General features: G+C 44.8%; 5 protein-coding genes across 10 annotated transcripts in view; 1 reads left to right on the plus strand and 4 right to left on the minus strand.

Annotated features, from left to right (window-relative positions):
• Window positions 1–3,747: 3,747 nt before the first annotated feature.
• On the plus strand, window positions 3,748–67,095 carry PRKCD (protein kinase C delta). Its single transcript, XM_041465052.1, has 19 exons — window positions 3,748–3,882; window positions 38,055–38,189; window positions 42,112–42,311; window positions 43,572–43,632; window positions 52,528–52,684; window positions 53,324–53,355; window positions 53,997–54,082; window positions 54,379–54,508; window positions 55,083–55,183; window positions 58,241–58,337; window positions 58,609–58,739; window positions 59,386–59,559; window positions 60,075–60,166; window positions 61,657–61,719; window positions 62,879–63,017; window positions 63,856–64,044; window positions 64,281–64,409; window positions 65,636–65,832; window positions 66,248–67,095. Exons 2-18 carry the CDS (start codon window positions 38,075–38,077, stop codon window positions 65,792–65,794), a joined length of 2,055 nt encoding a protein of 684 aa, XP_041320986.1. The 5' UTR covers window positions 3,748–3,882; window positions 38,055–38,074; the 3' UTR covers window positions 65,795–65,832; window positions 66,248–67,095.
• Window positions 67,096–68,916: 1,821 nt separating this feature from the next.
• Window positions 68,917–119,372, minus strand: LOC121350496 (6-phosphofructo-2-kinase/fructose-2,6-bisphosphatase 4). Of its 4 annotated transcripts, none has more exons than XM_041461888.1 (14): window positions 119,204–119,372; window positions 96,808–96,924; window positions 92,884–92,980; window positions 90,504–90,570; window positions 89,451–89,525; window positions 88,544–88,600; window positions 88,109–88,230; window positions 86,229–86,436; window positions 85,530–85,676; window positions 84,839–84,943; window positions 83,183–83,312; window positions 82,760–82,822; window positions 79,601–79,665; window positions 68,917–71,678 (listed from the first exon to the last, which is right to left on the minus strand). In XM_041461888.1, the coding sequence occupies exons 1-14, from the start codon at window positions 119,253–119,255 to the stop codon at window positions 71,619–71,621; spliced, it is 1,365 nt and encodes a 454-aa protein (XP_041317822.1). In that variant the 5' UTR covers window positions 119,256–119,372; the 3' UTR covers window positions 68,917–71,618. The 4 variants fall into 4 exon arrangements, with proteins under 4 accessions (XP_041317822.1, XP_041317830.1, XP_041317804.1 ...); XM_041461896.1 differs by lacking the exon at window positions 119,204–119,372 and adding an exon at window positions 108,447–108,489; XM_041461870.1 differs by lacking the exon at window positions 119,204–119,372 and adding an exon at window positions 104,095–104,232.
• A 10,429-nt stretch (window positions 119,373–129,801) lies between these two features.
• Window positions 129,802–132,281, minus strand: HYAL1 (hyaluronidase 1). Its single transcript, XM_041466216.1, has 3 exons — window positions 130,530–132,281; window positions 130,316–130,405; window positions 129,802–130,227 (listed from the first exon to the last, which is right to left on the minus strand). Exons 1-3 carry the CDS (start codon window positions 131,427–131,429, stop codon window positions 129,910–129,912), a joined length of 1,308 nt encoding a protein of 435 aa, XP_041322150.1. The 5' UTR covers window positions 131,430–132,281; the 3' UTR covers window positions 129,802–129,909.
• Window positions 132,282–132,601: 320 nt separating this feature from the next.
• On the minus strand, window positions 132,602–140,780 carry HYAL2 (hyaluronidase 2). 3 transcript variants are annotated; one of them, XM_041466204.1, is made up of 4 exons: window positions 140,671–140,780; window positions 134,194–135,135; window positions 133,474–133,563; window positions 132,602–133,339 (listed from the first exon to the last, which is right to left on the minus strand). In XM_041466204.1, exons 2-4 carry the CDS (start codon window positions 135,118–135,120, stop codon window positions 132,926–132,928), a joined length of 1,431 nt encoding a protein of 476 aa, XP_041322138.1. In that variant the 5' UTR covers window positions 135,121–135,135; window positions 140,671–140,780; the 3' UTR covers window positions 132,602–132,925. The 3 variants fall into 3 exon arrangements, with proteins under 3 accessions (XP_041322138.1, XP_041322130.1, XP_041322121.1); XM_041466196.1 differs by lacking the exon at window positions 140,671–140,780 and adding an exon at window positions 135,447–135,491; XM_041466187.1 differs by lacking the exon at window positions 140,671–140,780 and having other exon boundaries at window positions 134,194–135,615.
• TUSC2 (tumor suppressor 2, mitochondrial calcium regulator) overlaps window positions 138,411–141,406 on the minus strand; it is a 5,281-nt gene continuing 2,285 nt past the window's right edge. Inside the window, exon 4 of the mRNA XM_041462683.1 lies at window positions 138,411–141,088. Coding sequence (XP_041318617.1) covers window positions 141,023–141,088 — 66 coding nt within the window. The 3' untranslated portion in view covers window positions 138,411–141,022. The remainder of the gene's footprint in view (window positions 141,089–141,406) is intronic.

A 141,406-nucleotide genomic window follows, 5' to 3' on the forward strand; every position in this document is an offset into this window, starting at 1 on the left:
CCAGGATCTTCCCCAGCACAGCCACTAACTTCTACATCTCATGCTCCAGGAAAAAGAAAATAAACCCATCATTCCATTTAAACTCTGCTAGGCACAGAACATTACTCATCTTCAAGTTCCAAAGCACAGTAAATGAAGCACAGAGATGATAATTTCTCCTAGGTGTACCTACCCACAGTCTCTCCCCCTGCAGAGTGCTCCTGACTCAATTACAGCTCTGCACAGGCACATGCAACATCCACACAAGCAAACCCTGACAAAGTAGGAAAAACACAAGTCAGCTCCAAGTTAGAAAAAATGGCAGGTAGACCGACACAAAGAAAAAACCCTTCCTTAATCGGTATAAAAACTGCAACATAAGCAGTAGAAATTAATGTATGTTGTTATCAAAAGAATCTCTAAAGTTACAAGACTTCAGGAAAGGCAGCCTAATTCCTGCTTCACTTGGACATCAGTCCAAATGTTTATGGCAGCCAGACCTTCACATGACCAAATTCAGTATTTGTGTCATTGCTAATCCATAGAGTTCATGTCTTTCCCAGAGAAATGCATGAAAACTTGGAGGAAAAGCCTGACAGAGAACACAAGCCTCACCACAACCTTAAGGCAAAGCTGAAGACAGTGAACAATGCTCAGAGCACTTCAAAAAGTGATTCTACACAACGGACCACAGACTCATGTAGAAGATAATGGGTGGAAACTCCCACCACCACCAGACTTTTCACACCTCCCACCACTATCAGAAAAGAGGAAATGAGAGCAGGCATTTGGTGGTTAGGCTTGGGACTGAGAGACCAATGAAGTCCTGCTATAGAGAGGGGCTGTGAAAACAATGGCAGCAACGGCCATGACTGTTTTCTGTTCTGAAATGACACTTTTGAAAAAGTCATCATCTTTGCATAAATGAAGTATCTGCCATCAGGATTAAAATCAGGTTTGTTTGCTGGAGGTAACAGATACTGTAGATATAGTCTTTCAGCTCACAATAGGTTATTACAGCCTTGTGGAAAGTGATTTTGCACCAGACTGCCTCAGAAATCTTCAGAGAACAGTCCTTAACTTCCACTAGAAAATTTTTGCTTATATTTGCTGCAGAAAGTTTTATCTCTAACTTTTGTTTCTAATGTGCATGTTCAAAGTCACATGCACACACATCACCCTGTACTGTCATCCTGTCACATGGCAAAAATTAAGTGACCCCAGGTAAAGTAGGTTTACTCTATGTGAAAATACAAGAGAAAATCCAGTTGTGGGAGGCCCTGGTAGTTCCATCTTCTCCCCAGAGGTCTCCTGGAACAAAGCAGTGATTTACCATGGGACTGGGAATTATTGGGATGTCTACCCAGCTACCAAAGAGATGAGATGTTTTAACTCAGCCTGAGACTGTTTCCTTTTTACGAAATATCCAAAGGCACATTTCAGGAAAATGGATCAGAGACAGTAATGCCCTTTTCCTTTCCAATAATTACCCTGCACTCACTATGAAATCCAGCATCTCTTACTATTTACTTAGAAGCTGACAGAGAGTACTGCTAAAGGATGTTCACTTAGAACTGATTTTCATCCCCCTCTCAAATCCACTGCTCATAAAATGGCTTAATAAAGCCTTCTGAGCTACATTAGAATCTATTCTGAGGAAAGACTCTCTCCAGTTGTAGGAGCATTTCCATGCATTTAGCACGGCTGAGTTGTATAGGAAAAATTACAGAAAATAGGCAGCAAGAAAGTCTCAGTACCAGGAAACACCTCAAATTTCCAAAGTCACATTAAAAGACTCTCACATTTCATTTCCTGTGGATCAAATTTTTACATCTTTACTCAGTCCTAATCCAGCTTGAGCCCATTGTCTGAACAAAGATATGAGAGGCAAAGCTCTTTAGGTCTTGCAAAATTTTCTACAGTCCAAATGAGAAATGACTCTTTGTTTCAGAAAGACTTGGACAAAAGTGATGCTCTAAATAATTGAAATACAGCTGTAGTTAACTAACAATTTGCTGCAACATTATATGGTCAGGTCACAAAGGAAAATGGACTCTCTCTGACCACTTACATGCCCTTACATACCCAAAGAACATGAAATTAAATAAAATGTATTTTAAAGCACTGTTTCCAAACTTCTCTGGAAGTATTGAAATAAGGAAAACTCCTTGCCACAATTAGCTTCTGCTTTTTCTCCTCTCATTCAAACTAGTTTTAGTTTTGTTTTTATAACATGATATTCATTAACCACTCATGCATATAAAGCTCCTCCAGATTTCAGCATAACAGCAATCTACACAATTTTAAATGAGAGTCCTCATAAAATTTATTACAGCATCATAGCTAATCAGATGACATTCTCTCCCAAACCAGGAAAACATTATTTAGATGTTCCAACCAAAAAAAAATCACCCCACACTTAATCATGCATAAGAGCATGTATCTGTACAAAATACTACATAGTTTAATTTGCAGCAGAAGTAAAAAGGAAATTACCTCAGATGACTCTGTTCCTTTGCTTTCACCCAAACTGTGATATATCTACTAGAGCTCTCAATTTTAAAATATGTTTCTTCGAATTAGACTCTCCAAGTATAAATTAACTATTCACTGATTTATATACATATTATAGCCTGTCCAAGATGATGTCAGACAGAACAAGCAAGGAACTTTGACATTACCTTGTAACTATCAAGTGAAATGTTCTGGAAAGGAGCCGGACATCAAATGGGTGGAATGTGGCACTTCAGACTGGACTCTGCAGCAATGTAACAGCTGGGTCACAGCCCCTGCAATGGTGACACCCGCACTGCACACCAGGGGCTGCCACCTGCCCGGAGAAACACCCAGTGACCACAGCACCACAAAAACTCTGGGAATTTCATCACCGTTTTCAGCTAGAGCTGAACGAGGTCATTTAAGATAAAAACATGACAGCAATTATACAGGACCTGTGCGAGTTAAAAAGTGATGACAAAGGTCTGCCTTGAAGTATACAGGTATTTCTCTGGCTCCTGCACTTCACACATACCTGTGCTGCAGCCCATCCCTAAAATAGCTCATTTTAATACAAATGCTTACAGCACTTGAAGAAAAACCGAGCCCGGTCACTCAGGGCAGAGCACGGACTGCGGGAGCCCCGGCCGGGACCCAGAATGACCCGGTGAAGGCCTCCAAGGCTGAGGTCTCTGAGGTGAGCTCGCTGAGGCCACAGCAGTGACCACAGAGCTACGGGGTTCGGCCCCATAAAAAAACAATATCCGTGGCTTCTAAGCCACTAAAGAATGTTTTAACCAAAAGCGCAGTGAAGGCTGAGGACACTTGAGCGCAGCTCCCCGCCGGGCAGGGGCTCGCTCCGAGCTCCGGCACCTCAGAGCCCGGTGCTTCCCCGCGTCCTGGTGACCAGCGGACCAACACCTCCCAAGCCACCAGAGCGCTGCCGCGGCCGCAGCCGCAACCCCTCGCTCGGCTCGGCTCGGCTCGGCACGGCACGGCACGGAGCCCAGGTGCGGAGCGGAGCCTCGGGCGGGGCCCAGCGCGGGGCTCCCGCTGAGGCCTCGGGCGTTCCCACACGCGGCCACCGCCACGAGACAGGGGAGGGGGGCACAGCAGGGAGGGGACGGAGCCGCGGGGAGCCCGGGCAGGGGCAGCCAGCGCCTGGCACGGCACCTCCAGGGCGGGGCGGCAGCAGGAGGAGCAGCGGCGGCAGGAGCAGGTGAGCGTGGCCGCAGCCGCGCCGGGGGCGGAGCGGAGCGCGGGGCGGGGAGCGCCGGGCCGTGCCGGGCACACACTGCTCCCTCCCGCCCGCCGCTCCGCTCGCACTCCTTCCCTCTCGCTCTCTGTTTCCCGGGACAGCGCCCGAAACTCGGCGGCGGCCGCGGCTCCCGACGGCTCCCGGACGCGGTGAGTGCCCGTACCTGCCCCCGGCGCGGCGCTGCCGCCGCCTGGCAGTTCCTGCTCCGCCTGGGGTGAAGGAGGAAGCGAGACGGGCTCCGGCTCCCTCCGGCCCGCCCGGCTTCCGTGGGGCGCCCGGCGGGCAGAGCGAGAGGGAGGGACATCGAGGGTCCCGGGGCTCCGCCGCCGTCCCCCGTGTGCCCCGGGCAGCGCCTCGGCGCTGGGTGGGGCGGCAGGCTGTGCCCCCGGCCCGGGGCTGCCTCCTGCGGAGCCTCCATGTTGGGCTGTGGGGAGGGGGCTGCGGCCCCGGCCCGCCCGGGCGCCCCTCGGTGCGGGGCAAACCGGGGGCTGCGGCGGCGAGAGCGCCGTGCCCCGTGCGGGGAGCGGCGAGACCCCCGGGGCCGGTCCCTGGCAGGAACATGGAGTTTGCTCCCGGCAGAAATGCCAACTTCGATACCACCAACTTTTTTTCCCACCCAGCCGCCCCGACTCTCTGTTTCAGTCTCGGTGCCGCAGTGAGTTTGGGCAGATGAAACGCACAGTCTTTCAAATGGTCAGGTTTCCAGCTGAATGGCGACGGACAGTAAGGAATGAAGGAGCAGGAATGCCTGGTGCTTTTGTGTACATACATGCCAGGCGTGCATCTATTAAAAAACAATTTTCAGTTCGTCGCTAGAGAATTCCCCGTTTGCATTAGGGCATGAAATATTAAAATAATTGGATTACGGCATTCTGTGGTTACATCTGACATCAGTTTACTTGCGGGCCCTGACTGTTGCACCACTTCACTTCTAGGTTGTCCAAGTAGCACAGAGTAGAGTGTAGATCTGGACCTAGGAGGTTTATGTGCAAGGATGACTTTGCCCTGTATCCCGTCCCTTGATACGTCCAAGGAGAGAACTGACTCAGCAGAGCAGCTGGGTGTGGGAGAATCAGTTCTAGTGCTAGATCTTTACCTAGTTTTAGAGACTCATTTAAAGCCTGAACTGCAGTGTTTAGTATCTCTACAAATAATCAGTATCAAAATCCTTGATACCCTTGCAGCGTGTTTAGTTCCTTTAAAATCTTTTTTGCTCCAGACTTGTACAGTCAATAGTCTATTAACAATTTAATAGCAAATTAACTCCTCAGCGTTCCATCTATCAAATAATGCCTTACAGCACTGTGCTAATCAAATAGGAAGCTATAACCAGCATAGATTTCTGAGCAGGAACTCTATGAAGAAGCGTTTCTTAAGTGGTTAAGCAATAATTCATAAGCATTTTTAAGTGTATATGCAGGATTTCCTGTTTATTTTAGTTCCTGAAAATGACTACATTAAAAATGAGCTGTTTGTCTTTGAACTGATAGATTTCAGTCACCCCAAGTCACTGCTGTGGAAACCTGCAAATAATGAGGAGAAAAGCAAATATAAGGCTGCAAAACATGGGTTTAGGGTTTTGGTTTTTTTAATGTTTCTCATCCTCACCTTGGATTTCGTAATAAAATACAGGTGTGTGCTTTAATTTAAGAAATTATTAAATGCTGGCATTTTCAGTTTCTTTGACTCACATTTTCAGAATGAAGTGCATTACTTTTGGAACTTTGACAGCTAAAAAGCTGAAAGGTGCAATAAGATATTTCATTAGTTGTTATTATTTGCCTGTACTGCTAAACACAAAAGAACTTAGGGGCAGCGCAGAAGAATTAAGATTTGGGAATCCTTTGAGATTTTCATCCTACATCTCATAATTCAGATTTAGGTATGAAGGAATTGCTGCCACTCAGTGGCTGATACAAACATACAGAAAAATATATTGAGTTACACAGATGTGATGTCTGTGTGCATAATGAGAGAGTTACAAGGTGATTCTGCTCAGGCAATCTGTGTGACATAATTGATCAGGAAGATGCTCATATTGTTATCACCAGAAAAGAGCTCATTGTTAATTTTTTTGCCATTTTGTGCTTCATGAATTGTAACCCACCTTTTCATTAGACAGAATCATACAGTAGGGTGCTATTTTTTTAATTGAATGGAACAGTGAAATAGCATAATAATTTTTATTTTTTGATCACACAGCATGGATGAAAAGATACTCTGTACAGAAGGAATTATTTAGAAACTATTTCTAAACCGAAAAACTTAAATTTTCTAGGTACATTTCTTAAAAAGAAATCTTTAGAAGAATCTCTCAAACAGAACTTGACTAATGGATGCTGTATAGACGTAGGAAATAATAATAAATCTTGGGAAAATGCCATCTATTATTAAAGTAACTGATTTCCTGGGAAAAGCATAGGAGCTTTCAGGCCTCTGTGTTTATTTTAATGTCTAAAAGCCACCGTCATTACAATTAAAGTCCATTCAGATTAAGTCCCATCCCTGGAAAGTGTTCAAGGCCAGGCTGAGCAGGACTTTGAGCAAGGTGCTCTAGTGAAGGTGTCCCTGCCCGTGCCAGGGGGGTAGGACTGGATGGTCTTTAAGGTCCCTACCAACCTTAACCTGTGACTCTGGTGAGCACTTCAGGGCCTAATAGTTTAAATTAACCATCCATCCTTGTTCCCATTTGAAGGGCTGCGCTGTCACCTGCCTCTGCAGAGGCACAAATCTGCCCTCTGCCCATGCACAGCTGGAGCTCAGCTCTGGCTGCTGCTCCCACAGAGAGGAGCCCCTTCCTCACCTCCCAGTCCCCAGCAGTGCCTGCAGGTGTGGGTGTGCCAAATTCACCCAGGGCAGCTGCTCCACAGGGGGCTGCAGTGGCCCCGGCATGGCCTGTGCAGTGTAAATAGGTTACAGGGGTTGGCCAGCGCTGAGGTGTGCGCCTGGATCGTGTCCAGTGACACAGGTATTTCAGTTCCCCAAAGCTAACTCAGGTGTGTCTCTTCCTGATGCAGTCCCAGTGCATTGTGTGCCTGTAGTCCACCATCCCCTTCAATGCGTTTGCAAAGTATGTGCTTCAACTACTGCAGAAAGAATGGAGAAAAAAGGGAATAGTCTGGGGATTGGACTGTTTGTTGCAGATGAGTCAGAGCTGAATGTGAAAGATGACAAGAAGGGATTTACCAGTGGAGTCTGGGGGCTGGCTGACTTCATTAGGAGCCAAATTCCTCTGTTAATCATCCACTGATGAGAATGATTATGTGACTCTACTCTGGGCTTATCCTTGCATTTGAATGCAGCTTCTCCATTCTTCTTATCAGGTTCTGTCCAAAAGCTGCCTGAAAAGCACCAAAACAGTTTGTGTTCCAATCGTTTTTTAACTGCTGCTCTGTGACACAACTTGTCATCTTTCTCGGAGTCTTCCTTTACGTGCATAATCCAAGTGCAGAATTTGTTTCTGTAGAGCTCCTTGTGGAGCCAAAGGACAAGGAGGAAGAGTAAGGAAAGGGGGAAAGCTGCACCCATTCAGAGCCATTTGGGTAGCACATTAAAAGTAATCATTCTGCATCCGCTTGGCTGCACTTTGCAAAGATGCAATTAACAGAAATGAGCCTGGGAGAGCTCTTTACAGCCTTGGTAAAATAATGCTGAAGTGCCCTGTGTTGTGTTCTCATTTCAAAGGCAGTTATTTCTACCCGAAAGAGTTTTTACACTTTCTTAAAGAGGCACTGCCTCTTCCAGCCAGAGCTGCCCGACAGGTTTTTACAGTATTTGAGTACTTTAGCAGAAACCTGCTCTATAGGAAGCAGTGGATTGCCTCTAGCTCTACAGGACCTCCTGGCATATCCATACTGCCTTTATGCCTGGAAGCTACGCCAGTGTGCTGCTCCTGCACCAGAGACACCAGGAAAGGTAGAGAAATGAGGGATCTGGCACACAGGAATGCTGGGAACTGCACAAATCTGACCTTGGCAAGAGTCATGCTGGATTTATTTCTGGTCTGCTCTAGACTAAACTCTGTTATTACACGTAACATTGTTACAGAGGATAGAAATCTGATATATATATCTGTGTGTTTCAAATAATTTTCTGTTGGCTTTTTTTTTCTTCTGATTAAAATTTATGCAAGTGGGATATTACATCTGCTTTTTGGTGACAGCAAGTTGCCCTGACATCCATGTTTTGAACCTGTTGTTTTTTTCTGATTGACAACAGAGCTGACAGTTTCTGACTAAAAGATGGAAGTGATGCAGCATAGATTTATATCAATAGCTGCAAATCCAAGAGGCAGGCCATAAAATAAATTCTTTGCAAATACTGCTCAAGCCAAGAAAGTGCATAAAACCACTGAATACTTTTTATGGTATCCTCTTACTGAAATTAATGTGTTTTCTGGTAATTGCTTTGCCATTGAGTGCAATGCTCTATCTGGAAAAGTTTATTTAAGGATACTTAAGCATAGTTGGTATTCATATGATAATAATCATCCATAAAGTCTGGGAATGACTATCACAGATAACTTCATGGAACTGATCCATGTTAAGCTTTTAGCCTTGGATGATGCTTGCCTGACTGCTAAGGGAGGAGTGTGTGTGCTTGCCATCTTCTCCCATTTAATCAGCCAACTATCAAACTTAAAAATAAAATAAGCAGCACTACCTCTCTGTGCCTCAGAACAAGGTTATTCTGAATTCCAATCTGCTTTTGAGAACAAAGCAGATGTGTAATGTATATACATATCCTGCTACTTCCTGTGCTTCTGCTTAGAGCTGTGAGCAGGCTGTGGTCTGTCTTGGTTGAGATGTAACCAAATGGTTCCACTTTTACCTGTTGGGGGTAGGAGTGGAGTCAGGAGAGCTCCTTGGAGACTGGATAATAGGGCAGGGTATCGTTGCTGTGGACACTGTGTCTGTGGCAGAGACCCTCCTAAAACAGACTTTTCCCAGACCCCTTAGTGAGGGTGCCCCTCTTTTCTGAAGAGGTGCATGTGGGCTGACATCCTTTCCACCCCACAGGGGAGAGGAGTTGTCTCAATTAGTGTCTTGTTTCTCACCTCGTGGATGGCTGAAAATCTCTAAAATGGGGTGTACATTTGCACATGAGTGGCTTTGATTTGTGTTTTGTTTAGTCCTTTGCAGTCTCATAAATGGTTTGGGTATTTATGGGCTTGGTTTAATCCTGGCTGCCTGCTATCGATGCAGCACATCTTGAAACATATGCATTAAATCTAAACTTCAGCTTATTTTCCCACGCCCCTGAGCTATGATGTAATTCACACTACTGATCTGGAGCTGGAAGCCCAGACCTGTGTTGGTTCAGCTTTGTTGTTTATTTTGTGATAAATTTGTACTGATGAGATGACAAAGAGAAAACTACATGGCTGTTTAGCACACATTGAGCTACTCTGAGTGTTTGATTTTATCTGCTCCTATGCCCATCAACAGCTATTTAATAGAGATCTAATAAAATCCATGTTTGTGTACCTGGCTCTATCATCTTCTCAGGTTTCTTGAGGAAATGCAGTTTAAGCTTTGCCATGGCTTTTCTGCCAAAGGAACTTTTGAAATCTGAGTGTTTGTCAGGATCACTTTGTTCCTCATCATTTCAAGGATATTTAAGTTACTTCAGTGCATTGAATGTATCAATATTCACTATGAGGAACAGTTTAAGGAAGAAGGATTTTTGGTTGTGATACCAGATTTTTCTTTCTTATAGTAAAACTTATATTTTTTTTCAAGATTTAGATGCTTGAACATGTGGATAGATTTTTGAAAAGATGATCAAAACTGTCTTAAGAGCCAAACTTAAGGTTAAGCTTGGCTTCCAAATCTGCCTTTGTGTGGGAAATTCTGAGTACAAAGGTAGCTAAGCAATTGCTAATGCATTGTTTGATATCTGAACTATGCTGTTTTAGGAGGCAGTATTTGATTCTTGCATGAACAAAGGAGGGATCTTGTATTTCTTTCTCAAAAGAAACCATTCTCTCCTTTTCCAAAAGTCTTGTGGGCAGAAGTTTGGTAGGAAGATATGGTCCAGCCAGTAACAGGCAGTGTTCATCATATGCTTTCAACTTGTATTCTCGTGGAAAAGTAAGATAAACAGACATAGTTCAATAACACTTAAAGGCTGTCATGTTTGCAATATGACACCGACTGGCCTGTGCGTTTTATCTCAAGATGTTTCTGATATGTTTTGGAATGTCTCTTGGTAACTACATTTTGCTGGTGTGACTTTGTAACCAAAATGGGTACTTTGTACTTCACTGATTTCATTAGGGCCTGTTGAGAAACTGCTAAGGAACACAGTTGTGTGTCTGAATATTTTACTGAAAAACTCTTGTGAGAGTAAGATCTATTCTTGCCTATTTAAAGAAAAAAAAAGTATTTAATGTATATTTCTGTAAGAATAAGCACAGATGGCTGCCATACATCAAGTAGGTGCAGTCAGATTCTATAATTTTGATAAGGAACTCCTTAACTAGATCTGAAACCCTTAGTCAAACAAGTATCTCTGCAGGCGAAGTAGATTTGACTATAGATGCTTTCAGTATCGATGGATTTGGGTTTTTTTAAAGAATGTTTTTAATGGTCTGGTTCCTGCACTTGCTGATCAATGATGATGACATTTCTTCCGTGCAGTGTGCTCGTCTGTAATGCTGTGCTCATGCTGAGCTGTGAATTGCTCAACAAGGGTTCAGCTGTTTCCTTAAGTGTCTGATGACTGTGGCCTTTGCTGAACTCAGATAGTCTCACTAATGACTTGGGGGTGCTGATTGCCAAATATCCAGAGCAGATTAGTGTGTCAGGGAATTGTGAGCCCTCTCAGGTTACATTTGCTTACATTCCTCAGTAGCTGACAGGAGCCGACAGTTGCGATTTCTGTTTGACAAGTTTACCTAAGAAACAACATCCCAGGGGCAAGAGCTTGTTGCTGTGGACCTGCACTTTCCCAGGTAACTTAAGGGCTAAAATTCAACCAGTTTTACTATGGTCTGAATGCAGTGAGCCATTGGCACTGGAATATGTCTTCCCTTGTTCTCTCAGCTGAAAAGGAGATGCCAACATCCCCAGCTACCTCATTCCTTCAAACCTAGCACAAGTTAGGGAAGGACAGTTTAAACCAGGGGTCAGCAGACAGCATTTGCCTAGAAAAAAAAACATGTTGGGAACTACAGAGCAGGAGACACAACTTGAAGCAATATTACAACTTTGGCAGGCATCATGACCCCAGCTCTGCCCAGTGAAAGAAGCATCTCTTGTTGTGCAAATCCACTGAAGTCATTCCACTGGGGATTCCTCACCTTTGCATTAATAAAAGAGACTTGTCATGAGGAAATATTGCCAAATATTTTTTCCTGGTGGATTTTTTTTTTTTTTAAGTAAAAGCCATTTGAAGAAGCATGTTATTTGGACCAAGAGTTTATAGGTCTCTCTGTTAATCCCTGCCATGCTTGTATGAGGTTCTTAGGACTTTTTCCTTTCTCCAGTTTTTTTGGACCCTAACAGTGAGGGAAATCTGCAATCAATTTGTACCTCTCAGTTCATCTGTAATTGCAGAGGATCTATTCTGTTGTACCTACGCCTTAGAACATCTTAACTCTTGAAGGTCCTCTGGAATCTGATTCTCCACATGTATTTGGTCTTGTTTCACCAGAGGTTGTGTTTTCTCTCCAGGAAGTCAGGGCGTGTCTGTCTCATTCCCTCAGCAGTCTCAGCTGTGATTTTTGCCTTCCCTGGCTGAGCCATGGCAGCCTGGGCACAGGTTCCCCAGGGCTGCCTCTCTGCAGAGCAGTCAGTTCCAGGCAAGGGTGGGTTTGTGCTACGCGTGCAGCTGTTAAAGTGCTCTCACTGCACCTGCAGCGCAGGCTTGGTGTGCAAGCACCTCACGTGGCTGACCTAGGGACACGTTGTAGGTGTATGTGTGGGTTCCTTTTATCCAAAATTAAAACAAGTTTTGTCCAAAGTGAGAATGCTCTGTTGCAGCCTGTATGGGTTTTTACCACTTTCCACGTGGTTCCATTTCCCAAAAAATGAAGTTATTGGCTCTGCACCACAGGCGCCCCACGTGTCCATTGAAGGGAACGTGGGGGTTGCTGGCAAGGGAAAGCAAGAATGCTGAAACTGCCATTTGGGCAAGGAAGTTGATTGATTTCTGCTGTAAAACAAGAGCAGGTGGGAAAGATAAGTACCATGAGTGTGTAGACATGGACAGTGGCAGGGGCAGCCCAGAGGGATGAGAAATGCTCTGCAATGCTGTTCGTCCATGTCCCACCCTGTGCTGCCAGCCCCCCTCCTGCTCCATCCTCAGGAACCCCTCCCCAAAACTTCTGTAATACAACCCAAATGCTCTCACCAGGGCCAGGGTGGAGAGAGGAAGTGCAGCTCTAGCTCTTTGCTGTATCCTGGTTTTTGTTTCAATTTAATTTGCAAGCTTGCTGATTTCTTGCAGTGCCACTAAGAGTTTTCAAGGCAACCCCAGGGTTTTAATGTAATCTGTACCAGTGTCTGTCAGATGGATTTTCTGATCTATTTTGGGTCTTGCAATTTGGAATTAATGTTGCTTTCCTTTTCCAGTGGGTGGCAGTTGAAGCAAAGAGAAATGTTTATTTGCTTGAAAGTTTATATAGATATGGATTTAAGGAGAACAAGCCAAAATAAGCCAGTTGTTCATTGTCTCTCCTTATGTTGAATTCTGTTCTTTTTGTCTTGCATCTTGCAGCTGGAGAAAAAAACAAAAACCTCTTGTGAGCAAAATCCACTTTTAGTTCCAATCTCCTACTTTTTGTGTGTTGTTCTGTACTCATTTCCTTATTCTCATACCAGTTAATAACTGTGAACCCAATCTTTCCATCTCTAGAACTCTGCATTGCATAAGCCTCCTTTCAAAACTCTGAAGCAGGGAGCTGCTAACTTCTTACAGCAAAGCGTTCACCTTCCCCAAGCTGTGTTTTGATTTTGAATGTGACATGTAATAGCATTTCTTTCTCTTGTTAAAAAGCTCATCTTGTAAAAAAAATATTTAATACTGATTATTTGAAATTTAATGTGTATTTTACATCTAATATCTGCATTCTTGCAGGGTCAGATTTTAACTGGAAATTACTTTCATGCACATTTAATCTATGGAGTTAGTGGATATCTTACTCTCAGCTGAGTTCAAGCATATGTTATTAAAATAAGCAGTATTGGAATCCAGTGTGCTATCTAAAGTGCACGTTAAACAGTTCCGAGTAAAACATTAATATGTGTTTATGGGAATATAAGTATATTTTAATGTATAAAATACTGCAGTTCTAAGTACAGTAGAGATTAATTTAAATCTATTCTAAAATTGTAAGAAGTATCTATATCTGTGCTGAAACCAAACGTGAGATTGGTAATTATTGTTGGATCAAGAAGCAGAATTTAATGTACTTTAAGAAATACAAATTTTACTCTTTTTTTTCCCCAAATACTTAAATTGTGAAAGGACATTTCCAGGATTTCCTAGTGCTTTATTTTGTGGATAAATATAGCATAAAAAGCAGTGGAAGTCTTTTATTTTAGTGATTTTTTTTCCTCCAGGGATGAACTAACCATTCATCTTCTCTCATGTGTGATTATAGCTAAATTAGCAATTAATCCCCATCTTTTCCCTGAAGAAAATGAGCTCTTATATAGCTATTTAATGACTGAGTCAGTTTATCATAGCTAAGCCTTGTCTAAGCTTATATGCCAGTCCACTTTAAGTCTGCTCTTAAATTGATGCAGTTAAATACAAAAGCTTGTGCAAACACAATCATTCTAAATGTTTATAAACTGATTTGCTGCTTGTGTGGATACAAGTTCTGCTGCTTCTGTGGTTGATGGATGAAACTTGCAAATTGATTTAGGACTCTAAATGGAAAAATATCCAGGAAGAAACCTTTCTTCCCCTTCTGGCCAAGTGAAATGAAAAGGAATTAATTACCAGAGTTGAGCTTTGTCGTGTTGATAACAAAAATGATTTTGCTTAGCAGCAGTACTCTATGGCGATAATAACCTAAAATAGAAAACTTTTCAAAGTAAAAAGTACTCTGAAAGTTACGACATAGCATGATCTTAGTTTTGTAAAAGGAACCCACTCAAACAGAAAATTACTCCTTTGAAAGTCATTACCTTTTTTTTGGTTTTTGGGGGTTTTTTTGGTGGTTTTTTTGGTTGACTGTTTGGTTTTTTGTTGTTGTTGTTTTGGGGTTTTTTGTTACAAGACTCTGTAATAACATCTGTGATGACTTCAATGCAAGTCAGTAGAAAAAACCCCCACATTTATTTTCAGTTCCTTTATCTGTCGGTTCCTGGAATATCATTTGCTGGAAAATGATGCTTCTATAGATGGTGAGGAAAAGGCTCTAAATTATTTTAAAACATTTTGATACACACGTCATGTGTCATGGCATGCTTGAATTCTGGAGGGTTTTATGCTTTCTTTAAGACTTCATCCAATTGGCAAATCTTGTTTGGAGGGCTGTGGAAGGGTTTTAGCATTATTCCTACTCTGGATTACAAAAAAACATCTACTTGTATTGTGATTTGGGTATTTTTCTTTCTTTGCTTTTCTTATTTTTTTTAATAAATCTGGTTTTCTTGCTGCTACTTCATTTTACTTTTCAGTGAATAAAGCTGATCCTAATACTAAAAATGTTTTGAGTGAGTCTCAAACAGAGGGATGTTTTCTTTGTTTGCTTTAAACAAACCATGTGGGTTACATGGCTCTGTTTTGAATTAACAGCTCTCCAAGCTGGGTTGACCATTTAATGCTTCTCAGACACTGAGCATTCAAACACTTCAAAGGAAAGACAGCCATATCTAGTGTTTTATCCTCTTAAAAGCACAAAAAAGGATGCCAGACTCAGGTAATTGAAAATGTTTGTTGTAAGCAAGGTGTCCCAGTCCAGCCAAGGTGGAAGAACCTATCCCTGTTCTCCTGTGTTTAGTTTTGATTTGGTTAGTAGAGGCACCCTGCTGCCTAATAAGAGTTAAAGATAAGTTAAAAGTTTGCCTGTTTGTGTCTCTCTGATTTTGGTTTTATTCTTGTGGTCCTTTAGCTCTTATTTGGAGTTCTAGTGGGTGAAGTCACAGTAAATGGAGAGAAGCATGCATAATGCTCTCTTGCATTTTCTGGGTTCTCCAACGTTGGGAGGAAATTATGAATCTGACTCCTTGTTCTTAGAAAGCTCATTTATTATTTTATGATGTTATATTATATTAAAGAATGCTATACTAAACTATACTAAAGAATACAGAAAGGATGCTTACAGAAAGCTAGAAAGAATACTAATGAAAATTCGTGACTCTTTCCAGAGCCTCGACACAGCTGGCCCATAACTGGCCAATAAGTAAAAACAATTCATGTGCAACCAATGAAACAATCACCTGTTAGTAAATAATGTCCAAACACATTCCCCAGCAGCAAAACACAGGAGAAGCAAATCAGATAATTATTGTTTTCATTTTTCTCTGAGACTTCTCAGCTTCCCAGGAGAGAAATCCTGGGCAAGGAGATTTTTCCGAAAATATGACAGTGACAATACTCTTCTGATAAGGGTCTTATTTGCCCAAGTCAACTTAATACCACTTTTTAATTACTTAACCATTCAGTCTCCCAAAGTAATTTGTTAGGAAAGTCACAAAAAACCCCACTTTGCAGTCCATCAGTGTCTGCTGTGTAAGCCTTTTAAAGCCTGTGTATAAATACCCCAGTGTAGCTCCATCTGCTCTCTGTGCTCAAAGTGAGAGGCAATGGAGGGAAGCAGGGGCAGGTGGGGGAAATGTTTGCAGCTGGATGTGGGACTCTGGAGAGATAAGATAGTGACAGTGCTGTTGTACTGGGTAGCAGAATTGCTCTGCTTCTGCTGGACCCCTGACAAGTTGAGTAGTTTGGGGAATTGTTTGCTTGCTGCGTGCCCAGGTCATGGGTAATGAAACTTGTGTTTGTTCAGGGTTTTGGTTCTGGGGGTTTGGGTGTTTGGTTGTTTTTTCAGGGTTTTTTTTGCCTGTTTTTCCTGTTGCAGGAGCCTAAGAGCAGGTGCCTGGTTGGGACACCCCAGCAATCCTGTCAGTGTCCCGTGGTTTGCTGCCTGCCCCATCTCTGACAGGCTGAGCACTGAGCTGTCCAGCTGGGACACAGCCACAGCTCCCATCCAGCAGTGTAGGGCTGAGCTCAGTTCTGTGTGCTGCAAAGCAACACCCACTGCTGTCCTTGCACAGCCTGAGCCCTTCCCTGGTGCAAACTGGAGAAATTTCCCTCTAACTGACGCTGTACAATACTGTATCAAAGCTGGAAAAAAGATGAGGTAGATGTTCTGCCAACATCCTAGGGAAAAGCAAATACTCTTGAGAGTCTTGAATTTTCCTGTGCATTCTTTGTGACTTTATGATTATAAAATTTCTGAGAGATTTCTTTTCCTCAAAGTTAGGTTTTACTATGTGAATATGTATAATTCACATATTTTGTGCCTGTGGAGGTGTGTTAATAAGATGGGGGTAAAATAAGTGGAGTACCAGTGAGAGCGTTGTCCTCTAGGAAAATAAGCTGGAAAAGCTTTGTTGGTCCATTTCATCTTCCCCAAAATTCTAGCTGGACTTTCTCAGTATCACTTGGAGCCATATTCTGATACTGACTGCTTCTCTCTGGAAGCACTTGCACAAAGCCAGGGTAGCAGGGTCATACTGTGCTCACATTTACCTGAGATTGTGGTTGGTTGGGCTTGAGAATCTTTGCACTCAACTGTACAGAATTTTTCATTTTGAATCTTCTGAAGGCTTGATCAGATAAATTGCTGGAAGGGTGTGCTCTCCGTATCAGTGAGCACAATCTTTTCCTGTTGGAGACTAAGTGTGGTGAAATGGAAGACAGAAGCTATGGAAAGCCCCTGTTGTGTGTTTGATGCAGCCGCAAGCTGGAATCTCAGGTTGTAGATCAAAGAATGGTAGGTGTCCTTTAAACCTCTTGGGCTTTATGCAATGCAATGACTTCAACTGTTGCAGCATTTTTTATTAAGCTTTTCTCAATATTCCCATGCTCTAAAGAATTAGCACCCATGTAGTTTGTGTTCAGCTTGCTTGGACAGCTGGAGGTGGAGAGGATTGGCGGAAGACTTCGGCACCATTTTTCCATTAGTTGCGCCTTTCCAAAACCTCAAACAGTACAATTGCTCTTTTCTAGTCAAATGTGTAGTGCTGTGTGACATCAGGTGCATATGGCATTCATCAACAATGGAAATGTTCAGCTGAGCAGTAATAACATCTACAAATAAGTGATAATGCAAACAAGTAATGAGTAATCCCCAGCAAGCAACATATTAAGAGGGAGTAGGCTGCTTGCTTCTGTTCCTTTAACGTGGATCCTGGAATCCAGAGGTGGATTGTCTCTGACTGTGCATTTCATATACACATTTCTAAACTCATTCCCACATCATTTATAGGTTGAAGTTGTCCAAGTTTTGAATTGGCCTTTTGGAGAACAATGTTAGTGCTCTTTGTTTTCTAGGTGTTGCTAAATACTAAGAAAGAAATAAAATGTTAGCTTTTACTTTGAAACAGTTTTCAGGTGTTTGGTTGTGTGTTCTAACAGTGCAAATCAAAGCACTGCATTCTTTGTAGGTCAGTTGAAAGGGCTGAAGTGGTAGCAAGGTGGCTATGGGCTACTTGAGGGATCTCCACTGGTGGGAGATGCCCAGGGGCCTGAGAGGGGACTGCAGATGAATTGGATCCTGTTAATTCCTTCCAGTGTTAGCAGTGCTGAAGGAACCCAGCAGGGAAAGCAAAATTCTCATTTATTTACTTCACAGCCAAACCAAGAGCCAGAAACCTCTGTACTTCACCCTGCCCAGAGCCTTGGCCTGCTGCAAAGGCATCCAAGTTTATCTGTTGCTGTTAGACTTTGCTTTGCCTACACATCCTCAAATACTGCACAGCCCATCGTATCAGGAAGGAATTAGATAGTGACTGGAGTTACTTGGGCTCACCAGACTTTGAACAATGTCTGAATAAAACTGTATTGAAAGCAGTACAACCAGTTTTCCTTTTGCTGTAGCTGTGTTTGCAAAGATTTCAGTATGGCCATAATTTACCTGGCTTGGTAGCACTATCATTGACAGAGAAATAAATGAATTCTTACATTCATGCTTGTGCTTGAAGAATGGAATTTCCCTGATTTTAACCAGAAAACACATTTCGTTAAAATGTTAATGAAGCTGATATCTTTTTCTTTCTGCTGCAATTGTTTTAACCAGTGCCATTGCACCCATTAAGGGATATGGGCTATGTGTGACCTGAAACACTGAAAAAAAGTCTCCATCTTTTGTTGATAAAGTGTGAAAATAGGAAAATGTAATCTTAATATTGCCTTAAGAAAGAGAGAAATCAATTTCAGACCTCAAATGCTGTACTTTAAAACACATTTTGGCTTTCTGGTGACATCAGTCCTAGTAGAGCATACTTCACAGAACTGAAACTCATCTTTCACTTTTCACTTTGTGTGCCTGTGCTCTACTTTCTTTTCCCTGCCTTTTTTGTGCTTTGCTAAAAGGGCAGATGCAGTTCAACACTTTTTTTCCCTAAAAGGCATGTTATACAAAGAAGTTCTGCAGTCAAACCTTTTTAAATAATAAAAAAAAGCTTTTCTGTTTCTCAATTTGTTCTCTACCTTCACCTTTGCTTCCTGTATTTTAGGATGCAAAAGTAGCAAACAGTCAAAAACTGCTATTTGAGAAACTTTACTGGGTTACTTTGATTCTGCCGCTTAGTTTAATCCTTTCAGAGACTAATTGCAGTTCCCCTGGTGCTCTTAGGAAACGCTGAAGCGAGTCCATTTTTGAAACAAATAACCAATTCCAACAGTAATTCTAGCAGGAAGCAGTCAATGGCAATTTAATGAATTTCTGAGATCAGTCATTAAGTCATCTTTCTCTGTCCTTAATTTGTTATATGGAAACTGCTGGTTTTACACATGTCCTGGTTTTGGAGAAAAAAAAACCAAATTGATGATCTGTGAAAATGTGTACAGTGTTAGTATCTAGTTTATTTAGGAATGGATGGTAAAACTCCAGAGAAAAACATGTGATGTGGTAAAATGTATTTGCTCAAGATTAAGTGTCTCAGTCATCTTATAAAGGTATGGGAGTATTTGGAGTTTTTTCCCACTTTTTTCCTCTGAACAAAATCCCGTGTGCTGCTGTCAAGTCCTCAGCAGTTTGCAATCACATGTTCCCAGGATCTGTCACAGTAATTAATTTTTGTGACTCTCTTCAAAGCAGCAACTTAAAAGATTTTTTTTTTTCCTTTTAATTGCTGAAGTTTGGTACTAACCTTCCCAATGATTTGTTCAGTAGCAGGCAATGCAGGGGAGTAGCACAGTGAGCTGGCATTCAGAAGTTGCTCATAGCTGCAGGTTTTTCACTTTCAAAATACTTTGTAAAGTCAACAGAGTGGTGAAAACTCTGTAAAATTCAGAGCAACTGTACTGTGATCAAACAATTCTGCAAGTGTGTACTCTTGAGTTTTTCAAAGTTCGTGCTTGTTTTGTTTGGTGAAATACTTTGAAAGAGCTGATATGACATTAGTGTGAAGTGTAAAGTTATACAAATAAAGTAATGTATTCCTGTTAAACCCCACCTCTGGCAATATATTAGGGCATAGAAGTTTGGGCTGTTTTACAGTAGCTGGCTTGTCCTTCCTAGTTAGATTTTGCCATGTTTGAAAGGGTCTTTGTTACACACTTTGGCTCCTCTTGCCATTGATACACAGGTCTGAGGTTTTCCTGTTCAGGGAGAATTTGGCTGCACTCACCATGCTGCTTCTAGTAAAGCTCATAGAGCAGAGTGTTGTCTTGGAAAATGTAACAGATTGGGTTTTATTCAGCTGGTATATTTTGGACCTTTACCACGTTCTCATTTATCTCTCACTCACAGAAACACTCCAAAATGGCAACCATGTAATCTTTTTTAGATTGTAGAGCCTTTGTTATGGCTCCAGAGTTTGATGCCTGACATTTTACTGTGTGCTTTGATCCTGGTTTTCTGGTTTGTGTTTTTGTTTGGTTTGGGTTTTTTCCCCCCTGGTGCCTGTGGAAACATTCAAAGTCCTGATTATTTTCAGGGACTAATATAACTTTTTATGGACTCATATTGAAAAAGGGCTTTGTTAGATTAGTGAAGCATTCACGTGCATTCATTTGCAGAGTTGTGGGTTTTTGCTAAATCCTAACTCTTCTCTATGAGGGCACGGCTTTAATAATTTTACTTTCTGCTTCCAAGCTGGCTCTTTGTGAACAAGGAAAAGATTCCTGGTGATGCTTCATCATAAGGGCTCCTCTGTTGGTTGTTCCTTGACTTGTTTTTTGTCATTCCTATTTGAGTTATTGTCTAAATTCAGGATATTTAGTTGTGATAAACTATAGCAGTTGCAAGAAGCTCTGTCTCCTTGTAGAGAGCCACATTAGTATTTCAAATAATTGTTCTTGATTCAGTGTTAGTGCTCAGAAGAGCAAGGACTCCATTTACAGTGTGGAAAGCTTCTCTCTTGTGGCTCTGCCCAGTTTATCTGGAAAATCAGAAGTTTTCAGGCTACAAGACTCATTTAGTTGGATTCTTAGTTTCAGTGGTCAGCTGTAATTTCCTGCCAGGTGCAAACACTTGATCCTGGAGGACTTGGTCACTGTGGCTTAGATTTACCACAGCCTGGGTCTTAAAAGCTGTAGTTTGACTAGAAGAAAACTCATCTGTCTAGGATGTCTAGGTAGAAGATACTACCAAAGAAAATTCTGGAAAAGGGGTTAACAGTGAGTCTGCTAAGTATTTCTTTTGTTCTTTATTGTTTGAATTAATAGAGTTTAGCTCAGTAGAGTGAAATTCTTGTGGTTAACCTGTACTAGAAACAGGTAGGAAGCACAGACTGGTGTGCTGGGCTTCCTAAGAAAGACAAACTTGGTGACTTTGAGTAGGTGCATTACTCATCGACTACCTTGTGTATTCAAGGAAAAATTCCAGATACTCCCCCAGTGATGTGACTGTTTCTGTCTTGCCTAGGCGTGGTTACGGCCCCTATCCAAGAGGTTTAGGAGGCAGAGTACAATCTTTGCCAAGTATGAAAGACAGGTATGACAGGCAAGTACTCTTGGCAGGCAATTTCGTTTATTATTCAGCTATTTGAAAGGGCAAGCTGCCAGCTTTCCACGCTAAAGGGAAGATAATTGCCTAACAAGGTCACTGGGAACAAGGAATACTGTGGGACAGAAATTTTGTCCTGTCCCTTGGTAGAACAGATCATTTTATTTCATTGCATGCTGGAAGGACCCATGAGGCCTAAATCATGCCAGTTCCAGACACTGTATATGTACCATGTCTTCCACTGCCAGCCAGAAAAATGTGTTTCTGAAATGTTGGAAGGTGCCCAAGTGAGGATTAATATGCAAACTAGAACTGACTGAGGCTGGCTGTAGTAGTGTAGTACCTTCCTTAAATGTGTAAAGAGAGGAGGAAGTTGGGATTTTTTTTGTTTCTCTTTAATTTAGTAGGAATGGTGTCTTATTTTGGGGGGAGTTTTTCTGTTTATTAGCTTAAACTGCTCTGAAAATAGTGTCAGTAATTTTCTTGTTCACTGTGTTGCTGATTAGAGTAAGTCAGATTTTTTTTTGGGCTATGTTCACTGTCTCATTGAGGTGGAATTATTTGCATTTTAAAAGAGGGGAATTGTTATAGGAGAAGTAAAAGTTTCTCGTCTATTTAAGATACTAATCTCATATTTTAGAGATAGACTCAGCTATACCTGTGTCTTCAGAGTACATACCAGGTGATTTATAGCCATGTTCTAATAAAGAACTGAAGGGGTTTTTTTGGGTGAAACTTAACAATTCCTCTGTCCCTTTGAGGCAGAAAACCTGCAATGTCTGTGGAACTTCAGTGTCATGATTAAAATTAGACATACTTGTAAATAACCAAAACCACATCTACTAATCAGAGAGGTTAAGCAGCTTCAGTGGAGTTTGCTGGCAGTCATGACTGTAGTGCATGTCAGAGGCTGTTATTGCTGTTCTCAGTGAGTCATTTGGGTAACAGAGGTCATAATTTAATTTGTAGTTGTGTACATAAGTACACAGAGCACGGGAACCACCTGTTAACTACTTCTACATTTTAATATATTTTTACTGTCTATCATTCAAAAATGTATTTCCAAAGGGAGAGGAGCAGTCTGAAAGAGATATGTGCTTATACAACATGTATAAACTGCATGTATTCAGAGAGAGCTTTATCTTTCTGATGCCACACTGAAACATTTATATGATCCTCAAATAACACACGTGCAATAGACACAATGAACTGTCGGTCAACTTCCAGAAAAGTTGCTCAGTGTTTTCTCAGGAGGCACCATCCTTCAGCTTCCTGGTAAAAGAGAAACCATTGTTTGGAAATAATCTAGTGATCCATTTAATGATTTTCTGTAGCTCAGCACCTGGTGGAAGATTAAAAAAATATATAAATAGCTGCTTTTCTGCTGTTGGTGCTTTGTTCCTTCTGAAACAAAAAGTGCCCAGCTACCCTCACAATAAGATGAAGAGAAAAACAAAAAAGGCCTTGGCCAAACTCTTAAAATGGTCTGGGGACTCTGCCTCTGCAACCCTCTCCTTCACTCCCTCCATGCAGCAGGGATGGCTCATCACTGCATTCCTCAAGCTTAGGGGTGGTACTGACTGGTTTTGCTGAGCCTGCTGAGGAGCTGGAGTCCATCAAGGCTGGTTTGTCCATCATTTCTGTTCCTGGCAGATGCCTCCTAAGAAGACATGTACTGATTTAGGAGCTCAGCTGAAGTCGTGGTCCCTGGAATGCATTCCAACAAGGACACTGCCACTCAAAGGAGTGTGGTCCAAACACTCACACATGAGCTATTTATTCCCTTAAAATGTGGAGTGCTTCATTCTCAAGTTGCAGCACAATTGTTTTTTCCTCAGAGTACTTAAATCCTATTTTCAAGACCTAAGAATTTCCAGTATCATATCAGTGCACTCATGGTGTTAATGCTTTTTGGTTTTTACTGTTTTTTAGTAAACTCTGTGTTCCCATGTATTCTCCCACAGTTTGAACAGGAATGTTTGTCTGTAAACTGTGCCAAAAAGAGGGATTAAAATTCTCCAGAAGTTATAGGAGCTAACTGAGGAATTACAAGAAGAAAAGAATTCTTCTAAATACACTTAATTAGGGTTTGTCACTTTAAAAAATCATAAGCAGACTCAAATCTCTGATAATCCAGAACTCTGTATATACAATCTGTTAGTTTGCTTGAGAAGGAAGAATCATTTATGCTGTGTGTATCCCAAAATCCAGCCACCAAGGTCTGTCCCCTGGATGATTAAGACAAGGTGAAAGCTAGCAACAAAAGTAAAAATTTTCAAATTCCTTTCCATCTTTCCCTCCCACCTGTTGCCTATTTTTAATCCCATGCTAGATACCGTTGACAGGCAGTGATCTAAACTCTTTTAACAATTTGGCTTTCAAACATGTTTGAGTTGTTTCTTCCAGATCTAGATCTCTCCTTTTTGTTCTGTGGTTTGGCTCTGACTGACTTCTCTCTGCACACTGTGTGGTCCAGAACATTTATATCACCTGCTAAATACCTATGGGGAAACAATCTTGAGTTCTTCTGGAGCTCTGGTTATCTCTATTCGTTCATCTTAAGTTGTAGTTTGCGTTGCTTCTACTGTTGGCTCTCAATGTCATATGTGAGTCTCTCTCCTGTTAGATGCTTAAGCAATATTTATGGAGTGTTTGTAAACTTACAGGCAGAGTGTCTGGGAATGTTTGGTGTGTTCCCATGGAGCTGAACTGTATTTTGACAGCTGGTAAATGCCACCAAGCCTCCAGAGGCCACTGCTCCCTATCTGCCATTCCTCCACCATTTAGATGACTTGTGATAGCTGTTCTGCAAACAGGGCTGTGATTGACAATCTCAGTTGCAAAATGTATCTGTTATTTGTAGGATTTGTTCTGACCAAGAAGTTTTGCTTTTCGCTGTAAATATATATGTTTGAAATTGAGTTGAGAGTTGGTCTTAACAAATAGTATTTTTAATATTAAAGTTTCTGTTGTGAGTCTTCACAAATAAAGCACTTTGCCAAGTGTCTGTGTGTCGTTTTATTAGAGCAAACTAAGGAGCAGAGAAGTTAAAAGGTTTCTCAGTGTCATAGGTTATTCAGGATCAAATTCAAAGGAAAACAGTACAGTTCAACCTGGGACCTGGTCTACTTTTATGGTTACTAACACCCCTCCCTGTAGTAGCAGAAGTCACCAATTGCTTCTCGGCAGTCTAATCTCTCCCTGTTGTTTATGTTTGGATGTGAAAATGAGGTTTCAGTCATCCTTGGTAGGGAGTTCAATGAATGTTGAAACCTGAAGGAATGCTGCTGTTTCCTACTTGAGAGGTGCCTCCTGAAACTGAGGCCAGCTGGGCCTTGGCACCAGGGGGAAAAACAAAGAACCTGGGCTGTAGTGTTCCTGAGGTAAAGGATTCTTTGGTTTTGAGGTGTTGTGAAACATTTGTCGAAATGATTCCTCACTTGTGTGTAAGGGAATGAATAAAAGAATGAACGTGTTGTAAGGCTGGTCTTGTCATTGGTCTTGTCTTTGGGTACCCTCTAGTCTGGTGGGTGAGTAGATAACATGAAACTCTTGCTAATGATGGGTAAAAAAACAGGAAGAGAAGCAAGTAGAATAAATTTAGTCTTTCTATTTTAAGTTCTCTTTTTTTCACTTCCCTGGGCATTTCCATTCTCCATCATTCCTTGTATTCAGCTTGGTTTACTTATCATTATTTATTGTAGGGGAAGTCTGGGGGTTTTCAGGGTAACAGTTTTGTAGGAAAAATAGGTTTCTCTTAACATTGTATAGGATATCAACTGAGAACTTGTCATTTAAGGTGCTACTGACGTCTACATCAAGCCTGGCCTGTAATCTTCTTATCCCAAACTAAAATGCGAAAGTTCTATTCCTCTGCCCTTCAGCTCTTCAGTGGGTTGTCCTTGAGGTTGATTCAAACATCCCACTTTTTCAAAGGCCCTTAAAAGGAAAAAACTTTTGAAAAAGAAATCCTATAATATTATAAAGATATATCTCAAAGGTGGCTAGATATTCTACAAACTTCTTGGGATGCCACTTGGATATTAAGTTTGGTAAATTTGTTTCAGATTGAAAAAAGGATGTTGGAAGGGAGCTTTAGGAAGTGCAGTGCTTTAATGAGTATTTGTAATGGCAGATTACCTGTCTGTGCAGTTCTGAGCTGTGTCCTTACTCAGCACTCTGGCTCCTTGGTTCATGAGTAAGCACGGAAGTTGGGAGTTTCCACAAGAATTACTCACATCAAGGAGGAATCCTAAGAGGCTCGTCCCTGTCTGATCACGGAAGCAAATTAATTAACCTGCATGCATAATGCATCTTTCCAAAATTACAGACAGACTCTTGACTCTCTTTGCTGTAGGGGACAGCAGGAGAAGTTCTGAATATAAATTCAGTCACTTGTTGCCTCAGAAATGTGTTGAATTGCTGTTAGGAGCCTGTAACTGGCCATCCTGACACCTTGCTGAAAGTATTGACTCTTTCTGTTGGGTGTTTTTGAAAGAAATTATAAAAGACTTTTGAGACTTCAGATGATAATCCTTAGCTATGATGAGGTATTGCTGCTATGTAGCCAAGTCTGTCAGTAACCATTTGTGCAGCTTCACTTTCTGGTAGGCAGCTGATGATGGGAAAAGGGAATAGAGGAAGGGAGGTCAGCAGTAAATGGATCACAAACCAAACCTTGATCTTTTGACTCTCTCATGCCAAGATCTTAAATGTAATACTGTGTTCCACTGAACTCCTTACAACTGCCTGGAGTGGCTTTTTCTCTGTGTAGCTCATGTAACTTCACTAGGAGATGCTGGAATAGTTCAAACTGTGCCTTTTAAAGTTGTTACTGGAAATTGTTTAGAGATTCTAACCATTCTCTGTTTGGAGAACAGAAATTGATGTTTTCATTGTAGAGCATCCTGAAAGTTTGTTCTGAATTAAGCAAGAGCCACAAAATATTTACTGACAAGAAACCAAATGGAACAGTGTTTTCTCTTCTGTGGGTAGTTTATTGTACTTGCTTGTCCTAAAATTTAACGTGGTGTTGGAAGTTAGTTACAAACAATGGAAACAACTCTACCCCACTACTGTGTACGTCTCCTAAACTGGAGATTATGCAATAATACAGATTCGTGCTTAAAGTGCTTCTATTTTGATTTTGTGGTCAAAGATTGAAAGTAAAATTAGATACTTGCTCAGATCTCCTTTTGGGAAGGGTGAAGAATCTATTTCTTGGGCAGTGCCTACACTATGTGTCACTGCTCCAGAACTGTAATAAATACCTGTAGTATTTGTTACTTGTTTTATCTGAGTCTTTCACAAGTAGCAACATGAGGAGATTTTATCAGAATAACTAGAGATTTAAACTCCTGTAACTCTTAATGCCCCAATTTAAAAGTATTCTGATGTTTAGCTGCACTGCACTGAATCTTGTAGCTTACATTAAGCATTTTGAAAGAGGTCAGTGTACAAATCCAGTTTGCTGTGATATCAATTCCATGCATTAAGGTGGATTGATAAGAATATGATTAACGCCATTTTTTTAAAAGGAACTATTTTCAATTTGTCTTAATTCTCTTATGCCAGATGGGTGTTTTCTGCCTGTCCATCTTCCACCATAAATGAATGCTATTGCTAGAAAAACGTTACTTGCAATAACAGGAAAGAATCTGTCTTCACCAGTTTTTTCTATTTCTTCTTTGAGAAGTTCTTGTTTTATTTCCTAGGTACCCTTTTACCCTGTAAGTAATGGTAGGGCAGATGCAGGCCTTGCTCTGCAGGTTTCTGTGTAGTTTTTGAGGGTAATGTCTGAAGTCAGCCACCCAGAGTTTATTCTCCATTTTCATTTTCAACTTTTCCTCTGGAAAAGAAAATGACAGCAGCTTGAACAGTTTTGTATTATTTACTTGAGATGTTTAAGTTATTACTTAAAATTCCATATTTTTTATATTCAACTATAATCTGTAATCCTAACAAAATAAGGGAAATAGTTCTACCACTGAGCAAATACTGCATGACATACACTATTTCCAGTATTTCCAGTAATACTGGAAACTTTCCTCAGTTTCACTTACACAAGATATGAAAGTTAAATTTTGCCTTTTGGCAAGGGAGCTGCTCTAAGTAGTTTTATATGTTTGGTAGTCAAGATTGTATCAAACTTTACTATATTCAGTTGACATATGTTGGAAATCAAGATGTCTTTATGCAATATTTTCCTCATAACATTTTAAAATTAAAAAACAAAAATGGAACAAAATGTTAATGAGAGGAGATAATTATGAAAATTACTCTCCTTGCTCAGGATATCCGATCTTCATGCGTGTGATCCATATTTGCACATCTCACCTGATGCGGTTCCTCAGTGCACGTCTTAGATGAAGGTGGGGTGCTGACAGCTGCAAGAGAATCGTGAGGCTCTTTCTCCTTTGACATCTCCTCAGATGAATTTTAAGTGATTTTCTGTCAAAAATAGGTTTCATAACTGCATTTTCAGATGTGGATTTTGTTTTAGAGCAGTTAGGAAAACGTTTATGCTCTGCTTGGAAAACTGCATCAGGGACAAGAAGATACATCATAGGAGCATAAAAATTATATTTACCAGACCACTTTTTAATTAAGCATTTTCAAAATACAAGCAAATAAATTCTTCAATATAGCTGTTTTTCAGGTCTCAGTAAATATTTTAATTTTTTAATAGTCCCACAGGAGCAGAATGGGGTTGTCTATTAAAGACTGGAAATGTAGCTCTCTGCAGCTCTTTCCCACAAAGCTGTAATTCATTGGGCTGAAGCTCATTTAACTTCTGTTTACTCAGTACTGGGGACTCTCAAATTATCCAAGATGTGGACTAACTTTTTGTAAGAAGTGCGTTATGCGCATCTGTTTACCTCTTTTAATTGTGTAAATTGCTTCTCAGTCCTGGTCACAAAACATGTCTGTGGCTTCAGCAGTAATTGCTAATATAGAAAAAACATAATTTACACCAGGATTTATGTACTTAGTGCTGCAGTAGAAGCAAATATCCAGACCTGTGGGGAAAAGCCAGCATCCTGTGGCCTGGGGAGTGCTGAGTGCTGCAAACCATGAGGCAGAAAGGAATCTTCTTGGGCTAATTTGTGCTGGGTTTGCTGTAAACCTCAGGAGAGCTCCTGGCCAGCACTAACTACTCACTCATTTGCTGCTTCATGGAAGTAGAAGATATTTCAGATAGACAAAATGCCAGGGTAATTATAATTAAGCAAGCTGTGATTAAGCAAGCTGTATAGTAAACAGTGTGAAAGAGTCTCTTGGCATTGGAGAAGGGAAAGAATCAAGGCAGTGTGGATAGCACTAATTCCCAGAGGAAAGATTTGGAGGCAGGACTGGGCAGACCATTAAGGGTAGATCTACTCAAACAAGTGACACCATGTGGAAAGAGAATTTCCCACTCAGCTGCCTGGGGACAATCTTTCCATGCAGGAACGTTTGCATTTGGATGTATTGGGAGTGTTCTGGTTCCTGTGGGCCTCACTGACCCCCTGTCCCCTTTAAAGCACTGGAAGGGTTGGGAAGAGCACTGTGCCGTGGTGTCTGCTACTGCCTCAGGAGCTGTGGGGATTTACAGCTGTTTGGTTTTCCTCCTGAGTTTTTCTGTGCCAGTAGCAGCCATGCCCCATCCCTTTTAACTGAATGATCTCACAGAAAAGCCCCAGCCTGCTGTCACCTCCAGTATCCCAGCGTGGTTGGAAAACAGACCATTAGGATGTGTCATTTATATCAAAAAAAGTTGTTATAAAAGTTACTGTAAAGAAGCACTTCTATGGCAGAAGGAAAACAGACCATTAGGATGTGTCATTTCTATCAAAAAAAGTTGTTATAAAAGTTATTGTAAAGAAGCAATTCTATGGGAGAAGAAACATGTGAATAAAAAAAAAAACCTTTAGAAATAATTGGAAGGTGCAGGGAAAGTGACCAAGACTTTAACTCATTTATCCATTTAGTGATGGAGAAAGTGAGAGGCCATAATGAGCCAGGAAAGCTTGTCTGTAGGAAAATCATTGAACACTGCTTCTGTGGATTAACTGGGACACGAGAGTACAACTGTAATCAAAGACTTTGTCTTCAGTTACTTTTTGGATAATCTGTAGATACCCTGAAAAATCAGTTGTACAAATCTTCCTGAAAGTATTTTTTTAGTCTGTGTCTTGTTTACCAACGTGTTCATCAGTGCAATGGTCCAATAAAGTAGCGAAGCAGGTGCTGACTTGCAGTGTTGCAAAGTGAAGTTCTTTGGTTATTTGGTTTGTGTTTCTCTCTGTGTGTAGGGCTTTGCATATGAAAAGCAAAATGCTCATTTTTAAGTGATTCTCCAGTTTTTAGTAGAATGAGCACTGGAGTGGAAGCTGGAAAAAGCCATGGCAAACAGTGCACACTTAATAATTCGATTTGCACTGTCCAGAAATGTGAGTCCTTCAGGCAGTAGGAATAACATTTCTGGAAGGTGCCCAGAGGGTGTTCCTCACAGCACCCAGTCCACACAACTTCTTATGCTGTCCAAACCTAAAATAGTGGAGCATGTCCTGACATGGTTGTCTTTACAAACAAGGTTCTGGCTTATCAGAAACTCCAGGGATTTTTGTTCAGCTTTTTCTTTCTCATTTACTGTCTTATGTCCCAGACGTTTCAAAGATTAAAGGTTTTCTTGTCCCATAAGAGTAAATAATTACATGTTTTTATTAATTTACTATAAAATCATTGAATATGGCTATTAGAAGACATGAATCCTAAGTGTTTAGGTCCCTCAGAGTGTGGAGTTTACATGTGTAAACGAGAAAATTCAGGAAAAGGCAAAAAAGTAAATGCTTGCCGTTAACTTCTTCTCGAGAGGATTAAAAAAAAGGAAGAAATTTAAAGTGGTATTAAATTGTACATCTCACCCTGAGTCCACAACTTGTTATGCAAACTCTGTGCTGCCTTTAAGTAACCCAAATCTCTCTTGAGATCTATTTATGCTTAATTTCAACTTGCTGTTTATGAGCTGTGCCTGTTCTCTGTATTTTTGGGAATACCAGGTCTGCCGTAGAGCTTTATATGCTCATTTCTTCCAGAAGGTGATTCAGAGGGGAGGGGACAGTTTAAAATCATTTGTGATTCCATTTTCTTATCTCTTCTTGCAAGTCGAGGGCCGAACCTTGAAATTACAGCAGGAGCAATGCTGTATTAATTAAAAATAAGTTTTGGTTATGTTTGCTTCTTTCCAATTTCTCCTTATCAACCCCTGTGGCCATTCACTATTTAGCATCTCCCTGTACATCCTCAGTGGAACAGAGCTGTGCTTATTTTCTCTCTTTATTGCAGAAGAGAGATCACAGAATCACAGGTAGTGATGCATGTATGGCTTTATTGTTCTGTTTATAAACCATAGAAAAAGGTCTTTATTAAGTTGGCTAAGATTGGTTATTTACATTTCTTGTTTGATTTTTTGGCTTTCACATTCCCAGTAATGAAACAACTAGAACAAAAGAACAAAAGGATGATTTCTACCTGCCCTGAGCAGCCTCTGAGTGCCAGGAAAGCGCAAGAGGAGTATTGTGCCCAGAAAGGCAGATCCAGCCCATCTTAGAAACACAGAATGGTTTGGGTGGGGAGGGATCCTCAAGGACATTTCAAAAAACCAAACAACCCAAACAATGCCAGATGCAGTCAGGAGGGTGGACTGGATCTATTCCTACAACTCCATACACAGTTAATGAGCAAAATTTTTGGTTCATAACACTTGCACCATTTTAGTTTAAAAGCCTTGATCATATCCATGGGCTGAATTGTGTTCCCTCTGATGAGGTTATCTGAGCAGCAGCTTTCCAGTGTGTATGAATGATGATAGTTCTCTCAGCTAATGAATATTCTAGTTTTCCAGATACTTAGAGGATTAGGTCATAAGTGCTGGCAGTAGGATAAATTTTTGACTTGGAGGCTTGTGCACTTGGAGAGGCACTTGGACTGCATGATCTGCTGATGTTTTCAAAAGAGCAAACTAAAATTGTTTTCTTACTACTTTCTTACAATGTTTTAGAAGGCATTTTTTATAATTCTGTTGAATGTCCAGTTTCTTTATTTCCATTTTTTTCCCTCTTCATGGTTCACATAGACTCATTAACCCAGTACATTTTAAGTGAGACAAAATAAAAATTGCTTTTTATCTTAAACTGTAATTGACTTACTATCTGTATGGTATTTGGCTTTTTCAGTGTGAAGGGAATTCAGTGGTAAATACAAAAAAAAATCTACCCAAACATAAAACTCCTCCAGTGTTTTGAAGAGAAAGGCAGTGTTTTCTGTTTGGTTTGAAAAGATGTTGTTGGCATTATCTATTATTCTTTCTGGGAAATACACCTCAATTTCCAGGAAGCTTATAACTGAGCAGAAAAATCACAACATTCTGAAGGGTTTGAATTGGAAGGGACCTTAAAGCTCATCCAGTTCCAACCCCCTGCCATAGGCAGGGACCCCTTCCACTATCCCAGGTGGCTCCAAGCTTTGTCCAGCCTGGCCTTGGACACTTCCAGGGATGGGGCAGCCACAGCTTCTCTGGACAACTTGTGCCAGGGCCTCAGCACCCTCAGAGCCAAGAATTCCTTCCTAATATCCAACCTAACCCTGCCTTCTGGCAGTGGGCGGCCATTCCCCCCTTTCCTGTCCTTCCAGGCCCTTGTCCACAGCTCTTCAACTGTCTTAGAGCCCCTTTAGGCCAGAAAATCTTGGATGTTATAATGGATCCTAGATAAAAGTATTCATCAAGAATGAACTGGAGGATGGGCTTGGCATTTATCTCCTCTATTAGAGGAGAAATATGCTATTGGAGTATGCCTGAATGTGGATCCCTGCCCACTTGATCATGGTGGTACCTGAACAGTTACTGTACACTGCATTTTCCTTGGCTATTTTCCTTTGGCTTGTCCTTCTGAGTAGCTCAACTGTCCTCATGTACTGGTTGTTACAAAAAAGTCTGTGAAGCCTTTTGCAGAATGGCTTGCTTCCTTTGGAGAACTTGTATTCACATGATAAACCTGATGTGCAGTTTTGCAATTCAGTCATGCTGACTAAAAGCTGCCCAATTTCTTGACCATTGTTGGGGAAGTGGGAGCCAGTCAGGGGCTCAGATTCAGCACAGCTCCTTCAGTGCTCTCCTTAATGACACAGGGCCAGAGCTGGTGTAGGGCCTGGCTACAGGCCATTATTATAGAGAAGTGTAACTTCATCCCTTTCACAGAATAGGTTTTTTCCTCTCATGTGGAAGGGATTGTGTTACTTAATTGAAGGGAAAAAACCTCAGCCTGTACTTATTCCCCATGTCAAAGAGAAAAAAAAAAAAAGGTTAGTCATTAGACTTAAATTATGCATTGCATAGGGGAAAGCCATGGTTTGCCTCCTGTCAAAGTATTTTGGATGTGCTCACATTTCATAGTGTGATTTAATGAATGGTTCGTTCATCTGGAGCCTCATAAGGGTCTGGCCAGCCAGCCCCGTTGTACTAATCCTTCCAAAATGTTGTTTCAGCTGTGCTCAACGAATGATACCAGCTTGTGGTATCAGAAATAATTAACAAAGTCTTTGGGCTTCAGGCAGCCTTTCTTCTCTTGTGTGTTTCCAATGTGTGATGTTTGGGTTTGGAATTCATGAAGGGGATTAATTTGCACTTTTGTTTCAAGCTTGATTTTGGCGATGGTGATAAACAGTGGCCTGTAGTGTTCCATGGTTAGTCCTGTGTGTTCACGGAGGAAGGAGAACTCAGGGCTCTAAAAAGAAATATATAAATGGCTATTTCTTACGCGCTTATAAAGAAAAAACAGCTGACAGGACTTCCCCCTTCTTCCCCAAGTAGTGGTTGTGGAATACTGGAAAAGCCAGTTGTTGCTCCAAGTGTTCTCCATGTCCAAAAAAAAAGGATGTTTGGTGTAAAATGCTGTTTTTATCTTGCAGCATATGCTGTGTGACAGCCTGGCCTGCTGCCTATTTCAGAGTCCACAATCTCCTCAACTTTCTGATATTTGAGTGTAAAATCCAGATTTTTTCATCCTCAATGCACTTGAAACCACTTTATAAACCCCCAAACTTGAATCATTTACTCTGGAATTCAGTGTATGATCTGTCATTTTGAAATATGAGCCAGGAAAAAAAAAAAATCATTGGCAGTAAGTTTAACAGGAAGCAAATTGAATTGTGAGTTAAATTTTTTTCTTGTCTTTTTTTACTTTTCATAGAATTGTGTAATAATTTAAAAACATTTTGTGAAGATGCACTGCTTTAGAACTGTTATTGCAGAAATTCTACTTGATTGGGCTGTTGGGCTGTTTTAAAAGTGCTTTTTTTATCCTTGTCTTTCTGAAGATATCTGCACTTATTACATATCACCGGATGCATCTATTTTGCTTTCATGAGTATAGTCCCACAATTCTAATTTCTAAATTAAACCATTCATAGGAGATAGCTGTACCTTAATGGCTAAACCTAAATGAGAAGTCATTTTAGCTCTGTTTTGTGGAGAGCACTTAAGCCCTCTGTGGATTCTAGGCTTTCAGAGCAGCACCTGAGAATAATGAGGTTTTTTGCTCTCCCTGGTGGTTGTGAGGGTTCAGCATCATGATGTAAAGTGATTTGAGGTTGGATATAAGTATGCTTTTTAGGGTTTATTTGGGTAGCAGTAGTTCCTAGAGAAGTCCAGCTGATAAAGGCTGCTGCTATGCATCTTTTTGACAAGGTTCGTAACAACAAATAAAATAAGCCTCTTGTAAACTGAGTTCATTTTTAGATTGACTTTTACCTACAGAGCATCAAATAAAGTCCAGGGCTTGAAACAGAACCTGCAAAACTTCTCTGTAGACTAATCCTCGGTGTGCAATGTAGACAGTGGCTAGCACCATGTTCCTTTGGTTCATTGAATTGTCCTTGCAGCACAGATACTGCTTTTCTCTCTTGGGCCATCAGCTGAAAGAATCTAAGTGCAGGAAGTGTGGGTTGTACACATGGGAACAATAAAAACATCCAGTCTGCACAGGTGAAAGATGCTAATCCCTCTTCCAGCATCTTTATTTGCATTACACAATCTTGTATCATTGCCATGCAAGCAGCATAATCACCTTTGCAGGCTGTACCCAAAGACCACAGAGAGCCTTGTTCCTGTGTTTGGAAGTGCTGTGGGGGCAATAAGCTGCCAGTAATTTGGTGCTGTCTTTCTTGTCCATTGCCAGAGTAGAGGACAGGAAACCCTTGTGTAAAAAAGGTTGGATATAATCTTTATTTTTGCATCTTTAAGAAGAAACAGTGACTGCTTCATCTTTTCAGGGAAGAATGCATTGTTTATGGTGTGTGGTGCTGTTGGTGATTCCCAGAGCAGCTGTGTGGCCCTGGAAGTGGCCTCAGCAAGGAGCTAAGCAGGAATCAGGCATTTTATGGCACCCAGAGCACTTCTGTGAGACAGCATGGAACAGCCTTGCAGCTTTACATCTATCTGCAAAACCTTCCACAGACTAATACAAGGAAATCAGAGGCACAAAGCTGCAGGGGAGTTTTCTCTCTTGTATTTCTCTTGGATCCATGGTCCTTATCAGTGATGGAACAGCCTGGCTCTGTTTGGGCCCATTGGTTTTCAGTCTCTTCAGTGCTCTGTTGTCAGCCCGTGTCAGCATTTCCTCCAGATCATCCACTGCTTTTCCTCCAGATCATCCACTGCTTTGATGTGCCTTCCTGCTTTGTGTAAAAGTTACAGCCATGTCTTTGTTTCTGGGCTGTGTAAGGGCTGGCTTATCCTCGCTGTTTATAACAAGGCAGAATTACAGCAACAAAGGAACCCTGGCAAGCACCGCCTTCCTCCCAGCCCCTGAGAGCTGGGCACTGTTGGAAGGAGAAACACTGCAGAATTTACCCTTTGTCCCTTTGGTGTCTGTGAACAAGGTTTTTAATCTAATGTGAATTTTGTGCCAGCAAATCTTGGTAAAATTCTCCTTGGAATATTTAATATTTTAATTCACTTTGAAGGTTTCTTTAAAACTGTGTGTTACAAACACATCAGTGGGAAAATTGAGCACTTGTTCATCTGGCAGGTGTTGACACTGATGATGTGAAGATGTTTCCAGTTTCCCCCTCTCTCTCTGTAGTTGATTATAACACTGTTGATTTTCTTTCCATATTAAATAATCAAAAACTCTCAATTTTAAAGCTCAATGGAAAGTACAGTGCATTTTGCAGAATCTGTCCCTGATAGCATAGAACATGTGTTTAGTTTGGATTAGAGAAGGTCAGGGATCCTTGACAAAGTGAATGTTGTGCAGGACAGCATCTGATGGTGTGCTCTAAACCACCAGGTGTGGCCACCACCAGGTACTTCATCTAGAGTAATGTTACTGGAATGTTTTTCCCTTTGTTTTTTAGGGTTTTTTTCTTCAGATTGTACTTTGACTTTGAAACAGTTTGACATACTGAACCTGTCATTTAGACTTGGAGTATTCTTGGAGCTCACATCTCAGTTTTTCCACCATTTGGTTTGGATAAAATCTTGCCCTTTAGGGAAAACAGTTTGGCTTTAACACTTCATAGCTACAGTGCAGATTATATGAGTAGATTTTACGATCTCCCTCAATTCAAAGCTGGTGTTTTGCAGCAGTTTCAGTTCTTGACAGATGCAGCCTTTAAAACAAGAGTCAGCGCTCGTGCTGTCACTTCTGTAACAGTCACAGAAACTGGAGGTGGGCTCTTGTCTAAACTGCAACAAGCAAAGCCTGTGTGCTGCTTTCAGTGTCTTTCCTTCTCAAATGTGTTCTCACGTGAGTGTACTCAGCAGGGATTTTGAGAAACTTTGTTGGTTTAAATTAATCTCTTTCACAGAGTTTCACTGCCAAAAGCAGTTTTAGTGGGGTATGGTTTTGTTTACAGCAGTACAGCTGATCCTTGTCAGCTATCTCACAGTACATCTTAGCATAGGAAAGGATCAGAAGATGTATTTGAGGAGTAAATCCAAATCCTCCTTTCTCATTAACCTCTCTCTGTCACAATATAGTCTACAGCATATAGTGAAGAGTTTGCATGCAGGCATTTATGATCTCTACATCTGTGAAAAAAGCATATTATGTGTAGGAGTGGAGAAACTTGGCAAGAGCAGGCAGCTGCTGAGTTTGTTTGGGCTCTTTTTAAGCTCTTGTTAAATGTAAAAGCAAACAGTTTTCTTCTAGTTTCCACTGTGACCTTGGACTTTGAGCATCATCAAAAACTCTGGGATGTTGGTGTTTTCTTCTAACTGCTGAATTACTTGTGTGTAGCATTTCTGAGTGAGAAATGAGCATTGGAGATGCATGGAAGCTGAGTACAATGAAACTACAACAAATAACCATATCCAAAACTATGAAGCAGAGGTGAAAATATTGCATCCAAATGTATTTGGCCATTGGAAATGAGAAAAATTTTTATCTCCAAGTTATCAGATACAATAAAAACAGGTACAATGCATCCACATTTTGAGTAATCCCACAACCTAAGTTGTAAATCCTTGTATTCTGTCTCAAGACTAACACTGGCTTGAGTCACGTGGGCTGAGTGAAATCAGTGCAATTGTTAGTTTAGCTTTGTCAGTGCTTTCCAATTTTTGTGTTCATGTAGTAACGGGCTGACTGGAAATTGTGACTTCTTGCTGGGCTGTCCCTTACAGCAGAATTCTCCTGTGATTCTGTTAAAGAAACCTTCCAGTGGGAGCTACATGTTAAGCTACATGTTGTTTCTTCCTATGGCCTCACTGAGTCTTAGAGCTGTTTCCCAGAGGTGAGCAAGGCTGAAATCTGGTTTCTTTTACATCCATGTTGAGTAGTAATGAAATGTGATCTGCTGCTGGCAAGTCCTGTAGCTGATCACTGGGGTGTAGTTCTGAACACAGTGAGCACAGGGTCTCCTGAGCAGCTAAAATATGTTCCTCATTAAAACTCTTGATAAGCGCTGTGCATAAGTTGTGTATGTGAAAGTGAGCTGTCAGATGGCATTTGTTAATTTTTACAAAAGCTGTCTATTTTCCTTTCTTTGTGAGGTCACCTCAATCTCCCCTCTCAGCAAATGGTGCCCCAAGCTGCAATGAGCAGTGGAGTAGTGTGGGAGAGTTATTGCTTTATTGTGAGTCTGTATGAATGAGAATTATAGTCGTGGCGTTCTGTTCTTCAGGGGGATAAGCAGTGGTGCCAAGTAATCCTAAACTTGCCTTCTAACTCTTGTTTTACTCCACAGAAAGAATGTGGGGAAATAGTCAGTTAAAAAGAAAAAAAAGCTCAATAAAAGTTAGTCATAATTTTTTTCCATTTATTGAAAATGGTCCCCACATGGGGAGAGTGTGAGATGTGCAAATTATGCTGTCAGGAGCTTTATGAGCTTTATGCTGTCTTGCTGCAGAGACTTGATTTTAGTCTTTTATTTAAATGACTGTAAGGGCCTTTTAAGAGATAGAAAGCTTAGTTGTTTCTCAGGTCAATGTTTTTACATAAAAAAATGCCAGTACATGCCAAATTGCTTGAAATGTTCTTCCTAGTGCTGCTTGACTGAGCTGGTTGACAATCTTCAGTCAAAAGTCCAGCCCAGTTTCAAGTCTTAATTTCTTTTCCACCATCTCTTCCTGTTAGCTTGTTATCTCTTTCCTCCTAATCCCTCCTTCCTTGCATCCCTCATTCTCCAAATGGACTAGCATTGCTTTTCTCTCAAATGACTTTTTTTCTCTTAGCCTTTGAATAAATCCTTTTTGTATCACAAAGCAATGTGACATACAGGACAAACTCCATTGCTAAAGGTGCTGTGAGTTATAAACTGGAATCTGCTCTAAATTCAAGAGCTCTTAAGAATAAGGGATCACTGTAATGAAACACCTGTTTACTGACTTAGAAATCATAGGTGTTTTGAATTCTTGTGATGTTCCTGACTCTTTAAAACTGGTGACACAGTAGCTCTGGAGCTCTTTCTACCTGTCCCTCTTCTCTTTGCCTGGCATCATGTGCAGGTTTGGAGGCTCACAGGTGGGATCACTAGCTCTGGATGCTTCCTAGGATTTGTGAATTGCCACCTGAAAGCAATACAGGAATAGAAGCCATGTGATTGTAGCTTCAGTAGAAGCTCTGATGTCTGCTGAGAAATGTCACTTTACTACATGTCTCAGACCAGGTCTTTTACTCTCATTTTTATTTCTTTCTTTCCACATAGGCTGTGTATCATCCTGAGCAATGGCCCCCTTCCTACGGATATCTTTCAACTCCTTTGAGCTGGGACCTGTGCAGAATCAAGGAGAACAACTCCAGCCTTTCTGTGCTATCAAGATGAAGGAAGCTCTGACTACAGGTGAGGTTACAAATGGGGATGCTTTTCTGAATATCGGTAAATTCTTGAGAACTACTGTAAACCTCCTTAATCTGTGAATGACAGTGAGTCCTCCTCTTCCTGTCATGCCAAGCACTTCAATGTGATCTTTTCTTTTGAAATGGGAGAAATAATAATGGCTGTTTTCTCTACCCCCGCCTTAAAGCAAGGTTTCTTTATTAGTACTCAGGACAGGAAGCTGAACTGCAGCAGGTTTGAGGGAACTGTCCTCCAGTACAGAGCAGCTAATAGTCTTTATTGGCTTGGAGGATGAGAGGTGCAGTTTGTTATTGTTGTAGTAACTGAAGTACTTTGGCTGAGTTGTTTGCTTGAAATGACTCACATTGAAGGTCCTCCTAGCACAGAAACACAGAATCAGCTGTGCTGGAAGGGACCCTCAATGATCACTGAGTCCAGCTCCTGGCCCTGCATGGGACCATCCCCAAGAGTGCCAGCCTGTGCCTCAGAGCACTGTCCAAGGCTCCTGGAGCTCTAGCAGCCCTGGGGCTGTGTACCTTCGCTGGGGAGCCTCTTCAGTGCCCCTCCACCCTCTGGGAGGAACCTTTTCCTAATAGCCAACCTGCACCTGCCCTGACACGACTTCAGGCCATTCCCTCAGGTCCTGTCCCTGTCACCACAGAGCAGAGATCAGTGCCTGCCCCTCACAAGGAAGTTGTAACTGCAGGGAGGTCTCCCCTCAGTCTTCTCCAGCTGAACAGACCAAGTGACTCACCAGGCCCTCAGCCTTCAGAGACCTCATCTTTACAGAAGTTGGTCCAAAGTTTTATAATACCTTGTGACATTTGGCTAGAATACACCACTGCAGCCAGACAGGATGAGAGGGAATTGCTGTATTGGGCTAGACTGAAGCTCTAGTTCTGCGCTGTGGCTCTAGAGATTCACAAAATATCAAAGAATGCAGCAATGGGTGAAGTTTCTTCTTCCTCACAACGTGATTGGTCTTTCCCCTTATTGCTGTGGGTAAAAGCTGCATTTAAACTTGAAATTCGAGGCATGGTGCCTTTTCCACAAAGTGTTGTCATCCAGTAAATGTACTAAGCTCCAAAGTAGTTTCCTAATCTGCTGGGAGAACCTCTGAAGAAATGGTGTTGAAGATGTTGCAGCTGTCAGAATATGTGGATAAACGAAAGTAATTTAAATAAATCCACTAGTTTTTTCCAGACGTTTGCTTTTGAAAAGTAGAATTGTCCCAATATTTCCCAGTCTTTGCTTCCGTGTGTCTTTGACATACTAAAAAAAAGGGGAGGAGAGGGAACTGCTTGGAGAGGTGAGGGATTGTAGTAATCAGGAAAACAATCTGATGCTTCTGTTGTCAGTTTGACAAGATCTGGAACAGCTTTTTTGTTGGATTTGAATGCTGAAACACAGTCAGGGAAAAATTTATTGTATAGGAAGAAGAAAATCATAGAGCTTAATGATTAGGCATGGAGCTGGTTTGCAAACATGGGATGTGTTTTGAAGTCAGGAGTGTGAGCAGAGAAGCCAAGCAGGCCGGAGCACCGCAGAGGCAGAAACAGTGCTCTTGAAAGCTGTCCTTTGCTGACCCTTCAGTGTTCATTTGCAGAGAGGGATTGTGACCCATGACAAACCTTGATTAGTATGATTTTAATGACAAAAGCAGCATGGCCAGGCTGGAAGCTGTTTCCAGTAACTGAGATACCTTCTCAATGTTTTATGTAGGGTAAAAATGTACGGAGTTGACTGATCAGAGTAGATATTAACTGGGACATGGGACTAGGGAGGGGAGAGGCTGTGGACAGACTGGAATCATTCTTTCCCCTTCTAAGAATCTTACAAAGAAAATTACCAACTCTACAAACTGCTGCTGTTTCTGCAAACCCTGAATTACTGTCAAAGGTTCTGCAAATATGCAATCTCTCCAAATCTCTCCTATGCCTCCTGAATTGTGCCTTTTTGATGAAGGGTCTGGCTTTAGCAATCCAAAAAGCAGACCAGTGTGAAAGCCTTGCTGTGCAGACAGCCTGCTTTTTATCCCCCTCCTCACCTTTATTGTCTGTCCTAATAATCTCTAAATAAATGTGTAGATGTGGCACTTGGGGACATGGTTTAATGATGGCCTTGGTGGTGCTGGGTTAGTGGTTGGACTTGATGATCTTAAAGGTCTTTTTCAACCTAAACAATTCAGTGATTCTGTGCCAATATTTTCAAGTTTTTTTCATAGAACAGGGCTTTGGAAGTAGGTTTGCACTGTGAAGGGCTTGAGCCTTCTGTCTGCACAGTTCCCCAGATTCAAGAGAAAAGCTTTTGACAGAGTAGAGGAGGAATGCTGATGTTTGCTTTGCAGTGGAGAGGTCCTCAGGTGGCCATTTCTGAGCATTTTGGAATCTCCTTTGGCAAGTGGCTCAGGGCTGTGTCCAAGCTGTAACTCCCAGTGCTGCTGCTGGCAGGCATTCCCTAATAAAGCAGTGCAAGGACACCATTCCCTCTGCTTGTCTGCAGAGTGGAGTGCATCCAGCAAGCTCTTCATGAATGAACACTGAATTTACCTTGAGATTCCAGGAAGATTTTAAAACATTAAGTATCTAACAGACCACACTGCAGCTTCCTGGGGAAGGGTCCAACTATTTAATCAGTTTTTCTACAGCCTTGATATCATAAAAGCAAATGGATCATTCAGAGCTGGAGAGGCACTTAGAAAGCACTTCTATTGCAAAACTAAAAGATCTTGATGAATAGCAGAAATTGTGTAGAATGTAGAAAACTGTATTCAGTTACCTGGACACAAATGGAGAACAACTGACTTGGCAGCAAATCAGAGGAAAACTGGGAGGTGACTCTGAGAGGTGTGGCAAAATCACAATGAAGAGCTGGATGTGGTTTCTTAGGAGGCATCATCACTTTGGATGTGTTGATGGGACTTAGAGACTCAGATCTAGAAATATGCCAAAGCTTATAATAGATTGTGCAGTCGCTGGCTGTTTTCTGTGCCTGAGATATGGATAGGAAGAATTCAGTTTAATGGGTAACAAGAGAGACTGAAGCTGTGTATTAGAATCATAGAATACCAGGCTGGAAGGGACTTGAAGGATCCTCCAGCCTTTCTTGGCAAAAAGGAAAAGAAAATCCATCTTATAAGAATAGTACAGCAATGTAAAACCCCTAACAAAGGAGTGTGCTGAGATGCTCTTAAAGGAAACCAAAAAAAAAAAAAAAAAAAAAGAAGAGGAAAAAAGGTCATTTTTTGAGGTAATTTTAGCTTTTTTTGTTATTCCTTAACTACACAAGGTCTACATGAGCTGCAGAGGACAGATAAGGCCCTGAAAAATCCTTTAAAAAGTAGCAGTCATGGTAGAGTGCAATGCCAAGGAGAGTGACTTAAGAATACAAGTGAAATGTTGGGGTAACTTGGAAGTAGATGAATGAAAAGTGAAGACTTTCATCTCTTAGACACTGGTTTCAATTTAAACTGGGTCAGTGTGAGGTTTATCTTAATTTCTCTTATAGCAGTAGGGATTCACAATGATCAGAGGGCACTTCATGGAGGTTTACACCAGAATGCAAGAATTCCCTGGCAAGTTGTGACTGACTAACCCAGCTTATCAGGGTTTGGCCCTCCTGCTCTCTAGCTCCATGTTAACCCCATCACTGCCTCTGCATGTTCATCAGGGTGGGCTTTGCCTTCCATGTCATGAACTTTTGAACTGAGTATTTGAACCTTGTTCCAACAACAGTAAAAGAAGTAGTAATTCTGCTTGTAGTTTCAGTACAAGTATTCCCTCTTTTATTTTGTTGAGTGTAAATGCTAGATCTGTATACATTTTACAGTTTCTGTCCTTTTTTTTTTTTATTTTTTTGGGTGCCTTTCAGAGCACATTTTACAGTTTCAGTCCTTTTTTCTTTTTTTTTTTTTTGTGGCTTTTAGAGAGAGGAAAAACTCTGGTTCAGAAGAAACCCACCATGTATCCCGAATGGAAATCAACTTTTGACGCCCACATTTACGAGGGTCGGGTGATCCAGATTGTGCTGATGAAAGCAGCAGAAGAGCCACTGTCTGAGGTGACTGTGGGTGTGTCAGTGCTGGCAGAACGGTGCAAGAAAGGCAATGGCAAAGCAGAGTTCTGGGTAAGGAAAAAGATTAATTCCTCCAAATTGCTGACCTAGTTTTGTTTCTTTCAAGCTGAATGAATGCCTTGTGCCTTTTAGGCTTACAGATTTTCCTAGGTCAGTAGAATCTCTCTAGTTTGTATTCACCTGTTACACTTGGGGCTTTTTTCACGCCTTGATTTCTAAGACCAGAGCAGTTATTCAGAAGAGTAAAAGCTAATAGTGATCAGTTTTAGCCAGTCCAGTGGTCTCAAATCCTCTGCTTATTATGCACAGAACAGGTACCACATTGACATCATCAGTGTTAAACTTTCTCTGTACAACCTGCCATGACTTGGGCAGAGCATCGTGGCCAGCAAAGAGAGCACTTAGCATAGCTTGTAAGGGTATTTTTGTGTGTGGAGAGACAGCCTGGCATTAATAGCTGTAACTGAGGTTTTGGCCTTCTGTAAACTTCGCTGGGTAAATGTTCTGGGTGTCAGACACTGCCTTAGAGATGAACTCACTCATTATCCCAGTAGGATGATGGGATTTCTGGGAATATGTTCATGGGTGTATCTAATGTAACTGTGGTTTGGTTTTGTCTGGGGACTGGATTTTTCATCCCAAGTTGTATTTAGTGCAACCCAGGGGTACTTTGCTCTGTGCTGAAGTGAAGATTGAGTCACTCTTACGTGGTTAAGGATTTCTTATCTTTTATGAAGGCAGCAGTTTAAGAATTAGTGGCTGCATTCTGAGCACAGGAACTGACCTCAGCTGTTGGCTTAAAGGCACTTATTTTTTTTTGCTTGTCTGTAGAATTTGCCACAGAAACCATGTGTAATGGTTTGGAGGAGGAAAGGAAAATAAATTTTGATTATACCACTTTTTTTCATTGCCAGCAACAGCATTTGATATCACTATGGTTTGTACTCTCAATAAACATATAAAGGATTGTATAGACTTCTTTTAAAACTGGGTTCCTGTGCAGATAGACTTTACTGACAGTGAAAACAGAAGCCAGCAAACTTCTGTGCAGAAACGGGAAAGGGCCATGGACAAACAATGTGAACTCTGACCGTGCTGAACTCCTGGGGCACATCAAAGCAATGCAGCACATGAGGAAGAGCAGGAGAATAAAAGCCCCTGACTCGGCTGCAATAGTGAGATATGGAAGAGGATTGTAATCAAATAGTTATTGCATAGTCTGCTTTGATACCCTAGAAAGAGCTGTTTAAATTCCTGAGAGATGCAGTCAACCACACACTTCACTGTTGCTTTCTTTCTTTATTTCCACAGCTTGACCTTCAGCCTCAGGGGAAGGTGCTGATGGCTGTGCAGTATTTTTTGGAAGATGCAGGTATTGTCAATAGTTTCTTTTCAGTCAGTTATGTGAAAAAAAGATGGTTTTTTTTTTGCAGAACACAGAATGTAGCTTACAAAAAAAAAAATCACCTGGTGTACTGAATAGAATCTTACTAATAAATTTTATTAATTTGCTTTCTAGATATTTGTTTGGGTTGGGGTTTGTTTTGTTATTTGCACTCATGGCAGGATTTGTTCATTTCTAAATGCTGTTGCATTTAGGACTTTTGGATCTTTAATGTGTCTATTCCCATGTTTTCATGTGATAGAAAATATATTATCTGTTCCTTTCTAAGTGAAAAGAAGTTGAATCTCTCGCTCTAGCTTATGTGGGAAATTTTTTTTGTGGATTGGAGCAGTGGGTCTGAGTTTCCTGGGATTCAGACATCCTATTCACTAATTACAGAAACTGATTGTAGGAATAGTGAATGGTTTAGTATTAAAATGCAAATCTAGTCAATGATCTGATGTAGCAGTTTGAAAAGTGTTTCAGAAACCTACACAGGCTCTTTGGAAATTAACTAGGAGGGAAACTTCAAGTACAATAATAAACCCAAGACTCTTGGTGTGGATTTGTGTATCTGGAGAGTCCTTTCCTAAAGGAAATGCTGTAAACCTCACAACTTGCTTAGCTTGTAGTTAAGACTTTCCCATACTAGAAGTCATGAAACCATTATTTCTTGGCAATAATATTGTAATTATAACATAACTGGTCTGCCGGATTAGCCTACCAGTGTTATAAGGTTTAATAGTATCTGCTAATAAATAACTGAAAAGACTAAGCAGGAAATTTTGAAGCATGGGTGGGTTTTTCCCCCACAGACATTTATAGAAGGAGCACAGTTCTGTTCTCCAGAGCAAGTTCATTGAGAAGGTGCCATGCATTTTTGTACCATCTGTGCAGAAGATACTGAAGATAGAATGTGATGGGCATAGGTTACATTTTAGAGGTGATGTTTTGTCTTTGTGATGGCAAAAACCCAGCCTGTATGCTTGTTGCTTTGGTGTCTATGGAAAGTCAACACTTTAAAGCAAAATTTTAAAAAAATACTGGGACTTTAAAGAGTCTCTGAGTGGGAGCTTTTCTCAGATTTGCATTTAAAGTGATTTCTTTTTTTTTTTTATTATATTAGAAAATATTCATCTTGGTCTTGTCATAGTTTCCTGTGCAAGGCTGTTTCATGGGGCAATGGTACTCTGATCATACATATTTAATGCAATATACAGAAATCCATTTCTCCTGGACACCCAGAAGTTTCTCAAGCAAACCTGTACAAGCCCAGTTTCTGTATTTTCAGTTGTTTATTTAACGAGGCTGAAGCATATTTCCTCCTCTCCACACAGACATGTGGAAAAGTAGAAATGGCTTAAGTGAAAACCTTCCATAATTTATTATTAGCTGTTAGTAGGAAGGTAATATACTTGTGTGCTGAAAGTATTACATTAATTTTACTCAGTAATCAAAATAGTTTAAAAACAGACACAGTGTTCTTGCAGTTCTTTTCATTGCCTTTATTAGGGATTGCAGATGGTGGTAGATGAAGCCTAAATACCAAACAGATCATTAAGTCATGTATTTATATTCTAATTGGCAAGTTAATATTTGCATCTTAGTGCACTTCTTTGACCTTCTACTTTGCAATGAGTTCCTATTAACCTTCTCCTTTATATGAAATTAGTCACCAATACATTTTTGGTAACTGAGCCACAGAGGTGGTGGAAATTGCCTTTCAAGACTTTGATACATCTACATTTTGTGAAGGAAAGTCACTCAGTCTGATATTTTAATGTGAACACTGCAAATACCAATACATTTTAACAAACTACTCCTCCTCAAGGTTGGAAACCTCCCTTATGTCAGTGTGTAATGCTGCTAAATAGGCAAACACTGATTTTTGGCTCATCATTGCACTGCTGTAAACGTTCTCTCCAGTTAAATCAGCACTTAGCAGTGTGAGAGCAGAGAGGTTTGCTGGTGCCTTGCAAGGATGTTCGTGTCAACCTCCATTCCCCACCCTGCTGAAACCCTCAGGGACAGTTCACATTCCTTCCTATGCACTTGTCACTTTGCTCTCCCTCTGACCTGCCTTTGCAGACTGAACTCTCTGGTAGCTGTGTTTCTAAAAGACTAAAAAAGGCTTGTTCTGAAACTGGTATTTCAGTTGTTCCCTGGTTTATTCAAAGTATTCCCTGGTTTATTCTATTGCTGCCGTTTGTATCTTTTGAGTTATAGGAGCTACCTTTTGTTTGAAAAGCTCCAAGCACTTCACAGAAGTGACTAATTCTTTCTTTGGCTTGTTTTGCAAACTGAAGCTGCTGTTTTTTAAACCTTTCTTCTAAGTAGCATACATTCTGCTACCTTTAGAGAAAACTGCTTTCCTCTGCTGCAGTGGTGCAGAGCAGAGAAATAAGAATGTTATTGCTCCATTAACAGGTATATTCTTAGAGCAAAAAAAAATCACAAAATAAGCTGGTATTAATGGTTCTTCCACAGTAGACTACACTGAGACTTTTCATTTGAATATTCCTTTTCCAGATTGCGGCCTGTCCAGTTAATTTAGGACTGCATATTAAAAGTCTTACCAATCTTAATGGTTTTTTTCTTCCTATTCCCTTTAAAATGGGGACTGCAGAACCCTGACTTAGAGCTGTCAAAGAACTTTTTTGTCTTTTGTCCTGTGATTTGAATATGAGTTTGTGCTGGAAATTCAAAAGCTTTTCTCCTTGTGTGTGAAACATGAGAACAGGGTGTTAACTTCAATTTTAATTTTGAAATTGTTTTCCTTCTACCCCTCCTTCTCTCGTTGTAGTATTGAAACTAGGTTATAATTCTGTAAAGCAGCTTTAGCTTTAATAGGTGGGAGTTGAAATAAGTTTAATGCTTTGCTTGGTCTTTGTTTATTCAAATGTGGTTAATGACCTCCTCGAGTAAGAAAATGCAGAACCTCAGTCTCCTGAGCGTCTTGTGCAGTGTTAGCAGCTTTGTGCTTGTGCCTTGGGTTTGAATTCTGAATTGCTGTTTTGCTGGCTACAGCTTCCTGCAGAACGGGACAGTGATTTTTTTTTCCTTAAAATGCCATTAGAAGTACCAGAAGGTGAGTAATTTGCATGCAAACTTTTGATATCTCAATTCTCTGAATTCTAGAAGAGGGACCCGAACCAGAGCTGCATATATTTTGAATATGTTGTTCTCTGTGTGTTGAGTGTTGGGGAAGCATGAGACCTCAGCATTTTTCTGAGTTATCTGTGGAAAATAATAGGGTAAATAACAGATTTGCCATTTCAGTCTGGATACTGTATGGGCCTAAAATAAGGTTTGAGGAAAATATCTCTATGGATGAGGTGTGTTGCGGAAGGATGGTCACATTTTTAATAAATAGTAGTGATGAGGGCTGAAGAGCCAGAAGTGAACCTTGTGATTGTACATGGGGATGTTGGTATGATTTAATAATTTAACTGAGAAAATGATGTTTCTAGAAATTTGGCTAATGTAGAGGTTATTCAGTGGCACCTCACATCTCCTTTAATCTGCAGCAGAAGTGAGATTGCATGAACTGAACAAAAACATCTGCAGGCTTTATCTTCTGATATTTCTCTAGGAGAATCAGATGTGATTTCATAGATAGCAGGTTGGTGTGTCTGTGGTTCCTAGGGTAGCTAACATTTTGTGTGGAGCACAGAAAATCTGATACAGTTTGTACCTTCAGTAGAAGTTTGAGATGCTTGAGATTTGTATCTTTAGATCTGTGTCTGTCTACTGAGATGCTGTATCTGTTGGTTTTGCTGTGTAATTTGAAAAAGAGAGAAGACCCATTTTCCAATTTATTCCTGGTTTTATTATCACAAATGAGATACCAGAGGTCTCTGCAGAAGCATTTAGCAAGACACTGAGCTGTAAAACAAGCGTTCTGTACACTGAGCACTGGCTGTGTTCGCGCTGCAGCTCTGGGTGGGTGGGAGCACTACAAAGGCTGGAGTGTGTTTGGTTTTGGGGATTTTAATCCTGGATTGAAAAGCAGGGCTTGTTAAAGTTGGTGTTTTGTTTTACACTTCTCTACCAGGCCACTGGTGTCAGAAATGCCTAGGAAAGGTCACACACATACACCCTGAAGCAGCTGCAGAGCAGCAGCTGGTGCTGGCTCAGGGCCATGGCAGGACTTCATCCTGGATTTGTTCAAGGCCAGGCTGGATGGGGCTCTGAGCAACCTGGTCTAGGGCAAGGTATCCCTGCCTGGGGCAGACATTGCAAATAAATGCTCCAACCCAAACCTGTGATCCTCTAAAGAGGGGTAGCACAAAGACCAGAGTGATTTAACATAGCAAGTTCATGTCACAGAACTGTAGGCTTTGGGAAACTTCTACTTCTGTAAATGGTTTCTTGGGATTTTTAGTATTTTAATCATTTTTAACTGATGATCTTTAAAGCAATCTTCTCCAGGACCAGGTTAAAGAGCAGTTTGCCTCTGAGACAATCGATGCTGGGAAAGTCTCCTTTGTCAGGAACAGCTTTCCCTTTTAATGATTGCTCTGGAAGATTAATATTTTTCTTGACCTGAAGGTGCATTTAACTTTCAAACAAAGCCAAGTGCAAGGCTGCAGAACAGCAGAAGGAGACAGACACTGAACAGAAATGTTAGTGGGGTTTGTAATTAATTATAAAGTTTCAGACAAATCTCAGCCTGAGCAACCAGCTCAGAAAATTCCTTTCCTGTCCCTGTTTGAAGTCCTGGTTCCCAGACTCTGACAGTTGCACTGTTCTCTTTCCTCTTCACAAACAGAACCATGAAATAAGCAGGTTAAAATTAAAAATGAACTCTGAAGAGGCTAAATATTTTTTCAATTCTTTCTTTTAAGAAAAAATTAGTAGGGTTTTCCTGAGATTGTTTTCCTTTGTCGTTGGACTTAGAAAGTTCAGTTGAGACAATGTGACACCTCACCTTGCGGTTTATTACAGCTCAGCAGAGCCCCAGCAATATCATTGTGGTAAATGTTTTCCAGGCAGTGGGTTGGGTGTTGTGTTAGTGGCTGTGGGGACTGGGAAATATTCAGCAGGACAGGCTGTGGAGCTGAACAGAGAATGCAGGGGGGGTTCACAGCAGTCTGGGAGCTGCACTGCAATGTTAGTGGGGTTTGTAATTAATTATAAAGTTTCAGACAAATCTCAGCCTGAGCAACCAGCTCAGAAAATTCCTTTCCTGTCCCTGTTTGAAGTCCTGGTTCCCAGACTCTGACAGTTGCACTGTTCTCTTTCCTCTTCACAAACAGAACCATGAAATAAGCAGGTTAAAATTAAAAATGAACTCTGAAGAGGCTAAATATTTTTTCAATTCTTTCTTTTAAGAAAAATTAGTAGGGTTTTCCTGAGGTTGTTTTTCTTTGTCGTTGAAATTTTGAGGTTCAGTTGAGACAATGTGACACCTCACCTTGCGGTTTATTACAGCTCAGCAGAGCCCCAGCAATATCATTGTGGTAAATGTTTTCCAGGCAGTGGGTTGGGTGTTGTGTTAGTGGCTGTGGGGACTGGGAAATATTCAGCAGGACAGGCTGTGGAGCTGAACAGAGAATGCAGGGGGGGTTCACAGCAGTCTGGGAGCTGCACTGCCAATTCCCAGCCCTGCTTTGTGGTTTCTTCATGAATGTTCACATAGAGGAGTTCTGGGTGTTTGTGTCAGATCAGCTGCAAGTTTTGAAAAGGACCTTGAAGTATAAAACATGTCAGTGATAAATATTAACCACAGCTCTGAACAGAGGAAATAGATTATGTTTAATGGTGTGTGTTGGGTCCAAAATGATTAATGTCAACTCCAGGCTGCAGAGGTCACCTGGACCCTGGCTGCTGATTCAGCTGTTCTGTACCTGCTCTTTCTGACCGTGTGCTGGTTCATGACAAGCATTTCATTTATGGAAATCCTGGCTTGCTTGGAGGGGGAAGCAAAGTTTTCCCCTTTGTGTTTCTCCATCCCCCTCGTCTCCACCCTGCATCCATACAGTTGTTGTGAAAGTTACTTCCCTGCAATTGTTGATTGTCTCTACATCTCTGAAATTAAGCCTTTATTCTCCAGTTTACCCTATGGATGGCTGAGCCCCTTAAAACTTTTCTGGAGCAATGCACTTTAAAGGCAATTTACACATTAAAGATAACTTGTTAAACATGCCCATAGTAAATTGAAATTACACCATAATTTCAGAGCCACCTCAACTCAGATGAACCTGATTCACTCACAGTTGCCCTCCAAACCTCTCAGCTGCTTCTGAACCAGACAAAAGTGTTTTCAGCTATTCTTTATTATATTGGTTGGTTTTGGCAAAGGCATATAACAAGGCAGCTGGTTGGAAAGTCTCTGTGTCCTCACATGCAGATTTTGAGGTTTTGCTGTGCTCAAGGATTCTTCCCCATTAAAGTATACTTAGGGAAAATGTGCAAAATAAAAGAAAAGAAGGAAAAATCCCCAAAGTGATTAGTTTATACAATTACTCTGTCAAAGAAATAAGTGTCAGTCTCACATATTTCTCTTAAGTTTGATGTCAGGGCTTCAGACAGGGAGGAAACACTGGTGTTTTCTGTAAAAACAAGTCTTGTCAGAGACTTCTGCATGCAGTATCAGCAATACCAAATTGCTCCAAGTATTTCAGCATGAGGTGTTTGTTCCTCACTAAACACTTGGTTTGCTTGTTATGGACTTCAGAAAAGCTTTTGTCTGGTAATTTGCTGCATCACAGGTGATCTCAGAATACTGCCATGAAGCAAAAGGTCTTTCTCTGCTCTGTTGCTGTTACTGATGAAATCTTCCCTTACCAAGACATCCTTTACTGCAGCAAACAGTGCGAGGTATTGCTGCCTCTCAAGCACCTTGCTTCCCTTGCAGCACACCAGTGTGGTTTCCCTGGAGCATTTGGGCAGCAGTGGGTGAGGTCTGTGTGTTTGCTCAGCAGGACTAAACAGAGATAGCACAGTTTGCAGACTGCCACGAGCTGAAGTGCAGCAGCTGAAGAGTTTGTGTAGGGTGAATTCAGCAGTCTGTTTGAACAAGGAAAAGGAATCCTGTTCCTGGAGGGGAGGGGTGACTCGGGGACTGTCACAGTGCTCACTGGAAGGTCCTTTCAGGGCCTGTCAGGATGGGTTTTTCTCCGAACCAGGTGGCCAGTTTCTCAGAAAAGTACATTAATACCGAGTGGCAAAACCTGGAGACCTTTTCTGAACTTTCTTTTCACTAATATGCTTAATCTTTCCTCAATATCTGAGCTGATTATGCCATTTCTTTTCTAAGACAGCACATGCTGCTGCAGTGTGGCTGCTGCTGGCTGTGACAGATGAATTAGTTTAGGACACTCAGAGAGGTGTCACATGACAAATTGTATTCCAGGTTCCGCAGTCTGTTGGAATAGCAGTGGTGGCAGCCAGCTAAAATAAATGACAAGAACCAAGTGCATCTAGCAGCCAGAAGCCCAGAGCTCCTGGGTAACTTTGTAGTGAGCTCAGGCACTGCAGTGAGTGTGACTTGGCAAAGGACACAAGTCTGCTTCTGTCAGTGCTAAAAGCAAGGCTCCCCCAATAGTGATAAAAGACAGCAATGCAAAGGAGCAAATTTTAAGAAGCTGTTATATTGATGATGGGAAAAATGCTCTTCTGGCTTTTTCCTTACTCCATTGCTGTGGAAATTCCCAGCCTGTAAACAGCAAGGGCTGAGGGCTGTTGCCCTCAGCTTTACAGCACTTTGGACATGTGAACTATGTCCACATTTCTTCCAGGCTGGGACCCACAAGCTGCTGGCCAGAGCTGATGGAGTTAGCAGTTGATCAGCTCCTCGTTGCCAGCTCAAGCCTTTATCTTTTCCTGGTGGATGGGATTGTCCCTCAATAGACAAGAAATGTTTTCTCAGGTTAAATCCCCAATTACCCAGTCTCTTGATATACCTGCATTGGGTTATCTCTGCTACAAAACCCTATGCCTTCAGAAATGCCTAATTAAGACTAAATAGTCTGAGTTTGTGTCTCAGTCTTACAGCCACAAATTCGCATTTTTGTAAAAGAAACTCAGAAGCTTCCTTGGAAATGAGTGAAAATAACCATAACCTCTAATGAGGACCTGTATGAGCCAGCTGGACTTGGAGCCTGAGAATTTGTTTTATTTCTTGGCTTAATGCTGCATGCTGCATCTGATTTCTATGTGATCCAGTATTAGATGCTACAGTAGATGGAGCAGGTAGTATTATTATAATACTGAATAATTTGACTCCATGGGGGCTAGAAGGGGAAAGGAATGAGACTGGGACTTGTGGAAAGATAAAACATGAATGTTATGAAACAGCAAAAGGGAAATGTCTAACTGAAAATCTCATTTGTCCTCACTGCTTAATGATCCTGGAGACTGGAAGAAAGTAATCTGGCAGTAGGATGGTCCTGTGGTCATGCAGAAGGTCCTGCAGCAGCTCATGTGAATTTCTGCTGTAGTCCTGCTTCAGGGGGGCATGTGGAGCAGCAGCATGGAAAGGCTTCTGCTCACCTTCCTGCTTCTAATAAAATACTTACTCATATTAAACATAAATCACAGAGCAGAAATCATAGATTTGTTTTTCAAGGAGCAACAGTGGTTGTCACTTCTCTATCAAAACTGTGCTCTATCCCTGCTCTTTGCTCTCAGTTCATCAGCTGAAGGCTTTTTCTGTGTGGGCAGAAGTGGGAAGTGCTTGCACAGAACACAGGGACACCTTGGGAAGCAGAGTGTGCACCTGTACCACCCTGATGGACTGGAAGTCTGCAGAATGCAGGTGTAAAATGAACAGAAACACGAGTCAGAAACAGGAAAACAAACTGAACATTTGGGAGAAGCAAATATTGACCTCTGTAATACCTGAGAGTATTAAAAGTGTCTCTTCTTGTGTCCCCTCAGACTGCAGACAGTCGATGAGGGAAGAGGAGGGGACAGTTACTATCAACAGGAGAGGAGCTATCAAGCAAGCCAAAATCCACTACATCAAAAGTCACGAATTCATCGCCACCTTCTTTGGACAGCCTACATTTTGCTCTGTCTGCAGAGACTTTGTATGGTAAGAAAGAAAATCTAAGCTTCCCCCAGCTCCAAGGGCCAAATTACTGCAAATTTTGCTTCAGATATACTCAGACAAAATGTGGCAAATAAATTTGTTGGGAAATTGAAGTTATATATTCAATAAGGGCATTTTTATACCTAAGAACTACAGTTGTCTTTCACACTGAGAAACAGAGCTTGAAAATTTCTGCCACTGAAATATTAGGCAGAAACTCCATCAGCATCAAGTGATTGTGGCCATGATCATCAGCAGCTCTGCCACAGGAGAGCAAGAGGGGTGGGTTTGAGAAAACAATGGCCAGACTTTGAGATGTGAAGTGACTGATGGCAGCCTAGAGACCCACAGAGAAGTTGGATCCCTTTCATAGTAACGCTGGTTTTGTCCTAAGTTAGGTTGGGAGGATTTTCCATGTATTTGAAACCTTGTTTTCTTCTGGGTTTTCTTCCTAATTTGCTGGTCTGTCAGGTACAGGACCTTATATTGTAAACACTGCTGTCCTAAGACAGAAGATTCTGATTACCAGAATTTAGACCAATTTATTAATTTGTTGTTTGACATGGTGAAAATAAAATAAAAACCAGCCATCTTTTATTCCAGAAAATGTATTGATTTCCTTTTTTATAATTTGTTTTTCAGGGGACTCAACAAGCAGGGATACAAATGTAGGCGTAAGTTGATTTTTTTTTTTAATTTCTTCTTATGCTGCTGAATCTGGAGATCTTGAAAAAAAATGTGCAAATATGCATGGCACAATGCATCATCACTATGGGTAGTGGTAGAAGTTAAATATCAATTTTGCACAATGACCAAAGGAACCTATGATTCCTATCTGGGATTTCAGTATCAAGATTTAGACTTAGCTGTTCTTCTCAGAGGTGTGTAATGTTATTGAACAGTTGCACTCATTTATGACAGCAGTTTTTGGTGAAACCTTTTCTAAAGTGAATTACAATTACTGAGGGGTTTTTACAGCTGAATTGAAAATCACCTTTGACTTGGCAAGATCTGTGCATTACTCCAAGCAGGGAGGAGCTATCAAAGGGGAAAACTCAAAAGCATAATATTGTCCTTCTGTTATCAAATGCTGGGGGCATTGCTGATTTAGTTTAGAAATAAAGTTTATGGTAAAAGAAAAGGGGTGGAGGAACCATCTTAAAAAAATATTATAATCTTGATAGAAAATAAACTTTTGGTGTATATAGTGTGATGCAGGAGTGTGATTTTCACATTCTGCCATTAAGTGCAAACACCTCATCCCATGTATTTATCATCTGAATTAATGCTTTTTTTCCTTGTGCATGTCCTGAAGAATGCAATGCTGCTATTCATAAGAAATGCATTGATAAAATCATTGGGAGGTGTACTGGCACTGCAGCCAACAGCAGGGACACAATGGTAAGAGCTGAAACAATATATTTCGAGTGTAATTATGTAATTAAACATTGCTGAACTAACAAAACTTTGTACAGAAGCCGTCAACTCCATTTGGGAGATGCCTGGCTGTACAACCCAAGGCTCTGTCTTTGCTTAGAGCTGTGTAAAGTTCTGGAACAGGCAGCGGGCAAAGCTTCCAAGTGAGCAAAGCATCCTCAAGCCCTGTGAGGGAGGGAGGGTGGGTGCTGCGTGTGGCAGAGCCGTGTCCCGCCGGGAGGGAGCCCAGGCTGAGGTGCAATGGCTGTGGCTGTGCTCAGTTCCAGAAGGAGCGCTTCAACATCGACATGCCCCACCGCTTCCGAGTCTACAACTACATGAGCCCCACCTTCTGTGACCACTGCGGCAGCCTGCTCTGGGGGCTCGTCAGGCAGGGGCTCAAGTGCGAAGGTGAGCAGGAGGAGGGAGCTGGCAGCTCTCTGTGCTTTCCCAGTGCTCCCCCAGGGTGGTGCACTCTGTGCCTTTCCGTGTGTCCTGTAGGGTGGGATTCGTCTCGTCCATATGGGGTAAAAAAGCTTTTGTACAAAAGAGAGACGGAGGCACTGGGCTCATGGGACAGCTCAGCCAAGGTGAGCTGCTGGAGGAGGCAGGAAACACTGCAGAGGTGTAATCATTATCAAAATTACTGCTTTGGGAATAGCTGAAATTTGGAGACTGACTCAAATTGCATTCAAAGCGTTTACTGTAATATTGCTTTTACAATTCTCCCACAAAAAGGCAGTATGATCCTTATTGTAACAGATTTTGAGAATAAAATAATGATGATTGGAGGTTTTTCTCTTGTGAAATTTCTTTTTAGCCTTCATTGTGTTAAAGGATAAAAACTGTAATTTTGGTGGCAATGGCAGGTCCATGTCCAGTCTAGTCTTAAAAAAAACGTTTCTGAACTGCACAGAACAGCCCTGTTTGTTGTAATGTCAGTATTTTCCTGATGCTTGTATAACAATCCTTACATTTCTTTTAGAATGTGGGATGAATGTGCATCATAAATGCCAGAAGAAGGTGGCAAACTTATGTGGAATAAACCAGAAGTTGCTAGCTGAAGCTTTAAATCAAGTTAGCCAGGTAGGCTTTATTGCCATTTCTCAGGTAATTACTTGTTTTCAGAGCATTTGGGGGTTTTCACATCATCTTTTCTGCATCACTTGTATGGGAAAGTGTATTTGGAAAATAGGAAATGGAAAAAAATGTGCAAATATGCATGGCACAATGCATCATCACTATGGGTAGTGGTAGAAGTTAAATATCAATTTTGCACAATGACCAAAGGAACCTATGATTCCTATCTGGGATTTCAGTATCAAGATTTAGACTTAGCTGTTCTTCTCAGAGGTGTGTAATTTATTGAACAGTTGCACTCATTTATGACAGCAGTTTTTGGTGAAACCTTTTATAAAGTGAATTACAACTACTGAGGGGTTTTACAGCTGAATTGAAAATCACCTTTGACTTGGCAAGATCTGTGCATTACTCCAAGCAGGGAGGAGCTATCAAAGGGGAAAACTCAAAAGCATAATATTGTCCTTCTGTTATCAAATGCTGGGGGCATTGCTGATTTAGTTTAGAAATAAAGTTTATGGTAAAAGAAAAGGGGTGGAGGAACCATCTTAAAAAAATATTATAATCTTGATAGAAAATATAGTGTTTTGGTGTATATAGTGTGATGCAGGAGTGTGATTTTCACATTCTGCCATTAAGTGCAAACACCTCATCCCATGTATTTATCATCTGAATTAATGCTTTTTTTCCTTGTGCATGTCTTGAAGAATGCAATGCTGCTATTCATAAGAAATGCATTGATAAAATCATTGGGAGGTGTACTGGCACTGCAGCCAACAGCAGGGACACAATGGTAAGAGCTGAAACAATATATTTCGAGTGTAATTATGTAATTAAACATTGCTGAACTAACAAAACCTTGTACAGAAGCCGACAACTCCATTTGGGAGATGCCTGGCTGTACAACCCAAGGCTCTGTCTTTGCTTAGAGCTGTGTAAAGTTCTGGAACAGGCAGCGGGCAAAGCTTCCAAGTGAGCAAAGCATCCTCAAGCCCTGTGAGGGAGGGAGGGTGGGTGCTGCGTGTGGCAGAGCCGTGTCCCGCCGGGAGGGAGCCCAGGCTGAGGTGCAATGGCTGTGGCTGTGCTCAGTTCCAGAAGGAGCGCTTCAACATCGACATGCCCCACCGCTTCCGAGTCTACAACTACATGAGCCCCACCTTCTGTGACCACTGCGGCAGCCTGCTCTGGGGGCTCGTCAGGCAGGGGCTCAAGTGCGAAGGTGAGCAGGAGGAGGGAGCTGGCAGCTCTCTGTGCTTTCCCAGTGCTCCCCCAGGGTGGTGCACTCTGTGCCTTTCCGTGTGTCCTGTAGGGTGGGATTCGTCTCGTCCATATGGGGTAAAAAAGCTTTTGTACAAAAGAGAGACGGAGGCACTGGGCTCATGGGACAGCTCAGCCAAGGTGAGCTGCTGGAGGAGGCAGGAAACACTGCAGAGGTGTAATCATTATCAAAATTACTGCTTTGGGAATAGCTGAAATTTGGAGACTGACTCAAATTGCATTCAAAGCGTTTACTGTAATATTGCTTTTACAATTCTCCCACAAAAAGGCAGTATGATCCTTATTGTAACAGATTTTGAGAATAAAATAATGATGATTGGAGGTTTTTCTCTTGTGAAATTTCTTTTTAGCCTTCATTGTGTTAAAGGATAAAAACTGTAATTTTGGTGGCAATGGCAGGTCCATGTCCAGTCTAGTCTTAAAAAAAACGTTTCTGAACTGCACAGAACAGCCCTGTTTGTTGTAATGTCAGTATTTTCCTGATGCTTGTATAACAATCCTTACATTTCTTTTAGAATGTGGGATGAATGTGCATCATAAATGCCAGAAGAAGGTGGCAAACTTATGTGGAATAAACCAGAAGTTGCTAGCTGAAGCTTTAAATCAAGTTAGCCAGGTAGGCTTTATTGCCATTTCTCAGGTAATTACTTGTTTTCAGAGCATTTGGGGGTTTTCACATCATCTTTTCTGCATCACTTGTATGGGAAAGTGTATTTGGAAAATAGGAAATGGGAACAGCTTTGTCTTTTTTAATTTGACACTTATAGAGACTAACAAAGATATCAATAACCTGAAACTGAAATAGGGAAGAGGGTATGCCACTTAAACAATTTTTTAAAAGGTGTGTGACTTCCTGAAATCCAATTTTGTTCTTCTGTGGTGCCAAGATTATTCTGTTCCTTTCTGTTTAACGGGTTAATCAGTGGCATTGTAATGCTGAAAATCTGTTTTTACATGCTTCAACTTTAAAATTCCACTTGAATGATAAAATTAAATGAATAAGGAGAAATATACCAGCTAGTCTCATTTTTTATTCATCTGATATAAATATATATACACACACACACAGAGAAAACCCCTCTGGAATTAATGCTGGCCCCATGGCTTGCATTGTTCATCTCCTGCTGCAGCATGATTCTTTTGTGGTCAGCTTCTGCAAATAAAGGTTCAGACACAAGCTCTGAAATAAAACAGGAAAATATATCACAAAAGCCAGCAGTGCTTCCTCTGAGATGTGTATTCCTAAGCTTTCACAGGATGTTTACTTTGAAAACAGTGAGAGCTGTTGTGGCAGCTCTTTCATGACACAGGAGCTCAGTATTTTCATTGCTGAAATTTGATCTCAGGGATCTCCCACATGTAAACGTGGTTTCCCTGTGCTAAGGACACATCCAGCTATGGCTTCAGCATGTCAGTAAAACAGTGATTCCCATCTCCTCTTTCACATGAGCAGACATCCAAGGGGACATTTTCCCACAGTTCAAATCCATTCCGCTGTGGTTCCAACCATTATACCTTTAATTGCAATGAACAATGGAACATAGACTGTTCAGGAATTTCAGTGACTTATTTTCTTGCAGTGAAGGAAATAATGCAAATGGCTGGTGTGAAGCTGTAAAGAAGATGACTAAATGGTCTGTGAACCAAATTCTTGAGACAAGATACATATTGGGAGTTAATAATTAAAATTAATGTTTATGCTGTCATCATGTTACATTTAAAGCTATTACTCTATTTCTAAAGTAACATTGACAATATAATTTCAAATGTTCCCCTTCTCCCCAGAAATCTACACGAAGGTCTGATTCTGGATCTGTAGAAAGTGTTGGTATTTATCAAGATTTTGATAAGAAACATAAAGCTCCAGGAGGAGACACAACAGGTGAGGAAACAGACAATGTTTCAATACAACCACTTAGCTACCAGACAATTTAAGAGGTTATTCATTCTTGCCTTGTGTAAGACAATTTTTTTAATAAGTGCTGTTAAAAAAAGCAGCATGTCTTTGTTTTTACCATCTCCTGGTCATGTGAAAAGCTTACCCAGGACTTGTCCCTTATGTTTAGGTCCACCAGTACCTCATTCCTGCCCAGGGCTCTGAGTCCTGCAGGGTTCCTGCATCCCCTGAACTTTCCCCTCCCTGTTTTGCTCAGCAGATAACAGCGAGTACGACAAGCTCTGGGAGGTAAACACAACCAAGCCAGCGCCAAGAACTGCAAGGAGAAAATTCAACATAGACAGCTTTGTCTTCCACAAAGTGCTGGGGAAAGGAAGCTTTGGGAAGGTATGTGACAAACTGAGAGTTCAGGTGTCTGCAATGTGATGGGCTGTTTCTTTCACCAGAAAGGTCTCACAGCTTCTTGGGTCAGTAATCTTCTAACAGAATTGTATGTAGACATCTTTGTCAAAGACACTGGAAATTCATCAGCTGGATCTTGTGTGAACCCCAAAGTGATTCCAGTACACAGCAGTTTGTCAGTTTTTAGCACAGAGGCAGAGGAATTGCCCTTTAATGCACATATCCAGTGCAAATGGACATTTTAGTTCTGTTCCCTCCACACAGCAGCCTCCCAGTGCCCCAGTGGAGTAGCAGGGGATGTTTAAGAGAGCAGTGTGACCTCCAAACTGTGTCCACTGCTGTCTCTGAAACTGCAGCTCAGTGACAGACCAGGCTTTATTTACATGGCTGCTGTTCATGCACTCACAAGGCATTGACAGAAAAACTGCCTGTGGTGCCTGGTCCTTGAGCCCCATCTCCTCCTCTGTGTCCAGCAGCTTCACCTTCCCAAACCTCCCTCATCTTTCCCACTTAAATGTGTTTTTTAATTGCCAGTGCACCTGCTATAAATACCTTTGGCTTTCCCTGACTGATACATTCAGCATCAGTTCTTTCCTAAACGTGCTGTACTCTCATCTTTCATTTTTTGTAGGTTCTGCTTGCAGAGCTGAAAGGGAAGAATGAATTCTTTGCCATCAAAGCTCTGAAAAAGGACGTGGTGCTAATTGATGATGATGTGGAATGTACCATGGTGGAAAAGAGGGTCCTTGCTCTTGCCTGGGAAAATCCATTTCTCACACATCTTTACTGCACGTTTCAGACAAAGGTAAGAAAAATTTAAATGGTGACAGCAACACAACAGATTGAGCCTTTAATGGATGCTGATACCAGCGGTCAAATCAAAGTAATTTAGTGATGCAAGAATGAAATGTCCTTTTCCTGTGCTCTGTGCAATTCACAGAGTATGACAACACATACCTTGATAAGAAGAGAGTAAGATCAGAAGAACATCTATGCAGTCTGGAATAAGAAGGAGTTTAATTAAGTCCTTAATCTGAGTTTTGTCCTTGGTGAGGGGAAAAGGATGACTGTCACAGATTGAAATCAGAAAGTCCATTTCAGAGTGTGTTAAGTCTAGAAACCCACAGAATACAGGATCAGATATTTATATTTACAAGGCCAGGCCACTCAACTCTGTAGGAGCCTCACAGGGGTACATGAAACCAAAAATCCTTCAGGAGAAGAGGGAGGTGGCAGCTTGGTCCCCTGGAGGCACAGTGCTCCTTCATTTATGGTTGGATGGCATCAGTAACTGTTCCATTCCCTGGTTACCTGCTAAAGGATCACTTGTTCTTCGTGATGGAGTTCCTGAATGGGGGAGACCTGATGTTCCACATCCAAGACAAGGGGCGTTTCGACCTCTACAGAGCAACGTGAGTCCTCAGCCCTTCATTGCCCACCTCTGTGCATGGTTTCATCTCTTCATGGCTTCTGGTTCTGTGCCCCTCCTTACCTGCAGTCAAGTTGCAGTGGCTGAGGGTTGAAAACATGTTTCTAGGCACTGGCTGAATACAATGAAGTTCATTTAATGATGTGTGGAGTTGGGCTTCCTTAATTTACGTATCTGTGATGTTGTACTTTATGGGGTGCTTGTTCCTAGAGGTGCAAAATAAATTGCAACGTGAGCCAGCACTGAAAAGCAAAAGGCACAGCTTCAGTGCACTTTAGGACAGTATTCTGATGGAAAAAAATTGGAAAACAGCATGGGGAGGAAAAGATTCAGCACTTCTTTACTGCTGTTGCTAAATTGACATGATAGTGCCAAAAACCATTACACTACTCCATGAAATGCTAATTAAATGGGTAAGCACTTTGTTTAGTAAGTGCACTTGTGTCAGTTATCTGTGACTTTTCAGCTGCAGTGATCTTTAAAGGGCGCAAAAATATTCTATTATTGTTACTTTAGCTATCATTCTTAGTTTGAGGTCAGTTTCTACTTCTCTCATCCAAACCCATGGGTGTTGTAATGGCATCATTGAAGGGGTGGCATGTAAACCTTAAAAACTAACAGTGCAGACTACTGGACCTGTCTGTAAGCCCCAGAAAAATTACTTCTGTTACTGGCACTGCACTGAGGATTGCTGACTGGATGGGATCACAAGAAGTCTGGCATCAACAGCAGCCAGTTGTATAGGTCAGCTCCCTCCCCACTCTTCCCAGCAAAAGTGTGGATAAAGCCCCTCCATCTTACCTGGATCCCAGCAAACACCTCTGGCATCCTCTCTGGCTATATTCTGTGCTGTTTGTTTTGGACCAACATTCATCTGCTATACAGTAATTAAAACAGTTTTGTATTTTTCCAATTTAAAAAGAAATTATTCTTTTTGGGGCAGAGGGAAGCATTCTTTCAGATTTTGCTTCATGTCCCCTAGATTATCACCTCTTTCTTTTGAGGAGAGTGCCCCTGAAGTGGTGGCATCTTTCAGGGTGTCTGTGACCAGGCAGAGGGAGACGGGTGAGGCTCAATTCTCACCTTGCACTGGTGCCCAGTCCCTCCTGCAGCAATCCTGGAGGGCTGAGCTCCCACAGCTCTCTTTCAAAGGCACGTGCCTATCCCTAAAACCGTACAAAGTCTGTTATTGAAGAGGAGGGCGGGGATGGTGCTGCCTGAGGGAAGTGGGATGAAGCCTTGCAGCAGCTGCTGCCGTGTCCCCTCTGCTGTTTGGTGTTGGACACTGCCGATGTGTGGTGAAGGGATTACCTTGCAGGTTACAGCACTGGCTGCACAAACACACAGGCACTGGGATTTAAAGATGTGTACAGAGCTTCTCACTCCATGAAAAGGTGCCCACAGCATTGTTTTGGCTACCTGCATTGACTGTTGTAACTGAGCGAAGATTAAAAGCTGTTTTGGTCTTTTCAGGTTTTATGGAGCTGAAATTTTATGTGGGCTCCAGTTTCTTCACAGCAAAGGCATTATTTACAGGTGAGTACCAGCTAGCTCCAGGCTGGGACCTGGGAATTGTCTTAGCACTTCATGAATCTTTGAATTCCTGACTGATGTAACAAACACAAGCTGTCTGTCAGAGATCTGATGTAGTTCCAAGGCCATTAACATGCCTGAAATGAATCTCTATTTGTGTGGTTTTTTCCTTGGCAACTGGAATGATGGAATGGGATTTGTGTTACACAAAAGCAGTTTTGTTTCAGTCATTTTCAAACACTGCCTTCAAATCATGAGTCTGTTTAGTGTGGAGGTGCGGGAGAGGCTCCTTGAGCAAACCACTGAGGTGAAAGTTCCCTGCTTTTGCCTTCTGGTGAAACCACAACATTGATGCCTCTGCTTCATCAGGTTGAAGCATCAAGGGCCAGACCCTGATCCACTGCTGGTTCTGAGAACTTCAGTTACCCAGGAGAAAAGACTGCCCTGTTCCTATGTGAAATTCTCTGCTCTATTTCAGCCCTTGGTAAGCAGAGGGCTGTTCAGTTTCTCTTCAGCCTGCCCTCCTTGGTATGTGCATTTGCAGCCAGAGGGACAAAAAATGCAGCATGGTCAAAGGGAGGGAATGTAACTTTTGGAAACTGCTGGGAAAAAAAGCTCTTTCTTGGTTGAATAGTGTTGTTCTGAGAAAAGACATGAACAGAACCCTTCACAGGCCGTGCCACAACACATGAACTTGTGCTGTAAGCAGGAAAAGTCACAGGTAGTGCTAAGAGTTGGGCAGGTTTCAAACAGTCAAATTCCTGCCAAAGGCTCTCAGAATCCAGCACAATCCTCCTTCTGAGCCCTGGAGGTGGTGCAGCACTGCTGTGTCAGCTGCTGGGGCACAACTCTCACACCTTGCAGCAGCAACAGAAGCTCTGGCTGTGCTTCTGCATCTGAAAGCAAATGTGGAGGGTTATAAGGTCACATTCTATAGATACACCTCAGCCTCTTCTTTTCTTTGACAAGAGAGAATTCTTCCCTTGTCCCTCATGCCCTCACAGCACAAAGGTACCATTTTGGATGGATGGTGTCAATGGATGATTATTCTTTTGGAAAAGCCTTTATGTGTGCAGTTGAGGAGGTGTTTATCAGTGAACAAACTGTGTGCATCTGATTATAAAAATTACTCAAACCACAATGTTTTAAAAACACTTTGCAGAGACCTAAAACTGGACAACGTGATGGTTGATAAAGAAGGCCACATCAAAATAGCTGATTTTGGAATGTGCAAAGAAAACATTGTTGGTGACAGCAAGGCGAGCACTTTCTGTGGGACCCCCGACTACATCGCTCCCGAGGTCAGTATGGCACACAGACAGACACTGCTGGCAGGGATTTAGTGCCCTGATGGCACAAGAGCTGCTGTGATTAATCACCTCTTTGTAGACTAATAGTTCAGAAAAGTCTAAGTCTAATTAGAGGTAAAAATCAGAGGAAAAAAAATTTATCTGTGTTTTATAGAAGGTACTTGAGATTTCAAAATATTCTGTAGCTGTAAGTTTAAAAAAAAATGTGGGTTTGGAAAGTTAAAATGCTCAGGTTTTTAAGAGCTGGGGGTTAGGTGTAGCCAGCACATCCATGAAGCTTCTGCAGAATGAATCTGTATGTGCACTGCAGATGGAGAAGAGACTTGTGCCTGTGCAAACAACCAGAATTCAAAACAAAAGGAACTTTTAAGGGGAATCTCACAGAGTTTAATTCTGTGTGTTGGTTTGTTGGGATTTTTTAAACCCCATTTGCAAAGCAGTTCAACAAAGGTATTTTGCTTTTAAAGCTATAAATTATATCCAAGACTTCTGTAGGAATCTGCTATGCATCACTACTTGCTTCTGCCTTCGGCTTTTAAAGAAACTAGAGAGGATGTTTTTTAAGTCTATGGTTATTTAAAGTTAAGGGAGAAAATTTCCCAATGAGAGCAAAGACCTGTCCATGGAGCTGGCCACATTGCCACAAACAGCAGCCTAGGGTAAAACCACAGCTCTGCATCAGTGTCCACAGTTTCCCAGAGAGATGGACTTTTATTTTTCCCCAAGTGCTCTAGTCATTAAAGACTCTCTCTTGAAATACCTCTCCTGATTTTTGGGATGTATTGCTGCTTCTTACCCCTTACGTGAATTCCCTCCTGTGCGGCCCAAGATCCTGCAGGGTTTGCGCTACACCTTCTCCGTGGACTGGTGGTCCTTTGGGGTGCTGCTCTATGAGATGCTGATTGGCCAGTCCCCGTTCCATGGGGATGATGAAGATGAACTGTTTGAGTCAATCCGAGTGGACACCCCTCACTACCCCCGCTGGATCACCAAGGAATCAAAGGATATCTTGGAAAAGGTAGGATTGATGGGCAGCTTGGGGTGCTGGTACTGCCTCAGTGCAGGGAGAGACAGATCTCCTAACCAAGGAGCTGTTCATCAGCAAATTGCTCTGACAAAGGGAAAGCCAGGTCAGATTAATTCCTAATGCTCTGTTTGCTGTCAGCACCCTTGGCTGTTTTAGCACCACACCTGTAATTCTTGCACTGCTCTGCCCCTTTGGAGCAGCTCTTTACTGGGTGTCTTCTCCTGCAGCTCTTTGAAAGGGATCCAGCAAAACGACTTGGGGTCACTGGGAATATCAGAGACCATCCTTTCTTCAAAACAATCAACTGGACAGCACTAGAGAAGAGGGAGGTGGACCCTCCCTTCAGGCCAAAAGTGGTAAGTGGGTTGTTCTTGGTTCTTAGTAAACAGCAGCCCAGGGGTCAGGGGTGAATTCTGTTCCTGCACAAAGGCTCCCACTGCCATTTTCTCCTCACATTTTACAAATGAGAAAGTTGTGTATCTGTAAGCCCGTTGTTCTTGGATGGTTCAGTTATACACAGCTGCTCTGTACTCCTCTGACTGCCCTGAGATCTTCCTCTTAAGACTGTCCTCCTGTTGCTCTCAAGGAGCTTTGTGGATAAAATGTTCATGAAAACCAACAAACAGATAGCTTTGATCTCCATTTCTCTCCGTGTTAGAATGTTCACAGTTCCTTGCAGTTTGCTTTTCTGAAATGCCACATGGGAGGAGCAGCAGTAGCTCCAGGCTGCTCAGCTGGTACCTACTGCAGGCACTCGTGCAAGCATTAAATCTCTGCTGCTTCAAACTCACCCAGGCATCTCCAAGGGGGCAAGAAGCAGCATTCTCTAAGCTACTGAACGTGGAATTCATGTACATGCCTGATGTTACCTGGAAAAACACCTGCAGAACAGACTGTAACTCAGTCTGTATCACAGTGGGATGCTGCTGCTTCAGCTCACGTGGTTAAAATCCCAAACCAGTGTTTCTCCAGCCTGTTCCTGGAACAGGTGAAATGGTCTGCAGGCAACAGTCTCTTTAAAATGTACTCTGTGGAGGAGAGCTGTCCCCTGCAAACACACAAGGTTTTGTGCTGCTTGTTCTCACAGAAGTGGGAAGTCTTTGGTGGTTGAGAGTGTAGAACAGTTTCTAGTTACATGAGTATTTATTAAACACAAAACAGCTGCTGTAGGGCATTGCTTTATTCTCTGAACAAGTATAGCCTGTAAAATGTTCTAAGAAATTTAAACATTTTGGTTAAAGGCAAAAAATGTTGGTCTGATGTGTAAGTTAATGCTGCATTGCTTTTGTCAACAGAAAACCTTTGGGTAATAACCCAGTGTTATTCCAAATCCAGGTTTCTTCTTCAAAGCAACCTGGGTTTGGTTTTTCTGTTGGTTTCCAACTAACAATAACAAAGTGCCCAGTTATAATCTCAAAGTCTTGTTAAAATAGGTTAAAATGAGATTTTTTTTTTTTTTCTCTCTAAAGCAGGGGAAGGAGGGAGGGAGCTAAAAGACTAACTTCACAGAATTTTGTATTTAGGTGATTTGTTCTTGAAGAAAATACAGTTTGTCTCAAACTGTCTTTCCTCTCTAATACAGAAATCAGCAAGTGACTACAACAACTTTGACAGAGAATTTCTGAGCGAGAAGCCAAAACTGTCTTACAGTGACAAAAACCTGATTGAGTCCATGGACCAGTCTGCATTTGATGGATTTTCTTTTATTAACCCGAAATTTGAACAGATCTTGAACAAGTAAGTCTCTGAAGAGCTGGACTTCGCAGCAGGGTTACAAACCAGACTCCCAAGTGTCAATGCATTCCAACAACGTCGATACTTCAGAATAATACACCCTAGTGTGATGAATAGGTTAAAATGAGATATTTTTTTTTCTCTCTAAAGCAGAGGAAGGAGGGAGGGAGCTAAAAGACTAACTTCACAGAATTTTGTATTTAGGTGATTTGTTCTTGAAGAAAATACAGTTTGTCTCAAACTGTCTTTCCTCTCTAATACAGAAATCAGCAAGTGACTACAACAACTTTGACAGAGAATTTCTGAGCGAGAAGCCAAAACTGTCTTACAGTGACAAAAACCTGATTGAGTCCATGGACCAGTCTGCATTTGATGGATTTTCTTTTATTAACCCAAAATTTGAACAGATCTTGAACAAGTAAGTCTCTGAAGAGCTGGACTTTGCAGCAGGGTTACAAACCAGACTCCCAAGTGTCAATGCATTCCAACAACGTCGATACTTCAGAATAATACACCCTAGTGTGATGAATTATGTTCAACACCTGATTTATTGGCAGTGTTTTTATGCATGGTTGGGTTTAAGGTATGTGAATCATGTGCATTATTTTCTCTGTTTGGGAAATGTAAATTCTGTTTGGTACTTGAATGTAGTTATGTTATATATATGTGTGTGCTGTATATTTTGCTCAAGAGAAGACATTGGGGAACAGAAGATGTCTTTATAAAATGTGTTTGAGCCCTTGGTTCTTTTATTTGTCTTCAATTAAAAGAAAGTTTAATGTAACTTTCATTCACGGCTCTATGATTTTTAAAAATATACCATTTAACTCCAGTGGTCTTTAAGGTACAGTGAAAAAATAATGCTTGGTCAGCCCTGCTCACTTTCTTAAAACATTTCTTGTTTTTGTGAATTAAACAAAATGAAGTGTCAGGAGAAAGCAGATTCCTAGTGTAACACCAGCTGCTGTGGGAAACAGCTCAAGGGGCTTTTGCTGAATAAATGCTTCATATTTATTCCAAGGCAGTCCAAGCATGAGACAAAGAGGCCTCAGCATCCCAGAGCAGCCCCATCCTGCCTGGGAATGTGGGGTTCTGCCACTAAATGCCACTTCCTGCTAACAGCCACAACAATCACAGCAGGACAGATCCCAGGTAATGACTGTAGAATTACTTGCCTGCTCTGCCTGAGGAATTATTTGTTTAACTGCCAAACACAAAATCCTTCTTCCAGTTTTATTTGCTTGTTTGTAACACAGCAGCTGTGGCTCCTCCTGCTTGCTGTTAGAAGGGCACAAAACCAGATCCTGCTGCCTTGCAACACCTACTTCTGAATTTTGAGTTTTAGCCATTAGAGAGAAAGAAAAACTAATGTAATAACTGCAAAGCTCCTTCCAAAACCTTTGCCTTGAATCCAGCTCATAAAATTCAGGCTGAAGCAAAGTTTCTTTGCTTCTCAGGAGCTTTCTGTATCTTGTAAGGCTGTTGCAAATTATTTGATTTTCTTAACACTGAACAGGCAGAAAAAATGTACGTGTCAGTTCATTCAAGAGTTACGGAATGCCACAGAACTCCTAGGAAAACCCTGGAACTTCTGGGTAGATTTCAGACTGTTAATCCTGCTGAAAGAGCAGCGGAAAGCTGTAATACTTCGTAGAGATTCAAAAAATACACTGCTGCCTTTGTTCTGCTCCTTAAGAACAGCTCTAGTTTATTGCTATAACCCAAGTAATGCCAGCATGACTGGGATGGCATCTGAGCCTGCAGCAGATTGAGGCTGGAAGGGGCAGGACACAGCTGGCATTTCCAAACAGCCAGGGCTGGCCTGCGTTACCAACCCCAGTCCAAGGCAACAAGCAGTGCCCTGTGAGGTGCTGCAGGGAGAGCAGGAACCTGGGCTTTTCCCCTTCACATAACCTACAGAGCCACTTCTGCTTTGCCATTTGCCACCAGAAAGTGATTCTGCTTTCCAAGGTGAGTGCTGTGCCCTTGCACCCGAGCAGAAAGGCATTTCTGGGGAAGGAGTTCCAAAAGTGGGTGCCAGGAGCAGTGGGTATCTGCACACAAAGAAGCTGTTATCAATCATAAGGAGTAGTAAATATTCCTTGTGGGAATTGGCTCCCTGTATTCACCTGCTTTGCTCTGGAGTAACAAGTGCCAGATCTACTCAAGAGGCTTCACACAGCAACTCTTCCAGCTGGCATCTGACTGATGTTCCAGCAGCATCTCCTGCTGCCACAGCTGTGCCCAGCTGCACTCACAGAGGGGCACAGATCCCTTTCCTCTGCAGCCCTGTCCTGCTCAGCCCCTGCCCTGCACACTCACCCGTGTTACAGCACAGGCACCAAAGCTCCACAGCCTCCTCTGCAGAACTGCTGCAGCCCAGGGCCACCTGTGAGCACCACCTGGCTTCACTCACCCATCGGCTCTGGGTCATCCTCATACTACAGCTTTTGAGAGATTTTGTCCAGAAAGCAGCCTAAAAGTTCTGAAACAAACAAAGAAGTTACCTGCTCCCCAAACAGAAATACACAGAGGAGTTAAAAAACAATTAAAACACTCCTCCCACCCAGCCCAGAAGAGACAAGTGGTTACCACCTGGGGGGCTGCAATCAGCAAGACATGAAAATATGAGTACATAATTCTAAAAGCAGTCATTAATTTTGTCCTTGTCATTCTGAAGAATAAGTACCCCTGCAAATGTAATGCCCTCCAGCTCCCCTCTGCATACAAACTTGTACTGACAGGCAGCATTTGGCTGTTGGTTTTCACCTTTCTCAAAACACCAGCAGTGTGTTCAAGACAATGCAAGAACAGAGTAAATCTGAGAGGGTGGAGCAGATCTTAATCCCAGTGACCAGGTAAAGCTAACAAAGCCTCACTTTTCTCCTCCATCATGTGCAAATCCTGACATGCATTTATTTAATCAGTTCTTCCAACTTCTTCCTCCATTATTGACCTTCCTACTTAAATCATAGTTATTTGTCACAGTAAAGCAACCACAAGGGGAATTAATATAATCCTTGCAGTTATATCTAATCTCCCTAATCCCAGTTTGTGGAAGCTGTGGAACCCTACTGAGGCTCAGGAACGCTCACTGGAAATGGACATGGAAAGAAACACACATCAGTGCACCTTGTAGCATTTGATCTTTATTACTTGGATCAAAGGTCAAATGATTACATTTGTCTGAAAGATCACAACAAAGGCCAACGATGTAAGAAAGGACAGTTTAATCCCAGTCCAGAGACTGCATCTGAGCCAGGTACAGTAGAACAGAGGCAGTCAAATGGTACAAACACACAAGGTCAGGACAAGGGTCTTCCCCTCCCCTGTCAGTGAGTGCTCTGTCAGGAGTGGGGGACACACTTACAGAAAGTGACAATTAACTGCAGTTCTCAACTGTGCCTTCCCAGAACAGCAGTCAGGGTTACACCCTGGGAGAACCCATCACTCCAAATCTACATTCAGCTCAAATCTACATTCATCATCTGCACCTGCTCTCTCCAGCCAGGGTCAGATGCAGTCACTGATTTAGTACCTTCCTACTGTAGAACCAACAACTTCATTTTTTTTTTTTCCTCTTCAAGTATCAGCACAATAGTTTATTTACACTTCTATACAACTCTTTTTACTGAACACCCATTGCAGTAAAACACTCATCACAGTATATTTGAAAGCAGGCTATAAAAATACCTACTGTACATAGAACATGTAGCCTTGAGGATGTTACAGCACCTCTGACAGGTCAGAGAGGTAAAACAAAGTGGGAGAGGAGACATTTCAAGCTATGCTTGCCAGCAAAGAGAAGCAACCCTGGGCTCAGCTCTCACTGGGGGAAACATTTCTGCCCACACTTCTTCAGCCAGGTCTGAGCTCACAATCTGCCAGTAAAATCCCACTTTTCTAATGCAGCCTCCTGGGATTTTTACAGATAAATCCTGACATTCTCAGTGTAAAAACGGCTTAACCACCCCTCCTGTCCCAGCAGAGGAGCGAGGGCTGCCTGGGGCACAGCCTGGCTTTCCCACCCCACCGTGGGAGGGGAAATTGCTCCTTCGGTTGTGCCACAAAGGTGGCCTTGTTAACACACATCAATGAATTCACTCCTCTGAGCAGTGCCAGGCAGGCTCTCTCCTCACCCCACAACTACGGGCACAGCTGAATTAATAAAGGTCTGAAATGGCATTACCATAACACACACACACAAAGCTTTAGACAGCAGCGCTTGAAGCAAGTGTTCCTGGTCATTCTGCACCCACACATTCCTCCTCTGGAACAGAACCCAGCAATGCACTATGGCTTACTTCCAGAGCTGAATATATTGCTGAATTTAGCTTGTTAAAAAAAAAAATCACAACAGCAGCACATTATTTTATGAACCCTGCACAAACAAAAGACAATTTAGCCCTTGCCTGCAAAACTATGTTACCAGGGCCTGGTATTTCACACAGGAATTCAGAAAAGAAAAAAAAACCAAAACAACAAAGCAACCCCACCAACTCACATGGTAAAAGTTCAATTAATTGGAGAGAATCCTTAGAAAAAACACAATTCAACTACCAAAGAATAGTTCTCCTCATTGCAGAGCTAGAGCCAGCAGCAGTGCTGGCAGCTCATTTCAGTTGTCTGGTAACACACATACAAAATACACTTTGATTTAGTACAGTTAAAAGGTTGACCTTGACAGACAGAGAAAATTCCATTTTTAGCACTGGAGTTTCACTAGGCATAAAAGAGCAACAAAGAATTGGGATGATGGAAGGTGCTTAAAAACAATACAAAAAACTCCAAGGCAGGTGTGCCTTGTTAAAATTATTTCAGAATTTACCTGGTGTTTTTGTTGCATGAGCTGTTAGAATGGTTAAACTCACCTAACCTTTCTGTACTGTTTCGTGCTGTACATATTAAATGTGGCTATAAAAGAAAACATACACTTTTATGTTGAAATTCATTCCAAAAATTCTCTAAAAATATAAAGACAACACTAACAAGACAAGCAGCTTCTCCAGGCCCTGACAGACTGAATCCTTTCCCCCTCCCTTCCAGACTCAAAAAAGCTGCTCATCCTCTCCCATAACTGCAGCAGAAAGGACAGGTCTCTCTCCATCGCTCTCCCTTCATTCCCCATTTGTCACTCACACTTATGTCCCCCACTGCCCTCCAAAATACACCTGGTCTCTGGAAAGTGTCAAAATCTTGCTAAAACAGCAGAATTTCCCAGATAGCAAATCCAGCTTTAATGCTTTGATTTTCCAAAGGGAACATCTCCCTTGCGAATTTCTGAAAAATTTTAAGTGGTGGTTGGCAAACCACAGTTCAACTCAAAACACAGGACAATTATCAATTATGGGCTTCCCCATTTAAAGCAGCTTTGCAACATGAAGCCTCCAGTGCTCAAAATGTAGAATTTTGCCCATGTTAAATATGCCATCGAAAAACTCCATGTAATTCTAGGCAATCATTCACAGTAAAAATAAGAGAACTCTTAGAAAAAACACTTACAAAAAGAAAATAAAATCTAGTTAAAATCTGACAGTAAAATCCACACGGGCAATTAACCACCTTGCGTCATCCACAGACAAACAGTAAAAACCCACTGAAACTGCACAAATTTACATAAGAAAAATCTAAACCCAACTCTGCTCTGCTCCCCACCATCTTTTCACCGATACCTTCCGAGTCATCCACGAGCACAGGTTTTGTTGAAGGAGCAGAATCACATTCGAAATGTCTGGAAGGGAAGGGGAGGGGAGGCGCGTCCATCCCGCCCTGCTCCGACACCGCCGGGCCCTGAGCTGCTGGAGGAAGGGCTGCTGCCCCGGGAGCTGCAGCTATAGGTGCGTGGGGACTGTCCTCAAAGCTTCTTCTCTCGACCTATTCACACCTACGTTCTGCAGATTTAAAGACAAAAAAAAAAAGAATATGTTAAAGCAGAGGTCTGACAGGCAGCTGTGGTCTTTGCTCAGCACGCGGCTGTTACACGACACGAAGGTGAGCAAGTTGTAATTCCTGTTTCCTCAAAATGCTCTGTTAAACACAAGGAAAGTCCCAGCCCCTGAGCAGGAGTCAGAACCAGGCTTGGACCTCGTCCCAGTGCCAGGAGCTTTACAGAGCCCCTCAGACACCCAAAAGCAGGATCTCTGCTGCCAGTGAAATGCATCCCTCAGACTTGTATCACACCAGGACAATTGGTCCCTGTACACCATATGCAGGTCTCACTGTTACAGCTTTTAAAACCTTTTTTCCTTTACTTGCTGTTTTAACCACATTTTTCTAACCCTCTGTCTCTCCAGTCTTTATGCATGTGGTGTAGGGAAAAACAGAACCCTGCAAAGGCCATAAACCACACAGGATTCAATAAAATCTTGAGGGAGGGAAGCCCTCCTCTCCTTGTTCCAAGCACACTCCGGGAAATAATTCCTTAACACCAACAGCCATAAAGCCAACCCTGATCCTATCTGTGAGCAGCCAAACCACTGGAAAAGCTCTGAATAACTCCCTGGAGAGCTGGTAACATAAAGTGTTCCCTGAAGAGCTGGTAACATAAAGTTTAAATGCACTTTGGGATACACACGGCATGTGGCAGATGTCACAGTGACATCAGGGAATGCTCCAGTGGTTTTATAACCGCATTTATTAGTTTACATTCAAAACAAGTCTCTCCAGTCAAGCTCTGGGGAAAGGAGAGCCCCACGAGCACACAGCAAGGGGCCTTCTCAGCACATGCAGACACTCCATCAGTCAAAACTCATCCACTCAAAAAGCAATTCAATCCTCTCCCCAACCCCAGTTTCCAGATTTTCAGCCGGACCTCATGAAAGCAGGCTATAAACAAGCAGCACCAGATTCTCCCTGCAGGTTGAATTCTGCCAACATTGCTCTGCCCTTACCAGTTCTGCTACATCCACATCAGCCCTTTCCTCTGTCATCAGCCTTCAAGCCCTTGGGTAAATCCCCATTTTCCACCAAGAATACCACACCAAGGTTTCTGGGAACACACAAACAAATGCTGCTGGACAGAATTGTCCAAGTACTGGAAATTTCTGCACCCACCAGCACACAGCCTGACCCACCCTCACATCTCTCTGAAGGAAAGCAAAGCAACAGCCCTATTTCAAAAAGAAGCTTCTACAAGAAGCATCTCTTCTGCAGCAAGGGGAAAGCATCAGAAAGCACCAGTATCTGCTAAGAACATAAGGAGCTAGCAAAACAAGTCATACTCTGCATGGTTATAGGGAAAAAAAACCCAACAAACCAACAGAACGTGCTGGCATCTGGTGTGTTTGTGTTTTTCTTAGCAACTGATGCAACATACCCAGAATTTCCCTAGGATTGCAGAGAGGTCTCCACAGGCACTCCCAGAATACTGGCTGAAATCTTTTAAGCTGAACATCTGATGTTGATTCAAAGAAAATTAAATGGAGCATGAAATAGAGCATCAAAATGCAGGAATCCAGAGGTACTGGAAATTAGTCCGCAAGCAGCAAGAGCCAGACAGCTCAAACACGAAGCTAAAAGGAAATGAGGTGATTAAGGCAAGGGAGAAGATACAGCTTATTTCAGTGAATGAGAAGTATTGGATAAAAGCAGCATTCTAACAACTAAGACAGACCCAAAGGGAATATTGATAAGCGGGCAAGAAAGCTGAAAGCACAAAAAGCTGGAATTTGAGTAAACACGAACAGGCTGCGGAAGCGAAGTGTGCTAAAGTGTCACACTGAAGGAAGAAAACTGGGATAAACCCTGATAAACACCCCCAAGGGCTTATTAAACATACAACAGCCAGCAGTGAGAGCAGATGAGCAGGGGCTTAGGAAGGGACCAATATCCTCATTAACTGCAAGTGGACTCCTACTCTCAGGAATCCCATTAGATGAGATGATGGCAACTGGGATTGTACCCACTTTCAGAACAGCCATGGGCACTGTGAGGAAAAAGCCATGCAACAAGGACAGTGCTGCTGGTTAGAAAGGGGACAGGTTTCAGCCTTACTTTTGGGACCAGAAGGTGTTCCTGCAAGTGCCTGGCACCAAAGCACACCTGGACAAATGACCGTGCTGGGAACAGCCCCACACCAGCAGCAACACGGTCTGGAAAGCCCAGGAAACACGGAGGAGGAATAAAAACCACACACCTGTCCCAAATACTGTTTCTACCCAGCCATACAACCTCTTCCCTGGCCAGCCCCAGCAGGAGCTTGCTGCTTCCAGAGCCTGCTCCCCGGGGCAGGAGCACTCTGACCCTGCCGTGCACAAGAGCCCATCTTACCCAGTCCTTCCTGGAAAGACTCAGAGTACACAGGTTAACTCAAACACCCTCCTGCACCATTGCTGTTCTCACCACGCCCTGGCCTTTGGACATTTTTGTCCTACAGGACAGAGCCTCCCCAGCAAAGTGCTGTGGGTCCCCAACAGGACAGGCCCTGTTTTCAGTTTCGCTTTGATTCAGCTGCAATGTGATCCTCACAGAACAGGAAGACCTTGCAGAAAGGCTCCTGAAGGCAAAAGGAGGAACACCTGGAGACAAGAGCCAGCACAGGCATCAACAGAGAAATAAACAGCACAATATAAACATCCAGCACTCCATCAGCTTCCCCTCAGCACGACCCCTCAGGTGTGCTGACACCTCCCATCCAGCATCAGCCCTTCCTTTTGCTGACAAGAGACCCCCTAGAGCATTGTGCTTTTAAATACCCACTTCACTCTGTGGCACACATCAGCACGGACAGTGCAGACACAGCCCTAGGGAATCTGGCTGGCAGCAGCTGGCAGGAATGGAGGGTCCTGGGTGCTCCTGCTGCTTCCCTTCCCTCCGCCACCTCCACCAGCCACAGACCGGACAAACTTTGCTTTCCTCACTGGCCAAGCTCCTGCTCCTGTCATCCTCCCCCTCAATTTTCTCTGACAGCCCAAACCATCCTTTTTCAAGCAGCAAAACTCAGTTTTTCCACAGCAGATGCCTGCAGATTTTGGCTCCGTAAGAAATGCAATGCATTTAATTTCATTTGGATGGTGTTTTCTTGGATGTGGCCTGTGGAGGTGACAGCACTCCAAGCTGTCTCCATGTGGCTCCTCAGGACCTGGCTATGGCCAGCATCCCTGTGATCCCTCAGGAATGTCACCTCAGCTGTCAGGTAAGAGCAACCAGAGCCATTGCTGTGTGCCAGGGGGTACAGCAGGCTCAGGGGCCCCTCTGGGCCACCCTTCACAGCAAAGCTCATGCCCAGACCCTGGAGCAATGGAACGTGGAAAAGTGACCAACCACTCCTACATCACAGTCATGACAGCAACAGGGAAACAATCCAGGTTCTCCCAATTTCAGCCCAGGGACAGTGGTTTAACTAAACACCAAGCACCACAGCAGGAGGCTCTCTGGTTATGGCAAACATTCCCAATTGCTACAAACTTCTGAAGACTTCAGTACCATTTTAGAAGTGCAGATATGTAACTTCTTTTTTTTTTTTTTTTTCCCCCCAATATCCTGGTTTGGGAAAAACAGATCACCTGAGAAACCTAACAGATAAAAGCTTTCCACAACCTACAGTCCTGCTTGCTTTCACTACTCAAAGACCCCCTCAGAAAACAGTTCTGAGGCTCAGTGTTTTTCTGCCCTTCCCTGCCCCAGTGCTGCCTGCTCCACGGCACAGGCACTTCCCACAGCCCTGTGGTGCCCACGGAACACCATGGCAAAGGCACCGAGGCACCAATCTCCCACAGCCTGCAGTCTCTTCCCTCCTGCAGGAGTTTGGGATCCATGCCCTGCTGGTTTGAGATCTGTGTCTGCTGGAGCCACTACCCAGCTACAAAATGCTCTGGGTAACTCTGCCTCCCTGCTCTGGAACAGTCAGCACCGCTCACTGGAGCCCTCATAAATTCTGGGTACACAGCAGCTGGGGCAGAGCTGCACAAGCTCCATCACCCACATCCACACAAAACAGCAAAAGGTGAACTTAAAATCCCTTCTCTAGGCAAACCCCAGAGCTGGTTAATGCAGAACAGCTGTTAACAAAAGTTGTATATTAAAAACATTTATACACATTCCTGTTCTTTGAATAATTGTCCTGGAACTAAGTGAAAACTTGCTACCCTGCTCTAACAGCACATCCTTAATTAGCATATGTAGAGCACTAGTGCTCTGGATCAGTGGGATTAGGGATTTACAGTAATTATGGGTTGTTATTTTACACTGCATGGCAGTCCAATCACTCCCCAAGGGCCCTGAAACAGATAATACTGGTGCTCTGCTGGGCAAAACAAATTCTGACCTTCTTATCTCCCACAGGATGCTGTGTTCCATGGCTTTCATAAATACACTGCAGCTAACACTAAATGATTGCTGGCTATTACAATAAAGCTTAATGCTGCAGGATATTTAAATTACAACAATTTACAAAACCAGCATTCCAGTGAGAGCCGATCAAGGTCTGATAACTCATCCACAATAAATTAGCCAGTGCAACAGTTTTATTGTGATTTGATTAATTTTTTCAAGTCGTGTGCTGTACAAACATTTGGTTTGAGTTATGAGTTTGGTTTGGGTGTGGCTATTTTTTTTTTTTTTATTTCAAAGTGATTGGAATGATTAGTTTTTCAATTTATTTTGAAGTAGCAGGATGAAAACAGCACCCAAGTTTGATAGTTGGTCAGGACACAGGATTCAGTGATGATCAGGGACTGTTACAAGAGCGTCCTCGGTAGGTCTGGAAATGGCTACATTCTGTGTAATAATAAAAATACAGAGAACATTTATCATGCAGCAGTAAGACCAACAAAAGCCACCAATCAGGTCCCTTCACAAGTACCCAGCTGGGTTGATTGAGAAGCAGAGATGGTTTCAGCCCCCCACACCCCAAGAACGCAGCAGACAGAGCTGGCCACTGTCCCAGAATGAGACAGCACAAAAATGCATTTACAGTAAAAAAAACAAAATAAAAGCTTTTGAAATGTTCAGTCCTCTGAGGAGCAGTTAAATACAGCTCCCTTGCTGACAGCACTACCCAAAGCTCAAGTCAGTCACATTTAGGAAGAAGTCTTTTACAGGCCCAGACAGGAATCCACCTAATCACAGGATTCAGCACACACACATCTCCTCACTGGGAAACTTTCAGTGTTTCACTGAATTTTCCACGTGCTTCTGTGCCAAGAGAAAGCTTTTAACATGTGCTTGTGTTATAGGCAACGTAACACCTCTAACAAAATAAAATCTATGTTCTCAGACACCTTAACCATTCAAGGCTGACCACACCAACTAGATCTCACCTCCTATTGCAGGAAAACAATGACATTCAGTGCAGCACTCAATTATTTAAAACCAAACAAAACCAAGACCCCAGTGCAGCCAAACAGGAATCACATCTGCTATGGCACCACCTCCTGCAAGTCCCAAAGCCTGTGCAATTGGTGCTCACCCTCCTACCAAGAGGGCAGACCATGATAAACTGCTCTGAAATTTCTCCCAAGATCCATTTTAGGCCAAATCATTGCCAATTCTTCAAACTGCACGCTGATGGGTTTCATTAGTCCTCCTTGTTCCACACTGTGGTAAGCCAGCTCACCTTGCACTAACATCTCCCTCCCTCAGGTCCCCTCAAAAAAATAAAATGGAAGATCTGGTGTGAGCAATCCCCTCTCTGTCATTCACTGGCTAAGCCAGATGTGCAAAGCAGACATTTCACCCCAGCACTTGCTGGGTCCCTTCTTTGGGCCAGAAAACAACAGCTAAAGCAACTCCCCTGAATTATTTTCTGTAAAAGACTATAGACTCCTTCATTGGAAAAGGTCAGAACTTCAGCCACTACAGTGCTGACAAACACAAGGCTTCAGTCTGCTCCAGACAAGTCAGCACGGTGCTCTGAGGTTCACACATTCCACAAACAAACACCCCAGAGCTCTGCCTGCATTTCTGCCACGTGAAAATAGATGTTTTCAGCTGAGCCAAAGGGAGGGCACTGTTCTGGGGCACAGACTACAAGTGACTGGTGGGTCACAGAACAGCACACTGGGCAAGTCTCAATCTAACAGCTTCATTGTTTAACAATGCTGTTCTGTGACACTGTATTTAATTAAATGCTCCGACTTCAACAGACTACTTGAAAAGTTAATTTTACAGAAGTAATTAATGCTTTCATAGGTAATTTAAATGAAAGAATTTGAAATGTTCAGTCCTCTGAGCAGCAATTAAATGCAGACAGGACCACATGAAGTCCTTCATTCAGACCCACTACCTGAACAGTGCAACATCATCCATATTCACCAGGCTGGGTTTCCTTTGGGGCAGAGAGAGAAGAGAATTTCAGGGGTTTTTAGGAAAATGCCACTACTCCTTTTTTTATTTCTGATAAAATTCATTCACTCAATTTATTTGTGCTCAAATCAGTCTTGTGTCTTTGTGCCCACTGCAATGGAAGTGTCTTCCTGATCCTCTACCTGCACCTGAACAGAGCCACCCCACAGCAGTGCCAGCATGGCCACATCACTTGCTAGACCTGGGGAGAGTCACTTGGTGATTCAGGCAGAGCTTTCCCCCTTGAGATAAACCCCTTCCGTTAGAGGACTGGCATTTTCAGCAACATTTTAGCAAGCTGTAAATTCAGCACTGGTATTTTCATCAGCCAAACTAAAGATGTTCATCTACATTATTTAACACAAATAACCTACTGCCTTAATACATCCTCATGGATTTTTCACTATGCTTCTCCAGCTTCAGGTACTGTGAAAACACAGACTGGATTTCCTAAACAGGATAAATCAAACTAAGATACAAAATGGCAAAGCAGAATGACAAAGCAGGAAAAGGAGGAGGAAGGAAATTATGCAATGCAGTTGTTGAGGAGAAAATGTCCAGAAGTCCGGGTTTTCAGAACTTGGAATACCCAGGTCATTAAAGCAAAACTTATCTGCAGAAGAATTCTGGCATGAATTCTGCACAAAAGTGAACCCTCGGTTACAAAAGGCACTTTATGTCATGTGCCTTGTTGAATACACAGATAAAACCTCATTCCTCACTATATTCCTTTTCACCATAAACTGTTGCTCTGAAAACCACCAAACACAGCCCTTTTTTCTCATGTTATCAAACTGACTTCCAATTCACCAGCTGGCACTGCTCCTAACCTCAGCACACAATCAGTGCCATGCCTGGTGGCATGAGCCTGAGGATCTGCAAGGGAAGCAGAGAGCTTTAACCATGACACATTTCACACAACTTTGATGCTAAAGCAAAGGAAGAGCTTGGCACAAGCAGCAGAATGAGCCTGAGCTGAGGGGGACACTGAGGAGCACAGAGAGCCTGAGGCAGGCAGGGCACAGAGCTGCCGTGGGCTGGCATCTTCTCTGCACTTACATTTCACAAACACGCTCAATTTCCTTCCCCCGGCTGTCCTGCTGCTTCCCGAGAGCTAGTCTTCCTCTCCAGCTTTGGCTTAAAACACAGGTGACATCATCAATTCCTCTTTTTCATACAGCAGTGATGAAAAAGCTGATGACTTCTCTCCCCAGACACTCGTAACACAGCTGTGGGCTACACCTACTGCTGCTGAGTGACAAAGCCTGGCAGAACTTCATCCAGCTTTTAGCCTGACACCACATCTTCACATTCTCATTTCTCAAAGATAAACTATTCCAGCTAGAACTCACATATGAGATAAATTCAATGACAGATTTGCTCCCCCTTACAGTAAACCAGTAGCAAAGCTTCATATGTAAAATAAAATCCACTCAGCTGAGTTATCAAATCAATTCTAGCCACAAGGACAATGGAAATCAGCTCAGACCATTCATTACATCAAGTTCTCCAATTTGAAAAATGTTCTTACCTCAGGTTTATCTCTGTGTGTGTTTACAGCTTCGACATTCAGAAATATGGATTCTACTTTACATCCTGTTGATAGAAAACACATTTTTAGACACATGTGTTTTGAAAGTGAAGTTACAATAAAGATGCAATCTCATTTTAAGATGGTGAAGGTTAATCACTTTCCCCTTCTGATTTATACCAGAATTTCCTGAATTCTCAAGAGCTAAAGCTACAGAAATTAATTTGTTCTCCCTGGATGAATATTATTGTCAATCTGACAATCAATCTCCTCAGCTTAGCTTTATCATTATTTTCTTTGAAAAAAATTCTTTTTTTTTAAACATACAAATAAAAACTTTCTTACTGAACGTTCATGTAACTTTATGTTTTAAACATTCTGGACTTCTGTATTACAGTAAAATTCCAAGATAAATGCTGCTCTAATTTCTTAAACACAAAAACAACTACAAGAAGGTACAGTGTGTTGTCCACAACCCCCATTCCTCTATATGTGCAAAATGGTTTTAACCTCAAGCTAAACAGAACTTCAAAGCTGACTCCCAAAAAGGAACTTCTGTTTTACATTCAAAAATTAAAAATGCCAGTGAGGCAAGAAAAATTAAAACAGTGAGAAGAAACAACTATTTCCCAGGTAGTATAAACTGATCCACTTAGAGAATGATACTCCATACACCATGGCCACAGCACTTCAAGCCATGTCTGACTGCCAAACCCTGCTTATCTCACACAAACATGACTTTTATAAGCTACCACTACTCTACAGAACATCATTAAAAGTCACTTCCTCTGACACACCAGAGTCCATCCTCTATCACAAGCAGGTTTCCAGATTTTTCTCCTCATTTATTCCCTAAAGTCATAACACACTCCACAGAGTTGCTACATGACAGAAAAAGGGGATTTCCTTAGAAAGCCACTGCACTTTAAAAAAATAAAAATAAATTAGTAAGACCAGTATTTGCTTTCCCTTTGGGAAGCCTGTCCTTTTAAAGCCCATTTGTCAGAAAGACTGTGAGCAAACACTGCAGGAGGGCCAGAAGTGAGAGAAATAATGAACTGTAAAACAGATTTTAAGGAGGAAAAGCACATCATCTCCCACTGGAGCAGGATCCTTACTCATCCTTCTGTCCACAGATCCACTGTGAGCCCTGAGAGCAAGCCAAGACCAGCTCTGAGCCCTGCTACTGGCCATCCCCCCGGGCTGTTACACAGCAGACACTTCAGAGTCCTCTCAGCCTTGCCACAAGCTGAGTTTAAGATCCAAAGAGAGCATTGTGTGGAGAGCTTTAAACATAAACCAAAGGGACAGGCCTTGCTCCACAGCAATTATCACATGCACACTCCCAGCTCATTTTTAATTACTGATGAGCAAGTTCCCACCTACACCAAGCTGCAGTTTCCCTTTCCATAGACCACCACTGCCCTGGACTGCTGGGTAAAGGTCTCACCCACCCTGATCCAGCTGTCAGGCTGTACCAGATGTTCCTCCACTGCAGGTCACACTCTTAAGGTGGGAATGATGCTCCTCTCCAACATCAGGAGGAGCAAAGCCCCGGGGGAGGCGTTTCCCCAGAACAGGCTCAGCTGGGAGCTGTCAAACCCACCAGGTGTGATCCTGCATCCTGCCTGGCTGGAGCCAAGGGACACATCAGCTTGGAGCAGTGCCATCGATCACTACTGCAGAAACAATTTACACAGTGCCGTGTTTTCAGATGGCTGAAGCCCAAACAGCAGGTTGGCTGAAATGTGCTCACCAGACATACATATCCAACACCTTAAAAAAGGACAATGGCATTTCTTTCCCTCTAGTCAGAAGGGCAAGGACAGTTTTTTGTACCACGTTGTTTCCTTCCTCTCTTAGTTCGTGAGCAAACACTCAAACATCCACACCCTCTTAAAATTTATGAACAGTCACCCAACTTCCCTCTCCCCAGCAAAGAAGAAAGAAAAACAGCAACAACAGCAACAAAAAAATAAAATCACCAGAGAATCCCCAAAAATCCAAAGAGAGCCCCAAAGCAAAGCCTTGCTGTGGAAAACAGGCAGACTCTAGCAGGTCAGAAGAATCCAGTTTTTAAAAGCCCAAGTTTTAACCGCAGTGAACCTTTATTTTCAAAACCCCAGCTTGTCATGCAAGGCTGGGAACACCAGATGTCACCACCGCACAGGGTGTCGCTCCTGTAAAACGAAACTGCAACCAAACAACAAAAATCTCCTCACATAGATTTCCCAGATTATGTACTTTGGTACATAATATTCTTTGTTTCAATTTCATTTGAAACTTAACAAAAAACCAAGTACTGATCTGCACCATTATTTTTCACAGCTGATAATCAAAGACAGCCTCCAATTAATGACTGAACCAGCATTTTTGAGCAATACATTTTTCCTAATAAGCTATGCAGATAATCCTCTGCCTGAGATACCTTCTGAAGTGGGATATGAGCAGATACAACGCAGTCATAACTGAACGAAAATGAGCAGAAGGCACACACTAAGCTGAGGTGGGAACACACACAAAACTCCATCAGCAATCAGCCTAAGGCCCAAGCAGGGCACACGGTAAGCATCACCCCATGCTGCCCACAGAGCCCAGGGAAAGCCCCTGAGCAGGAACAGCTGCTGACAAACAAATGCCAGCATCAACAAACAAGGTGAGTTCATGGGGTATCCTCACAGTCCATGGAAAAGAAATAGCTCAGGAAAAGAGAACAAAGTTATGTAAGGCTAAGAGAACACATTTGGCAAGATGATAAACCTTTAGAAGTGCAAGTTTGCCTGTCTTCTGAAAAGCAATACCCTCCAATACATCAATAAAAACTCAGATCTTGCTGAAGCAGACATGTAAATGCATGGGTTTGCCAAAAGAATTAGTGAAATAGAGTATGAACTGAGCACAAAACTGTCCCCTCCAGCAGTTACAGCCACTGGTGGTTTCAGGCCCTCAGCAACACATGTGTTTCCTGGCACAAGGCAAAGCAAGAATAATCCAGAGGATTCATTTACTCCAGAGCAAAGCTCTGCAGGCATACACGCAAATGTCAAACCTGACTATTTTAAAGCAACATGAAGTGCATCTTCAACATTCCACCACCTTTCCTGATGACAGAGACAGTATAGCCAGACTTGTATAACAAATGTACATAATTGCACTTACCATAAGCCACCGGGGTTAGCTTTAGGACGGTATGCAGTGGGCACTTCAGGTAGGGCAGTTGTTCTGAGAAACCAAACCACAAATTACACATGAACTACAGGTTACACCTGACTTTTCTGTTATGTTTCATGTCAACTACTTGAATGACTCTTTACCTAACAGGATATCCCTTTTCCTAGCATGCAACGGAGATGCTAATCAGAGCAAAAAACAATTATCACAGTATTTCAGGTGAGGAGCAGCTCAATAACATCAACCACCGGGTTTCATGTGGGGGTCAAATACGAAAAAATACACTTGGGTACTTGCCTAGCATTACCAGCCTCTGATGATACAGTAAATTGTTAGAATTTACTGTGTGGAACCTTAAGCAGTAAATGTTCAAAAAACCAGCCTGTTTGTAATGTATCAAGGAAGACTCACCTGCGGGCTTGTCAAGGAAATACGCGAGCAAACAGCGCATGACAGCTTGGTGACAAATGACAAGCACATTTTCCTGCCTTTCAAGTTCCATAATTACTGGCTCCAGCCTCTGAACAAGATCTTCATAGGACTGGGTGGGGAGGAGAAACACAGAGCACATTAAAAAGGGAAACTCTTTGAACAGTATATATATATACAGAGGAGATCTTACTTTCATATTAGTCATCTTCTAAATGTTATTTAGAATAACAGGAATAATTTTCATTAAACTAAGAACACAGTTCAGACCTAAGCACATAACAAAACAAATCTCCCTCACAGAAAAGATTTATTAAATTAGCCACTTTGATCAAGAATTTCCACAAAATCCCTAGGATTTAATTCACATCTGCAAATAGGAGTCTTGCACATTATTTTCCATAGCTCATCTTCAAAAGCATCTCTCTTCCAAGTCCAAATCTAGGAAGCTCAGCCAACAATCAGCATGCAAGGAGTTCACAAAGCCTGACTTGTTCAGGCTGCCCTTTCAAAAGGCACGCTGGACTTGCGGGTGACCTGTCCTGCCTGTCATGCACAGGGAATTGCTGCTGCAGGGGAACAGCAGGGCTCCTGCATGGGCACAACTGAATTAAATTTTACATGCATGGTAAAGATTCTGCTGCCAAAATGCACCAGGTACTCCCAAAATGTGTCACGTAGCACAGGTGGGGCTCAGCACACTGCCCAGCAGGGCAGGGACCAAGCACAGCAGAAAACCTTCACCCTGGTCCCCAGACAGGATCAAGTGGCACTGCTGACTGAGCCCTGGACAACAGAAAGCCCCCAGCCCCCCAAGAACTGTGCAAACGCCTCACACTGTCACCAGACACAAAACTGCCTTGGATAAACGAGACCAACTCATTCATCCCCACCGGGCACGAGGGAGTTTGACATGCCAGTCACCATCCCCAGGACCGCACTGGTTTGAAAAACAAACACTCCTTGTTCAAATGCAAGAGAAGCACTTTGCAGCTTAATGACTGCCTCATTAGCAGGACCGGGGCCACACTGCCAGGGACACTGCTCTTGTCACAGCGATTGCTCTTGAGGAAGAAGGCAGAGCTCTGCTTCCTCACAGCTCAAGCAGGAGCAGCTGGGCCAGTCCCTCCTCCAGAGCCTCAGCCCCCAGCAATAGCCCTGTGACCATCTGGCCATCACTGCACTGTGCTAGGGCTGCTTTACAAAAGCCATCAGCAAGTTTATTTTCCCAGAGGCAAGGAGTTTAATAACGTGCCTGGAGATTTCCCCAGCATTTCAGCCAGAGCTGCCTGCAAAACAGCCACCACCAAGAGCAGGGATGAACAGAAACAGGGCATCTTAGCAGCACGTTTATATAAGCAACAGTTGAAGCCCTGCAGTAATTCCTCCTGCAGAGGTACAATGCCCACAAGATCAAAGCTCTCCATTGTTTTTCTAAATTTATGCTTTTATTTTTCAAGCCCTGAATCAACATAAGTGGTCTGGGCTCAATCCTTGCAAGATCCTATGTGCTTTTCCACAGTGAAAGGAACAACCTTTTCATTAATTTAAAAATTTACTTTTCCTTCCTAAAGCCAGCATGCATATATGCAAGAAGACAAGGAATCCCTTCAACTTGTGAGATTAAAAATAGCATACCTCTCCTTTAGGGTATCTGTATCTGTATTTGTCTTGGTCTCTCAGTGCAAATTCAAGAGGATAATTTTCCTGTATTTCTTCATATGTCATTTCTTCACACACTCCCTATCAGTAATGAAAATAATTAAAAAACATGTATTCCCAGTAATGCAAAAAGCAGATATCACTCTTAAATAAAAGCATATACAAATAACCTTTAATGGTTTTATTTTGCTACTCTGACACTTAAAATTGTGACACATGATAAACAGGCACTCAACTTGACTCAGAGGTGGTTAGAAGGAATCATTAAATCCCTTTACAGGTGAAGTTACATCTATGGACAAAGCAAGGTCATGTTTTATCTACTGCACCTCCTATTGTATCTTACAGCTGCAGCTGGAAATTGCCAGCTAGCAAAGCCCCCCACCACAAACTTCTTTCCAAGCCCAACTAACCAAAACTTCATAACATCATGGCTTCTACAGAGGAATGTTTTACTGGGGAAGACAAGAGAAGAACAAATTAACAATGGCAAAATTTAATGAAATGTTTAGCCTTGTTTACAGGTAATGACAATTATTTCCAGCCTCAAGAAGCAGCTTCAATGATTTTCTATCCCATAAAAAACGTATTATTAAAAAACTAAGTACTTTCTTAACCCCCCAACAGTCAAAGCAACTTATTAGGCATTTAAAAGAGAAGAACTTACTGCATCTATCTCATTCAAAACCTTCCACTGCTCATAAGGCACTCCCAAGGCTTCAGCAGTCTGAATTGTCCTTTTCATCTGGCTGGTCCAAACTTTCAGATCTTTGATATTTTGCTCATTAATAAACTGTGCCAAGCTTCTGGCAAACTGGAAGAAAAACCAAGAGACAGTGGATGAGGGCTCAGAGCCAACACACGGCGTTCAGTTTAGAATACACGGGTTCCAGCCTCTGTAAGCTCACTGTAGCTTTTCCAAAAGACTGTCAAAGGTTTTGCTAAGAAATACAACCTACTCAATTATCCAAGAGGGGCAGGAGAAAGAAAAGAAGTACAAGGAAAATACAAATTTTTAGCAGTTCTTAGCTTTCCTTCCACTTACTTTCCTGTCAGCTTTAAGTTGTGTACACTTTCCCAATTACCCAACTAGTCAGGATTTCACAAAAATACAGTTAAAAAATAAAGCCCTCTTGCCAACTGCTTTGTAGTGTGGGTTAAAAAGGAATTTTAGCCAACAGAGAGACAAACAGATAAAAGAGTACAAACCACAACACACGAAGTGCCCGTCCTGTTTCCGCTACCCAAACACACAACTAAAGAAGTCCTTTAAACTCATTAAGAGGACAAGGCTGTAGAGGAGGAAAGCTGCAAGTGCCCAGCACAAACACCCACAGCACAGTTCCACCTGGCTGGAGGTACATACCTCCTTGCCCCTGACAGACAGCCCAGGATCTCCTCCTATTCTCCCCTTCAGGTTGAGCTCGCTCTCTCCGTGGCGGCAGAGGTAGATTGACCGAGGAGTCACATGGATATTCATGAGGTAGTAGACAATCCGGCTCTGGATGTGATCCATCACTCTGTTCACCAGGTAACTCCTTCCCACATCCATAATTTTAATGTAAGAAAGATCCCTTTCATGAGCAAGTTAAAAAAAAAAATAAAATGTAAGGTTCCACATTGTTGCTATTAGCACGCACCACAATCTTTCCAGCCTCTCTGTCCTTATGAAACAAAGGGGCGACAAGCCAAAGAAATTTAAAAATCCTCAATTAGCCATGGAATATGCATTAGTCCTAAGAAATAACTCGGTACTCCAAAGGTACAGGATGAACTCTATTCCTTTCCCATGGAGCTGCTCACATCACTTTCTTTTCTGCTTCCTTTACTTGCATTTCGTTCAAATCTAGATCCTACTCTTGGAAAAATACAGCCCACACACTAAAAAGGAGATTCAGGGGAGTCACTTAAGTTACCACAGCTAAATAAGATATACAGCTATTTTACAATACCATTTGGGTTTTTTTCCCCAGGTTACAAACACTTTCCATCACCAAGTGTTTGTCTGACTGCACCATGGGGCCATAAGGAATGGTCACTAATTACCCATCTCAGTCAATCCCTCCAGAAAAAGCAGGGCACCAGAAGAGCCTGGGAGTAGTCTGAAGCAAGACATTTTCTCAACTGCTCTGTGAGCAACCCTTTGTTAACTGTACTGTAATCTACCCCACCACTACCTTATCACAGCATCAGACAGCTTATAATTTCAATTTTCACTACTTATCCTTTATTATCTGAGCTATAATTCTAAAGCAGCCTCTCATTCACACAAGGAAAAATGTCTCATAAGCTGAAAATAACCATTATTGGTTTCTAGCTATGTGTTTGAGACACCACACTGCAATAAAACAAGAAAACTGATAATAAAACCAAAGAGAGGTAGTGAGAAACAGGCACCAGCACCCTCACTCCTGCCCGTGTTCCTTGGAGTTAATCATTGCTATTCCAGCCAGGCACAGCCATTAGGTCCATCACAGGAATTACACGCATGAACTGAGCCGATTGAACCGGCTTCACGCTGCTCACGCTCAATTACATTAAAATGCAGCTCAGCCTTCCCTGCAGCTCTGGCCGGGAACAAACCAGCAGCACCTGGGATGGCTGCAGCTCCAAATCCTACTCTGAAATCCTGGGCTCTGGCAAGAAGAAAGGGGCTCCTCCTCACATTCATCCCCACCTTATTTTCCGGAGTTCAAAGTTAATAAAAACCAGAAGAATGCTTTGGCGTGAGGATAAATAATGTAGCTGAGACAGTTTCTCAGAGCCCTGCATCTGCAGGATAATTTTGCAAGCACAAGGAAATTAATTCAGAAGTCACATTTTTAAGACTGATGTGTTCATAATTAACCTTCACCGTGCCAACCAATTAAGTTATGTTTACAAATCACTCATGTCTCCTCTATGTACCAAAAAAACAAGAGCCAACCAACCTCTGTAGAAAGTCTGGAATAATTGCTAAATGCTGGTTCTATCCCAGAAGAATAAATACCGTTCTCCAAGTGGGAAAATCGAAAAGAATATTGTCCCAGACTAGACTCACTAGCCAATTTTCCTCAAACAAGGAAGTTTCCATGCTACACCCTCAGAGTCAACGCTATCTAATCTGCCAAAGGAGAGAGAGATCAAGCCACTAAAACAATGGTTTGAAAGCCCTAATCCCCAATACAGGATGCCCCAGCCCTTAAAATAACATTTTAATAGTATTGTGATCACCAGCAGTAATAACAGTGTTGTTTCATCACTTACTTGTCCAGAGTTTCATCTAAGGTCTCATACGAGTTCTTGTAGCACTCTATTCTTTTCATGAAGTCTTCTGTTGCTTCATCATTACTACAATCCACATAGTCAGGACTACCCAGCTTCACTTGCTGTTTAAAAAAAGACGGAAGAACAGTATTTAAGTTTCCTTCCCTACTTCATGGATGTTTAAAGAAATAGGTAGTGGGAGAACACAACAAAAAGTTTTGTCTGCAACTTATTAAAATAATGTAAAGCAAAAATAAACCCCTACTCTTCAGAGAATTAAACTTCTGCGCTAGTAACATTCACATGGAAAAAAAAATCCATTAATGAGAGCTAACGTGGGGGTTTTGCTATTGGAAGTTCTTATAATGTACTTCCAAAAATACTAAGCTACATTAAACCTCCCAATGTCAAGCCATTAAAGCAAACTTTACTCACCACAATATTTGCAGCAATGACCTCTGGATCAACACATACAGACTCCACAAAAAAGGTCTTCAGTCCAAATGGGAGGAAGAAGGAATAGAAGGGAGGAAGAAGGAAGATGCATGAGAACACCTCTGCATACTAACACACAAGCAGCATGTCACCCACTTCCATGCCAAGGCCCTTCTCCCCCCATTTACTCAGAAAGCTTCTCCAGACCCTCTCATCAGAAATCCCTGGCTCCCCATTCCATGACACATCATGCTCTGTGCTCTTTTCCCCAACAATGCCTGTAAGTGGAAAATTCTTGCCATAGAAAAAACGTAGGATGGAAGAGGAAAAAACAAATGCAGAGGATGCTAGGTTCAGCCCCACAAACAGTAATTAACATTTCTGAAATAACATTTTAGAAGTCTCCCAGCTCATGGAGTAGCCTCCCTTATAAAGAGGCTTTTGTTCTGCTGTGTCAAAGGCTTGCAGAGATTAAGCTCAGAGGAAATGAAAGATGACTGGAGAACAGCTAAATGTAAAACCAGAAGGCAGAAAACCACTAAGTTTTTGGTTTCTACAGAACTAACACAGAATCCCCTTCATGTTCCTGCAGCAAAGACAAACTGCATGAAGAACCATACATTAAATGTTCTGACACTGCACTCATGACCACAGGTCCAGGAAGACAAAATTGAAGCTGTAGCACAAAATAGCCTAGCTCCAATCAGTACAAACAGTAAAGATGAGAAAAATGAGGACTGAATGATTTCTAATCACAAACAATGCTTAGGAACATAGAACACATTACTGATTAAACATCCAAGAAGGACATAGCTTGTGCTAGTGCACTTAGAGTACAGATAAGGGCAAAACTACCACTGGCTTACCTGGCCACGCAATAGCTCAGAACTGCTTTGCTTTGACTCACCTTATATCCGTTTTCTTCACCAAATTTATAAATCGTTTCTCTACGTTCTCGAGTTGTGTTTGTAGCATCAAAGACCTAGGAACAATTAAAGGGAGAGAGAAACAGGAATTTCAAAAGCAGCACAGCCTGTGGAAAGCACTGTCTTAGTAACAACAAAATTATGGATTGCAAGTCTCTTGGTGTGAAGGAAAGCAATGGAAACACTTCCCCTTCCCTCTCCCCCACTATCTCAACATGCTCAACAAGAAAACAAAGACATTACTATTTTACACACAGTATTTTCTAAATACTAAAATTTAGCAATATTTTGGAAGCAATCCTAGCAGAACTCTGGATTTGGAAAAGGAAATCAGAATTTAAGCCTAGCACATAGTACAGGAGAGACTCTTCCTTCTTGCCCATTATCAGCACTAAATATTAACGCACAAGTTTTAGTGAACTTACACTACAAAAAAAAGATGCTGCAGTTCAATAGGCTGCTCAAAATGGAAGTGTAAAACTTGCAAGAGCTGTAAATCCTGCCCATGAATAACACCATCAATGCAGCCATTTTTCTAGGAACTCAGTTTAGCTCTGAACACACCAGTGTTTCACTAAATTATGAAGTTTGCCAAAGCATAACATCTACCTCATGTATCCAGCAGAACTTACAGTTAATGGTTTTCCCTGTTTAGTTAATAGAAACCCCAGAGTTGTGTCAGTAGTCTTAAGACAAAAAATTTAAAAATTAGTCTCAACACGCAATGTCAGTAGTGGAAGAACTGATGTTTTGCATCCCATTATTAAATACTCAGGTATGCACCAAATTATTATTAGTCTCTCCTGCTCTCTTCAGACATTTCTCATGCCAGTAACAAGTGCCAAGAGGATACTTTTTGTTCAGCAAGTCTTTACCTTCCACTTGGAACACTAAACTACCAAACAGACATGCAAGCAAAATGGCAGATGTGTTTAATGGTACATTGTGGAGCACTGTCCTATAGTAATGTGTAGAGAAGGTGGGCTTTTTTCTTGGTGTCATCCTCACGAAGGTGTCTCCAAGAAGAAACTTACAGCCACGTGCCCGTTCTCCTCGCTGAGGTACTGCCGGACGTCGTTCAGCGCGGCTAAGGCACACTGTCTTCAGAGGGAAAGAATCACAGTCAAATGCTAGATAAAGGCATTTTGTCAATGCACTAGGGAGCAAAGGGCCCTGAAAATGTTAAGATCATGTATCTCAGAAACACGGATCTCCCTCCAAACATGGGAAAAAGCCAACAGAGGTCCGCCAAGCTACAGTAAGGAAATGTGGTCGTGCCACCTTGCTCTGTGTCACTGACACAGCTACACATGCTCACAGAACACCCATCTACTTTGCTGACCACGATACACTTCCACTGATCTAAAATAACACCACTGAAACATCCCTGCAACTGAATGCTTTTCCCAATTACCTATTCATACATAAATGCTTCTTAATTTGATTTGCAAAATAAGAAACAAAATTAACCAACTTAAGGCCTTTAACTTGTGGCACTAAGTTGGAGAGGCAACTATTTTTCAGTAATCTACTTACTCTCTTTTGAGCTGTTGTATGAAAACTGCTTATGTAGAAAAAATTTGTTAAAACAGAAAGCAAAACAAAGGTAGCATCAAGTATTAGTGACTGAGGTGAAATATCATCCCACTGCAGTCACCAACCCAGTGTAATTAGTACTGGAGACAGCTGAGGACACAAACACCAAAAATCCCCACCCTGACATACTTTACACTTGTGTTAAATCTGGACAAGAACACATGAATATGCAACTTCCCTATGTCCCCAGCACTAGCATTATCTTCAAAGTCCATTATGATTCCTAACACATCAGTAATGCTGGAGGGCAACATTGTACACGATTTACTTGTTAGCAGAACAAAGCCCCATTTATTCCCAGTAAGTACAGCCTCTCTGCAGTACCAACATAAAAGCCTGCCCATTTCAACAGCCCTTCCCTACATTACTCCTGAATTTTGATTCCAGACTCAAATTCATAACTCCTCTATTTACATCTTCTGGAAGCAGAGCTTTATCTTGAAAGAGAAATGAAGGCTTTTGGATCCTGACAGTATTTCCACATTAGCACAGTTAACAGATGTCAGGAGCTGAGATTCATCACCCAGGTCTTCACTGAATAAATACAAACCCTCTTTACTCACTGCTAACCAGGCAGATTATCTCACACAGCCCATTTCATGCTACATCCCTCACCACTTAGCCTAATAGGTGGCACAGAGGCACGTTAAAAGGTTTGGCTCTACCTGTCAGCAAAAGGTAGTGGTTTGCAAGGCTAATGCACCTCATAACTGCTCTTTATCCCCAAGGATTGGGAGGTTCTTAAGCAAGCTGTTCTCCTCAATGCTGCTGAAGGGGAGAAAGGCAAGAGAGAGGGGGGACAAGGCAAGGGACAGCCACAAAAGTCCAGATATTTTTTATGCATAAGGTGAAGCTGAATTAAGAACAAGACAGTCCATATTTTAAGTAGCCTAACTAAATATTATTTCCATCCATCTCAGATTTCTCATTTCCTTCTCATTTCACACTGCACGCTCTAAGTGCTTTCCCGAACACACTAAAAAGTACAGTGAGTGTCCAAGAAAATCAAAAGGCCTTGTTTCATCTCCTCTAGGAAAGAAGCAGCTCCCTCTTGCTCTGACCTTTCTTCTCAAGGTCTGCCCTACATTAAAGCACAGCCTCTTTCCAGGCAGGAGCAGAGACTCAACTGCTTCATCTGGACACAGAACTCTGGTTCTCTCCTTGCTTTGCACAGCATTAGCAAAATATGGCAGTTTTTGAGGCTGTGCATTGAGGGACTGAATGAGGCACCTGCATGGTGGCCAAACCCACAATTTCAGGGAGAAAATTATCATGCTTGATTCTCACTCATTTCAACAGATAATGGTGAATACATTCAAAGTGCTCTAGATGAACTGGAATTGCACTATACTGATCAAAAAGAAAAGCAGTTAGATGTTTTTTTTCCTTAATGAAGCAAACAAAAGCTCTAAAATGGAATTTTAGGAATTATGCAGCAGAAAGAGTCACATTTATTAGCTGGTACTTTACAAGAAGGTTGGAAAAGTTATAACTATCCATTAAAATAGCTTTTGAGTGAAAATATCCTACAGTATGTACAGGAGTAACAGTAACCACATTCTAATGAAAAGGAATCAAGAGGACTTCTCTCCATTTCTGATGCTTGAGATGAAACAATCAAGAAAAAAGGATCCCCAAATTTTAATCAGCCTAAAGCAATCACTATTCCACCTTCTCTAAAATGTCTTTTCCTGCAGTCTCCCTAAGGGTCTTCTTGATCATACCAAAATGCAACTTCAAGCAACCTCTAAGAGCAAATTACACAGGATATCCTTTTAATACAATTAGTATGGTGTACCAAGCACAATCAAAACTTACTTCCTGATTTTCAAGCCTTCTTCATTATCAGGCAGGAAGAATTCAAAGGATTTATACTTTTTCACCAGATCTCGACGATACTGACCAACATTAAATTCTGCCAAGAGAAACCAGCATTAGCAGGAGCCAACAACAGGCACATGAAAAGGACAAAAGTTATGACAACTTTGAAACCAAACTTCCTGCAAAGATAAAATAACTTGGCCTGTAAGAAGTCAATCTATCATATTCTTTTTGTGTTTTGTGAGGTTTAAAATAGCAAGACAGCAATAAATCTCGGAAATAGCTGAAGGACATTTGGGCTGTAGTCACTCTACTTCAGTGGCCACTCTGTAGTGCCTTTGTCTGCCAGTTTGCCTGGACAACAAAAAGAAATTATTTTCCTCCTCTTCAGGAGTTACTCAAAGTCTATAAAGGACTAGTAAAGATTATTGGTACTAATAATAATTTATTATCATTAGCTTTTTCTTCTATGTATATGTACAGTGAAACAGTTGCACCTCCCAAAACTTACAACTCTTATTTCAGCACAAGGCAGAGCTCTAAATAGAACTAAACAATCTTGCTTTAAGTAAACAAAACTTAAAATTCCAGCAGTGAAAACATTTTTTCAGAACCCTGCTCTAATATTTCTGCTCCTTAAGGATTAGTATTTCACAACCCTCGTTCCACTTACTGGGAAAAAAAAAAAAAAAAAAGAAAAGAAAAATGGCTAAAACAAAACAAAAAAAAATCATTTAAAAATCATCCTAAGTATGAAACAATCTCACCTCAGTGGTCACAAAACACCTCCTCCTTATCTGGGCAAAGGTGCTAAAGGTCCATGGCCAAACACAACATCAGGTTGCAATATCAGGTATGGGATTAAGGCAAGACACTTCTGCTTTGCCCCAGAGCAGAATGGCACTGAACCCGAATTAATTTCATTCAATGGCTGTGAAAGCAGGCCTCTGAAATGCAATGAATGTTTGAGCTGCTTCAGACCTACAGTTTTTTTCTGCTGAACTGCAAAGCTTTTGGTTTTGTTTCTTTTAACATTAAACCACACTGAAGTATTTTGTGTGAGATGCTGCCAAGGTACAACTCTATTTGCCAGGCTACATTTCTGGAAAGAGGAAAAGAAGCAGTAGACTCAATTACAAGGTTATAGTTAAGAAAGAAGACATAGAATAGAAAAACTCATGAACCAGCTGCTGTATACAGACTGCTGATGGGACTGGAGGCATAGGATAAAGATATAAAAGTTATTTTTCTCCCCAAAAGTCAAGTTTTGTTTGAGCTCAGCAGTGTTGATGGAATTCATCATGACATGGATTACAGAACAATCCAGGTTATTCTGTGATGGTTTTAATAAGCACAGGCCACAGTGGCTACATGAAAAGGTGGGTCCTTGTAAAAAACAACTAATTTTACGAGAAGGAATAGTTACTGCCAGAGGGGCATGCACAGCAGAGGAAAAAGTGCTATCTAGTGGGACAATCTCCAGCCTTTATTCTTAGCAGCCACACCTATGGAAAAGTTTCCCAAAGCTCAGTGGTATCACAACCACAACTATTCAAAAAAGCTTCCAAGGCTTAGTTTCTCAAAACCACATTGCAACACAATTCTATTCAGGCATCTAATTGACCTCATTTCCTTCAAAAAGCACAGATAAAAGTCCCCTGCACTTTGAACCATTTCATATTCTATATAACAGAAGATTTTGGAAGGAAAAAACCACAGAAACAATGACTGAAATGATTTAACCATCACCAAAAGCCTGGGCTATTTACCTCCATCTTCTGTTCTTGAACTCTCCAGCTTGCTTAACATTACATGAAAAGATGGCATTTATCTTTTCTCTGGTTTACATAACCTCATAATTTGAACCATCTGTCTCAGAGAACAAGGACTCCTGCTAAATTAAGCACACACTAATTTTAAGACATTAAGAGCCAAAGGGTAGCAGATGTTAGGGCTACTTGATACTGATCCTGTATCAGTTCAGTCCCACCAACTGGAAGAATCCGGGAAAATGTCATCTATTCCCTCAGACAGGCAGTGAGGTGCTTCACACAGACTTCAGTAAAATTGCTTCACTGAAGACACAAACAGAAAGGCTCTGTGGTTTTCTGAGAAAATCTCAGTCACCCTTTCTAACAAACAATACCCAGCAACCAAGGACAGAGACTCATATGGCAACTTTATATTGCGTATTTTGTAAAATCAGGCAGCAATGTTCTACCTGTTTTTCATCAAGCACAAGTGTGTGCGTTTTCTGATGTGCTGCTCACAGTAGCCCACAGAATTTTTCCTACCAGCTGAGCCAAACCCCACCTACAGTTAAATTAATATCTGGGATACATTCAACAAAGCATGAGCCAGATGTGGATAATATCTTGCTTGCTGTCCAAAACTGGACTTCTGCTTGTTAAAGATCACAAAGTGAAGAGCTCAAACTCAATGACATTTGTACATAATACATCCCATAAATTTAAGTTACATGTGTATCTAACATACAAAGCATTTTGTCACCTTGGATATATGCTAAACTACTTGGATTGTTATTCCATTTCAGCCTAATGGATAAAACTGAACTAGCTGGTACTAGCCATCAGAAGGGTTAAACCATGTGAAAACGGATACATTCAACAAAGCATGAGCCAGATGTGGATAATATCTTGCTTGCTGTCCAAAACTGGACTTCTGCTTGTTAAAGATCACAAAGTGAAGAGCTCAAACTCAATGACACTTGTACATAATACATCCCATAAATTTAAGTTACATGTGTATCTAACATACAAAGCATTTTGTCACCTTGGATATATGCTAAACTACTTGGATTGTTATTCCATTTCAGCCTAATGGATAAAACTGAACTCTGAACTAGCTGGTACTAGTCATCAGAAGGGTTAAACCATGTGAAAACAGTAAAAATCAAGTGATAACTTAAACCCTGTAAACTCTCATACTTAAACAATATAACATATCCCCCATAATGTCTCTTCTAAATAAAGCACATTATACAAGTTCCTAAAAATGTAAGAAAACACCCACACGAAAAGCTTTACCCTAGAATCAAAAGGCAGTTTAAATATAGGCCAGAACTTTTCATCTTGACTTCTTAGAGTGACTAGGAAATACATCTCTGAACAGCCAGCCAAAACTCCACACTTTAGTATGACCTCACATGTTTAATGTCATTTGAATTATTCACTAGGCATAAAGCTGCTATTTCTGCACTGGACACAATCACAGCACACCAAATGTGCCTTGCTCTTCTGCAGAGGGACAGGAGAAGGAAGGGGAGCTGGCTGCCCAGAACCTCAAATGCACTTAGGTGCTGTTTACTGGGCCCACAAGATAGCACAGGAGCCCAGGCAGGTCCTTGGCACAGCCAATCTGAGCCATTTCCTGCCCAAAACACACAGAAATCTTTAAGGAGGTGATAACAAGTGGCAACTGGCTGCCTCGGTCTTTGGGCTCTTAGTATTTAGACAAAGAACTGCAAGTCATTCCACAAACAGAAAGAAGTAAAGAATTGGAAGTAGCACAAAGTTCACAGAGAAAAAAAGATGGAGAAGTCGGGAAGTTTAACCCAGAACTGCTCAACTGCTTGTAAACAACATTCCTTTTCACCTACATGAAGAAAGGAAAAGGGAAACAAGGAAAAAATAAATAAACAAAAAAGGGCAATGTTTCATGATACGGGAAAAAGGTTGATTTAGGCACCTGGTAGAACAAGAAATTTAAAGAACAGTCAACATAATTTGACTAAACACAGAAACAGCAACATGCCTGTAAAGTTATTCCTTAAAAATACATTAAAAAAGCAGAAGGATTTTAAGTAGTCAAACTTGGCAACAAAATTACTGGAAATCAGGTTTATAAACCACCCAACGCTGCGCCCTGTCCTTCTGATGTAAACAAAATTAAAGCCATCACCTTTCGTGGGCACTCCAATCCAATTTAAGTAGCGTGTCAGCTTCTTGGAAATGTAGGTTTTTCCTCTTGCTGGGAGACCCACCATGACAATCAGAGTAGGGCAGTTGGTCATACATACTGCAAGAGAAACAGGAACAGGATTTACCAACAGCACTCCCACCAAGGCTGCTGCTGCTGCAGGGAAAGCCCCTCTCGGAGAGCTCCCCAGCAAGGTGCCCACCCAGCAGCTCATGCACTGTGCCTCACCACTGGGGGCTCCAGCAGGACAGTGACCACCCTTCTTACGCTGAATTTTGGAAGGCTGAGCCAGGGGAAGTGCAATGATGGACATGTGAGGTGTAAATGGGCAGGAAAGAAGAAACCTGTGTACTTGCACACAGAAACAATACCAAAATAAAGGTAACTGACGTCTTATGCCCCTCTGTACCTCAGTTCAGTGCTTGCATTGAAAGGAAACAGCAAGGTGTACAGTTTTAAAATAATTTTTCATATATTTAAGACAACACCTAAACATTGGTCAACCTTTTCTAGATTTTGAGCAAAACGAGTATGACAAATGCATCCTAATACATTACAGTAAGACATGCTACTCACTACTGATTATTTCTCCTTTAAGTACAATTAACACTAAAATCTCTCCTGAGCAGAGCTCATTTTGGCTGTTACTAAGAATAAGACAAGTACTCTATACAATCAAGTACAATAATCTGATATAGATATATGTACACACTCTAAATCAAAGCCAGAGCATTTAATTAAAAACAAAAAAAAAACCCCAACACTCTAGGAGGCTAAAGGAATTGTGTGTATAATCTGAAAACCTTGAGGCATTTCCTTTCAAAGCACAAGTTTTTGAACATTTTAACAGCACAAAACTAAGGATACCTTGCATTAATCTATCACAGCTACAAGGAAGTCCCTAAAAAGAAAGAAGATATTAAAGTGAGGCAGATACCACCAGCTCCCTCCACCCTCTATTTTTAAGGGAATTAATTTCTATACAATCCACATGTGTAACAATTTCCTCAGTGCCTTGACACAGGAGACATCAATGTACTCCAAAAGACCAAATCTCAGTGATTTGCTGTAAGGCATAACTGAACTGAACTGTTGTACAAAGGGCCGTGATTGCTCAAAATTCCCAAACTCCCAATCCCACAAAGTCACTTGCATAAATCTGGTGCAGACAGTTCGTGTAACAGAGCAGATTAGCAAAGGCAGATGTGCTGTTTTAAAATGCACATTGAAAGACACAAAACAAAGAACATTAAAAATACACCGCTTTTCATGAGGGAGAGGAGGTAAAATGGTACCCAATCTCAAATCCACGAAACAGTCAACTACTCCCTGTAATGACAGCTACAGGGAACTAAATGCAAGCAAAACAGATCCATCCAAACATGACCAGGTCTCTGGAAGGACACTGGTAAAAGCCCTCAGAGTAAGCTCCTCTGTGCAGAAGCCTATAAACAAGAATGTTAATAATTTCTTTTCCTCTTTGTCATAAGTTCAGGCTGTGAACCCCCTCTCCAAGAGGATGAAGGAAGTCTCTAGGGAAACAACAAAGTCTGTGGAGTGCCAAGAGCACAGTGCTTATTAAGTTAACAGCCTTGCTTCCAGCTTTAAGGACAGTACAGTAAAATACTGAGAGGAGAGAAACCCCTGGGCCCCAAGACATTTTAAGAGACTACCTTTTTCTTCAAAGTCTGTTCAAAAGGTCCTTCACCTAAAACACTTAGCTCAAGTTTTGAACAATTTTTCAGTACAAGCAGTGAAGTAAGAGCTGTAAAAACAAACCAGGATCTGTACAGAAAGGCTCCATACACAGCCCAAACTCCTCCTGCTCTGCACAGAACTGTGCTGCAACAGGCTTTTCTATCCATTCCAAGCAGAATTTGCCAACTTTTTGTTCTTAGAGGACCTTTTTTTTTTTTTCTTTTTCTGGTGCTGGAGTCAGCCATACAAATTTCACCTTCTCACAGAATATTTGTCTTCTGGTAATGCAATGATAAACCTGTACTGGAGTGAAACTGAAGTCTGGGAAGCTTCCATGAAGAGACCTGCAAACCACTTAAATTAAATGGCTGCTTCACAGATTATATTTCTAAATTTCTAAATTAAGTCCTACTGCTGTAATGGTTTTCTAACCAAGCAGCAAACTAGATCAACACAACTGCAACATGCACGAGGGACATTCAGTGTGCCAGTCTGCTACCACCTCCATTTTTACATCTATTTCCTCAAAGAAAGTACAAAACTAGCAAAGCTGCCTTTGTTAGAACCCCACGTTGTCGGTTTAACAGACACATCTCACCCCTTATTCCAATCATTCTGGTAAGTAAGCACAGAGCAGAAACCAAGAGAAATATCCCAATAAATAAGCAGCAACCCTACTCTTGTTAGGTGCCAGGCTGACCAAGAGTGCTTTTATTCTATAAAGACAGATGCCCCTGTCTTTGTAAGGAGGAACATCACTGATGCCGATGATGCCAAATCTGCTTTTACAAAATGCCACAGCCCTGTAAGCAACATTACACAGGACACGGTGCTGCAGCACATGCCACCCCTCAGTGCTTGTCCTTAACAAGAGGGTGGCAGTTCATGGTCTAAAATTCAGGACACTAAAGAAATGTTTGGTGTTCTGGATTAAATGGCCACCAATGGCTGCAGCCTCATACCACCTGCAGAGGTGGCACTCAGTGACAAACACACCTGTGCAGTGTCAAGCAGAAGCCAAAGGCACCTGTGCTGGCCAAAACAGCCCATTCACAGCTAAGTGGCAGGACTGAAAAGCACACAAAGCAGCTATTTTGCTTCTTCTGTACCGCAGTGTAGCATTCTCAACACATAAAGACTCAGCACAGAAGACTTTATTTCCTTCCTTATGATCCTGTGTAATTAACAAGGCTTAATTTTGCTCATTAGCTGAATTAAAAAGTTAAGACCAGAACAGAATGCCAAGTTCTGGTATATATCAAATGGATGTAACAAATACTCCAAATAAATTAATTATCCTTCATTTTATCTAAACCACAGCTTTCTCAACAGAACATTGCCAACACTCACTGCAAGCAGGGAGAAACAGTCCTTCCCACGGAGGTATTTTCAATATCAGTGTCTCATGGCTTACATTTTCCCTTGAAGAAATGCAAGCAAGTTTGACATAAGGAAGTAGGCTGATAAAAATAGCCAAACATACCACAAATTACATATATCCCAGTGGCACAGTGGTCAATCCCCCTTTCCACAGCACCTCACCACCATTCAATTTATATAAAAAAACTTCCAGTGTGAGTTACAGGTGAGTGAGTTAGAGACAAGGCAGGTTCCTAAGGGCAGCTTTCTCTCCACTCCTTACCACTGGATTGTCTGGTTTATCTTCAGAAATATCTCTACATGGTCTAGTCTCCAGAAAACAATCTCATTTTTCACTACTCCTTTGCATATATAACTCCTAAGGGTTTCTGACAGCCTCAACCTGTGGATATGCCATCAACACTAATTTTGTGAACAGAACAGTAAAACAAAACTTACAGCTTGTACACCATCACTTACTAAAGATGCCCTAAGACTTCAGTCAGTTTTTTCTTTAAAACAGATGCTTGTGATAGATGCATTTAAGAGTGCATATTTATAAACAGCATCGCCAAAGAGAGGGAACAGAGAAAAAAACACACCCAAAATACCAGTCAGTGAGGGAAAATGGCCAAATGATGAAATGCTGCAACTGAAGCCAAGTCATTATCCCAGTTTAATATTTCTTAAACATTAGAACAACACAGCAAGTTGCAGCTGGAGAGTAAAATTATGACTCCCTACCCTGCTGAAGTCTAAGACTTAACAGTCAAGGAGAAAGAAATTACGTGTTTATTTCTTGCCTCTATTGTGAAATAACGCAAATGCAAAAAAGAAGGTTGTGAAACCAAACTGGGACATGGAACAATCTAGATGAGCTGTGCTGCAATTCATCAGCGCTCAAAACTCTTTTGGATCTTATGAAATCCGAGTCAAGAGTTGATATTTTCCAGGTTCACTTACTACCAAACAAATTATCAACTGTCCTTTCCTTTGACCCAGAATTAGATTTTGTTATTTCCTTATATGTGTTAAGGACAGATGTTTTTTTGTATCAAGCTGTTACTGTTAGAGATTTGAAGTTTACAAAGTGTTCTTGCAGTTTTTCTATGGCCTTCAATTCAAGGCCTGTTCTCCAAAAATCCTGTACTATTTAGAGGCTCATACATAAGTATCTCTGACTTCAAGCCAACACAACCACCCTCCCAAATAAGGTTAGCCCTATGTGTTTTACCCACCACTTATCCAAGTCAACCACTGTTAATCCATCGTATCTTTTTAATCAACTATGACAGCCAGTCTCCCTTCTTGGCATCCCACAGGGATGAGTTTCCCATCCTGCTGTTCTTCCTGAAAAGCATCTGCTCCTAGACCTGAAGAAGTCCATCATCTTCTAATTTGTAACTCTTCTTTTTGTCCAAACTGCCAGTTTTTACCATCACCTTGGTGCGAGGGATTCAGAATTCATTAGTCCTCTGGCCAGCCTTGTGCCACCAGCTGTTCCGAGCTGCTCTGTCATCCACTTCCTCAGGGTCACCTTTTGCTTCCAACAGCAAGGATCCTCAAGCACCATCCTCACCTCATTCGCTCTCCTATTTTCAGCTCCTAGCATTAGGAGCATAAATACACACAAGCAGCATGTGCTCAAAGGGTAGAGCTCTTTAGAGCAGAGATAATAATTTGATACTTTTTTTTTTTGGATGTACATTTCTACTGCTGTATCATCAGCAAACGACATTTATTAGAATGACCAAATTTCAGCAGCTGTAGGGAAACAAAGCATTTAACTGTAGTGTGGGAGGAATGTTTAACCACAGGAAGTTCACTATTTATCTCTCACTATAAACATCCTCTGCTGGCCTCCCCAAACAACTTTCACTAGGGCCTACTCAGCTATTTGTTTTTTATGTCCATGTTTACAGCCCTCTGCTTGATTCAGAGGTTACAACCATCTGAACATCCAATGCCAAGAACAGCTTTAATTCAACCTATTCACAGACAAAACTCCTCACAAGTGACCACAAAAGGCAAGCCACAGCTATTATTAACAACATGCACTTGCAGTGCCTTCAGGTGTGCCTCTGGAAGGTCACCAGAACAGTCACCTCGGCTGCACCTGTGCCACCAGCTCTAAAAGCTGCCTGCTCAGTAGGCTGCACACAGACACAACTGCTCCTCAAAGACCTTGTACTGCACAGACTGAAAGAACTGGCTCTTCAAAGCCCTGTGACAGCTAAACCCTGGCACAGCTCAACAGATTTCTTCTTCCCAAGACAACAGCAGTCGCTACAACTTTTAGAAAATCACACTAAAAACAGCTAACACTGTAAGTCATTTTGTAGACAAACCTGCTGAGTCCTCCACTGGAAGTGTGTACAGTTCTGCTCATCCACCTTCTAGAAGGATAAAGACTAAAGGTAGTGCAGATAAAGATCAGCAGCACAAAGCAAAAAAAATTAAAAAAAAAAAAAAAAAAACAGCAGCCAAAGGAGACTGAAAGAGCTCATCTTGTTTAGCCAAGAAACTCAACACAGAGCTACTAACTTCACTTTTCCCACTGCAAAGCTACAGTTGAGGACAAAACCACTTCCACCTTGAGCCAGGTATTTTTGGAACAGTATCACCTGCCACAGTCACCTGAAGCAGCAAAGAAGCAGAACTGGTCAGCCCAACAGAACCCCAAGTGACCCATGTGGGCAGTCCATCCTGAGCTGCCCCAGCACAGCTACAGCACCCACAGGTCACACTGCCTCACCAGAGCACAGGGCAACACAGGACACATGGAAACCTTAGGGAAAAGGAGTCTGCAACACCCCTACATGGGAAAAATTATGAAGTATTCTCAGTTTGCTGACACGAGATAGGTTTTATCAAGGAAAAGTAACTTCTGTCCCTTTGCAGGCTGTTTGTAATTCTTGCGTATCACAAATGACTGCAGATTTTTTTATGGGTAGGGCTGCAAAAGGATTTAAGAAAAAAAAAAAGGCAATCTCTTTTTCTAGCAAAGGGTTTTTTTCATTTATAAGGGGTCTTAGGCATTAAACTTAGTGAGTCCTACAAAAAAACCCACTGGCATGTGAAATATTTTTTAATTTATAGTCAAGTGAAGCTAAATAATTCTGCCAAGAAGACAATGTACATCGTCAAATTACACATGACTCATATGCAATTTTGTTCTTGGGTTTGGGGGATGTTTTTGTAAAGCAGTATCTGTGTCAGAGCTATAACAGATATTACTCTGGGAAAGAGATGCCACATTAAGGCTAAAACGAAGCAGTCTTCTTAGCATGTTTATAAAGCATTTATACACATTTTCTTCCTATTTCAGCATTCATCTCAATCCACCATGGCTCAGATGCTGCAGTAATTCAGTTCGCACAGAAACACACTCCTGCCTCCTTGCCCAGCACACAACAAGAGTTAGGGGTGGTTTGGGGTTTTTCTGGGGGGAGGGGGTTTGGTTTCCTCTTTTAGCAAGGGCTGGACCAAAGCATGAGCAGAGAGCCAAGGCTGCAGCCCATGGACTCCTGCCACAGCGGCAGAGCCTCAGCTCTGTCAGCACAGCCTCTTTGCATGACAAATACAAACAACTCTACACGACAAAGCCCCTTTTGTCTGCAAAACTGCCGTGTACCCGGACAGCAGTTACTTAAGTAAGGGGGGAAAATGAAAGGAAGAGGTGGAAAAAACAACCTGCGAGGCAAAGTTTGTTAATGAACTATGGTTTACAAACGCCGCAGCCAAAGTCTCAGGAGGCTGATGACTTGGTTGGCTGCACCTCAAAATATGGGAAGTCATTAACTCATGGAACAGATGGGCTGATACAGCACTGTTGGCCTTAAAGGAAAAAAAAAATACAAAGGAGCACAACAACCAAAACAAGAACACTGTGACATTTTTAGGCCTCTCTCCAAGAATATACTGAACATAAACGCTCCCTGACACCAGAGCGCCTAACAAATAAAAAACCCAAACAAACCCGCAAAACACCAACAAAAGCAACCAGAAAACACATTCATTCCAGCTGAGCTTCCCTGCCTTCCGCTGGGCACAGAGCCAGCAGCTTCGGGGCTCGACCCTCCACGGGGGACCCGCGACCGCCGCCCCGCAGCCCCGGCAGTGACCGACCCAAAGCGCCGGGGCTCGGCTCCATCCCCTCGCCCCCCGAGCCCAGCGGGTGGCGGGCCCGCCGGGCCGGCCCGAGCCGCTCACCGCCGCGCTGCGCGCTGTGCCCCGCGGGCAGCCCGTTGTCGTAGGGCTCCCACGTCTTCTGCAGCGGGTTCTGCGTGAGCTCCCGAGCCGCCGGAGCCGCCGCCATCCTCGGCCGCTCCCGGCTCCCACCGCAGTGGCGGCGGGCGGGGCGCGCCGGGGCCGCCCCCGGGGCAGGGCCGGCGGGGAGGCCGCAGCCCCGCCGGGCCCCAGGCTCCGGGAAGCCGCGCCGGGACACCGAGACCCCCGCGGGAAGGTCCCGGGCCTGGCAAGGGTCGTGCTGCGAGCAGGTGACTCCGCTCCGTGCTGCTGCTGCTGCTTGTGAAAAGCCTTTAAAAAAAAAAAAAAACCCAAAACCTAAATATAGAACGCCCAGGGAGCGTGCAGTGTGTTTTAAGTCATGCACTGAGACATTTTTCCAATTAAACTGTTTTGGCCTGAAGGCTAAATTAACAGCGATACAGAAAAACATAAACAAACCATAGGTTTCCTACATCCTATTTGGCTCCCCCCATAAAAGCTGCTAACAAACGGCCCTGGGAAGCTGCAGTGGTTTGACTAAACACAAAACCCAGCTGTCACCTTTCCCCATCATCTTTGCAGCTTGGGGAAACCCACCTCACTGACTGGCCTGAACAAAGCCCTAAAAAAGCTCAGTATTTCAAATATATACAGCTCTCTATATATTTTACAGAAAATAAATGCAACACAATGAAAATACGGCAGTGAAGTGCAATACACACTTTCATTATTAACCACTCCATTATTATGACACTGGCCTAAACACAAGTGAAGCCCAGTACATACTTTCTTTTTTAATACTAACCAGGCTCTGATCACCTGAGGATTATTTTTTGTCTTTCTGTTCTACTACAAGCTAAAATGTACCTTTCTAAACAACAAAAAAAGCAGGTATCAGACATTTGGGAGGACACCTCTGGGAAAGTCAGTACTGTTTTTCCAGAACCTGTTTGCTTGACCTGCTCTTCCCTCTGCTCCATTTCCTTGTCTCCAAGGCCAATAACAGTTTTCCTCTGTAGGTGCCCCCCACTATATTTTTATCCAAGATTCTGTTTTGGGTCAATAACTGGCATGGTGAGGGGCAGAGGGGCTGCAAGAGTTACCCTGCAAGGGTCAGAAACTAGAGCAGAGAGAGGGAGGTTTCGAATGCTTAAAAGCTTCTCGGTTTCTTCTGTCAACTGTGTGTTTACTTCCAGCAGTCGCCCAAGGAGGCGTGAGCAGGAACAGTTCCACCTGTGTCCCAGGTTTATCCCAGAAGCCTGTCTCCGGTGCACGCAGGGAATGTCGCAACACACAGGACGTGGATTCCAGGGTAGAGTCCAGCAGCGGGACATCCCCACCTCGCCCTCCTGTGCTCACAGCAAGGCCAACACCAAGATCCCCCAGCTTCCCTAGCAATGCCTCCAGTAAAGCCAGGAGAGCCCACAACACATGTAATACCAACAGAAACAAGAAATGAATAGGAACACATTTATAAACCCCACTTCTCAAGTTTGTTTCACATACATTAAGTAGGAAACTTACTAAATCCTTCCAGCCTCTAGAAATAAAGTTTGTACTTCCTTTCTGCAAATCCACACCCTGCACAAGAACTGGAAGCCCAGTCACACAACTGCCTCGAGCCAAGAACACTGACCTGATGTTGTTCGTACAAGAATAGCATTTTTCAGAAGCCTGAGGGGTGAATGGTCACCTTTCTAAATCTCGTTCTCAAAGCACCAGGCACAGGGCCAGTTAATTAATTTCTTTCTGCTCAGGCAGATTCAAACTCGTGGCACCTGCACAAAACTTCAGTTAAGGGTTTGTCCAGGTGTCTGTAATGACATCAGAGGTGTTCAGAGACACCTGCTAGCCTTTGTTTTTGTGAGGCACAGAGTTCAGCTTGGTTGAGGACAAGCTTACATGATTATTTGTACTCAAGGGTTAGTTGATTTGTGGCTTGTTTTTAAACCTCAGTGCAGTAATGAGCTATTTGATCAAGGACACGGAGAAAGTAAATACAGGTATCTTGTGCTACTCCTGAGGTCTCGTTTCAAAACATGGTTTACAAGGGCACTACATTCACTTCCTGGGAAAAGACAGAACAAGTGTTGCCTGTTAGATTCCCAGTAAATGACAGAGATCACCTCCTGCACAATCTCATTGTCATCAGCTGCTGTCTTAATGCAAAGGCTGGAGGAGCAGAGCTGATGCCTGCGGGTGAAGAGCTTTGTTTGCTACAGGGAAACCATGAACAAGCCTTTACTCCCAGGAAGGCTTTTACACAAAGCATCTGCTCTCAGGGCCGTGGTGAGCAGAGAGCTCACCTGAGAAACCACCTCTCTCCAGAGGCAAAATATCAAGGGGGAGGGTAGTCTTGGAAAATAAGCTGCAGCATGGAAAAAACGTGCTTGAGCCAAGTGACAAAGTTACACTAAGTCTCTGGAAACAACTGACAAGACAGGAAATGCAGGGTTCAATGCCTACAGCAAATGGTAATTATTTAGAGACAGGGAGAAATAAAAGAGACTGAAGCAAGGTTTCTGCTTGATGTTACAGAAACCCAACTTGTATCTGTGAACACGCTGTACCATACAGCACACATAATCCAAGTTTCACAATACGTGCAATGACTGCCACGTACCTCATCTCCCTAGTAAAGGTATCACTTTTTAGTCTGACAGCCCAAAAAAACATCCATAAACCACACAACATCTCTTCCTCCTGTCCTTCACCATCTCTCTGGCAGCACACGCTCGCTACGTGGAACAGGGAAAGATTTTCCAGCCTCCCAGGTGCCCACATCCTCAGCACCCCGAGCACGCACAGCTCCCCACAAACCCACCCCAGGCCCTTGTGCAGCGCGGGGCATCCGAGCGAGAGCCAGGAGGGATCTGAGGCACGACAACGAGACATGGGCACAGCCAGCGGCGAGTACGGGGGTTCTGGAGCGTTCCGGCAGCTCTCCCGCACCGCCCGGGAACAGCCCGGGGGCGCCGGGGACAGCCCGGGGGCACGGGGGACAGCCCGGGGGCGGCGGGAACGCCTCAGGCTCCCGCGGGTGCTGGCACCGCCCGCGCCGCCAGGCGCCGCCCTAACCCCTCCGCGGGCACTGCGCGGGCGCCCCCTGGTGGCTGCGGCGGGCAAAGGCACCGCCCCCGACGGAGCGGGGACAGACGGACACACGGACAGGGGACGGACGGACGGACACACGGCCGCGGGGACACGCACACAGCGCCGGCCATCCCTGTGCTGGGAGCCGCTCTAACCCGCCGCGCCGCCCGTGCCCGGACAGTTTTCCTGGGAACAGGAATTCCCTGGCACCCTTCAGAAAGGCAATGTCACAGCCAAGTGACACCCGGATGGCCGTGCCAGGGGACAGCAAAGCTCCGCAGAACTAAAATGCAGCAGGACTTGGCTTGTAAGCGTACGTGTTAGAGTCAGAGGTTGCAGAAAGCTACAGGGAAGGAAAGCCCATCTACCGGCCTGAGTTATTTCTTAACTCAAATAACAAAAAAAAAAAAACAAACTATTGGGAAGAGTGAGCCCACACTCAGAACTAAATATCCACACTTCTTTCTAGACATTAAACAGCAATAAATCATATTTCATCATTAATCTATAACATCAATTTCTCTAAAGTAATTCTCCTTCCAATAAATCATGGGATATACTTTGCAGACCCACATTCTCAGCTACCCACTTTGACAAAACCCACAGTCCCTGCCCTCTACACACACACCTGGCAATAATCAGCTGGGAAAAACCTACATCCAAATCCTCTCTATTGCAAGTGGCAGGTAACTGCTCCAGCTCCAAGTGACAAAGAGGAACTTGTTTAAATTATTCCATCTTAAGATTGGCATCTGCATTTTCTACATCTGGCAATAGTGAGAGGGGGACAGACCAGAGTTTTAAGTTCTTATCCCCGTTTATGAAGGTGCAAAGACAGGGCTGTGAGGCTCCCCACTCACAAGTACTCAAAAAAGACATCAACCCTAGCACAGCAGCAGTTTTGTTTCAGCACAAATTGAGGAGACACAGAGGAACACAGACCTTGCAATAATCATTACATATGGCTGTTATTCAAGAAATACAGACACACACCTGCATAGCCTTCAGCCACACACATATCTCACATATCCAGCTTTGACACCCATCCAAAGCTCCCCAGTTTCACATGGATTGGCTGGCTCTGAGCAGCTAACAGGCATCCTGCTACACTGCATCACAGTGTTTGTATAAAGGAGACAGGATAATTCCTGTTGAACTTAGAATTTATTTTCTCTTTCAGTTAAAAAAGAAAACCCAAAAAAAACAAAAAAAAAAAACAAGCAAAAAGATTTCAAATGTACCTTCAGCAGGCTGGTGGCAGTCCTTCATTGGCCAAAATCTATGCAGCTGGAAGCATCACCCCAGGACAGCAGCTATCTAATTTATACCAGGCTGTTACCACACTGCAAGCCAATGAGAGGAGTCAGTGACCACACACAACTATGCTTCACCCTTTCTGTTCACAAGTAACAACAGTCCAGCATTTCAAAACTGGGTTTCAGGTGGAATGGGAGAGATTTCTCCCCATTCAGCTGAAGTGAGGCACATTGCTGATGGGGTTTTTCTGACCAAGCATTTGTTGGGGTGCTCTTACATGGTGAAAAGACTTGTAAATGCACCCGGTTTCTGCTATAATGACCAAACCTACTGCAGAGCAGCTGGGACATTTGGCCTGTTCCGTCACATCCCTCATTACACTGGCACCTCAGCAGGGAACAGACTGCTCTCTCCTCCAGGTAATTCCCATATTCCTGAAGTGCAGATCAAGCCTGGCAGGTTTTTCCTCCCTGGGCAAGAGCAGTCCCTGACAAGCTGCCTAGAACACAATGCCCTTCTGCTCAGCATGCTGTGGCCTCTGCAAGCCAGGCACTAACCCAGCCTTGCTGTCCATCTGCCAGGGAAACCCAGAGGTGAAGGAGGCTGCTCCACAAACAGCACCTCTCTCCTCCCTGGGCTGCTCCTGAGCTCCTGGATGATGGCACAGAGAATGCCCTGGGAACAGTCATCCTCCACAAGAGATCCCCCAGGAGCTGAAGGCTTCTCAGAGAGCTTCCCACAGGGAACAGAGTAAGTTCTCTCCCATTCAGAGCTTAGCAAGCACAATGAGCAATCCAGGCAGAGAGGCGCAGTGCTGGGTTAGCAGAGTGACACACACTGACTCACACCTCCTCAGTTCAGGCTCTCGGGACATTTTGTTACATCAGCTGCTTAAATGAAGACTTCCCATCTCATCAAGGCCACCTATGGTTCCCTCCTCAACCCGAAGCGCCATCCTCCTTTTTGTTTTCCCACAGTCCAGTGTCCCAGGAGTCAACCCAGCAAAAATAACAAATAGCCCACTAAGTCCCCAAAAATGTCAAGCATCCCACATGACAGGTTCAGCAGGTTCCCCAGACCATCTCCACAGGTCCTTCCATCTGGGACTTGATTCCAAACAAACTGAAATCACAAGGGCCAGGCCTTGTGATACACGGCCCTAGCACTTCCTCCATTTCTTCTGAGCAACAACTAAGTTTTTTTAGTGGCACCATCTACTCCATATCTTATTTCCTATCACTGCCCAAAGGAAAAACGTTCCAGTTGTCTTGGAGTAGACTGCTACCCCAAAGACAAGCAAAAAGCCACTAAGAATTCAGAAGTAAAACAAGAATCTGCCCTCAGCAAGACACACCTAAAGAAATTATTTTCTAAGAGTTCATTTTACTACCAGACTTCATGGCTACAGATCAATCTATCAAAGAGATTGATAAAAAACACCCAGGTGTAATCATGCTTTAGATGAGAATAAGCTACTACTAAGGACAAGAAAATTCTTCAGTGCTAACTGGGGAATAGATTCAAACAACACCCAAGATCCCACACAGAAAAAGCCATATAAATACAGATACTAAAGAGATCCCTTGAGCTGAAACAAAATATTCCTTAGCATAGATAAGGAAAATAATTCATCCAAACAGAAAATGTTAATGTCAGGCAAATCAGCAAGAAAACAAGCTCCTATCTATTCCAACAACCACCAACACAGCTGATACAAGGGAAGACCTGACGGGGTTTGGGCCCTCAGAAGCCTCACACCACACTTACTTGGCTGGAGAGACAGATAATTCCCACAGCAATTTGCTTTTATGGTATTTTCCTCATTGTCTGCCGAAACATCATCAGAGCTATCCATGGTGCATGCACAGCAATGAGGCAGCCCCGGCAGCAGAGCTCATGTGTGCCTGGATCCCAGCACAGGTGTGCTTCCCAAAAAACCACCAGGACCCCACCACCAGGAAACAAGCACCAGCCACACAAAGGTTTTATTGTAAGAATTGTACCAATAAACTCTTGGATCGCTCTCTACAGAACTCACTCCTTGCATTGCAGGCACATGAACTTTATTAGGGGACATAGAGCTGATCAGCAGAACGTCACCTCACCGACACGTGGACTGCACGAGAACCCAGAGCAAACCCTGAGACTCACACACAGCAATATCAACTAAAATAATATACACCTTGCAACACTGTCACTCTGCTCTTTGTTATCTTCACGTGAACCATTCCTCAAGGCACGGTCACCCAGAGTATTTTCCTTATTTCTAAGTATATAAGTATGTTAGTCTAGATGTTTATCACATTTCAGAAGAAATAACTGATCTCTTTTAAATGTGGGAGAAATTTAATGTCTGGAGATAAACCCTTTTGATGAGATGTTGTTGCTTTTACACAAGGAAGTTTCCTGGGTTAAGCCTGGCATTACTGGTAGATTTAAGGCTAGCCTGCATTAATTCTCTTAAATCTGAAGGACTAATCACTAAATCTTTACACCTTCAGACCAAGCAGTCCTCTCCCATCTTTCCCTCTGAGAGAACACCGAAATTATTTCCCTGAAAAACAGGCAAGATCTTCAAGTGGTGCTTCCAGGTATTGCTTAAAACTATTCCCATCATCACCAAGTTGAGCAACATTTTAAATCTTCCTGTTATGATGCAACGTAAAGGAAAGATGGCATCCATTATTCATGTTTTCTGAGCACAACCCAGTGTTAAAAAGCCCTTTGTAGATAAACCCTCTCGCTGTATACATACCAGGACTCCAAACTATTTACACGAGGGGGCCTGTGCTCGTGAGAAGTGCAGAAAGAGGACACCAGAACACACAGCGTTTGCACAAACTGCCTATTTGCATTCACATGTCCGGGGGTGAAGCGAAAATCCCGGGTTTCCAAGATGGCAAGCGCACCGAGAGAGCCATTCCTGCACACTGCCCTGCTAGAACCCGATGCTGTTACTACAGCAACAGCACGGACAGCCTGGCACAGGGTGGGCACAGCCGGGACAGTGCCCACCTCCCCGCCAGGGTGGCACAGCAGCAGCTGCACTGCAGTCACCTGAGAGCCGCGACTTAGCCACGGAAAACAAGGGCTGGATTAATCTGTACTGCCTGGAAGAGAAGGGAAAACAAAAACACACCTGCAGCCATGGGGATGTCTGTGTTTGTGCCTCCTGAACCTGCATAAAAGCAATCTGTGCTAAGCAGTCCAAGTGCCTCTGCCACCGCAGAGCTCTCTATTCCTTTTCAATCACCAAGCACATTAGAAAAGCTCCCCAGTTCTGAGTTTGAGTGTGCAGGTATGAGTAGTAATGTAATTAAAGGGAGCACAAGGAAGGGACTGACAGTTTTAAGTAAAACAGACAGCCCTTATCCAGGCTGACAGGCTTATGAATTATGCTCACCTACTTTTATATTAGATATTTGAACATTTCTGGTGTACACACATCCTCTCTCCTGTCACTCAGCTAGGATCCTATGAATCCCACTTGCTCAAAACTGTAGGTCTAGGCTGCTAAATTAAAAAATAAAAGACAAAAGGGCAGCTGCTATCTCAGAGCAGAACTAAAACACTTTACGCCATCTTTAAAACCAAATGCTATCAACTGACTTCAGAAGTACAATTCTACAAGAGCTGTCACTTCAAAGGAAAACATCTGTAAAAACTTACAACATGAGTTAGGGGATTTGTCTGATGAGATGAAAAAGGGGAATATATTGACAACAAAGAGTATACAAAATTTGCATGCGATTCAAATGCATTAAGTACACCAAATTAATTTTTTAACAAATCCTGAAGGCTTTGGGACAGAGCTACCTATCAGATAGCAGCACTTTAAAAGACAAGAGATAAGAGAGCTTGGGAAGCACCACCCGGGGTTTGGGGTGTGAAACACTGAATGACTGATGGGGAGCTCAAAGGGAAAAAGGCAAGAAGGAAAACAGCCGGGCTGGGTGACAAAGCCTCGGAGGTGCACAGTGAACCTGTGAGTCAGCAGCACTTAATGGAAGCTGAAGCCATGCGAACGCCTGGAAAAGGGCACAGGGAGACAAGAACAAGACAAGGTCAAACCGTGGGAGGAGGAGGAAAGGCCGGACCAGGATGGGGGAAGAACATCACCAAAGAAAGAACAACGGCCTCTGGAAGCAGCAGTGACTGTGCAGAGAGGAACAAAACAGGGGTCTGCAAACATCCCAGTGACATAAATAACAGGCAAAGAGAGAGAAGCACCCCAAGCAGCCCGGGGACGGCTGAGCGAGACGGGGTGCAACCTCCCCTTGTGAGAGGGACTAGACTTCACTGAGAGCCAGAACAAACTTTAAAAGGGGCACAGAGTTAAAGGTCCGGCAGAGGATAGTCCAGCCTACCTCAGAGAGCAGCCAGGGAAAAGCCCATGGCAATGGAAGCCAGAGCAAAGAGAAAGAGGCCCAAAGTCCTCTCAGATTCCTGCATGCCCCACAACACCAGTAAAGCAGGTTTTGTGAAAGTAAGGAATAAATCCGTCTGGAAAGCCAGCATGGAAAACTGACACTGACACGAGGAGGAAAACAACTCACAGCATATGCGACGCCAGCTGCTGCTGCTGGAAATATTCTTAAGCTCTGTGAAAAAGGAGGGTATTCATCCAAATAAAAATACAAGCAAACCAGAGCAACGCTTCTCAGAAGCTACCAGTAACAGAATTTATAATAAAAGCAAAAATTCGTCTTTATTTGGCAAACTGCAATGAAGTCAGGTAGTCTAAAACAGCACCGAAGGGGAAAAAAAATACAGGCCAGATACACAGATCTAAACCACAGGGAATCTCAGTATTCAGAGCCTCCAGGGCAGATTTCTCATTTTCTGTGCATTTTGCAAGTAGACCTAGATGGCCTATCAGCTTCCTGAGACTAACTGGATCAATGTGCAAACGAGGAAGCTTAATAAGAGTAATAAAATTATGACAGCCAAAATAATCAGATTTACAGAATGCAGACAGGCTAAACAGCACAAATGCTACACATTAAACCCTTGCAGGGGAAACATTCACCAAGTGAGGCTCCAGCATTAGTAAAGAAGCCTTCTCTTTAAAACAAACAAAATAAAAGCAGCCCACCTGAGTTCTCTTTATATTTTGAAAAAATAGCTTTGGCTTAGCACAAGTGTGTCCCCAGAGAAAAGACAAAAAATTATTCAGGTGCACAGAAGGCCATACTGCATCACAAACAGCATAAGGGACAGCCCTTGGCACCAGAATGTGTAAAAACACATTCCAAAATCTAAATATCAATTGAAAGCCAAGAAGGATACAAAAATAGAAAACAAAGCAAGGGAATCAGAAGCAAATGAGCACAGCAGCCCTCACACTCACCACCCCCAGTGAAAGAGCAGCTGCCCAGGCTCCAGACACCCCACCCGGGGTCACTCTGTGCCTGAGGGTCCCCCTCACCACCAGGGACACCTGAACCTTCTTTCACACAGGACACAGGTCTCAGAAACATTGGTCTTCCACATTTTAATGAAAACTGGCTAGCAGGAGTGATGAGGTGCCCTACCAGCGCTCCCGGGACACACAGAGCTTTGAGCTGGTCCCAGCAGACCGGGGACTGACACCAGATGAGCCCAAATCCCTGGAACTGGCTCAGTCTGGGGAAGAAAAATCAGTTAAAACCCCAAGATATAAATCTGCAGGAGATATCTCTTCCAGAGCTGCTTGGATTTTTAAGCTCCTCTACTCTAATCCCCAAATGGAGCATTTCTCAGGGAAAAATAAAGAAGAATCTGAGAGACTGATCTCCCACCGAAAATGAGTAATGACTTCAGCAGGAACAGGGCTGCTCCCCCATCAGTCCACCTCTCACAGGCCATCTGACATTTTCTAATTGCAAGAGGTCATGAACCCCTGAAATCTCCTCATTGTTTTGGGGAAACCAATTTCACATGGGTAGCAGAAAAAAAAATACAAAGCTTTTTGTTTCCCCCCCTCCTTGATGCAGAAGGTAAAGGCTGCACAGCTCAAGGATATCAACAGGGTTCCCATGAACAACAAATGCCTCTTGTTATTAACAACATCAATTAGATTTCCAGGGATATATGACCATAAATGGAAACTTAAAAGGAAGGAAAAGCCAGCCTTAAATCCAAAGAGTGTCAGTGGTCATTGGTTGCAGTTTCAGACCACTCGTGGTGGTTGTGCTCCTTAAGTCCAAAGAGGGGGTGTAGTCATATAGAAGCTTTTAGCTATAATAAACCACCACAAATATCTTCTCTTCCCATGTTTTGATTTAAACTATCCACTGGCAAACCATACCTAATCCAGACATGAGGATTTCTTGCTGCTTAGGGAAACCTCCCTGTTTAGGCATCTAAAACCTGCAGGATCAGACAGAGCTCACCAAGGCTGCTGTGCCCATGGAGAAACCCCTGACGTGGCAACCCGCTGCCAGAGAGGCACCACCACGAGTGGCCTTCCCAGCCAGGCAGGAATAGCACGTCCCAGCCATTTTTAGGCCTGTCCCAGCCATTTTTAGGCCTGTCCCAGCCATTTTTGGGTGTCACTCTGGCGACAGGCACGGAGCCCGCAGCAGATCGAGGCTGGCAGGGGCTGTTGTGGCTCCTGCTCAGAGGAGAACAGTGCCAGGAGCCTGGATCACAGCTCCCCTGGCAGTGCCCAGGGCCACAGCTCAACATGTGTGAAGCCAGCTCCACACAAAGACAGGGCACTATGCAGAAACAAAAGGAAATTTTTTTAAAAATAACTATTCAGGAAGGAGTTCAGGTAGCTCTGGCTCACCTTCAGAGGCAAAAAGAGGCAGGAACTCAAAACCCTTTATTCACCTTTTTTGGGTTTTATTTTTTCCTATATTTTTCTACTTGTGCATGGCCAGTAAACAATATAGTAACATACTGAATCACCTGGAAACTAATGCCATGCAGGCATTTCAGATATCCGAGCGCAGAATTTACAGCTTTAAATTCCATGTTCCAATGCAGCAGGCACATTATTTCTACAAGGGCACCCATGACAAATCCATCCCATTTTATTAGTAAAACATTTGCAAAACAAGCTTTTTATCCATCACATGGATACAAGTCAGTTGCAATTAAGAGACTCATCATTTGTGTTCATGGCAGCTCAGGGTTTCAGGATTAATTCCAGAGCATTACTTCAGACCCTTAAACGTTGCAGACACCAACACCCAGGAGAGCCCCCCATTTAGCAGCTCCTCAAATGAGAGATAGGTTTGGCAGAATCAAAACACAACACCAAAGGCACCTAAAACTGCACTGTTGTAATAGCACAGGTAAGTTGACACATTTTACTAAAAAAACCCCAAGTATTTCTTCTCTTTGCATGGACACAAACTCACAGGCTCAGCACATCAGAGTGATTTTGGAGAAGAGAAGGCTCTGGGAGATATTAGAGCACCTTCCAGTGCCTAAAGGGGCTCCAAGAGAGCTGCAGAGGGCCTTTGGACAAGGGCATGGAGTGGCAGGACAAGGGGGAATGGCTTTAAACTGTCAGAGGCAGGGCTAGGTGGGATATTAGGAATAAATTCTTCCTTGTGAGGATGGGGAGGCCCTGGCACAGGTTGCCCAGAGCAGCAGTGGCTGTCCCTGGATCCCTGGAATGCCCAAGGCCAGGTGGGATGGGACCTGAGCAGCCTGGGACAGTGGAAGGTGTCCCTGCCCATGGCAGGAGGTGGGATGGGATGAACTTTAAGGTCCCTTCCAGCCCAAACCATCCTGGGATTTTACTCCACCAGGTCAGCACCTCAGCAGGTAACAGGTTCAGTACGTCTGGAGATTAGGATTCATAATCAGTGAGGGATTGCAGCACCCAGGGCCAGGTCTTGGCAGGCACCCAGGAACAAGCCTGCTTTAGAAGGTTCCTGGCCCCATGCTGGAGCCTTGTCAGAGCTGCCCCTGCCCCTCTGCACGACCAAACCATGCCCAAAACCAACCCACCACTGCTGGAAATAACAGCCTGTGTGAACCAACACGGGACTCTCTCCTGGAGGCCGACTTTGAGTGCCTGGTAAAAATCTGCATCAGGAATCAACTTAAATTACTTAATTTTAGACACTGGAGAGCCCAACCAGACAGTCTAGGGAGTTTGGAGTTGATTATTCTCTTTTGCTGCCTTTTACAATTTAATTACTTAACCTCTTATGGTCTCAGACACCGCAAGCCAAGCACTTTGCCTGTGAGAAAAGGTTAACAGACTAATTATTTCTCTTACAATGGGCAAAAATGGCCTCTGGGAAAACCAGTGCAGACCCAAGGAACCCTGCAGTTCTCAGGCTCACGTCTGGTGCCTCCTCACTTGTATTTTGACAATTTTTACCCTTTCTACTACACTGACCTTGTGACTCTTCCCAAGAAGCCCCACCCAGGGTGTGGGGCCATAAGCTTACACCGTATTCAACAACTTAAAGCAAACAAAAAATAGAACCAGAACAAAACATATAGAGTGGGAAGGTGAGAATACTCCACCAGGTCACTCCTTTCAGAAGGTCAAAGCATTCCCCAAATATGTGATCTTTTCCAGCACTTCAAGTCTAAGATTTGTATTTATCTCAAGGGAAAATCTGTGGGCATCATACACAGAGGTTAAGCCCCAAGGAAACCATGCAAGTCCAGTGAGCCATTCAGAACACATGCACAGTGCTTCACCAGCAATTAAATACTGTCCACAAGTTGGATTTACCAAATCTCTTACTCATAAGAGTAGAAGGAACACTGACGCAATCAAATTGAGAAAAATATTGTTGCAACCAGGCTGATTTTTTTAATTGGATGGATGATACATTAAAAAAATGAAGCATTACGATCACTCAATTCAACAACATCCTGCTACTGGTAAGGGTTATATTTATAAATCAGTACATTTTCATAACAAAATGTCCTATTTCATGGCAGATCCTTCCTTCAAATGACCTCAAGAAAGTTCTGAAACCAAATCCTCGCCAAAGTGCTCTCAGCTTTGGGCCCTCATCCTGCACAGCTATCCCTACATGAATGCTGTCATTAGATGATGCACTGATTTAAAAGGACTGGCATCTTATGTAAATGGATGTTACTGCCTTTAATTGCAGCCATAATTATGGGAGTGCCTCGGAACTGAGTAAGGTCACATTAAGCAAACTTATTGGAAACTTTGCAAACTGCTCTGCAACACACTGGACGAGCACCAGGAGTCCCACAAAGGGCATTTATTCAGTCCCATCTTCAGCTCTACGCAAAGCACTACAAAACCAATCCCATATATATAGGATTGCTCCAAGTTATAGCTGGTTTAGTATGTTTTTGCCTGAAATTAACTAGTTTCTGTGGCATTTGCCAATAGAAAAAGTTTAATTTAGAATTAGCGTCTTTAAAGATCGAAAAATCTTGAACAGTCTTCAGGTTTCTTCAGTATTAACATCTTTATTGTTCCTCCTCACATCTCAAAGCACCAAGGGACCTGCCACAGAGCCAACAAGGAGCCAGGTGCTGACAAGAGCAGCAAGGGCGGTATGCAGTTCGCCTGGCACAGCCACAAATCCCTGCTATGGAAGACACAAGCATCGTGGCAATGACCAAAGGGGCAGCCGAGGGGTTTTCGTTCAGCCACAAAGCAATGGCCATCAGCACCGGCTATCAGCACCTTCCAACAGCTGAATGGGGGTCCCCCTGCCAGCCCGAGAGGTTCTGACACCCCCGCCGCAGTGAAGCCCCTCTCCATGCCCCGGGTGGAGCCAGGCACGGAGGCAGCAGGCAGCTGCCCGCTGGCAGAAGCAAAGGGATGGCTGTAAACAAGAGCGAGCCTGTGACTCACCGGGCAGAGCCACGGCCCCTGTGCACCCGCTGACACCCAGCTTTGGGTGGCACGGGCACAGCGGGGTCCTGTCCCGTTACCGAGCCCGAGCACAGCCCCAGACCCGAGCACAGCACCCTCGCTGCCACATCCACCTCTGCCTCCCCTCCTGCCCCACGCAGCAGCACCGCCTGCTTCATCGTCCAGCCTACGTAATACAATTTTCCTAGGAAGTGGGGGAATTATATCCAAACATAACCAAGACTAAGGCCGTGGGCAGAAGTTTTGGTGCACTTGCATCACAGCTGTCACCCTGTATTACACAAAGTGCCTGGCAAACACGCCAGACCTCGGTCCCTGGGGAGAGCCAGCCCTTCCCAAGGAAGGCCCCAACGAGCCGGCAGCCAAATCTCACGAAGGAAGATAAAAAAGGTGCAGATTGTGTGCTTTTTACGGAGCTGCCCTTAGGAATAAGGGAAGAAGAGCTAACCAGTTAGATCAGTATTTGCCAAAGCACCGCTTTTACACCCTCCCTCGGCAAATGGAGAGCACCGAGCCTTGGAGGAGCGAGATGTAAACCCGCCTTCCTACAGACAGTTAAAAAAAAAAAAAAGTCCATCACAGCACAGCAATCTCCAAAAATAACTCAGCAAGCAAACAGCTGCTACACTACGACTCCCTCTTTCCACGCCACATCTCCCAACCCTTCCTTCACCCCGGGCTGCTCCAGCAGAAGCCGCAATTCCCATTTCCCACCGGCCGAGCTTTCCGAGATGCCGGGCACCCTCACTGCTCGGTGGAACCGGGAGGGAAAATCCTGACCAGGGTTCCAGGAAAACATACGTTCCCCGCTCAGCCGTGCCCTGGCCGCGCACGGCTCTCTCGGGGCCGCCCCGAGGGTGGGAAGCGGGGGGCGGGAGGGGAGAAGCGGCGGCGGGGGCCCGGGGGTCCCGGGGGTCCTACCTCGGCAGCGCCGGCCCTGCGGGCAGCGGCCGCGGCGGCGGCAGCCCCACATGGGCGGCGGGCTGGGCTGGGCTCCGCTCCGGCGGAGGCTGGCACGGAGCGCAGGGCCGCGGGGAGCCCCGCGGAGCTGCCCGCGGGTGTGCGCGCCCCGCGCGGGGCGGGGCGGGGCGGAGGGACCGGCCCCAGGCAGCCCCCGCCCGCCGGGAGCCCCCGCTCCGCCCCGCGCCGCCCGCAGCCCGCGGGGTGCTCAGGGCCTTGGGGGAGCAGCTCCCGCACCTCTGCGCGGGCATGGCCGCGGAACCCCCGCACCGCCCACCCTGCACCCCCGCACCACACACCTTGTATCCCCGCACCCTCCGCAGCGCACCGCTGCGTGCCCCATCACCCACTCCCTGCCCGGACCGCAGCGTCCCACTGCTGTCTGCTCCCCAGGGCTTCGTGTTTTGTTAAAATGAGAAATTTAAAATAAACAAATAATTTAATGTGTAAAAATTAAGCGGACGTGAGGGAGGTGAGCGGCTGTAGCCATTTTGGAGAGCTGGGTGTGAATGCAGCGGGGGGCAGGAGGTGAGGGTCGGCAGTGGCTGGAGGAAAGGGGCTCTGCTCAGCAGTGAGCCCTCGGCCAGGCTGAAGGAGCAGCGAGCCTTCGGCCAGGCTGAAGGAGCAGCGAGCCCTAGGCTGGGCTCAAGGAGCAGCGAGTCCTCGGCCGGGCTCAAGGAGCAGCGAGCCTTAGGCTGGGCTCAAGGAGCGGCAAGCCCTAGGCTGGGCTCAAGGAGCGGCGAGCCCTAGGCCGGGCTCAAGGAGCAGCGAGCCCTAGGCTGGGCTCTAGGAGCAGCAAGCCGTCAGCCGGGCTCAAGGAGCAGCGAGCTCTAGGCCGGGCTCAAGGAGCAGCGAGCCCTAGGCCAGGCTCTAGGAGCAGCAAGCCCTCAGCCGGGCTCAAGGAGCAGCGAGCCCTAGGCCGGGCTCAAGGAGCAGCGAGCTCTAGGCCGGGCTCAAGGAGCAGCGAGCCCTAGGCCGGGCTCAGCAGCACCCGCGCAGCTTCTCCGCGGAGCCAGCGCTGAGCCAGCCGAGCTCACCGCACCGAGAGCAGGGCAGGGCAAGGAGAGGAGCCAGGGCCGGGATCCACGTCCCCGGGAGCCAGAGCGGTCCCGGTGAGGCAGCCCGGGCACTCACAGCCTCTACGTGCGCTCGGGCACAGCCGCCCACCGCTTCGGGCTGCAGATTGTGCTGCCCTTGCATACAGCATCCCTCAGGACACACAGCATTCCTCCTGAAACAAGCTTGAGCTTAATGACAAAAATCCTCAAGGTCTTTATACCATCCTTGGGGTGATACTGAAGTGCGTTTGTTGTTTTGTTCAGGTTGGGACACGTTATTTCTGTGGCTGCCTTTCCTCACGGCTTTGTAATTTTGTTCGGCTGTCCCCCCCGAGGCAGGCACGAACTAAATGGGTGTGTGTGGAGGCTTCAGGGCTGTTATCACCCTGCGTGTCCTGCTGGGGTGAGGAGCTGCAGGGGCAGCGCTGTGCTCAGGAGTTATCTGCCTGCCTGTGCCTTGGGCCTGCAGAGATAGGCAAACACAGGTGTGGGGAGGGGGAAACACCACTGCAGTGAGGGGGCCAAACAGAACATGGAGGAGGGTTCAGGAAGCAGCAGTCTAAATCCACTTACTAGTGAAAAATCAGCAATAATTCCTCTTTTAAGATGAAAATTATCGACATAAGCAATGGAGTTAAGATTTTTTTTTTTTTTTCGTAAAATTCACATGCCAATTTTGTTTACCTTGTCAGGATGTCTTTTCATTTACCTACACAACTCCATCCTGCATGCCAAGTTGTCTCCAAGTGATATAATTGTCTCCAAGCTGACTTAGAGTAAACTCTTAAGTTTTCTGTCTGGCCATCTGGTTTCAGACCCCACTGGCAACAGAAGCATTGTAACTATGTTGGCTCTACTTGGGCATCACCTGACGCTTTAAAACTTCAGTTAACAAAGTACAACTTCTGAATTGCTTCTAGAAATTAAGCCACATGAAAGAAAGGGTGGTTTGTTGGTATGGATTTTTTAGACAGGGAGAATTGCATGCTTATCTGCAGGTGATGATGCCTCCAGCAATGAGGAAACAGCAGCTGAGATCAGGAGGATGTTTGGTATCCCTTCCTTCACGTGTGTTTGTGTGTGTGGTGGGTGACTCAGAGCCAGGACTGGGTTACTTTGCTCTGAGACCAGACTCCTACTGCTCTCCAATGTTAGGCTGTCACAGCTGAGGGCAAACACAAGAGATTAAGTGTATCACTGTTGGTGCAGTGCTGGGGAAAATTCCTTTTCTTTCAGGGAACTGTCCAAGATCCAGCTCCTTGTGCAGCCCCTAGAGCTGAACGGCTTCTCCAGGTGCCAGAGTGCAGGTGCTGGGTCTGTGGAGGTGGAAGTCACCTGTGACCACCTTCTGGACAGTACTTAATCCTTATTAACTCTCCATGATTTCATCTGAAGTATTAATGATTAGTTTGCTTTATCTTCTAAGGAGCTCAAGTGACTTTACATAACTGTGGCCTTTTCTACATTAGCAAGCTTTGTTGTCCACTGCAAAGAGTGTGAAAGAGGGAGATGATGCGGTGGTACTGAGAGCCACCATGTCCCTGTGCTGTTCTGGAGCAGAGCATTTGTCACTGGCACAGATGGCATAGCTCAAAACTGGGTTTAGTTCACTCTGCTTTTGGTCATGACTGCTTCCAGCTTGAAGCAAGGGCCACTGGCGTTGTTTGAGAGTTTCTCTGAAAGAAATATCATACAATTCTGAGCCCTGGGATAGGAGAGAGGCCCTTTGTTTCATCTGCTCTCCCCGTGAAACATCTTTTAGTCACAGTTTCTGGGCTTAGTGAAACCTTATCCCTATGTTTTATTAAAAAAAAAATTTTTTTTTTTTTGCAGCTGGCGTGAAGCAGCAGGTAGTGAGGCACAGCCAGAAATGGAGCTCAGGGGGCTGGGCACTGCAGCAGCTCACCCTCCTGTCCTCGGCCTTAAGAACAAAGAAAATCCAACAAAACCATTCATCTGCAAGGATTCCTTACTGCTTGATGTTGGTAAAAAGGTTCAGAGTGACCTCCCCCTGTCCCACTGGGCAGTGAGATGTGGCTCAGTGTCAGCCAGAAACCTCCACTCCTCTTGGCAGAACAAAAGGGAAGGCAGCCTGTAACCCTGCCCTGCTGCTGGGCAGAGCCTACGGGGCATCAAACAGCCCTTTCTGTGCTTTTTCTCTTCTGCTCAACCGTGTTTATCCTCCCCCACAGCATTTTTTTCAAGGTGGGAAGGCACACCTTGGCCTTTGTGTGCAGCAGCTGCCCCCCACAAAAGCTGTGCTGCAGGGTGCTGACTGTGCACAGGACTTCAGTGTTCTTAAAAGCAAAGCACATTAAATCACTGATAAACCAGGGCAAGCATTAACAGCAAAACTTGCTAGAAATCTTGGGTTTTGCCCAAAATCTGTGTAGCCAACCACTGATGAGGTTGTTGAGATTTTGTCCAGATTGGTGAGGTGCAGTTAATCTGGCAAGTGGAACTAGGAACAGATTCATGGGGGAAAAAATAAATCTGATAATTTATTTGTATTTAGGAGAACACAGCGGGAGAGAAGAGTGTTCAAGGTGAATACTCACAGTTTCTGCCTGGGATGTTTGACCCTTGCTTGTGCTGGGATAAACTGAGCAAGCAGGGTCATCCATTTGGAAAATGTTTGACTTAGTCCTGTGCCTTTCTCAAAAATAGTTAAATTGGAAAAATTGCTGCACTTACAGGCCTTGGAAAATATTTTTCCCTACATGTGGCTTTGTGGTTTCAAAGAACTGAAGAGAAGGCCACAAAAATACATTTTTCCTTCAGCTGCTTGGCAAGGGAAATCATCTGATGGGGCTTATCAGAGCAACGTGTCTGGGGCAGGCCTGGACTGCCTGGGGACACCATTCCTATTGACTGTGTTTTTCACAGGTCACATTCCTCCTGCTCTAATGGGAGCCAATATTTTTTACCTCTGGATGACAATAATTTGAAGATGAGTAAATCAATTGGATTTTTGTTCCTCAGCTTCACTGGAAGGTTTAAGCTGTTGGGTGCTTTGTTAAATTCCTTGGAAATTGGCCACATGCAGGATTGCGCTACATTCAGTTCAGCCAGATAACACAATTCTTTCTTAAAGGTATATTTGCAATCTTTACTCAAATTATAAGTGTGCAGGAGAAGAATAAAAGGCAACAGGTGAACCAGCAAGAAAAAGTTAATACAATTATTCATGTAGTCACCTTGTAGTCACTGCTCATGCTGTACCTTTTTTTTTCCTTTCTCTGAACTGTTTCTTTTGTCAAGAGTACAAGACCTTAAAAAATCAGGTGTATCCGTGTCCTGAAGCATAGGAGCACGTTAAGGTACCCCAAGACTGGGGACTTAAGATATTTGGGAAGCCTTATCTTTTTTGAGCAGGAATTCTCATCTCCAGTCTGGTCAGACCCCAAGAGCTTGCCTGGCCTTTCTCAGGCTCTTTGGAAGAGGCAAATCTTGTTGTGTGCATTGCTGGAGTGCTTGTTGTGCTATTTTTATGCTGCTCAGTTTTTGTGTGTGCAGCTGTAGTCAAGTGTTGCTTCTTGATCCCAGACAACTGAGATTTTCCATAACCTTTGACTAAGAAAAAATGTATCTTTAATCACAGCTCCCCTTCACAACAGGCAGCATGTAAGAAGATTATATAAATATTATATTAAGCACATTTTTTGGCAAATTGCTTGCACTGGTGTTGCATTTCTTTCCACCAGTGTCTGGGTGATAGAAGAAATAAATGACGAGCTTGGGCCATAAAGGAAATTAATACTCTGCTGTGTGTCTCTTCTGACTTGGGGATTCCTCATCAATTAACTGCCTTGTTAAAATAACTCTGACATTGATTTATCTACCAAGAACCCACATCAGGCCATTTTAAAGATTAATCTCCCCTTACTCTTGGTTACTGGTAGGTATTTGTGATAAACCTGCATAGGTAGAAATAATTTTTCCTTGCTTAGAAAACAAAGATAAGGTGGGGGTTTTTTTTGTTTGTTTGCAGAAAATTAGCATTCATGCTATGCCTTCTAATCACAGCTGAAGTGGAAGAGGAAGAGATTTCATTACCCTTCTGACCAACATCCTGAAGCTAACCCTGAAGATTAGCTCCAAGTAGATTTTAGTGGCAATTCTTCTTGGACTCACCTGGTTTCAGACACTGATGGGACACTGATGACAGATTTTCAAGTTATTTCATTCAATTTGAATGTAATTATTGATTCAACAAATTCCATGAGTGGATGAACAAGTGTTAATCCATGAAATAAATAGCAATATAGGTGTTTGTCCACGTGAATAAATGCAGCATGGATTTATGACAGAGAATCTGTTTCATTCAACTAATTTTGGTAGGGTGGCAGAGGTGCAGAGAGGAAAGGGCACCTTTGGAGGGCTCTTCTCTTCTAGGCCAGTGCCTGTAAGAGTCACCTGTGCCCCAGGAGCTGATTTACGCAGTCGGGGGGAGCAGACCCACACCCAAGGGTCACCACCTCCACTATTTAATAAAGGGAAAACAAGAGTAAGCAGAGACCACGCTGTTTCCCACTGCCTGGAAGCCAAGGCAGCTGGCGGTTCGCAGAGCGCGCAGTGAGTGCGCCGGTGCTCGCGCAGCCGCAGCGTTCTGCGCCGCGCCCGCCGGGCTGTGCCAGGCCAGGCTGCGGCACCGCTGCCCTCGCTGGGCTGCTCGCTGCCCCTCGTCCACGCCCTCCGACTCTCCTTACAGATTTATTGCTATGGTGAGAAAAGCCAAGCCTTAAATATTGAACGCCCTCCCTGTTATCTCAGCTGGTGTCTGCTGTGTGCAGGTATCAGTTGGTGTGTATTAAAACAAATAAGATAATAAAGAATATATGCTTTGCACTGTGGGCAGGTTCTGTCTCCAAATTTTGGGTTTGTTGTTTTTTTTTTTTTTTTCCCCTGCTTCAATTCTAACTTGGTTTGTTTTTGCTGAAATTAACCTTGAACTCTGCCCAATAGCACAGAGGATTACAACTGTTTATGTCTTAATTGGGGAATAGGACCAGTAACCTGTCAAACCAAATTTTTCCTCTTCAGAAGTTACAGTCAAATGCAGGACAGTTCCCACAAAATGTTTTGCTATATTATTTGGTGTTTGCCTGAAGTCTGCACCAGCAGGTCACAGCAGAGTTTGGAGCACTATATGGCTTCGTGCCATATAGTGCTCCAAACTCTATAGTGCTTTGTGCCACATGTTACCGGAGGAAAATGAGTTTACAAGGTGTTTTATACAGTGCAAGCCAGCAGCTTCACTGGGAGCACTCGCAGGGCCTCACTCTGACCTCCTCGGGCTGTTGATAACGCTCCTGCTGATTTACTGATGCCAGCACAGGACACTGCTCAGCCTGTTTCAAAGCCCCAGGGTGGAAAATAACTAGGAGGGAAGCTGCTGCCAAATCAGAGCGGCGGAGATGCTGCAAATAGGACAAGTGTTCTGCCTCTGACGGTCCCACCAGCAGTGAAAAACACAAACTAGACTTTTCTCAAGCAGAAAACCTGGAAGCCCTTGCACCCCACAGAGCAGCCCTGCCCGAGGCTGGCCCGGAGCGCTCGCAACAAAGGAGCTGCTGCTGCGCCCACATTCTTGTGGTGCAAGTGCTGCTCTGCTGCCCGGCCCCAGGAATGGCAGATGGAAAAAGCTCTGGAACAAAGCGGGACACGTTCTCCAGAGCAGAGGCATTTTTGTTTGTACAGCATAAAGCAAGGCCTGCTGTTTGTGCTGGATGTTTAAACGCTAGCTGGGAGCCCACAAACGGTGCTTCGGGGCTTACTTTTGTTTTTTCCAAGTAACTTCTGAAATTGCAATCTGATGAATCAGAGGAATGAAGGCTGATATTCCTGCTAGTTCTCGGAAAAAGGGGATGTCAGGTCCAGGGCAGTAGCAGAGTTTGTGGCCCCTGAAGACCACTTTAGATCTTTTGTAAATATAGTTTGTTTTTTATAAATCTTTTCACCTCTTTTCTAGAAATGCCTGAGCAAGGGAAAAGGTTTGGAGTGGGTGATTTTCAAACAAAACAGAGCTACAAAGGCATTATAAGAAAGAGCCACTTTCTCTTTAGGTAATTGGTAGCTTGAAAATTTTGTGTTCAAGTTGGCTCTGAGTGACACAGGGGGGTTGGGATACAGAGTCTGGCATTCAAGCTCTGGAAATGATTTCTGTTGGAGCTGATGTTCCACTTTTGAAACAATAATCAGAAGTGAACTTTGCACATGGAAAAGAAGTGGGAAGCTTTAGTTAAAAGCATTGACAGGAAAGCAATGAAGCCTTGTGCACACCTTCAGTGCTATTGGCATATGGGGGGATTTATTCAAAGGCAATGAAACCTCCGCTGCTCTGGGTGGCCCCTCAAGCTGCTCACAGGCTCAAGTGTCATTGGAGGCAGTTTCTGTGCTGCTGCCTCCTCCTCCTCCTCCTTCTGGTCTCATGTTTCTCTGAGGTAGCTCTGAGTCTCCTTGGCTCACCTGGGAGCTTTGGGCTCAGCAGGGCAGCGTGTGTTTGGGAGTTAGGGTCAGTCTGCTTTCTGCAACTGCAGCCAAACACAGGGACCCAAAGGTGCCCCGGCCTCCCCTCTGCCTCTGCGCTGCCATGTGTGTGCACGCCCACGAAGCCACCTGAGCCGAGTGACCAGCCCTGTGTGCTCCCGCCTCCGCTGCAGTGCCGATGGAATAAAGGGCATCTTAAAGACCCACGTGCCATCTCTGTAATTTCAAGACATACAGTGGCTGTGATCTGCTTTTAGGAAGGATTTATTTCTTCCAAGAGAGGTTTGTACTTGTATGTCAGGAGAAGCTCAGCATCCAGCTGGAAGAGATGCAACAGTGGTCTGGAAGGACCTGCTTCACATACTCCCAATCTCAGTTTTATGGCTTCAGTCCAGGTCTTTGGATGAAGTGAAATGCAACAGCAAAGGATAGCTAATTGGGTCCTAAAACAACTTCTGGAGTCTCAAAATACATCATGTCCTTGGTCACCTAACCATAGGTGTGGGCTGTTAATCCAAGGCAAAACTGAAAACAATGTCTTAGTGTGGGACTAAACTGATTTCTAACAACATGGGAAATATCTGTCTATACAGATTCTGAGTTTTTTAGTGAGGGAAACTAGGCAGATGAGAACTTTTTTTATTAGGCAAATAACAGGCACTAATTTCCTGTTTGTATCTGAAAAGCCTGTGAATTGCTTGAAAGGGCTTCCTTCCACCTGTTTTATGTAAAACTTAATCTACACCTTACCCTTCAGCTGAACTACTTATGTCTTCGTTACATCAAAGCATTTAAATGCTCCTCACTACAGGTATCTTCATTCTAGGTTGTAAAATTGCCATTCTATCTTCAGAGCACTCAGCAGTTCAATTCTGTCTGTTTGGGATAGTTAACTATGGTAAATATTTCGGATTATTTATGGAGATATGAGGTTTAAGCAATGCAGACAAAAAAAAGAGTGATTGAAATGAAAAACGTGGCATGTAAGGACAGTTCTAAGTGACAGTCTTCCCTCATTTCTTAGAGCAGCACGTGGAAAAAGCCTAGAAATTGATGTAGTGTGAAGCCTGTAAGGCAGGGGACGGGTGAGCTCTGCACACAGCAGGTTCATCACTCACCCAGAGGGTGGAAAACGGGAGCTGCTGTGACAACACCGTGAGCACATCCCCGAGAGGCAGAGCTGTGACCCGCACCAAGGGCTGTGCCTGGCTGCTCTCCAGCACTCCCCAGCCCAGCGTGGGCTGGCTCTGCCAGGCTGCCTTGGCACAGCCAGACACGTGAACAGGTTTTCAGACCTGGAAAAAACACCCAGCAGATGTTCCGTGCTTCCACGTTGTCTGCTGGCACCGCATGCAGCGCCTTTCTATCTCCACTCCTCAGAGTCTGGAGCAAAGCAAGCTAAATTACATGAAATCCAGTGTCTTGGGTGGTTTTAGACACAGTGTGAGGGGCAGGGACAGAAGAAGAGCTACAATAAATAGGATGAATAAAGCAAATCCCCTTACACATTCAAAGCTATTATTTGAAAGTGGCAAACTGCATTCATGCCTAAGTTTGCATTATTTCAATAACAAGAAAAGGAGCTGTTTCAAGAAATAAGAGAAGTCTGTCACATCCCAGCCTCACTTTTCTTGAAGAAAAGCCACAAACCCACACCTGGAGACAGGGTTTCTTCAAGGCTTCTGTGGCTTCTGACAGTGCCAGAGCCTCTGCAGCTCCTGAGGAAATGTCTCTTTCCTGATGCCCACCTCAGTGCTTAGTTTGGTTAATGGATTGAGATAATACTGTCCAGGAGAACCTCAGACCAGCCCCGTTAGGCACCAGTAGCTGACTACTTGAAGCATATTAAATTACCTGAAGTTGCAAGCACACAGCTCTGATCCCTTTCAGGCATAAGGAGGACTTGAAATTCATGGTAATTTTCTTTGTGTGAATAGCAAGGTGAACTTTGCTTTCCATTTCAGCATTTAATACAGGGCAAATATCAGATTTCCTGCAGCTTGGGAGGAGCGTGTTTGAGTGTTCATGTAAGTTAAATCATATTTCACATACAAAAATACTAAGATAATATTGTTTCCAACATTAACATACAACATTTACCAAGCTATCTCTATAAGAATTAGATAAAACTATTAATTCTGGGCCAAAATCCAATTATGACGAATTTTTTCAGGGGCCCCCAGCTTGTCAAAGAGCTTGGTAATAACAGAGTGTATGTTTCTGAAAGCTGTGACTAGGGAATCCAAAGGCCTAATTATGTTTCCAGTGGTATCTTCTCAGATCCTCCTCAATGCAATAATAAGAAGTGAACATAAGAAATGTAGTAACTCTGCAATGGTTTACACCAACCAGCTTAAAAATTAAGGGTGCAGCTTTGTAAGTCCCCAGTACACAGAGAGTGCCATGCAGTGCAGTCCCAAAAAGGAGAGATTATGTGAATTAGAGCCTAAAATCAGAGAAATGAGCATGTGATTTCCCCACCCCAAGATGAAGATCCAGAGGAAGATGCCAACATCTTTATCTCAGCTGGGCCGGGTTTTCATGCCTTCTCCCAGCTGCCTTGAAATAGGTACAGTTAAGTCTGTGGCCTGGGTTACAGAAATCAGTGCTTTTGCATATCATTTGTGGGCTTAACTGCTTTGCATATGGTTATCCAGGGGAAAATCAAAGTGGGGGCATTGGTTTCAGGCCACTCGTCAGTGCACAGCGAAGGGTTTGGAGCACACCCTCCCTCAACTACAGCCACACAGTCACATCTTTTCACCCCCTTTGCCTCCACTCTTTGGCCATTCCCCATCATTCTTCCACTTCTCATCCTCTTCCCCCATCATACCTTCTACCTGTGTGTTTTCCCATAAATTTTCTTTTTTCCTTGTAGTTTCTCTGAGGCATTACCTCCCAAGCTCCCAGCCCAAAGGACAGCCCTTGGCAGCATCACAAGGCAGCAGAGGTGCTCCAGGAGGACCCTGCCACCCCAAAACCTGCTGCAGCAGAAGACAAGGAGACACTTGCTGGTGCTTTCTGGTTTTATTAAGAGTCCCACAGTCAGGTTCTCAACCCCATGGCAAGGGTGCTGAGGTAGTGTCACCCTGTCTGCCCCAGTGTCCCCACGGTGGGGGGTCACTTGGCAAAGACCTGGATGTCACAGCGGGGTCCCTGCCACTTGTCATAGCACTGGCAGCTGAACTCCTTGGCCAGTTTGGAGATGTCCTCCCCAGGCTCCAGGCTCTGAGCCTCCAGCCAGGGCTTGCCAGCACGCAGGTCGATGGTGAAGCGGGAGGGGTCCAGGTGCAGGTAGCCCTGCTGCTTGTCCAGGCGCACGCAGCGGCCCTGGCCGGAGCACAGGCTCTGGCTGCACAGGTCAGCACTGGCCGTCACGTTGACGATGTAGTGGCCCAGGGGCCCCTCCACGTAGTCCTTCAGCCTCAGACACATCTCCTGCAATGGCATTGGGTGTCACAGCCCTGCACAGCTGAGGAACTGGGGGTCCCTGCTGACAGGGACTGATGCCACGGTCTGCACTCACCTTGGAGGCACTGTAGTCCAGGCTGCCCCAGAGGATGATGCCAGCAGCACCCTGAGCCGCGCTCTCCCCGATGGTGTTCATCAGGTCCTCCTGCACCCACGGGCAGAGGAGAAGTCAGCAGTGCCCAAAGCCCCACACAGCCCCAGCAGAGATAGACTCCCTGGTGCCAACCCATCAGCCCAAGAGGTGCCCACTATCCCCACATCCCCATCACCTGGGAAAGGAAGTCCAGAGTGCGCTCGAAGGCGATCTGGGAGTAGGGCAGGACAGGGATGGCACTGTCAAGGATCCCCTGCTGGACAGCGAAAGCCTCGGCCACGCGGTGCCGGACATAGGCAAGGACCTTGTTGGTGCCATTGAGGCAGAGGGGCAGGTAGATGCTGGGGTAGAGTGCCCTGCTGCTCCTCCAGAGCCAGGACAGATTCTTGTTCCTCTGCTGCTCCACATCTGGGCACGTCCCGTTGTAGTGCAGGCTGTCAAAGTGATTGTTGTAGCAGTCGGGGAAACCATAGAAGCCCCAGTAGGCGCTGGGACGGAGGCTCTCGCCCAGCCACAGGGTCTTGTTCATGAAATCGCAGGCGGTCTTCTCAAACTGCTGCTTGGCCATCTCCTCCACCTCCTTGGGAGGCCACTGCGGGTGCTGCTGCTGCACCAGCTCCTCCGACTTCTGCTGGTAGATCTCCATGGAGTCCCAGTTGCGGATCCACAGTGGGCGCCATTTCTCCCAGTCGATGACAGCCAGCCCGCTGTAGTCAGGGCTGGGCAGGGTCACCTTGATGTCCTGGGTGGCCTGGCGGATGTGAGCCTCCAGGCTGGCATTTTGGGGGAGTCCCCCATTCACTGGCACCCCCTCAGATGTGTAGTAGGGGAAGAGACCTATCTTGTCGCTGTAGAAGAGGGTGATGTCCTGCCCGGTGAAGGACTGCTGGTCATTGGCCAACACATCAAAGACCTCCAGGCTGAGGGTGACATTGTACATCTCGGCGCAGCGCTCAGTGGGGATGTTCCAGATGGTGACAAAGGGCCGGTTGACGAGGACAGGACCGGGCCCCCCAGCGTGGGTCAGGGCAGGCAGGAGCAGCAGGGGGAGCCAGCAGGACCACGCTGATGCCATGGTGCTGGTGTGCTCAGGGTGAGTCCTGCAGCTGCCTGGGGAGAGCTGAGACCTCGAAGCTTTTATCCCCAAGTCAGGACCGACATTAATCCACACCTCCGTTCCCCAGCGGTGCCGGTCACCCAGGGTCACCTCTTCCACTTCCTCAAAGTCCCCTGAATTTATCAGCAGCTGGAGCCCAGCAGAGCGGCCCCGGAGTGGGACAGCAGCGTCAGCCCCGCGGAATGAGCGGCGGCGGCGGGCTCGGCTGGGAAGGAATGCGCAGAGTCAACACCCCATGACTGGCCGGCGATGAGTGGGCTGGAAAGACAAACAGACACGGACGGGGCGGGGGGAGCAAGGTCACGGTGATGGACGCGGGCTGCGCCGGGCGGGCGCCGCTCGCCGTTCCCTGGCGGGAGGAGGGCACTGCCGGGAGGGAGCTCACGGCACCGGGCGCGACACAGCCCGCGGTGGCACGGGACACTCCCGCGTGGGCACTGCAGCCACAGGAGGGCACGGCCCGGGGCCACTCACGCGTGGGGGCAGGAGGCACAGAAAGGCACGGCCTGGGGACACCCACAGCACAGGAGAGCAGCCTCGGCGAGCACGGCACGGGGACTCACAGCAGCCGAGGAGGGAGGGAGGTGGCTGTGCCACGCGGGGCCGCTCCATGGCCACGGGCACCCCTCAGGACAGGGCAGTGGCCCGAGAGGCTGCACACGGGGACAGGCACAGCAGGGCAGTGTCGGGGACAAGGAGCCACGCTAGGGCACCGCTGGGGGACACTCGTGGCACGGGACAGCGGAGCTCAGGGGCGGGCGCGGCCCAGGGCTGACCCCGGCCCCGCGGGGCTGAACCTCCCCCCGGCCGTGGCGCACAGCACGGTGTCCCTCAGGGCGATCCCGGTCCCGGGGGCTGCAGCCCCGCATCCCGGACACTGCCGGGGGCTGGGGCAGCGCCACGCGGGGAGCCCCGCTGGGGGCGGGGCCGGGGCGGGGCCGCGCGCAGCTCCACGTGGGTGGCCCGGCCGTGGCTGCCCACGCGGCTCCGGCCCCGCGGGGCACTTCCCAGCACAGCAGAGCTTTCCCCGAGCTGCATACCAACACACTCCGCTTCCGGACCCCCGTCCCGGCGATTGGGACCGCGAGTCGAGTGACCCGTGCCCGCCTCGCCCCAAATCAGCCCACACCTCAGTCTGACCCAGCTTTATTCGAGGTAAAGCACTTCAGTGTGGGGCAGCACACGGGGGATCAGCACCACGCAGCACCCGCTCCTCGCCCCCGTGTCCCTTTTGCCCCCATCCCTCTCCTTACAACAGGAGAGGGGTCCCCCTCCTCCTCCCATCCCCATGAAGGGCACCTGCACTGCAGCAGGGTGGGTAGAGATGGGGCAACCGCAGAGCTCTTCCCCCACACCACCACAGTGAGGGACAGCCCTCCGTAACTAGCTGCCTCCCAGGCAGGGTAGGGATATCTTAAATAGGCTCCTCCTACACCTCCACAGAAAGGGGCAGCTCAGTCCAGGGGCGGGTAGCACCAGCTCGCAAGCAGCAACAGCACCCCAAGTCCCAGCGGTGCCAAAGGGCCAGGAGCATCACTGCGGGGGCCAGCGCGTGTCTGGCAGCCACTGCCCTGCCAGCCCTGGTAGCAGTGGCAGTGAAAGTGGGTCCGTAGGAAGAGTATGTCAGCAGAGGAGAGCTGGCCCTCTGCCCAGAAGAGGGGGCGCTCGGGGTGGTCAGCATCCCGACGCCGCAGCTGGAAGTTGGTGGAGTTGAGGTGGAGAAAGACATCGGCATGGCTGTCCTGGCGCAGGCAGCGACCCCGGCCCTGGCACAGCGTGGTGCTGCAGAGCTCTGCTGCTGCGGTGACATTCACAATGTAACGTCCCAGGTCCCCCTCCAGGTAGTTTTTCATGAACTGGCACAACTCCTAGGGAAAGGGAAGAACCAGGGTGAGACCCAGGGAGGAGTAACTCAGATGAAGAGGACAGCTCAGCCACTGGTCCTCCCCTGGGGCAGGTGATCCCTCCACCCATCTACCTCCCACTCTGACCCCAAACTTACCCGGTTTCTGGTGTCAACTGCATCACCCCACAGAATGGCTCCAGCTGCACCCAGTGCTGCACTCTCTCCGATGGTGGAGATCAGGTCTGCCTGTGGGGACAGGGTCTAGTTAGTGCCCACAGAGCCCATGCAGCACGCACAGCCCCAGCACAGTGTGCTCCAAAGTGTCCATTGCAGGATCAGGGACCCAATCCCAGCTCCAGGGAAAAGGGACTGTCCAAACAACTTGGGGGCAAGGCTGCCCAATACTGCCCTCCTCCTCAAGGGTTAAGCCAGCACAGCACAGGAGCTGTGGGCACACACACCTCAGGGTCCTAGATGCCAGGACCTGAGTCCTGCAGTACATCCCAGGCACCTCCCTGGAGATAATCACCACTGGTGCCAGTCCTGCTGCCAGACATCCCATCCATAAAGGAAACAATTTGTAGCACCGAATCATCTACCCCAGAGAGGGGCTGAGCTGGGGGTCCTACGAGAGGAAGCACTCCTCCTGCTCCCTGGGGCCAGCTGCCAGCCCCATGCCAAAGGGTGCTGCTTCCCACCACATGGAAACAGTCAAACCATGCACCAGTAACACCATGAGTGCCGACACCAGCCTCCAGAGCCACCCTGCTCCATGGGAGCAAGATGCAATTCACAGGCAGAGGAACCACCTCAGCTGACCCCAAAGCCCAGATGTGCAGGGCTTGAAATGAGGATGTCCCAGTGGCACAGCCCTACCTGGCTGAGCACATTCAGCTTGCGGATGTAGGTGGGCCGGGTGTAGACGAAGACAGGTAGGGAGTAGTCATCGTGGTGCTTCTGGGAGATGCGCATGGCCTCCATCACCCGCGCCCGCACAAACTTGCGGCTGTTAGGAGTGGAGTCCAGGAGCGGGTCGAGGTAGATGGAGGGGTAGAGCGCCATGCTCTCCTTCCAGAGCCACTTCAGCTGGTCATTACGAGACTTCTCCACATCTGGGCACTGCCCGGTGTAGCTCTCCTTGTTCTTGTTGTAGTCGTGGTTGTAGCAGTCAGGGAAGAGGTAGAACCCCCAGAGCTGTTTGGGTCGGAAGCTCTTGGCCTTGCGCAGGGTTTTCACCATGAACTCCTGGGCAGCCGACTCAAACTCAAATGCTGCCTGCTTGTTCACCTTCTCAGGGGGCCAGGTGGGCTGACGCTGTAACACCAGTTCCTGTGACGCCTCCCGGTAGATATCCTTGGGCTTCCAGTTGCGAGCCCAGACAGGCCGCCACTCCTCCCAGTCGATGACAGCCAGCCCTTCTTTGGTGGATGAGCGGATGTACTTATCGATGCCGTCCTGGAGGCGGGCGAGGTGCTCGGACAGGCTGCTGTTTTGGGGGACACCACCATTGACGGCCACACCTTGATGGGTGTAGTAGGGGTAGAGTCCCAGGCGTTCCTTGTAGAAGATGGTGAGGTTCTGTCCCACGAAGCCCTCGTTGGGGGAGGCGTACAGGTCGAAGATGCTAAAGTCGAACGACACCTGGAAGCGGGGCTTGCAGTCCTGGGTGGGCACATTCCAGGCCACCAGGAAGGGCCGGCGGGTGAGATGGGGGGCGGCCGACGGCTTCTCGGGGGGCTGGCGGGCCAAGGCCAGCAGGGCCAGCCAGGGAACAGCCACCGCCGCCGCGCAGCCCCCGCGCATCCTGCCCGACAGGACCTGGGGGCGGCGGGAGAACAGAGTCAGAAAGGGGGCCGGCAGGAGGGGGTGCAGGCAGGAGCCGCTCTGCCCGCACCCCCCAAAGCGGACCCTGATCCGAGTCCCCTCCCGGGGCAGAGAGCTCCCGGGAGGTGCGGACAGAGCCCCGGCTGAGGGCTGGCTCTCGGGAATCCCGGTCCCAAGCGGCTTCGCCCGCTCGTGCTCTCCCGGCTGCCGGCGCGGCGCTGCCTTTGTTCGAGCCGGGCAGACAAAGCGCCGGGGCGCGGCCCCCGGCGGCCCCGCTCCGCTCCCGCTCCCCGCGCGGCTCTCACCGCGCCTCAGGCCATCCCCCGCCGCGGGCTCCTCCAGCACCGCCGCCGCCCCCCCGCCGCCGCTTTTAAACCTTCCGGCACGCACCACCCGCGGGGGTGCCGGCCCCGCCCCCGCGCCCCGCCCGCTCCACGCCGGGCTGGCTGCACCGACCATCGCGGGGCCCCGGGCCCCGGACGGCGGCGGAGCCCCGCCGCACACACACACCTCCGTGGGGCCGCGGTACCGGGCACCGGGCACCGGGGAGTCATCCCCCTGGTCCCGCCACGATTGGTACGGCCCGGGAGGACCCGCCCCCCCCACGCGGCGGAAAGGGGAGGGGCGGGGCCGCGGTTGGGGCCGGCAGGGGGCGCCACGGTTGGCGGGGGGAGCGCGGGGCTGAAGCGGCCGGGGGGCCCGAACCGCGCTGACCGCGGCACCGGGCTGACCCCAACGGGGTGCGGCGGTGCTGTCCCCTGGGGGGTGGTGGTATCCCCAGGGTCGAGGTCACTCCAGAACCACAGTGACCGCAGATCGGTGCTGACCCCAGGGCGGTGATGTCCCCAGGACCATCACCATTCCAAAGTGGGGACTCTAGAATGGTGGTGACCCCAGGATGGTATACCAGGATCATGTTGTCCCTAAAAAGTTGGTGATCCTACAATGGTGGTGACTCCAGAGTGTTGGCAAGCCAGAATGCTGGTGTCCTCGAGGTGGTGGTGACACCAGAAGAGCAGTGTCCCTGCAGCAGCAGTGTCCCCAGGACGGTGGTGACCCCAGGGCGGTGCTGTGCCGGACAGGACATCCTGTGCGGGGCTAGGGCAATCGGTGCTGCTGACTCAGCCATGGCCCCGTGGGCTTCCTGCCTGGAGAGGACAAGGGGGGCCATGGGTGTAACAGGGCTGGGGGGGCTTCCTTCCCAGAGTGCTGTTGAGGCTCCAGCCGGTCCCCTCTGGCAGGCAACAGGACAGGCAGGGCTCAGGGACCAGCCATGTGGCATGTGGCAGTCCCCATGTGCTGCCTGTCCCCCGCCTGCTCTGGCCAGGGCTGGCCCCATTGGGCTGAGGGCCATCGGGGTGCCCCTGCGCAGGAAGCACCAGACTGCGAGGGCGTGTCGGGGCCGGCAGGGGAAGGAAGCAGGATTGAATCTACGGAAGTGCTCCCCAGCCACCCACCAGCTCCCTAAGGATCAGGCGGGAGCACCAAGTCCAGCATTGTTCGGTGTCAGCTCCTGGTGCCTCACCAAGCCCTGGCCGCAGGCACCCGCAGCTGGCTCCTGTTAGTGGCACCATTTATTTAGGTGTCAGCTTTTGTGGTGAAGCTCCCACCCAGAGGGTGACAGCCCTGCTTGCATGGGCACTGCATCCCGGCAGGCCACTCCAAATCCAGGCTGCACCCCACAGCTCGGCCTGGCCTGCAGGCAATGCCAGGCCCCAGCTGGCAGAGGGGCTGGGCAGGTCAGCCGCTGGCCGGGCGTTGGCTGCCAAAACCCTTGGGAGAGATTGTGGGGAGCCAAGAAGTCCCAGCGCTGCAGGCGCTGCCCTTCCCCTCTGGGCAGTAAACAGGCTCCCTTGGCCAGCAGCTAAAACTTTCCATCCTCCTCGTGCGAAGGTATCCAGCCCCACCGGCAGTGGGGTGGCTGACGGGTCACAGATTTCCACTGCTGGGAGGGCTGGAAGTCCTCAATGTGACGCAAATTCTCACTGCTGTCCCCTCGGTGGAAGCATCACCTGACTCGCTTTCCCTCCTTCCTTCCCACAGGGAAGACTTGCTTTTGGGAAGGGGCAGCTGGGCAGATCCAGCCTCCCCTTGCCCTGCCGAGCATGAGATCATTCCAAGTCATTCCCAGAGTGTAGAGGAGTGCGGGATGGCAGCAGCGGGCAGCGACCAGGGCGAGCTGAGCAGGGGAACTGCTCCAGGCAGGCAGCAGGAGGATGGGAATCCCTCACGGATGGCAGATAAAGATAACGGGTGTGAGTCACAGCCACTGTGCCAGACAGGTCCGGGCAAGGTGTGAGAGGAGGTCAGCTTGGGAATGGAGCAGCCATGAAGCCAGAAGGGGATGTCGGCACCTGCCTTTGCCCTGGGCTGGGGGCTCCGGGCATGGCCCTGCCCCACGGGCAGCAGGAGGGGACTGTGGTGGCCCTGGCAGACACAGAGATGGTCACGGAGCCAGAGCCACCGCCTTGTGTAACCTCGCCAGGCTGTACCACCCTGCGCAGCCACCCCGTCCCCTTCTAAGCCAGGAGGATCCACCCATCCCTCCTGGGGCTGGGGTCCCTGGCCCCTGAGGCCGGAGGGCTGGCACCACACACTGCACCACTCACTCTCATGACCGCTTTCATCAGCGGCTCATTTCCGAGCCGGCTTGGCGGAGGAAATGATGAGAAGTGACGGTGGCTGCAGGAAAACACTTGCAGGGTTGTCGGGGACAGGACGTGGGGGACAAAGTGAGATCACACTTGCCCCACGGACAGCCGGCAATGCTCGGGGGACGGGCGGCATCCCGGCACAGGGTCACGCCGGCTCCAGAACGTCAGGCCCCGTGATTAATGAGGCACTGATTTGGCAGGCGAGGAAAGAGCGCACAGGCGGATCCTCCCGCCCGCGGGGCTCGGGCGGAGCCATGGCAAGAGTCAGCTTGTGGCTGGGCTGCTGCGAGCCCCGGTCCTGAGACCTCTGTCCCCACACGGGAGGGGAGAGAGGCCCGAGCTCCAGCCCACGGGAATGAATAAGGAAATTACATATATTTCACGTTAGTTATACATTTAAGAGTTGTCACGGCAGCTACAAGTAGAGAGTCACAGCCTGATGCAGCCACCAACTCCTGCCAGTCCCATGTGCCAACTGGAGAACCTGGAAATGGCTGTGACTCGGGGGTCCTTCCACACGTGCACAAACACCCCCTTCCCGAAAAAACAGGGGGCTCGAAGTCCACCTTCCCTCAGGTACATCTGCCTTCCCCAGTAAGACAGCTCTGGGACTTGTGGGCTCTACAAATAATTTTATTGAAATTTAACAAAAGTGGACAGATGCACTGGGAGGAAGGACCATAAGTAGTGTACATTTCCCAAACCCATGGGTCCTACCCACACGCTAGGGGAGCAAGGAGCCTAGTGTCGGTGAGTACGATTCGGCTACACATCCACACGGGAAAGCACAATGGTGCACAGAAATTGTAAAAAAAAAAAAAAAAAAAATCAAAAGGAAAACTTTTTTTTTTTTTTTGCTTGCTCCAACACCACAGTGGACACAGATACTATTTACAGTGATCTTCACACTTTTAAGATCCCTCCAGGTGCTCCCAAGGCCCTGCTGCTGCAGGATTGCTGGGGTCCTGGGGGCTGGCTGCTGTGGGGACCAGCCTGGGAAGAAGCGGGGCAGGGTGCAGTTTGTTGGCAGCCTGCAGAGGTTCGCTGCCACTCTGGTGACACTGAGGGGGTACAAGAGTGGGAGAAGGCATGGGTTTTGGGGAAGTATGTTTAATACACTGGGGGAAGGATGGGCAGCCTGTCAGAAAGGACAAAAGCATCCTTGCTAAGCTGGTCACAGTCTCTGCCCCCTCCCCCAGATTCAGGCCATGCCTTGCCAGCAGATTTTTGGCTGGTAGCCAGGTGAGGGGCTCCCCACTGGGGCAGGCAAACACTGCCAACCCCCTCCCCACTCCTTGTCCTCCTTCCCCCCTGCCCAAGGCGGGGTCGGTGCAGCTTCCCATGCTCTCAAACAGCAGTGGGGCAAGGCAGCACAGACAGCGTGGCCACAGTTTTCTCTCCTCTTCCTGGGGACAGCAGCTCCTGCTCTCCTGTGGAGCCCAAGGGATGCCCTTCCCAGAGAGCTCCAGCCAGGGAGAAACTCAAGAGCAGGTGGTGCAAATAAGAAACACTTCAGTGAGGGATTGTTTTAAGACAAGACTCTTTCAAGCAAGCAGAACAAAAGATGTCGAAAGAAGCGCCCAGCATCACAGTGTAGATGAGCCCTGCCCTTCCACTTTCCTGCCTGGTGGCAGCCAGCACATCCATGTCACCCTGTGTGCTCGCTCCTGTCGATGGGAACCGCGGGTGGAGGGACGTGAAGGGAAGAGGTGGTGACAGGAAGACAGCAACAGCCACATCGCCGTTATCTCCCCGAAGCTGGGAATGTGGCCCCGCGCCCGGGCGGCTCTCAGCGGACGCGGGGATGGATACATCCAACGTAGACACCGACAGGGCTGGCAGCCAAGTGCCAGCAGCTTAAATTAAAAATCGAGGTAGCAAACATCTGAAGTGCTTAGAAAGTAAATAAGTTCTGGAACGAAAGAGGAGGAAAGCCGAGCTGGCTGCTGTGGGGAGTAGGCTCTGACCCACTTTAAAGCTGTGCCTGCTGCCGGTCCTCCTCTGCCTGCCCGGTCTGGGCAGAGCTGAGAAGGGAGGCAGGGGCTCCTCATGCTGCCAAGGCATTTGGGGTCAAGCCTTTCCCCCAGCAGCTGGACACACACAGGGGTGAGAGGTTCTTCGGTGCTGCCAAGACCTCGACTTTCTTAGGTGGGAGGAAAGAGGAGAAAAGAGCAGGACCTTCCGAGGTGGGGCAGCAAGCCTCCCTTTAAAGTGCATCGCATTTCTCCTCCAGCCACCAGCTGGGATGCGGGAGGAACCATAGTTCACATCGCCAGGGAGACTTCCAAGCCGGGGCAGGTACACCAATTGATTGTTTCAGGGGCACAGGGAAGGAAGACAGGATTCCTTTCCTGCTTGGCTCAGTCGAGGCCCAGCCTACAGGGAGGTGTGTTCAAACAGCAGCGGGGGTGAGGAGGCTGCCCGGCAGCCCAGCCCCGCAGCAGCAGGCGAGGGACGGTGCTCAGCAGGAGCCAGTGTGACAATGGGGGAGGCAAGTCCGCTGCAGAGCTGGGATCTTGCTGCCACCAGCAGGGGCCAGGGACTGCAGAGATCTCCAGCAGGCAGCAGTAAAGCCAACCTCCCCAGTGCTGGCTTAAGTGGGGAATCGCAGTAGGGGAAGAGACCGAGGTCTAAGAGAGCGGCATCTGATCTCCATCCCCTCCCCGAGAGGAGAGCAGCAGCCAGCCCAATGTGCTTTGAGACCCCTCAGCCTGCTCTGCTTATCCTCCATCGACAAACCCACACAGGGGAGCGTCACATCACACCGGTGTCAAAGGGACATGCTGCAACACTGGCCATCTAACCTGCGGGCCCCAGGGACCGCGGGGTGCAGGGCAGGGCGCTACCGTGCCCTGGCTCTCCCTGGGCCGCATACCTGAGAAGCAGGGGATTCTCTCTGATGAGAAGTGCAGGCTTGCTCTCCCTTTCACAGCTCAATCACAGCAGCTTGTCTGCAGTTCCAGTTACCCATCAAACGTCGGCTAGAGGCTACAAAAGGTATTTTAGTCTTCTGACTCAAGCGAGGATGTTTTTAAGCAGTCATTGCACAGAGTCACCCATCTCCTGCGAAGGCCTGCTCCGTCCTGCCTCACCTCCAGGCGAGGGGAGAGCCACCATCCTGCCACACGGCTGGAGTCCTCCTCGGTGGGAACACGATACAGCCTGGCCCAGTGAGGCTGGAGGTGGTGGGGCAGGGCCTCCCACCCACGGGCAGCGATGTCTGGGACTCACACCTCGCAGATAATCACTGGGAAATCCACGTGAATGCGAGGATGCTCTAGTTTCACTATGCCCTGAAAGAAGAGTCAGAATGGTGAGCAGAAGGGACGGCAAATCAACATCCCCGAGCCCTGCCAGTCACCCAGTGACACTGGCAGAACACTGTGCCCTGGAGGAACGGGAGGGACCAGGCTCCATAAATCGCCTGTGACACCAGGTACGCCTGAGCAGCAGCACACAAAGCAGCAGCCCTTTGCCCTTCGCACTCGTCCCTGGAGAGCCGAGGGCGGCACGGCTGGCTGCCACCCATGGCAGGGCGAGAAAGGAGGGAGCTGCTCTGCCAGGCACTGCCCGTGCAGCAGCTGGTGCGTGACTGGCAGATATTGGCTGTC

The sequence above is a fragment of the Pyrgilauda ruficollis genome, unplaced genomic scaffold (genome assembly GCF_017590135.1).
Source record: "Pyrgilauda ruficollis isolate IOZ18807 unplaced genomic scaffold, ASM1759013v1 scaffold10, whole genome shotgun sequence".
In the NCBI taxonomy this organism is placed as follows: Eukaryota; Metazoa; Chordata; class Aves; order Passeriformes; family Passeridae; genus Pyrgilauda; species Pyrgilauda ruficollis.

Excerpts from the sequence above, each read along its gene's own strand:
- PRKCD (XM_041465052.1), top strand. The coding sequence starts at position 38,075 with ATGGCCCCCTTCCTACGGATATCTTTCAACTCCTTTGAGCTGGGACCT. Across the intron at positions 58,740-59,385 it reads GGAAAGGAAGCTTTGGGAAG|GTTCTGCTTGCAGAGCTGAA; the intron begins GTATGTGACAAA and ends CATTTTTTGTAG. Across the intron at positions 60,167-61,656 it reads TTCGACCTCTACAGAGCAAC|GTTTTATGGAGCTGAAATTT; the intron begins GTGAGTCCTCAG and ends TGGTCTTTTCAG.
- LOC121350496 (XM_041461870.1), bottom strand. The coding sequence starts at position 104,200 with ATGGCGGCGGCTCCGGCGGCTCGGGAGCTCACGCAGAACCCGCTGCAG. Across the intron at positions 85,677-86,228 it reads TGTCTGTCAGGGGCAAGGAG|TTTGCCAGAAGCTTGGCACA; the intron begins GTATGTACCTCC and ends TTTTTCTTCCAG. Across the intron at positions 82,823-83,182 it reads TTTCCTTGACAAGCCCGCAG|AACAACTGCCCTACCTGAAG; the intron begins GTGAGTCTTCCT and ends TTGGTTTCTCAG.
- HYAL1 (XM_041466216.1), bottom strand. The coding sequence starts at position 131,429 with ATGGCATCAGCGTGGTCCTGCTGGCTCCCCCTGCTGCTCCTGCCTGCC. Across the intron at positions 130,406-130,529 it reads CTCTGGACTTCCTTTCCCAG|GAGGACCTGATGAACACCAT; the intron begins GTGATGGGGATG and ends CCGTGGGTGCAG. Across the intron at positions 130,228-130,315 it reads TGGACTACAGTGCCTCCAAG|GAGATGTGTCTGAGGCTGAA; the intron begins GTGAGTGCAGAC and ends ATGCCATTGCAG.
- HYAL2 (XM_041466187.1), bottom strand. The coding sequence starts at position 135,600 with ATGGTCGGTGCAGCCAGCCCGGCGTGGAGCGGGCGGGGCGCGGGGGCG. Across the intron at positions 133,564-134,193 it reads AGCTGAATGTGCTCAGCCAG|GCAGACCTGATCTCCACCAT; the intron begins GTAGGGCTGTGC and ends CTGTCCCCACAG. Across the intron at positions 133,340-133,473 it reads CAGTTGACACCAGAAACCGG|GAGTTGTGCCAGTTCATGAA; the intron begins GTAAGTTTGGGG and ends CCCTTTCCCTAG.